Source organism: Misgurnus anguillicaudatus, chromosome 2 (genome assembly GCF_027580225.2).
Source record: "Misgurnus anguillicaudatus chromosome 2, ASM2758022v2, whole genome shotgun sequence".
Lineage (NCBI taxonomy): Eukaryota > Metazoa > Chordata > Actinopteri > Cypriniformes > Cobitidae > Misgurnus > Misgurnus anguillicaudatus.
Genome location: NC_073338.2, coordinates 4,124,190 through 4,268,368, shown reverse-complemented (window position 1 = coordinate 4,268,368; position 144,179 = coordinate 4,124,190). Strand labels below are relative to the sequence as shown.

The 144,179-nt window shown below is 38.0% G+C and overlaps 9 protein-coding genes across 19 annotated transcripts; 4 read left to right on the top strand and 5 right to left on the bottom strand.

Moving 5' to 3' along the window:
• Positions 1-28,137: 28,137 nt before the first annotated feature.
• LOC129441423 (uncharacterized) lies at positions 28,138-44,192 on the bottom strand. 4 transcript variants are annotated; one of them, XM_073871798.1, is made up of 3 exons: positions 43,987-44,192; positions 43,575-43,662; positions 28,138-30,244 (listed from the first exon to the last, which is right to left on the bottom strand). In XM_073871798.1, the coding sequence occupies exons 1-3, from the start codon at positions 44,152-44,154 to the stop codon at positions 28,581-28,583; spliced, it is 1,920 nt and encodes a 639-aa protein (XP_073727899.1). In that variant the 5' UTR covers positions 44,155-44,192; the 3' UTR covers positions 28,138-28,580. The 4 variants fall into 4 exon arrangements, with proteins under 4 accessions (XP_073727899.1, XP_073727905.1, XP_073727902.1 ...); XM_073871804.1 differs by lacking the exons at positions 43,575-43,662; positions 43,987-44,192 and adding exons at positions 33,808-33,895; positions 34,211-34,327; XM_073871801.1 differs by lacking the exons at positions 43,575-43,662; positions 43,987-44,192 and adding exons at positions 33,808-33,895; positions 34,167-34,274.
• Positions 44,193-45,539: 1,347 nt separating this feature from the next.
• LOC141367185 (uncharacterized) lies at positions 45,540-50,155 on the bottom strand. 2 transcript variants are annotated; one of them, XM_073871806.1, is made up of 3 exons: positions 50,055-50,155; positions 49,676-49,760; positions 45,549-48,872 (listed from the first exon to the last, which is right to left on the bottom strand). In XM_073871806.1, exons 2-3 carry the CDS (start codon positions 49,758-49,760, stop codon positions 47,341-47,343), a joined length of 1,617 nt encoding a protein of 538 aa, XP_073727907.1. In that variant the 5' UTR covers positions 50,055-50,155; the 3' UTR covers positions 45,549-47,340. The 2 variants fall into 2 exon arrangements, with proteins under 2 accessions (XP_073727912.1, XP_073727907.1); XM_073871811.1 differs by lacking the exon at positions 49,676-49,760 and having other exon boundaries at positions 45,540-48,872; positions 50,055-50,095.
• Positions 50,156-52,606: 2,451 nt separating this feature from the next.
• LOC129441512 (uncharacterized) lies at positions 52,607-60,598 on the bottom strand. 3 transcript variants are annotated; one of them, XM_055201178.2, is made up of 4 exons: positions 60,507-60,598; positions 60,151-60,317; positions 57,449-57,535; positions 56,882-57,321 (listed from the first exon to the last, which is right to left on the bottom strand). In XM_055201178.2, exons 2-4 carry the CDS (start codon positions 60,236-60,238, stop codon positions 57,077-57,079), a joined length of 420 nt encoding a protein of 139 aa, XP_055057153.2. In that variant the 5' UTR covers positions 60,239-60,317; positions 60,507-60,598; the 3' UTR covers positions 56,882-57,076. The 3 variants fall into 3 exon arrangements, with proteins under 3 accessions (XP_055057151.2, XP_055057152.2, XP_055057153.2); XM_055201176.2 differs by lacking the exons at positions 56,882-57,321; positions 57,449-57,535 and adding an exon at positions 52,607-53,778; XM_055201177.2 differs by lacking the exons at positions 56,882-57,321; positions 57,449-57,535 and adding an exon at positions 52,607-53,778 and having other exon boundaries at positions 60,151-60,342; positions 60,507-60,566.
• Positions 60,599-61,221: 623 nt separating this feature from the next.
• LOC129441510 (uncharacterized) lies at positions 61,222-68,090 on the bottom strand. 2 transcript variants are annotated; one of them, XM_055201174.2, is made up of 2 exons: positions 68,046-68,087; positions 61,222-65,813 (listed from the first exon to the last, which is right to left on the bottom strand). In XM_055201174.2, the coding sequence occupies exon 2, from the start codon at positions 65,764-65,766 to the stop codon at positions 64,597-64,599; it is 1,170 nt and encodes a 389-aa protein (XP_055057149.1). In that variant the 5' UTR covers positions 65,767-65,813; positions 68,046-68,087; the 3' UTR covers positions 61,222-64,596. The 2 variants fall into 2 exon arrangements, with proteins under 2 accessions (XP_055057149.1, XP_055057148.1); XM_055201173.2 differs by having other exon boundaries at positions 61,223-65,813; positions 67,771-68,090.
• Positions 68,091-68,557: 467 nt separating this feature from the next.
• On the top strand, positions 68,558-81,049 carry sharpin (SHANK-associated RH domain interacting protein). Its single transcript, XM_055201175.2, has 9 exons — positions 68,558-68,879; positions 69,341-69,515; positions 69,725-69,811; positions 73,515-73,656; positions 73,885-73,975; positions 75,074-75,389; positions 77,034-77,134; positions 77,395-77,505; positions 77,607-81,049. The coding sequence occupies exons 1-9, from the start codon at positions 68,712-68,714 to the stop codon at positions 77,631-77,633; spliced, it is 1,218 nt and encodes a 405-aa protein (XP_055057150.2). The 5' UTR covers positions 68,558-68,711; the 3' UTR covers positions 77,634-81,049.
• Positions 81,050-84,100: 3,051 nt separating this feature from the next.
• Positions 84,101-101,613, top strand: LOC129441509 (alanine aminotransferase 2). Of its 2 annotated transcripts, none has more exons than XR_008643459.2 (12): positions 84,101-84,259; positions 86,113-86,199; positions 86,328-86,417; positions 89,316-89,424; positions 89,736-89,869; positions 90,141-90,387; positions 94,928-95,007; positions 95,547-95,671; positions 96,713-96,887; positions 97,152-97,307; positions 98,238-98,345; positions 99,914-101,613. XR_008643459.2 is itself a non-coding variant. In XM_055201168.2 (12 exons), the coding sequence occupies exons 1-12, from the start codon at positions 84,197-84,199 to the stop codon at positions 100,002-100,004; spliced, it is 1,470 nt and encodes a 489-aa protein (XP_055057143.2). In that variant the 5' UTR covers positions 84,101-84,196; the 3' UTR covers positions 100,005-101,613. The 2 variants fall into 2 exon arrangements, 1 of the variants encoding a protein (XP_055057143.2); XM_055201168.2 differs by having other exon boundaries at positions 98,233-98,345.
• A 2,353-nt stretch (positions 101,614-103,966) lies between these two features.
• Positions 103,967-109,161, bottom strand: LOC129443443 (uncharacterized). Its single transcript, XM_055203913.2, has 4 exons — positions 108,947-109,161; positions 105,025-106,198; positions 104,923-104,942; positions 103,967-104,205 (listed from the first exon to the last, which is right to left on the bottom strand). Exons 1-2 carry the CDS (start codon positions 108,998-109,000, stop codon positions 105,071-105,073), a joined length of 1,182 nt encoding a protein of 393 aa, XP_055059888.2. The 5' UTR covers positions 109,001-109,161; the 3' UTR covers positions 103,967-104,205; positions 104,923-104,942; positions 105,025-105,070.
• A 1,039-nt stretch (positions 109,162-110,200) lies between these two features.
• Positions 110,201-112,950, top strand: LOC129443442 (SLAM family member 6). Of its 3 annotated transcripts, XM_055203910.2 has the most exons (7): positions 110,201-110,277; positions 110,353-110,419; positions 110,641-110,985; positions 111,218-111,287; positions 111,378-111,520; positions 111,768-111,878; positions 112,146-112,950. In XM_055203910.2, exons 1-7 carry the CDS (start codon positions 110,275-110,277, stop codon positions 112,160-112,162), a joined length of 756 nt encoding a protein of 251 aa, XP_055059885.2. In that variant the 5' UTR covers positions 110,201-110,274; the 3' UTR covers positions 112,163-112,950. The 3 variants fall into 3 exon arrangements, with proteins under 3 accessions (XP_055059885.2, XP_055059884.2, XP_055059883.2); XM_055203909.2 differs by having other exon boundaries at positions 111,218-111,520; positions 111,853-111,878; XM_055203908.2 differs by having other exon boundaries at positions 111,218-111,520.
• A 1,792-nt stretch (positions 112,951-114,742) lies between these two features.
• cfap52 (cilia and flagella associated protein 52) lies at positions 114,743-135,792 on the top strand. Its single transcript, XM_055201167.2, has 14 exons — positions 114,743-114,899; positions 115,102-115,301; positions 115,465-115,601; positions 117,935-118,063; positions 118,345-118,444; positions 118,530-118,646; positions 119,858-119,958; positions 120,036-120,206; positions 120,328-120,476; positions 121,760-121,905; positions 133,640-133,791; positions 134,092-134,194; positions 134,741-134,852; positions 135,271-135,792. Exons 1-14 carry the CDS (start codon positions 114,839-114,841, stop codon positions 135,444-135,446), a joined length of 1,854 nt encoding a protein of 617 aa, XP_055057142.2. The 5' UTR covers positions 114,743-114,838; the 3' UTR covers positions 135,447-135,792.
• The last annotated feature ends 8,387 nt before the right edge of the window (positions 135,793-144,179 follow it).

The window sequence follows — 144,179 nt, the reverse complement described above, 5'->3', positions numbered from 1 at the left end:
CAGGTAGCGCATCCTGTCAGCATAATATACTCATCAGAATGTGCTGACACACTTAATAAAAGGCTTGTAACACAGGTAGCGCATCCTGTCAGCATAATATACTCATCAGAATGTGCTGCCACACTTAAAAAAAGGCTTGTAACACAGGTAGCGCATCCTGTCAGCATAATATACTTATCAGAATGTGCTGCCACACTTAAAAAAAGGCTTGTAACACAGGTAGCACATCCTGTCAGCATAATATACTCATCAGAATGTGCTGCCACACTTAATAAAAGGCTTGTAACACAGGTAGCACATCCTGTCAGCATAATATACTCATCAGAATGTGCTGCCACACTTAATAAAAGGCTTGTAACACAGGTAGCGCATCCTGTCAGCATAATATTCTTATCAGAATGTGCTGCCACACTTAAAAAAAGGCTTGTAACACAGGTAGCACATCCTGTCAGCATAATATTCTCATCAGAATGTGCTGCCACACTTAATAAAAGGCTTGTAACACAGGTAGGGCATCCTGACAGCATAATATACTCATCAGAATGTGCTGCCACACTTAATAAAAGGCTCGTTGCACAGGTAGCGCATCCTGTCAGCATAATATAATCATCAAAATGTGCTGCCACACTTAATAAAAGGCTTGTAGCACAGGTAACGCATCCTGTCAGCATAATATAGTAATCAGATTGTGCTGCCACACTTAATAAAACGCTTAAAACACAGGTAGCACATCCTGTCAGCATAATATACTCATCAGAATGTGCTGCCACACTTTAAAAAGGCTTGTAACACAGGTAACGCATCCTGTCAGCATAATATATTCATCAAAATGTGCTGCCACACTTAATAAAAGGCTTGTTGCACAGGTAGCACATCCTGTCAGCATAAATACTCATCAGAATGTGCTGCCACACTTAATAAAAGGCTTGTTGCACAGGTAGCATATCCTGTCAGCATAATATACTCATCAGAATGTGCTGCCACACTTAATAAAAGGCTTGTTGCACAGGTAGCACATCCTGTCAGCATAATATAATCATCAAAATGTGCTGCCACACTTTAAAAAGGCTTGTAACATAGGTAGCGCATCCTGTCAGCATAATATACTCATCAGAATGTGCTGACACACTTAATAAAAGGCTTGTAACACAGGTAGCGCATCCTGTCAGCATAATATACTCATCAGAATGTGCTGACACACTTAATAAAAGGCTTGTAACACAGGTAGCGCATCCTGTCAGCATAATATACTCATCAGAATGTGCTGACACACTTAATAAAAGGCTTGTAACACAGGTAGCGCATCTTGTCAGCATAATATACTTATCAGAATGTGCTGCCACACTTTAAAAAGGCTTGTAACACAGGTAGCGCATCCTGTCAGCATAATATACTTATCAGAATGTGCTGACACACTTAATAAAAGGCTTGTAACATAGGTAGCGCATCCTGTCAGCATAATATACTCATCAGAATGTGCTGACACACTTAATAAAAGGCTTGTAACACAGGTAGCGCATCCTGTCAGCATAATATACTCATCAGAATGTGCTGACACACTTAATAAAAGGCTTGTAACACAGGTAGCGCATCCTGTCAGCATAATATACTCATCAGAATGTGCTGCCACACTTAATAAAACGCTTAAAACACAGGTAGGGCATCCTGTCAGCATAATATACTCATCAGAATGTGCTGCCACACTTAATAAAAGGCTTGTAACACAGGTAGCGCATCCTGTCAGCATAATATACTCATCAGAATGTGCTGCCACACTTAATAAAAGGCTTGTAACACAGGTAGCGCATCCTGTCAGCACAATATACTTATCAGAATGTGCTGCCACACTTAAAAAAAGGCTTGTAACACAGGTAGCGCATCCTGTCAGCATAATATACTCATCAGAATGTGCTGCCACACTTAATAAAACGCTTAAAACACAGGTAGGGCATCCTGTCAGCATAATATACTCATCAGAATGTGCTGCCACACTTAATAAAAGGCTTGTAACACAGGTAGCGCATCCTGTCAGCACAATATACTTATCAGAATGTGCTGCCACACTTAAAAAAAGGCTTGTAACACAGGTAGCGCATCCTGTCAGCATAATATACTCATCAGAATGTGCTGCCACACTTAATAAAAGGCTTGTAACACAGGTAGCGCATCCTGTCAGCACAATATACTTATTAGAATGTGCTGCCACACTTAATAAAAGGCTTGTAACACAGGTAGCACATCCTGTCAGCATAATATACTCATCAGAATGTGCTGCCACACTTAAAAAAAGGCTTGTAACACAGGTAGCGCATCCTGTCAGCATAATATACTTATCAGAATGTGCTGCCACACTTAAAAAAAGGCTTGTAACACAGGTAGCACATCCTGTCAGCATAATATACTCATCAGAATGTGCTGCCACACTTAAAAAAAGGCTTGTAACACAGGTAGCGCATCCTGTCAGCATAATATTCTTATCAGAATGTGCTGCCACACTTAATAAAAGGCTTGTAACACAGGTAGCACATCCTGTCAGCATAATATACTTATCAGAATGTGCTGCCACACTTAAAAAAAGGCTTGTAACACAGGTAGCACATCCTGTCAGCATAATATTCTCATCAGAATGTGCTGCCACACTTAATAAAAGGCTTGTAACACAGGTAGCACATCCTGTCAGCATAATATACTCATCAGAATGTGCTGCCACACTTAATAAAAGGCTTGTAACACAGGTAGCGCATCCTGTCAGCATAATATACTCATCAGAATGTGCTGCCACACTTAATAAAAGGCTTGTAACACAGGTAGCGCATCCTGTCAGCATAATATACTTATCAGAATGTGCTGCCACACTTAAAAAAAGGCTTGTAACACAGGTAGCACATCCTGTCAGCATAATATTCTCATCAGAATGTGCTGCCACACTTAATAAAAGGCTTGTAACACAGGTAGCACATCCTGTCAGCATAATATACTCATCAGAATGTGCTGCCACACTTAATAAAAGGCTTGTAACACAGGTAGCACATCCTGTCAGCATAATATACTCATCAGAATGTGCTGCCACACTTAATAAAAGGCTTGTAACACAGGTAGCGCATCCTGTCAGCATAATATTCTCATCAGAATGTGCTGCCACATTTTAAGAAGGCTTGTAACACAGGTAGCGCATCCTGTCAGCATAATATACTCATCAGAATGTGCTGCCACACTTAATAAAAGGCTTGTAACACAGGTAACGCATCCTGTCAGCATAATATACTCATCAGAATGTGCTGCCACACTTAAAAAAAGCTTGTAACACAGGTAGTGCATCCTGTCAGCATAATATAATCATCAAAATGTGCTGCCACACTTAATAAAAGGCTTGTAGCAGAGGTAACGCATCCTGTCAGCATAATATAGCAATCAGATTGTGCTGCCACACTTAATATACTCATCAGAATGTGCTGCCACACTTAATAAAAGGCTTGTAACACAAGTAGCGCTTCCTGTCAGCATAATATACTCATCAGAATGTGCTGCCACACTTTAAAAAGGCTTGTAACACAGGTAGCACATCCTGTCAGCATAATATACTCATCAGAATGTGCTGCAACACTTAATAAAAGGCTTGTAACACAGGTAGCGCATCCTGTCAGCATAATATAATCATCAAAATGTGCTGCCACACTTAATAAAAGGCTTAAAACACAGGTAGCGCATCCTGTCAGCATAATATACTCATCAGAATGTGCTGCCACACTTTAAAAAGGCTTGTAACACAGGTAGCGCATCCTGTCAGCATAATATACTCATCAGAATGTGCTGCCACATTTTAAAAAGGCTTGTAACACAGGTAGCACATCCTGTTAGCATAATATACTCATCAGAATGTGCTGCCAAACTTAAAAAAAAGCTTGTAACACAGGTAGGGCATCCTGTCAGCATAATATACTCATCAGAATGTGCTGCCATACTTAATAAAAGGCTTGTAACACAGGTAACGCATCCTGTCAGCAAAATATACCAATCAGAATGTGCTGCCACACCTAATAAAAGGCTTGTTACACAGGTAGCGCATCCTGTCAGCACAATATACTTATCAGAATGTGCTGCCACACTTAAAAAAAGGCTTGTAACACAGGTAGCGCATCCTGTCAGCACAATATACTTATCAGAATGTGCTGCCACACTTAAAAAAAGGCTTGTAACACAGGTAACGCATCCTGTCAGCATAATATACTCATCAGAATGTGCTGCCACACTTAATAAAAGGCTTGTAACACAGGTAGCGCATCCTGTCAGCACAATATACTTATCAGAATGTGCTGCCACACTTAAAAAAAGGCTTGTAACACAGGTAGCGCATCCTGTCAGCATAATATACTCATCAGAATGTGCTGCCACATTTTAAAAAGGCTTGTAACACAGGTAGTGCATGCTGTCAGCATAATATACTCATCAGAATGTGCTGCCATACTTAATAAAAGGCTTGTAACACAGGTAGCGCATCCTGTCAGCACAATATACTTATCAGAATGTGCTGCCACACTTAAAAAAAGGCTTGTAACACAGGTAACGCATCCTGTCAGCATAATATACTCATCAGAATGTGCTGCCACACTTAATAAAAGGCTTGTAACACAGGTAGCGCATCCTGTCAGCACAATATACTTATCAGAATGTGCTGCCACACTTAAAAAAAGGCTTGTAACACAGGTAGCGCATCCTGTCAGCATAATATACTCATCAGAATGTGCTGCCACATTTTAAAAAGGCTTGTAACACAGGTAGCGCATGCTGTCAGCATAATATACTCATCAGAATGTGCTGCCATACTTAATAAAAGGCTTGTAACACAGGTAGCGCATCCTGTCAGCACAATATACTTATCAGAATGTGCTGCCACACTTAAAAAAAGGCTTGTAACACAGGTAGCGCATCCTGTCAGCACAATATACTTATCAGAATGTGCTGCCACACTTAAAAAAAGGCTTGTAACACAGGTAGCGCATCCTGTCAGCACAATATACTCATCAGAATGTGCTGCCACATTTTAAAAAGGCTTGTAACACAGGTAGCGCATCCTGTCAGCACAATATACTTATCAGAATGTGCTGCCATACTTATTAAAAGGCTTGTAACACAGGTAGCGCATCCTGTCAGCATAATATACTCATCAGAATGTGCTGCCATACTTAAAAAAAGGCTTGTAACACAGGTAGCGCATCCTGTCAGCATAATATACTTATCAGAATGTGCTGCCACACTTAAAAAAAGGCTTGTAACACAGGTAGCACATCCTGTCAGCATAATATACTCATCAGAATGTGCTGCCACACTTAATAAAAGGCTTGTAACACAGGTAGCGCATCCTGTCAGCATAATATACTCATCAGAATGTGCTGCCACACTTAATAAAAGGCTTGTAACACAGGTAGCGCATCCTGTCAGCATAATATACTTATCAGAATGTGCTGCCACACTTAAAAAAAGGCTTGTAACACAGGTAGCGCATCCTGTCAGCATAATATTCTTATCAGAATGTGCTGCCACACTTAATAAAAGGCTTGTAACACAGGTAGCACATCCTGTCAGCATAAAATACCTATCAGAATGTGCTGCCACACTTAAAAAAAGGCTTGTAACACAGGTAGCGCATCCTGTCAGCATAATATACTCATCAGAATGTGCTGCCACACTTAAAAAAAGGCTTGTAACACAGGTAGCGCATCCTGTCAGCATAATATACTTATCAGAATGTGCTGCCACACTTAAAAAAAGGCTTTTAACACAGGTAGCGCATCCTGTCAGCATAATATTCTCATCAGAATGTGCTGCCACACTTTAAAAAGGCTTTTAACACAGGTATCGCATCCTGTCAGCATAATATAATCATCAAAATGTGCTGCCACACTTAATAAAAGGCTCGTAGCACAGGTAACGCATCCTGTCAGCATAATATACTCATCAGAATGTGCTGCCACACTTAATAAAAGGCTCGTAGCACAGGTAACGCATCCTGTCAGCATAATATAGCAATCAGATTGTGCTGCCACACTTAATAAAAGGTTTGTAACACAAGTAGCGCATCCTGTCAGCATAATATACTCATCAGAATGTGCTGCCACACTTTAAAAAGGCTTGTAACACAGGTAACGCATCCTGTCAGCATAATATAATCATCAAAATGTGCTGCCACACTTAATAAAAGGCTTGTAGCAGAGGTAACGCATCCTGTCAGCATAATATAATCATCAAAATGTGCTGCCACACTTAATAAAAGGCTTGTAACACAAGTAGCGCATCCTGTCAGCATAATATACTCATCAGAATGTGCTGCCACACTTAAAAAAAGGCTTGTAACACAGGTAGCGCATCCTGTCAGCATAATATACTCATCAGAATGTGCTGCCACACTTAATAAAAGGCTCGTAGCACAGGTAACGCATCCTGTCAGCATAATATACTCATCAGAATGTGCTGCCACACTTAATAAAAGGCTCGTAGCACAGGTAACGCATCCTGTCAGCATAATATAATCATCAAAATGTGCTGCCACACTTAATAAAAGGCTTGTAGCAGAGGTAACGCATCCTGTCAGCATAATATAGCAATCAGATTGTGCTGCCACACTTAATAAAAGGCTTGTAACACAAGTAGCGCATCCTGTCAGCATAATATACTCATCAGAATGTGCTGCCACACTTACAAAAAGGCTTGTAACACAGGTAGCGCATCCTGTCAGCATAATATACTCATCAGAATGTGCTGCCACACTTAATAAAAGGCTTGTAACACAGGTAGCGCATCCTGTCAGCATAATATACTCATCAGAATGTGCTGCCACACTTAATAAAAGGCTTGTAACACAGGTAGCGCATCCTGTCAGCACAATATACTCATCAGAATGTGCTGCCACACTTAATAAAAGGCTTGTAACACAGGTAGCGCATCCTGTCAGCATAATATACTCATCAGAATGTGCTGCCACACTTAATAAAATGCTTGTAACACAGGTAGCACATCCTGTCAGCATAATATACTCATCAGAATGTGCTGCCACACTTAATAAAAGGCTTGTAACACAGGTAGCGCATCCTGTCAGCACAATATACTCATCAGAATGTGCTGCCACACTTAATAAAATGCTTGTAACACAGGTAGCACATCCTGTCAGCATAATATACTCATCAGAATGTGCTGCCACACTTAATAAAATGCTTGTAACACAGGTAGCACATCCTGTCAGCATAATATACTCATCAGAATGTGCTGCCACACTTAATAAAATGCTTGTAACACAGGTAGCGCATCCTGTCAGCATAATATACTCATCAGAATGTGCTGCCATACTTAATAAAAGGCTTGTAACACAGGTAACGCATCCTGTCAGCATAATATTCTCATCAGAATGTGCTGCCACATTTTAAGAAGGCTTGTAACACAGGTAACGCATCCTGTCAGCACAATATACTTATCAGAATGTGCTGCCACACTTAATAAAATGCTTGTAACACAGGTAGCGCATCCTGTCAGCATAATATACTCATCAGAATGTGCTGCCACACTTAAAAAAAGGCTTGTAACACAGGTATCGCATCCTGTCAGCATAATATACTCATCAGAATGTGCTGCCACACTTAATAAAATGCTTGTAACACAGGTAGCACATCCTGTCAGCATAATATACTCATCAGAATGTGCTGCCACACTTAATAAAATGCTTGTAACACAGGTAGCGCATCCTGTCAGCATAATATACTCATCAGAATGTGCTGCCACACTTAAAAAAAGGCTTGTAACACAGGTATCGCATCCTGTCAGCATAATATACTCATCAGAATGTGCTGCCACACTTAATAAAAGGCTCGTAGCACAGGTAACGCATCCTGTCAGCATAATATACTCATCAGAATGTGCTGCCACACTTTAAAAAGGCTTGTAACACAGGTAGCACATCCTGTCAGCATAATATACTTGTCAGAATGTGCTGCCACACTTAAAAAAAGGCTTGTAACACAGGTTGCGCATCCTGTCAGCATAATATACTCATCAGAATGTGCTGCCACACTTAAAAAAAGGCTTAAAACACAGGTAGCGCATCCTGTCAGCAAAATATACTCATCAGAATGTGCTGCCACACTTAAAAAAAGGCTTAAAACACAGGTAGCGCATCCTGTCAGCATAATATACTCATCAGAATGTGCTGCCACACTTTAAAAAGGCTTGTAACACAGGTAGCGCATCCTGTCAGCATAATATACTCATCAGAATGTGCTGCCACACTTAAAAAAAGGCTCGTAGTACAGGTAACGCATCCTGTCAGCATAATATACTCATCAGAATGTGCTGCCACACTTAAAAAAAGCTTGTAACACAGGTAGCGCATCCTGTCAGCATAATATACTCATCAGAATGTGCTGCCACACTTTAAAAAGGCTTGTAACACAGGTAGCGCATCCTGTCAGCATAATATACTCATCAGAATGTGCTGCCACACTTAAAAAAAGGCTCGTAGTACAGGTAACGCATCCTGTCAGCATAATATACTCATCAGAATGTGCTGCCACACTTAAAAAAAGCTTGTAACACAGGTAGGGCATCCTGTCAGCATAATATACTCATCAGAATGTGCTGCCACACTTAAAAAAAGCTTGTAACACAGGTAGCGCATCCTGTCAGCATAATATAATCATGAAAATGTGCTGCCACACTTAATAAAAGGCTTGTAACACAGGTAACGCATCCTGTCAGGATAATATACTCATCAGAATGTGCTGCCACATTTTAAAAAGGCTTGTAACACAGGTAGCACATCCTGTCAGCATAATATACTCATCAGAATGTGCTGCCACATTTTAAAAAGGCTTGTAACACAGGTAGCGCATCCTGTCAGCATAATATACTCATCAGAATGTGCTGCCATACTTAATAAAAGGCTTGTAACACAGGTAACGCATCCTGTCAGCATAATATACTCATCAGAATGTGCTGCCACATTTTAAAAAGGCTTGTAACACAGGTAGCACATCCTGTCAGCATAATATACTCATCAGAATGTGCTGCCACATTTTAAAAAGGCTTGTAACACAGGTAGCGCATCCTGTCAGCATAATATACTCATCAGAATGTGCTGCCACACTTAAAAAAAGGCTTGTAACACAGGTAACGCATCCTGTCAGCATAATATTCTCATCAGAATGTGCTGCCACATTTTAAGAAGGCTTGTAACACAGGTAACGCATCCTGTCAGCACAATATACTTATCAGAATGTGCTGCCACACTTAAAAAAAGGCTTGTAACACAGGTAACGCATCCTGTCAGCATAATATACTCATCAGAATGTGCTGCCACACTTAATAAAAGGCTCGTTGCACAGGTAGCGCATCCTGTCAGCATAATATAATCATCAAAATGTGCTGCCACACTTAATAAAAGGCTTGTAGCACAGGTAACGCATCCTGTCAGCATAATATATTCATCAAAATGTGCTGCCACACTTAATAAAAGGCTTGTTGCACAGGTAGCACATCCTGTCAGCATAAATACTCATCAGAATGTGCTGCCACACTTTAAAAAGGCTTGTAACACAGGTAACGCATCCTGTCAGCATAATATATTCATCAAAATGTGCTGCCACACTTAATAAAAGGCTTGTTGCACAGGTAGCACATCCTGTCAGCATAAATACTCATCAGAATGTGCTGCCACACTTAATAAAAGGCTTGTTGCACAGGTAGCACATCCTGTCAGCATAAATACTCATCAAAATGTGCTGCCACACTTAATAAAAGGCTTGTTGCACAGGTAGCGCATCCTGTCAGCATAATATAATGATCAAAATGTGCTGCCACACTTAATAAAAGGCTCGTAGCACAGGTAACGCATCCTGTCAGCATAATATACTCATCAGAATGTGCTGCCACACTTAAAAAAAAGCTTGTAACACAGGTAGGGCATCCTGTCAGCATAATATACTCATCAGAATGTGCTGCCACACTTAATAAAAGGCTCGTTGCACAGGTAGCGCATCCTGTCAGCATAATATAATCATCAAAATGTGCTGCCACACTTTAAAAAGGCTTGTAACATAGGTAGCGCATCCTGTCAGCATAATATACTCATCAGAATGTGCTGACACACTTAATAAAAGGCTTGTAACACAGGTAGCGCATCCTGTCAGCATAATATACTTATCAGAATGTGCTGCCACACTTTAAAAAGGCTTGTAACATAGGTAGCGCATCCTGTCAGCATAATATACTCATCAGAATGTGCTGACACACTTAATAAAAGGCTTGTAACACAGGTAGCGCATCCTGTCAGCATAATATACTCATCAGAATGTGCTGACACACTTAATAAAAGGCTTGTAACACAGGTAGCACATCCTGTCAGCATAATATACTCATCAGAATGTGCTGCCACACTTAATAAAAGGCTTGTAACACAGGTAGCGCATCCTGTCAGCATAATATACTCATCAGAATGTGCTGCCACACTTAAAAAAAGGCTTAAAACACAGGTAGCACATCCTGTCAGCATAATATACTCATAAGAATGTTCTGACACACTTAATAAAAGGCTTGTAACACAGGTAGCACATCCTGTTAGCATAATATACTCATCAGAATGTGCTGCCACACTTAATAAAAGGCTTGTAACACAGGTAGCGCATCCTGTCAGCATAATATACTCATCAGAATGTGCTGCCACACTTAAAAAAAGGCTTGTAACACAGGAAGCGCATCCTGTCAGCATAATATACTTATCAGAATGTGCTGCCACACTTAAAAAAAGGCTTGTAACACAGGTAGCACATCCTGTCAGCATAATATACTCATCAGAATGTGCTGCCACATTTTAAAAAGGCTTGTAACACAGGTAGCGCATCCTGTCAGCATAATATACTCATCAGAATGTGCTGCCATACTTAATAAAAGGCTTGTAACACAGGTAGCGCATCCTGTCAGCACAATATACTTATCAGAATGTGCTGCCACACTTAAAAAAAGGCTTGTAACACAGGTAGCGCATCCTGTCAGCACAATATACTTATCAGAATGTGCTGCCACACTTAAAAAAAGGCTTGTAACACAGGTAGCGCATCCTGTCAACATAATATACTCATCAGAATGTGCTGCCACACTTAAAAAAAGGCTTTGTTACACAGGTTGCGCATTCTGTCAGCATAATATACTCATCAGAATGTGCCGCCACACTTAATAAAAGGCTTGTAACACAGGTAGCGCATCCTGTCAGCATAATATACTCATCAGAATGTGCTGCCACACTTAAAAAAGGCTTTGTTACACAGGTTGCGCATCCTGTCAGCATAATATACTCATCAGAATGTGCCGCCACACTTAAAAAAAGGCTTAAAACACACGTTGCGCATCCTGTCAGCACAATATACTCATCAGAATGTGCTGCCACACTTAAAAAAAGGCTTGTAACACAGGTTGCGCATCCTGTCAGCATAATATACTCATCAGAATGTGCTGCCACACTTAAAAAAAGGCTTGTAACACAGGTTGCGCATCCTGTCAGCATAATATACTCATCAGAATGTGCCGCCACACTTAAAAAAAGGCTTAAAACACACGTTGCGCATCCTGTCAGCACAATATACTCATCAGAATGTGCTGCCACACTTAATAAAAGGCTTGTAACACAGGTATCGCATCCTGTCAGCATAATATACTCATCAGAATGTGCTGCCACACTTAATAAAAGGCTTGTAACACAGGTTGCGCATCCTGTCAGCATAATATACTCATCAGAATGTGCTGCCACACCAGGGCTCTCAAGTTTTATCAAAAGTTTGGAGTGAGATTTCATCTGTTAGGGGAGGAGCCACTTAAATATTTGCAGCAGCGACCCCTCGGCCCCAACCAATTCTCTCAGGTTTTTGGTAGCAGTTAAATTGAATATATTGTTTATAATTGATTAGCACAAATAAAAATTATAACAGTTGGGAAATCTAATTAAAGACAAAGTCATAGAAATTAAATACATTGTTTTATTTCAAAAATACAAATATATAAAAAATTGCCCCAAATGAGCCAACTGAACAGCAACATTGCAGAACTTGCCCTGAGCATACTTACAATACAAGGTGTGTTTGTGTGACATCTTTTAAACAGATTAATGCAATGATTAATGTATACATTGGCAGGATATAAACATTACTAAAATAAAAGCCAGAGTATAGCTGAATAGCTAAAAAGAGTATGAATAAAGTATAATTTGAAAATAATGAAATAAATGAAAATGAAATATCTTGTCCTTTCCATTCCCAGGTGAAAAAAATACTATAGTAATTTATAGTGTTTTTGACCCATACTATAGTAATGTACTTGAATTAATTTGTTGTGGTAATTCTATAGTTGCTGTGATAACATAACAACTATAGTAATATAAACGTATTACTTTATCCAATACTGTACTACATTGTCTACAACTATAGGGTATAATATACTAGAATATACACTACAGATTACTGTAGTATAAACTAAAGAATACTAACGTTAGAGTATTTATTACAGTTTATCAGTTCACTACTATAGTTAATACAGAGTATGCTGTAGCAATCATTAACAAAGTGTTGTAAATACTATAATATACTAAAATTTACTATACTATTAGTATGGTTCAAAAACACTATAGTATTTCCTATAATATTTTTCACCTGGGATTGTTTCAGGTAGCCTCTAGTGTTTAGTACTTTCCTAAAGTTAAAGCTAATTCTGATTGCAAAGCAGTTCGATTTTTTTAATCAATAATAATTTACCTCGGCTATATTTCCCAACAACAGTTTTTATTATCTTTGATCACATTTTTGTGATGTCATCCAAGAATCGTAAAATCAAATTGCTATAAAAAAGAATGCGTTACCTACCGCTTTCATCGGATTCTTCTCTTCCAACTGCCACTTCGTCTGTGTGACGTGAGAATCTATGTTGCCTAGTATTAGTAACGAATGTGCTTGCAGCAGGATCACGAAATTTACACAGAAACAACAAATTCTGATTTCTGATTGGCTGGTAGGTGACAATTATATCAGGATGTCTAGTGTGACCGTGTCCGCGGCTCGACAGATATGAACTCGGCAGAGAACTTCTCTCCTGTGCCTCCTTCATTAATTGTATAGAGTGGGAAAAGTTTTCTTATTTTTTCAGCGTGAGAAATACAAGGTGTGGCGTGTGAGCGTGTGAACTTACTGAAATGCGTGAGTCTCACGGTGAATGCGTGAGACTTGAGAGCCCTGTGCCACACTTAATAAAACGCTTAAAACACAGGTAGCGCATCCTGTCAGCATAATATACTCATCAGAATGTGCTACCACACTTTAAAAAGGCTTGTAACACAGGTAGCACATCCTGTCAGCATAATATACTTATCAGAATGTGCTGCCACACTTAAAAAAAGGCTTGTAACACAGGTAGCGCATCCTGTCAGCATAATATACTCATCAGAATGTGCTGCCACACTTAAAAAAAGGCTCGTAGTACAGGTAACGCATCCTGTCAGCATAATATACTCTTTAGAATGTGCTGCCACACTTAAAAAAGCTTGTAACACAGGTAGGGCATCCTGTCAGCATAATATACTCATCAGAATGTGCTGCCACACTTAAAAAAAGCTTGTAACACAGGTAGCACATCCTGTCAGCATAATATAATCATCAAAATGTGCTGTCACACTTAATAAAAGGCTCGTAGTACAGGTAACGCATCCTGTCAGCATAATATACTCATCAGAATGTGCTGCCACACTTAAAAAAAGCTTGTAACACAGGTAGGGCATCCTGTCAGCATAATATACTCATCAGAATGTGCTGCCACACTTAAAAAAAGCTTGTAACACAGGTAGCGCATCCTGTCAGCATAATATAATCATGAAAATGTGCTGCCACACTTAATAAAAGGCTTGTAGCACAGGAAATGCATCCTGTCAGCATAATATAGCAATCAGATTGTGCTGCCACATTTTAAAAAGGCTTGTAACACAGGTAGCACATCCTGTCAGCATAATATACTCATCAGAATGTGCTGCCACATTTTAAAAAGGCTTGTAACACAGGTAGCGCATCCTGTCAGCATAATATACTCATCAGAATGTGCTGCCATACTTAATAAAAGGCTTGTAACACAGGTAACACATCCTGTCAGCAAAATATACCAATCAGAATGTGCTGCCACACTTAAAAAAAGGCTTGTAACACAGGTAACGCATCCTGTCAGCATAATATTCTCATCAGAATGTGCTGCCACATTTTAAGAAGGCTTGTAACACAGGAAACGCATCCTGTCAGCACAATATACTTATCAGAATGTGCTGCCACACTTAAAAAAAGGCTTGTAACACAGGTATCGCATCCTGTCAGCATAATATACTCATCAGAATGTGCTGCCACACTTAATAAAAGGCTCGTTGCACAGGTAGCGCATCCTGTCAGCATAATATAATCATCAAAATGTGCTGCCACACTTAATAAAAGGCTTGTAGCACAGGTAACGCATCCTGTCAGCATAATATAGTAATCAGATTGTGCTGCCACACTTAATAAAACGCTTAAAACACAGGTAGCACATCCTGTCAGCATAATATACTCATCAGAATGTGCTGCCACACTTTAAAAAGGCTTGTAACACAGGTAACGCATCCTGTCAGCATAATATATTCATCAAAATGTGCTGCCACACTTAATAAAAGGCTTGTTGCACAGGTAGCACATCCTGTCAGCATAAATACTCATCAGAATGTGCTGCCACACTTAATAAAAGGCTTGTTGCACAGGTAGCACATCCTGTCAGCATAATATACTCATCAGAATGTGCTGCCACACTTAATAAAAGGCTTGTTGCACAGGTAGCACATCCTGTCAGCATAATATAATCATCAAAATGTGCTGCCACACTTTAAAAAGGCTTGTAACATAGGTAGCGCATCCTGTCAGCATAATATACTCATCAGAATGTGCTGACACACTTAATAAAAGGCTTGTAACACAGGTAGCGCATCCTGTCAGCATAATATACTCATCAGAATGTGCTGACACACTTAATAAAAGGCTTGTAACACAGGTAGCGCATCCTGTCAGCATAATATATTTATCAGAATGTGCTGCCACACTTTAAAAAGGCTTGTAACACAGGTAGCGCATCCTGTCAGCATAATATACTTATCAGAATGTGCTGACACACTTAATAAAAGGCTTGTAACATAGGTAGCGCATCCTGTCAGCATAATATACTCATCAGAATGTGCTGACACACTTAATAAAAGGCTTGTAACACAGGTAGCGCATCCTGTCAGCATAATATACTCATCAGAATGTGCTGCCACACTTAATAAAACGCTTAAAACACAGGTAGGGCATCCTGTCAGCATAATATACTCATCAGAATGTGCTGCCACACTTAATAAAAGGCTTGTAACACAGGTAGCGCATCCTGTCAGCATAATATACTCATCAGAATGTGCTGCCACACTTAATAAAAGGCTTGTAACACAGGTAGCGCATCCTGTCAGCACAATATACTCATCAGAATGTGCTGCCACACTTAAAAAAAGGCTTGTAACACAGGTAGCGCATCCTGTCAGCATAATATACTCATCAGAATGTGCTGCCACACTTAATAAAACGCTTAAAACACAGGTAGGGCATCCTGTCAGCATAATATACTCATCAGAATGTGCTGCCACACTTAATAAAAGGCTTGTAACACAGGTAGCGCATCCTGTCAGCACAATATACTCATCAGAATGTGCTGCCACACTTAAAAAAAGGCTTGTAACACAGGTAGCGCATCCTGTCAGCATAATATACTCATCAGAATGTGCTGCCACACTTAATAAAAGGCTTGTAACACAGGTAGCGCATCCTGTCAGCACAATATACTTATTAGAATGTGCTGCCACACTTAATAAAAGGCTTGTAACACAGGTAGCACATCCTGTCAGCATAATATACTCATCAGAATGTGCTGCCACACTTAAAAAAAGGCTTGTAACACAGGTAGCGCATCCTGTCAGCATAATATACTTATCAGAATGTGCTGCCACACTTAAAAAAAGGCTTGTAACACAGGTAGCACATCCTGTCAGCATAATATACTCATCAGAATGTGCTGCCACACTTAAAAAAAGGCTTGTAACACAGGTAGCGCATCCTGTCAGCATAATATTCTTATCAGAATGTGCTGCCACACTTAATAAAAGGCTTGTAACACAGGTAGCACATCCTGTCAGCATAATATACTTATCAGAATGTGCTGCCACACTTAAAAAAAGGCTTGTAACACAGGTAGCACATCCTGTCAGCATAATATTCTCATCAGAATGTGCTGCCACACTTAATAAAAGGCTTGTAACACAGGTAGCACATCCTGTCAGCATAATATACTCATCAGAATGTGCTGCCACACTTAATAAAAGGCTTGTAACACAGGTAGCACATCCTGTCAGCATAATATACTCATCAGAATGTGCTGCCACACTTAATAAAAGGCTTGTAACACAGGTAGCGCATCCTGTCAGCATAATATTCTCATCAGAATGTGCTGCCACATTTTAAGAAGGCTTGTAACACAGGTAGCGCATCCTGTCAGCATAATATACTCATCAGAATGTGCTGCCACACTTAATAAAAGGCTTGTAACACAGGTAACGCATCCTGTCAGCATAATATACTCATCAGAATGTGCTGCCACACTTAATAAAAGGCTCGTAGCACAGGTAACGCATCCTGTCAGCATAATATACTCATCAGAATGTGCTGCCACACTTAAAAAAAGCTTGTAACACAGGTAGTGCATCCTGTCAGCATAATATAATCATCAAAATGTGCTGCCACACTTAATAAAAGGCTTGTAGCAGAGGTAACGCATCCTGTCAGCATAATATAGCAATCAGATTGTGCTGCCACACTTAATATACTCATCAGAATGTGCTGCCACACTTAATAAAAGGCTTGTAACACAAGTAGCGCTTCCTGTCAGCATAATATACTCATCAGAATGTGCTGCCACACTTTAAAAAGGCTTGTAACACAGGTAGCGCATCCTGTCAGCATAATATAATCATCAAAATGTGCTGCCACACTTAATAAAAGGCTTAAAACACAGGTAGCGCATCCTGTCAGCATAATATACTCATCAGAATGTGCTGCCACATTTTAAAAAGGCTTGTAACACAGGTAGCACATCCTGTTAGCATAATATACTCATCAGAATGTGCTGCCAAACTTAAAAAAACCTTGTAACACAGGTAGGGCATCCTGTCAGCATAATATACTCATCAGAATGTGCTGCCATACTTAATAAAAGGCTTGTAACACAGGTAACGCATCCTGTCAGCAAAATATACCAATCAGAATGTGCTGCCACACCTAATAAAAGGCTTGTTACACAGGTAGCGCATCCTGTCAGCACAATATACTTATCAGAATGTGCTGCCACACTTAAAAAAAGGCTTGTAACACAGGTAGCGCATCCTGTCAGCACAATATACTTATCAGAATGTGCTGCCACACTTAAAAAAAGGCTTGTAACACAGGTAACGCATCCTGTCAGCATAATATACTCATCAGAATGTGCTGCCACACTTAATAAAAGGCTTGTAACACAGGTAGCGCATCCTGTCAGCACAATATACTTATCAGAATGTGCTGCCACACTTAAAAAAAGGCTTGTAACACAGGTTGCGCATCCTGTCAGCATAATATACTCATCAGAATGTGCTGCCACATTTTAAAAAGGCTTGTAACACAGGTAGCGCATGCTGTCAGCATAATATACTCATCAGAATGTGCTGCCATACTTAATAAAAGGCTTGTAACACAGGTAGCGCATCCTGTCAGCACAATATACTTATCAGAATGTGCTGCCACACTTAAAAAAAGGCTTGTAACACAGGTAACGCATCCTGTCAGCATAATATACTCATCAGAATGTGCTGCCACACTTAATAAAAGGCTTGTAACACAGGTAGCGCATCCTGTCAGCATAATATACTCATCAGAATGTGCTGCCACATTTTAAAAAGGCTTGTAACACAGGTAGCACATGCTGTCAGCATAATATACTCATCAGAATGTGCTGCCATACTTAATAAAAGGCTTGTAACACAGGTAGCGCATCCTGTCAGCACAATATACTTATCAGAATGTGCTGCCACACTTAAAAAAAGGCTTGTAACACAGGTAGCGCATCCTGTCAGCACAATATACTTATCAGAATGTGCTGCCACACTTAAAAAAAGGCTTGTAACACAGGTAGCGCATCCTGTCAGCACAATATACTCATCAGAATGTGCTGCCACATTTTAAAAAGGCTTGTAACACAGGTAGCGCATCCTGTCAGCACAATATACTTATCAGAATGTGCTGCCATACTTATTAAAAGGCTTGTAACACAGGTAGCGCATCCTGTCAGCATAATATACTCATCAGAATGTGCTGCCATACTTAAAAAAAGGCTTGTAACACAGGTAGCGCATCCTGTCAGCATAATATACTTATCAGAATGTGCTGCCACACTTAAAAAAAGGCTTGTAACACAGGTAGCACATCCTGTCAGCATAATATACTCATCAGAATGTGCTGCCACACTTAATAAAAGGCTTGTAACACAGGTAGCGCATCCTGTCAGCATAATATACTCATCAGAATGTGCTGCCACACTTAATAAAAGGCTTGTAACACAGGTAGCGCATCCTGTCAGCACAATATACTCATCAGAATGTGCTGCCACACTTAATAAAAGGCTTGTAACACAGGTAGCGCATCCTGTCAGCATAATATACTCATCAGAATGTGCTGCCACACTTAATAAAAGGCTTGTAACACAGGTAGCGCATCCTGTCAGCATAATATACTCATCAGAATGTGCTGCCACACTTAATAAAAGGCTTGTAACACAGGTAGCGCATCCTGTCAGCATAATATACTCATCAGAATGTGCTGCCACACTTAATAAAAGGCTTGTAACACAGGTAGCGCATCCTGTCAGCATAATATACTCATCAGAATGTGCTGCCACACTTAATAAAAGGCTTGTAACACAGGTAGCACATCCTGTCAGCATAATATACTCATCAGAATGTGCTGCCACACTTAATAAAAGGCTTGTAACACAGGTAGCGCATCCTGTCAGCATAATATACTCATCAGAATGTGCTGCCACACTTAATAAAAGGCTTGTAACACAGGTAGCGCATCCTGTCAGCATAATATACTCATCAGAATGTGCTGCCACACTTAATAAAAGGCTTGTAACACAGGTAGCACATCCTGTCAGCATAATATACTCATCAGAATGTGCTGCCACACTTAATAAAAGGCTTGTAACACAGGTAGCGCATCCTGTCAGCATAATATTCTTATCAGAATGTGCTGCCACACTTAATAAAAGGCTTGTAACACAGGTAGCACATCCTGTCAGCATAAAATACCTATGAGAATGTGCTGCCACACTTAAAAAAAGGCTTGTAACACAGGTAGCGCATCCTGTCAGCACAATATACTTATCAGAATGTGCTGCCATACTTAATAAAAGGCTTGTAACACAGGTAGCGCATCCTGTCAGCATAATATACTCATCAGAATGTGCTGCCACACTTAAAAAAAGGCTTGTAACACAGGTAGCGCATCCTGTCAGCATAATATACTTATCAGAATGTGCTGCCACACTTAAAAAAAGGCTTTTAACACAGGTAGCGCATCCTGTCAGCATAATATTCTCATCAGAATGTGCTGCCACACTTTAAAAAGGCTTTTAACACAGGTATCGCATCCTGTCAGCATAATATAATCATCAAAATGTGCTGCCACACTTAATAAAAGGCTCGTAGCACAGGTAACGCATCCTGTCAGCATAATATACTCATCAGAATGTGCTGCCACACTTAATAAAAGGCTCGTAGCACAGGTAACGCATCCTGTCAGCATAATATAATCATCAAAATGTGCTGCCACACTTAATAAAAGGCTTGTAGCAGAGGTAACGTATCCTGTCAGCATAATATAGCAATCAGATTGTGCTGCCACACTTAATAAAAGGTTTGTAACACAAGTAGCGCATCCTGTCAGCATAATATACTCATCAGAATGTGCTGCCACACTTAAAAAAAGGCTTGTAACACAGGTAGCGCATCCTGTCAGCATAATATACTCATCAGAATGTGCTGCCACACTTTAAAAAGGCTTGTAACACAGGTAACGCATCCTGTCAGCATAATATAATCATCAAAATGTGCTGCCACACTTAATAAAAGGCTTGTAGCAGAGGTAACGCATCCTGTCAGCATAATATACTCATCAGAATGTGCTGCCACACTTAATAAAAGGCTCGTAGCACAGGTAACGCATCCTGTCAGCATAATATAATCATCAAAATGTGCTGCCACACTTAATAAAAGGCTTGTAGCAGAGGTAACGCATCCTGTCAGCATAATATAGCAATCAGATTGTGCTGCCACACTTAATAAAAGGCTTGTAACACAAGTAGCGCATCCTGTCAGCATAATATACTCATCAGAATGTGCTGCCACACTTAATAAAAGGCTTGTAACACAAGTAGCGCATCCTGTCAGCATAATATACTCATCAGAATGTGCTGCCACACTTAAAAAAAGGCTTGTAACACAGGTAGCGCATCCTGTCAGCATAATATACTCATCAGAATGTGCTGCCACACTTAATAAAAGGCTCGTAGCACAGGTAACGCATCCTGTCAGCATAATATAATCATCAAAATGTGCTGCCACACTTAATAAAAGGCTTGTAGCAGAGGTAACGCATCCTGTCAGCATAATATAGCAATCAGATTGTGCTGCCACACTTAATAAAAGGCTTGTAACACAAGTAGCGCATCCTGTCAGCATAATATACTCATCAGAATGTGCTGCCACACTTAAAAAAAGGCTTGTAACACAGGTAGCGCATCCTGTCAGCATAATATACTCATCAGAATGTGCTGCCACACTTAATAAAAGGCTTGTAACACAGGTAGCGCATCCTGTCAGCATAATATACTCATCAGAATGTGCTGCCACACTTAATAAAAGGCTTGTAACACAGGTAGCGCATCCTGTCAGCACAATATACTCATCAGAATGTGCTGCCACACTTAATAAAAGGCTTGTAACACAGGTAGCGCATCCTGTCAGCATAATATACTCATCAGAATGTGCTGCCACACTTAATAAAATGCTTGTAACACAGGTAGCGCATCCTGTCAGCACAATATACTCATCAGAATGTGCTGCCACACTTAATAAAAGGCTTGTAACACAGGTAGCGCATCCTGTCAGCATAATATACTCATCAGAATGTGCTGCCACACTTAATAAAAGGCTTGTAACACAGGTAGCGCATCCTGTCAGCACAATATACTCATCAGAATGTGCTGCCACACTTAATAAAAGGCTTGTAACACAGGTAACGCATCCTGTCAGCATAATATACTCATCAGAATGTGCCGCCACACTTAAAAAAAGGCTTGTAACACAGGTAGCGCATCCTGTCAGCACAATATACTTATCAGAATGTGCCGCCACACTTAATAAAAGGCTTGTAACACAGGTAGCGCATCCTGTCAGCACAATATACTCATCAGAATGTGCCGCCACACTTAATAAAAGGCTTGTAACACAGGTAGCGCATCCTGTCAGCCCAATATACTCATCAGAATGTGCCGCCACACTCAATAAAAGGCTTGTAACACAGGTAGCGCATCCTGTCAGCCCAATATACTCATCAGAATGTGCCGCCACACTTAATAAAAGGCTTGTAACACAGGTAGCGCATCCTGTCAGCACAATATACTCATCAGAATGTGCTGCCACACTTAATAAAAGGCTTGTAACACAGGTAGCGCATCCTGTCAGCACAATATACTCATCAGAATGTGCTGCCACACTTAATAAAAGGCTTGTAACACAGGTAGCACATCCTGTCAGCATAATATACTCATCAGAATGTGCTGCCACACTTAAAAAAAGGCTTGTAACACATGTTGCGCATCCTGTCAGCATAATATACTCATCAGAATGTGCCGCCACACTTAAAAAAAGGCTTAAAACACACGTTGCGCATCCTGTCAGCACAATATACTCATCAGAATGTGCCGCCACACTTAATAAAAGGCTTGTAACACAGGTAGCGCATCCTGTCAGCACAATATACTCATCAGAATGTGCCGCCACACTTAATAACAGGCTTGTAACACAGGTAGCGCATCCTGTCAACACAATATACTCATCAGAATGTGCTGCCACACTTAAAAAAAGGCTTGTAACACAGGTAGCGCATCCTGTCAACATTATATACTCATCAGAATGTGCCGCCACACTTAAAAAAAGGCTTAAAACACACGTTGCGCATCCTGTCAGCACAATATACTCATCAGAATGTGCTGCCACACTTAAAAAAAGGCTTAAAACACAGGTAGCGCATCCTGTCAGCAAAATATACTCATCAGAATGTGCTGCCACACTTAATAAAACGCTTAAAACACAGGTAGCGCATCCTGTCAGCATAATATACTTGTCAGAATGTGCTGCCACACTTAAAAAAAGGCTTGTAACACAGGTTGCGCATCCTGTCAGCATAATATACTCATCAGAATGTGCTGCCACACTTAAAAAAAGGCTTAAAACACAGGTAGCGCATCCTGTCAGCAAAATATACTCATCAGAATGTGCTGCCACACTTAAAAAAAGGCTTAAAACACAGGTAGGGCATCCTGTCAGCATAATATACTCATCAGAATGTGCTGCCACACTTAAAAAAAGCTTGTAACACAGGTAGGGCATCCTGTCAGCATAATATACTCATCAGAATGTGCTGCCACACTTAAAAAAAGCTTGTAACACAGGTAGCGCATCCTGTCAGCATAATATAATCATGAAAATGTGCTGCCACACTTAATAAAAGGCTTGTAGCACAGGAAATGCATCCTGTCAGCATAATATAGCAATCAGATTGTGCTGCCACATTTTAAAAAGGCTTGTAACACAGGTAGCACATCCTGTCAGGATAATATACTCATCAGAATGTGCTGCCACATTTTAAAAAGGCTTGTAACACAGGTAGCGCATCCTGTCAGCATAATATACTCATCAGAATGTGCTGCCATACTTAATAAAAGGCTTGTAACACAGGTATCGCATCCTGTCAGCATAATATACTCATCAGAATGTGCTGCCACACTTAATAAAAGGCTCGTAGCACAGGTAACGCATCCTGTCAGCATAATATTCTCATCAGAATGTGCTGCCACATTTTAAGAAGGCTTGTAACACAGGTAACGCATCCTGTCAGCATAATATACTCATCAGAATGTGCTGCCACACTTAATAAAAGGCTCGTAGCACAGGTAACGCCTCCTGTCAGCACAATATACTTATCAGAATGTGCTGCCACACTTAAAAAAAGGCTTGTAACACAGGTAGCGCATCCTGTCAGCATAATATACTCATCAGAATGTGCTGCCACACTTAATAAAAGGCTTGTAACACAGGTAGCGCATCCTGTCAACACAATATACTTATCAGAATGTGCTGCCACACTTAAAAAAAGGCTTGTAACACAGGTAGCGCATCCTGTCAGCATAATATACTCATCAGAATGTGCTGCCACACTTAATAAAAGGCTTGTAACACAGGTAGCGCATCCTGTCAGCAAAATATACCAATCAGAATGTGCTGCCACACTTAATAAAAGGCTCGTTGCACAGGTAGCGCATCCTGTCAGCATAATATACTCATCAGAATGTGATGCCACACTTAAAAAAAGGCTTGTAACACAGGTAGCGCATCCTGTCAGCATAATATACTCATCAGAATGTGCTGCCACACTTAATAAAAGGCTTGTAACACAGGTAGCGCATCCTGTCAGCAAAATATACCAATCAGAATGTGCTGCCACACTTAATAAAAGGCTCGTTGCACAGGTAGCGCATCCTGTCAGCATAATATTCTCATCAGAATGTGCTGCCACATTTTAAGAAGGCTTGTAACACAGGTAACGCATCCTGTCAGCACAATATACTTATCAGAATGTGCTGCCACACTTAAAAAAAGGCTTGTAACACAGGTAGCGCATCCTGTCAGCATAATATACTTATCAGAATGTGCTGCCACACTTAATAAAAGGCTCGTAGCACAGGTAACGCATCCTGTCAGCATAATATTCTCATCAGAATGTGCTGCCACATTTTAAGAAGGCTTGTAACACAGGTAACGCATCCTGTCAGCATAATATACTCATCAGAATGTGCTGCCACACTTAATAAAAGGCTCGTAGCACAGGTAACGCCTCCTGTCAGCACAATATACTTATCAGAATGTGCTGCCACACTTAAAAAAAGGCTTGTAACACAGGTAGCGCATCCTGTCAGCATAATATACTCATCAGAATGTGCTGCCACACTTAATAAAAGGCTTGTAACACAGGTAGCGCATCCTGTCAACACAATATACTTATCAGAATGTGCTGCCACACTTAAAAAAAGGCTTGTAACACAGGTAGCGCATCCTGTCAGCATAATATACTCATCAGAATGTGCTGCCACACTTAATAAAAGGCTTGTAACACAGGTAGCGCATCCTGTCAGCAAAATATACCAATCAGAATGTGCTGCCACACTTAATAAAAGGCTCGTTGCACAGGTAGCGCATCCTGTCAGCATAATATACTCATCAGAATGTGATGCCACACTTAATAAAAGGCTTGTAACACAGGTAGCACATCCTGTCAGCATAATATACTTATCAGAATGTGCTGCCACACTTAAAAAAAGGCTTGTAACACAGGTAGCGCATCCTGTCAGCACAATATACTTATCAGAATGTGCTGCCACACTTAATAAAAGGCTCGTAGCACAGGAAACGCATCCTGTCAGCATAATATACTTATCAGAATGTGCTGCCACACTTAAAAAAAGGCTTGTAACATAGGTAGCGCATCCTGTCAGCATAATATACTCATCAGAATGTGCTGCGGCTGCCACACTTAAAAAAAAGCTTGTAACACATCCTGTCAGCATAATATAATCATCAAAATGTGCTGCCACACTTAATAAAAGGCTTGTAACACAGGTAGCGCATCCTGTCAGCACAATATACTTATCAGAATGTGCTGCCACACTTAAAAAAAGGCTTGTAACACAGGTAGCGCATCCTGTCAGCATAATATACTCATCAGAATGTCCTGCCAGACTTAATAAAAGGCTTGTAACACAGGTAGCGCATCCTGTCAGCATAATATACTCATCAGAATGTCCTGCCAGACTTAATAAAAGGCTTGTAACACAGGTAGGGCATCCTGTCAGCATAATATACTCATCAGAATGTGCTGCCACACTTAAAAAAAAGCTTGTAACACAGGTAGCGCATCCTGTCAGCATAATATACTCATCAGAATGTCCTGCCAGACTTAATAAAAGGCTTGTAACACAGGTAGCGCATCCTGTCAGCATAATATACTCATCAGAATGTCCTGCCAGACTTAATAAAAGGCTTGTAACACAGGTAGCGCATCCTGTCAGCATAATATACTCATCAGAATGTGCTGCCACACTTAAAAAAAGGCTTGTAACACAGGTAGCACATCCTGTCAGCATAATATACTCATCAGAATGTGCTGCCAGACTTAATAAAAGGCTTGTAACACAGGTAGCACATCCTGTCAGCATAATATACTCATCAGAATGTCCTGCCACACTTAAAAAAAGGCTTGTAACACAGGTAGCACATCCTGTCAGCATAATATACTCATCAGAATGTGCTGCCAGACTTAATAAAAGGCTTGTAACACAGGTAGCACATCCTGTCAGCATAATATACTCATCAGAATGTCCTGCCACACTTAAAAAAAGGCTTGTAACACAGGTAGCGCATCCTGTCAGCATAATATACTTATCAGAATGTGCTGCCACACTTAAAAAAAGGCTTGTAACACAGGTAGCGCATCCTGTTAGCATAATATACTCATCAGAATGTGCTGCCACACTTAAAAAAAAGCTTGTAACACATCCTGTCAGCATAATATAATCATCAGAATGTGCTGCCACACTTAAAAAAAAGCTTGTAACACATCCTGTCAGCATAATATAGCAATCAGATTGTGCTGCCACACTTAATATACTCATCAGAATGTGCTGCCACACTTAATAAAAGGCTTGTAACACAGGTAGCGCATCCTGTCAGCATAATATACTCATCAGAATGTGCTGCCACACTTAAAAAAAAGCTTGTAACACAGGTAGCGCATCCTGTCAGCATAATATACTCATCAGAATGTGCTGCCACACTTAATAAAAGGCTTGTAACACAGGTAGCGCATCCTGTCAGCATAATATACTCATCAGAATGTGCTGCCACACTTAATAAAAGGCTTGTAACACAGGTAGCGCATCCTGTCAGCATAATATACTCATCAGAATGTGCTGCCATACTTAATAAAAGGCTTGTAACACAGGTAACACATCCTGTCAGCAAAATATACCAATCAGAATGTGCTGCCACACTTAAAAAAAGGCTTGTAACACAGGTAACGCATCCTGTCAGCATAATATTCTCATCAGAATGTGCTGCCACATTTTAAGAAGGCTTGTAACACAGGTATCGCATCCTGTCAGCATAATATACTCATCAGAATGTGCTGCCATACTTAATAAAAGGCTTGTAACACAGGTAACACATCCTGTCAGCAAAATATACCAATCAGAATGTGCTGCCACACTTAAAAAAAGGCTTGTAACACAGGTAACGCATCCTGTCAGCATAATATACTCATCAGAATGTGCTGCCACACTTAAAAAAAGGCTTGTAACACAGGTAGCGCATCCTGTCAGCACAATATACTTATCAGAATGTGCTGCCACACTTAAAAAAAGGCTTGTAACACAGGTAACGCATCCTGTCAGCATAATATACTCATCAGAATGTGCTGCCACACTTAATAAAAGGCTTGTAACACAGGTAGCACATCCTGTCAGCATAATATACTTATCAGAATGTGCTGCCACACTTAAAAAAAGGCTTGTAACACAGGTAACGCATCCTGTCAGCATAATATACTCATCAGAATGTGCTGCCACACTTAAAAAAGGCTTGTAACACAGGTAGCGCATCCTGTTAGCATAATATACTCATCAGAATGTGCTGCCACACTTAAAAAAAAGCTTGTAACACAGGTAGCGCATCCTGTCAGCATAATATAATCATCAAAATGTGCTGCCACACTTAATAAAAGGCTTGTAGCACAGGTAACACATCCTGTCAGCATAATATAGCAATCAGATTGTGCTGCCACACTTAATATACTCATCAGAATGTGCTGCCACACTTAATAAAAGGCTTGTAACACAGGTAGCGCATCCTGTCAGCATAATATACTCATCAGAATGTGCTGCCACACTTAAAAAAAAAGCTTGTAACACAGGTAGCGCATCCTGTCTGAACCCCTGTTCAGAGCCTGTCTCCACCCACTGGCAATATTTGAAAAATGCAAGAAAAGTGGGAAGATCCTAACAGAGATAGAGGGGAAGAACTTAAGTGTGTAGTGAGATTGTAACAAGGGCGTGGTGAGCTTGAACCTGCTTACGTCACAAGTTACTTTTTGGACCCAACATTCAATAGGAAAATTCAACTGCAGTAGCCACCGTTCAACCTGAAGAGGGCAGCACTTAGACGTTTTTACACCATATATTGTAGTATTGAAACATTTTATATCCAAATGTCAAAAAACTTACTAAAATCAATGAACAGCACTAATAAAGCATCATTCTTACAGATCATTAACTAAAAAAAGTTGGTTAAGGGTTTAGTTACTCTTTAAAAGAGTTCATGTTCGCGTCTTTTTGGCTATGCTCATACGTCAAAATCGCTGTCTCATTGAGTGCCACAGTAAAACACTTGGTTGCTTTTATGTGAAACCAACTACTAGTCTGTGAGACCAGATAAAACCAGCCATTATAACTATGAATATCTATCTTCAATCCCTCGTTAGCATGTCCCAAAAAAACAATTACCATATTTAGGTTAACATTACAAGAAAGACATGAAACAAAGACAAAAAATGTGTTGGTTACTGTTGGTTGCTGCTTATTATTTAAAAACATGAAAACACACCAATAATGAATTAGATTTTTTACTTTGCCTTGTTTAATCAGACATTATATAAAAAACAAGACACCTCTCTTGAAACTGAGAGACACAATAACATCACATAACCTGAAACAAATTCAAGTAAAACTGCAGATTAAAGTTTAGAGATAACAAGCACATCATAAAACCCACATTTATAAAGAAAGTTTTCTGGCCTGACCACAAAACATGTATGTATGACTTTTCAGAATAACCTATGAGGAAAGTATAAAAATTACTCCAGGCCTTATTCAACCATTTTTTTACTTTTTGTTTAACTTTAAAACATCAGTGCACTTTGTTTTGCCTTAAAATGTACAAAAAAATATAGTTTTTAGTAAGGCATGTTAAATAATTTCCTAATTAAACTAAGGCCTAGTTCTGGCTTAAGCTAATCTCTGTCCGGGAAACCACCCCAGATGTGTCATCTTGACTATTTTGTACAATGTCTTTTTTTATGAGCTAACAGAAAAATCCATGTGCTGAAATTCATCCCACATGAAGAGCAACTGTATGTCTTCTCTCCAGTTTGCACACTCGGCTGTGTTTTTAGGATTTCTGAAGCAGGACGACTCTGAATCTCTGAGCCCAATTCTGAACCCTTGTCAGGTTTGATTTCAGTACAAAATTGCTGGTGTTGCTTAACATTATTGATTTCTCGGTGCTGTTTTAAATTATTTAACTGTTTTTCATTTTCTTCAGTGTGATTCAGCTGATGATGTTTTATGACATTTTTCATCGTTAGAAACGTCTTGCCACATTCTGGAGCCTGTAATCTTTCTTCATGGTGATTTTTTAAATGAGTCCTCAGATCTTTTAGACAGGCAAAAGTCTCCGGACACTGATGACGACAAACATAAGGCTTCTCTCCAGTGTGAAGTCTTATGTGACTCTTTAAGATTTCTTCATGTGCACATTTTCTTCCACACACGGAGCAGGTGAAAGGCTCTCCGGTGTGATTGACTTTGTGTCTATTAAGCTCTTCCATGTTTCTGAAACTTGTCCCGCATGTATGACATAAAAAACTGTTTTCTGTAGTGTGAACTCTTAAGTGATTATTGAGGCTCATTTTCTTTGTGAAACCCTTTCCACAGTGATGGCAGATGAAACGTCTTTGTCCGGCGTGACTTTGCACGTGACTATCGAGCGTTTCTTTCTGTCTAAAACTCTTTCCACAGTGATGGCAGATAAAAGGTCTCTCTCCGGTGTGCATTCGCAGGTGATAATTGAGCGTTACTTTGTGACTAAAACTCCTTCCACAGAGATGGCAGGTGAAAGGTCTCTCTCCGGTGTGAGCTCGCATATGACCATTGAGCATTGATTTTCGTCTGAATCTCTTTCCACAGTGATTGCAGGTGAAAGGAGTCGCTCCACTGTGAATTTGCACGTGACTATTAAGCGTTACTTTCTGTCTAAAACTCTTTCCACATTGATGGCAGATAAAAGGCCTCTCTCCGGTGTGAATTCGCATGTGATCAGTGAGCGATATTTTCTGTCTAAAACTCTTTCCACATTGATGGCAAACAAAAGGTCTCTCTCCGGTGTGAGCTCGCATGTGACTATTGAGCGTTTGTTTTTGTGTAAAATTCTTTCCACAGTGATTACAGGTGAAAGGAGTCTCTCCTGTGTGAGTTCTCATGTGTCTTTTCAGGTTTACTTTTTGAGTAAATCTCTTACCACATTGCTCACAAGAAAAGGGAGTCTCTCCTGTGTGAATCCTCATATGGTTTTTCAGGTTTATTTTTTGAGTAAATCTCCTACCACATTGCTCACAAGAAAAGGGAGTCTCTCCTGTGTGAATCCTCATATGGTTTTTCAGGTTTATTTTTTGAGTAAATCTCCTACCACATTGCTGACAAGACAAAGGAGTCTCTTCAGTGTGACTTCTCTCATGGCGAGCAAGATACACTTTAAGTCTGAAACTTTTATTGCAATAATGGCAATTGAAGGTTTGTTTGTTTTCTGTCCCTTTTGGCAAAACAGTATTTTCACTCTGTGAGCACTTGACAGATTTTTCTTCGTCGGTTATCAAATTCTGAGGTTTCTGATCTTGATGTCCCTCCACAACAGCAATTTTGTCAACGTCCACTTTTAGGTCTAAAATGAACATAAAAAATATTGTAACAATTAAAGACCACGAAAGGTGAATAAAATATACAACCCCTATCAAATGACACAACGTCATTAAACTTTGATGTGCTAAATACTGCAATTCTTACATTAATGCCTTTAATTCTGGTACATTGAGCCACCAAAATTCTACTGTTGCTGATGATAAAAGATTAGGATTAAAAAAAACATTGCGAGATTAAAGCAATTAAAACTACAATGAAGTCATAGATTTTCAGAATAAAATCAACAATACAGGACGAAGTTGTGATATTTCAAGTGGAAAGTTGAAATTACAAAATTTTGTTGCAGAATTATTTGAAGAATAAAGTTGTAATTTTGGCATTAAAGGGATAGTTCGGCCAAAACCCATGATTTACTCACTCCCAAGCTGTCCGAGTTGCATATGTCTATCGTTTTTCAGACAAACACATTTTCGGATATTTTAGAAAATGATTTTGATCTTTCAGTTGATTAAATGCAATGCCACGGGGTCCACGACCCCCAAGTCCAAAAAAAGTGCGTCCATCCCTCACAAAACAAATCCAAACGGCTCCAGGATGATAAATAAAGGTCTTCTGAGGGTTATCCACGCGGTGTTGTTGTAGAAATATCCATATTTAAAACTTTATTAACGTAATTAACTACCTTACGGTAGCGCCGCCATCTTAGTCGCGTCTGCATTCAGGATGAGTGCTTACGCAGCCTACGGAAGCTACTGCTCTGTGCCCCCGCCCCCCGAATTTGTCATACGTCACTAAGAAAAGTGCATTCACTATGCTAATACTCTCTCCTGAATACAGAGGAGTCTAAGGGGCTGTCCACACGGAGACGCATATCACTGTATATGTATAAATTTGTTATCGTATTGGCGTTTCTTTCCACACGGATCCAGCGTTTTGGGAGACTGAATCCGCTATTTTTTGAAAACGGGTCCTAAAGTGGATAAATCTGAAACCGACACCCTTGCGGTTTCGTCTGTACAGCCAATCCGTATATTTGGTAAAGCGAAAACGTCATCACATCACGTTTCGGAAGCGTCACGCGTAACAGCAACAACAATAACGGCGGACTACGTGATTGTGTTCTTGCTACAGAAGCTACTAAAGCCTACTAGCTTTATTACAGCAAAATCTATTGCTTCTATGCAATTGTGGTGAGCAACAAGCGATAATGGACAACACCATACGTTGGTTATGCGCATGCTCAAAGTCTTCTTCTCCATGTATAGTGTATATCTGTGGCAGAATTACAGCGCCCCATACTGGTCCGTCATATATACTACATCGCTTTCAGTTTCGTGTTTACGGATTTTTTTTTTAGAGCAAGAGAAAAAAATGATCGGATAGGGAATGCACCGGCTTCGTGTGGACATAGCCTAAGATGGCGGCGCTACCGGAAGGTAGTTATTTACGTTAATAAAGTTTTAAATATGGATAGTTCCACAACAACACCGCGCGGACCACCCCCAGAAGACCTTTGTTTATCATCCTGGAGTCGTTTGGATTTATTTTGTGAAGGATGGACGCACTTTTTTTGGACTTGAAGGTTGTGGACCCCGTAACATTACATTTAATCAATTGAAAGATCTAAATCATTTTCTAAAATAACCGAAAATGTGTTTGTCTGAAAAACGATGGACATATGCAACTCGGACAGCTTGGGGGTGAGTAAATCATGGGTTTAATATCATTTTTGGCCGAACTATCCCTTTAATGTGTTTGGAGTAATGTGAACAAGCAGATCTGTGAAGAAGATACCAATTTCTGTACTCACCTTTTAATAAAATCATAGGCCTATACAGACAAGCAGATTAGCATGAACATTAATATTGTATTGCTAGGATTTAATTTCTATCAGGCATTTAAGTTTATATTATAGCAAACATACATCTCAGAGACGTCTGCGTTTACATCTGCAAGATGAATTGATTTTATTGTTTGCTCAACTGCAATGAGTCTCTGAGACGTTTCCTAAAAGATGTCATATAGACATATTGAAGACGTCTGCAAGGTGTTTTTTGATTTAGAATGAATGTAAAACAGCTCTTTATAAGACCATTATCAGATGTTTTTACAGATCTATTACAGACCTTTAGCAGACATCTCTCTTATGACTTACTATTCTCATAATTTTATTTATTTCGTTTTTTGTTATTTAGACTTATTTTGAGAACTGTGTGAAAACAAGTTTTTAGCGCATTAGACTAATATCACGTTGTTGTGATTATTTCGATCAAGGGATTAGAGCTGCGGCCCATATAAAACGTCCACGGGGACTGCAAGATTTTTTTATTAAATTGATTATATTGTTAAAAATATTTATTATAAAACGGCTCGTTCTGGTTCTTCATTCTGATTGGTTGAAACGCGTTCTAAGCCGTGATAAAATACCCGGTAACCCCACGGTTCAGACCGCATCACAAGTATCATTGCGCCACTGTTGCTGTGTACTGATTTATGAAAATAAACACCACAGTCTTTAATCATTTTTTAATTTTTCTACATTTGCACAATTATGGCGATATCCAGATAAATGTCAATAAATAAAACATTTCGTCAATAAAGAGAAAACATTCTCTGAAGTTTTTTTTGTCTTATTGATATTTCTGCTATTATCCACTAGAGGGCAATCTTACCCAACTTAAACACTGAGGCATTCACTCGACACAACAGCGTTGTGGTGGATTTAGCGTGACGTGTGTTTTGATCAGGCTCTGAATCTGATCTTTTACAAAGTTCTTCACAAAAATGGAATTATCTCCGCATTTAGCTGAAAATTTGAGAGGTGATAACTGATAAGACAACAAATGAAGGTAGGATGAAACGTTTTTTGATGTTGTTGGAAAGCGGATGGACTGTTCTTTCATTTGATATTTTATTTTTATTATGTTTATTTAAAGAAGATAATTTTTCTGTAAGACATTCAACTAAAACTGGGTGGCAACTTAAAAAAACGCTGACGGGGAAAAAGTTAAGCATGCTTCCAAGCATATTTGATCATCACTTCAACAGTTGCACGATATAAAGTTTAATGTATAAATTAGATGAATGTTGATTTATAAAAATAAACACCACAGTCTTAAATCATATTTTCATTGTATCTTTGCTGCATCTCTGTTGGTTGGGAACTGCGCTCTGTTTCAGCCACACTTGATTCTGAGGAACTACTTTGTTTGGCGGAAGAGTAATATTTATACTAATATAATTACAACTTATTTATGTTTTATTTTATAAAACCCCGCTAACGTTATGCATATGAAGTAACCGTTTTATAAACGCAATAAACCCCTCGAAGCGTTGGGCCACCAGTGCATTTTACAACAGCCAAGGGGGTCTAGGCACTCCGCGAACAACGCCCCTTAGCTGTTATAAAATGCACTGGTAACCCACTGCTTCTTGGGGTTTATTGCTTTATTATATTTACTTTTTTTTTTTTAAATGTAATGCTAAATTCTATAGTGCTGTTAAAATAAGCATCCAAGATATGTAATCATGCATGTTTCTATTCGCTGAATCACAACAAAATTTAAGTTTAAAAAAGACACCAACCTTTTTCTTCCTGATCATCTTCAGTTTTTATTTGGTATGGTTCTGTCACTTTAATGTCCTCAGTCTCCTCTTTAATAACCGCTGCCATCTGTAACACAGATCTCAGTTGTTTGTAGGTTTTCAATAACCTTTTGGTACGTTAAGTAATGGGAATAATCACTATAAACAAAAAAAACCTTTTCCCAATAACCCACAGAAAATACATGTCGAGGCATTTACACCAACTATGATCCGATTAATACAAGCACCGCAGTATTACATTTAAAAACGTTTGTGTTCATTTTAGAATAATATCGATGAGAGGTTTTAATGTCGCGAATTAGAGCAAGAGTATACAAACTATCTTGAGCAGTTTGTACCATTTAATCAACTTGCAAATGCTTAAGTTCTCAAAAACACAAACTTCAGCCCAAACACGAGCGCCCTGGGCCAACTTAAATGACGTCACACAGTCAGAGCAAAATAAAAGTCTTCAGCTCAAATGCACAACACTGCACTACTGCCATCTTTCGGAATTGTTTCCTTCCTGCAGTGCCTAATACGTCACATTTTCCTTATCAGTCCTGTTTTTAATAAAATTAAATAAACAACAAATATTCGCCACACCGCACACATAGATGCTTTGTATAGTAAAATTATTTTACTATGCAATAGTAAGATAGTCCTCCACATGTTAATCATCTTTTTGAAAGTGAAAACAGTCAAAGTTGTTAGCTGGCTAAACTTACTTTCAGGTACAAATATGTACAGCGAACAAAAAAAATGGGATTTAAAAAATATCATTTAAAAATGAAGGTTTGTTTTTATTTAAGTCTGGCCCTAAACAAGTTATTTTAAAATAAATATTTATAAAAAGTTTGGAAAACAGAATAAAAACAAGAGCTTCTAAAAAATATCCAGTTCATAAGTTACATACACCTTCTGCATCCTGTTCACCAGTGACTGTATGATGTTGAGATTCATCTGTTCTCAAAATCTTTTTTCTCAAAAGTCCTAAACATACCAACCTGATAGACCTTACAAATAATAACTTTACTTTAAACCATCGGTTAGCAGCATGTCCCAAAATAGGTTATCAGCAACTATTTATTACACTTATTAATGCCTAACAAATACTGACATATCTTAAAATAAGCCAGTGCCATTGTTTTGTCTCGAGATACACACAATAACATCGTTTCTAAGGCATGTTTATAAAATATGCTTAAGTATCTTAATTTAACCAGTCCTGGCTTTGCTCATCTTGTCTGTAAAACCAGGCCTCAGTTATGTACATTTAAGTAAAATGCCCTTAGTCCTTTTGCCACTGCCGCAGCACAGACCTTTGCACACCAATGTATTTTATTTGGTATTTTCTGGTATGATTCACCTTATTCAAATTTAAACTTTTATAAAGTTTGAATCAATACTCTGCAGAAAGATCAATAAACCAGAATTGAGGGCATTGCATATATGAACATTTGAAAAGGACCAGTAAAAAATGCAATGCACTTTCATCCATCTATACCTGAACTTAATGGTTGAATAATACACGTGTTACAAATAATCAGACCATCAAAGTTAAATATACTATTTAGGTCAACATTACAAAAAAAATTGAAACCAAGACATGTTTGACAATTTTTTTTTATCTAAAAACATGAAAACCAAAGATAGGTTGTTCATACTCATTTACCACAATGGATGTTATGATAACTGGGTATTTCAATCATTGTGCAATAAAGACCAGTGGCTCATATTATTATCAACATGTTAAATGCAACCCCAGGGGGGATACAATCCTCTACCAGAGCTACACCAAAGTCAAGGACGCGTATGTGTCTCGAAAACTGCCACACTGTAAAAAAAATTCCGTAGAAATTACAATGTTATTGCAGCTGGGTTGCCGGTAATTTACTGTAGATTTAAATGTATGTTATTTACTGGCAAGAGTTTGTTCAAAGTTAAATAAATATTAAATATTAACAAGTCTTTGTCTTTACAGAATAAAACTATACAATAACAGCCTCATGCAAAGCATTCTGGGAACCAGAAATCATCATCAACATTTTTCTGTTTTTAGCTTCAGATTTTGTTTCCCAGAATGTTTTGCTTGATGGTGTTTTTTTAGTTTTGCTCTGTAAAGACAAAGACTTGTGGATGTTTGATGTTCGTTTAGCTTTGAACAAAATGTTGCCAGCAAATAACATAAATTTAAATCTACGGTAAGTTACCGGCAACCCAGCTGCAATTTCTACGGATTTTTATTACAGTGCAGGTTTAGGGCAAAGCCGACCATAACTTGGTGTTGCTATGCCCCAAATATATCCCCCTGGTACAAAGACAGAAAGCCAGAACAGTCACTGTTAAAAAGATGACAAATGACGTGATTGATAGTCTGCAGGATGTATTTGAAAGAACGGACTGGGCGGTTTTGAGAACGCTGCAAAGGATATTAAAGAATTTACTGAGTCTGTTTGCGGATATATTAATTTTTGTACTGATGTTGCTGCTCCACAGAAAGGGGTTAAGTTGTATGCAAATTGTAAACCCTGGATGAATGATGAGATTAGAAGGTTAATAAGGGAAAAGAGAAAAATCTTTGCTAGGGGGGATAAAGAGTCATTGAAAAGGGTCCATAAAGAACTTAGAAAGGAAATTAATAAGGAGAAGTATAGGTATAAATGTGAAGTAGAGAAACATTTTAAAGAGAATGATATGAAGAAGGTGTGGGAAGGTATGAAGTTAATGAGTGGATACGTAGGTAAAGGGAAGCCTGATAGGAGTCAACTAAATGGCTCCATGCAATATGCAAATGAGTTGAATAGTTTTTATAATAGATTTGATAAAATGGACTTCTCTTAGAGAGCAGTTATTTAACAGTTTAGATAGCAGAAGATACACTTCAAACTAATGAGCATGACGTATATAACATGTTTAGGAAGTTAAAAGCTACAAAAGCGGCTGGTCCTGACCTAAGGTACTAAAAGGCTGTACTTTTCAGTTAGTTAGCATTTTCTCTACTTTGTTTAATTATTGTTTTTCTGTTAATGTTTTGCCTGATTTATGGAAGGAATCCTGTATCATACCGGTACCTAAAAAGAAAGTAGTGGAGGGTATGAATAATTTGAGATCGGTGGCCCTCACCTCAGTCACTATGAAAGTATGTGAAAAGATAGTTTTAAATAATTTAATGCCACATGTGGAGAAATATCTTGATCCCTGTCAGTTTGCATACCAGAAAGGTAAGGCGGCAGAAGACATTGTTTGTATATAAAGGCACCTCTCTAGAAACTGGATTCGGAAAGACATTACATAACCTGAAACAAATTCAAGTGAAATGGCAGATGAAAGATTAGGGATAATGAGCACATAAACACATTAGAGAAGAAACAGAAACCTACATTTAGAATGACTTTTTTGCCTCATCACAAAACATTCACATTGAAGAATTTGAACTGTGGCGGAAAAACGCGCAGCTTTAACCAATCAGGAGCTTGCTCTAGTGACGTGATTACAGGAAGCGAGCGGAGTCGCAGAAGCCCCTCCCATGACGGGAATTTCCACGTGAATGTCTCGATGACTAGAAATTCACGCACGAATGAAGCGAGTAGCAAGCAGCAAACTAGGCGCGGTAGACGCAATTTTACGCCTCAAACGCGGATGATGTGAACCCACGGTAAAGCCCGGGATACACTGCACGATTTTTGCCCTCCTATAAGATCACATTACCTTATTACACTGTGCGACATGTATCGTTTAAACTCAGGTACGAGAGGCATGTAGACTATGATGATGACACGGAAGCTTCGGCAGCAGCGTCACACGTTGCGCAACGTCACCAGCAAGCGCTCGTGGTAAACAAATACCGGTATGCAGGTCGTAGCAGCAAACACACTGTGCGGTGATCATGCCGAATTTCTGACACTGTCAGAAATTCGGCATGCAATCTTTGGACGGAAGATCAGGAAAACGGCTGTCTTTGAACCTCTCTCACTGTAAAGCCCGGAATACACTGCACGATAATTGGCTGTCCCAGACGAAAGATTGCCATCGTGAAACTATCGTCGCGATTTCTGTGATCGTGGCTCTCCATCGGTGGTCCTATGTCGTACAGTGAGAGAGGTTAAAAGACGGCCGTTTTCCTGGTCTTGCGTCCAAAGATAGCCTACGATAGTTTCCTGGCAGTGTCAGAAATTCGCCATGATCACCGCACAGTGTGTTTGCTGCTACGACCTGCGCGCCGGTATTTGTTTACCACGAGCGCATGCTGGTGACGTTGCGCAATGTGTGACGCTGCTGCGGAAGCTTCCGTGCCATCATCGTACAGTCTACACGCCTCTCGTACCCGAGTTTAAACGATACATGTCGCACAGTGTGATAAGGTAATGATCTTATAAGAGGACAAAAATCGTGCAGTGTATTCCGGGCTTAAGACATAGGACCACCGATGAAGAGCCACGATCACAGAAATCGCGCCAATTGTTTCACGTTGGCAATCTTTCGTCTGGGACAGCCAATAATCGTGCAGTGTATCCCGTTAAGCCCGGAATACACTGCACGATTTTTGTCCTCTTATAAGATCATTACCTTATCACACTGTGCGACATGTATCGTTTAAACTTGGGTACGAGAGGCATGTAGACTGTACGATGATGACACGGAAGCTTCGGCGGCTGCGTCACACGTTGCGCAACGTCACCAGCATGCGCTCGTGGTAAACAAATACCGGCGCGCAGGTCGTAGCAGCAAACACACTGTGCGGTGATCATGCCGAATTTCTGACACTGCCAGAAAACTATCGTAGGCTATCTTTGGACGCAAGACCGGGAAAACGGCCGTCTTTGAACCTCTCTCACTGTACGACATAGGACCACCGATGGAGAGCCACGATAACAGAAATCGCGACGATAGTTTCAAGATGGATATCTTTCATCTGGGACAGCCAATTATCGTGCAGTGTATTCCGGGCTTTAAGGGGGCACACACACGCGGCAAGCGTTCTCAAATAGAGGGCGTCAGCGCCAAAGCGAGTTGAAAATAATTTTTGATATTTTTAGAATGCCGCGTTGGACAGCGAGTGGAAAAGAGGAGGAAATCAACAAGGTTGAAATTTCGTGCAGTTTTAGACGTTGTGCAACCCGCCAGTTGTAATTCATTCCGCATGTTTCTATGGAAATGTATTTTTAAAATGGCATCGGTATGTAGTGGAGAGCGAGGACGAAAGTAACAATTTTCAGAAAAAAACGTAATTTTAAAAGATAATGTTTTAGGTCCCGTTCCACGAAACCTTCTTAGCTCTACGTCATTCTTAAGTTGTACCTTATCGTTAATACGCGTTTCCAAATAAATCAAGTAAAAATCGCATGCCACGGGAGCAAATTCAGCAGACTTTGCAAAGTAAATTTCAATGGAAAAGCCCCGAAATTTATCAGATGGCGGCTTCTCTTTTTTTCTGCATAGTAGCTGTTGTAGGCTAGATATGTTTCGCGTGTTGTGCCTTTATAGGTAAATCCACCCTAGTTGTGGAGTAAATAAAGACACTATGGTGCTCAAACTGTTTTGCATCTGTTCTAATATACCCAATTATTTCAAAATCATCATAGTTGATTTCCCTTATTATGATTAATAATGTTAATTCCACTTTCCATCAAAGTTTTTAGATGTTTTATAACTTTGAGGCAACTGCATGCCATATTCTTCATAAACATGATTCGAAAGAAACCGCTCCACTTGATTACTGCTTGTCAGTGGCGGCTCGTGACTGCTCTTCCGAGGGGCGCAAATTCAAAATAAGTGTTCGGAGTGTCCCGTGTGTAGCTCGTGTTTTCAAAATTTGTGTTTGTTGCGTCATGTGAACCACGTGCATCACGTGTTTTATTAAAATAAGTGCCTGCTGCACACACATCAAAACCGTTTATGATAAAAGAGACACTGCATTGGAGCAGGTTACGCATGATACGTTTGGACAGGAAGTTGCGGGTTTAGCACGGGTTTGATATGAAATCAAATATCCAAGGTTGGATTTAGTTGTTTGCAATTTGAAATATTTTTACCAAAGTCCTAATAATTTAAATAAATTTGAGCTTTTTCTGAAATGCTTCTTAAGAAACAGCGCTCTCTCATAATGCAACAAAGTACCTATTGCATAAAGTAAACAATTGATTGTCAAGTGGTCGATATCAACCGTTTCAGCACCATCGCTATGGACAGCACCTGGTAACGTTGTACGTAAGAAAGTATACCTTAAGAAACCCGCAAAAGAACAGTTCGGGAAACACGCCTACAAAAGGTATAAATGTAGTAAGGGTTTAACTTAAGAGTCTTCGTAGCGCGCTGAGAGACAATGTTATCGGGAAACGCAGCCTTGGACAGATCAATATTTTTGTTAGGATGTCAGGGCTCTATGTAAATCGCTTTGTTACTTTCGTCCCACGTTACTTTGCCCCAGTTCTCCCCTACTCCTTGATAATATTATTTACAAGTACAACTTGTAACAACTTGTTTTTTATAGACCTTTGAAAAAAAAGAGTGAAAACAAAGAACTATTAGAATAATACATTTATCAGTTTCTGACCAAATACAAAAAAATAAACACATCAAGATGTTGTGGTATCTACCAGCAGGATTTACATTACTGGACTGTTCTTCAGACCTACACTTAATTGTCATTGTTGAATGAGAACAGACATCAGATGTGTCATCTTGACTATTTTGTACAATGTCTTTTTTTATGAGCCAACAGAAAAATTGATGTGCTGAAATTCATCCCACACGAAGAGCAACTGTATGTCTTCTCTCCAGTTTGCACACTCTCGTGTGTTTTTAGGATTTCTGAAGCAGGATGACTCTGAACCGCTGACCCCAATTCTGAGCCCTTAGAAATCTGCTGATGTTGTGTTTTGTAGATTGCTATAGTGGATGCATCACTGCCATGTCTATTCTGGTGTTTTTCAAAATTTTTGAGAAACTTGAAAGACTTTCCACACAAACCACACACGTAAGATTTCACTTTATCTGCGTGACTTTCCATGTGTGTTGTTAGTTGCGAGCGTGAGCCAAATTTTTTCGAACATTTATCACAATTGAACAGTTTCTCATTTTCTTCAGAGTGAACCAGCAGATGTTTGGTCAAATTCCTCATCTTTACATACGTCTTGCCACATTCGAGACACTGTAATCCTTCTTCATCATCATGATTTTTTAAATGAGTCCTCAGATCTTTTATATAGTAAAAACTCTCCGGACATTGAAGACAAGCGAAAGGCTTTTGTCCAGTGTGACATCTTATGTGATTCTTAAAGTTCCCTTGCTGGCCAAATTGATTTCCACACGCGGGGCATGTAAAACTCTTCTCTCCAGTGTGAAATCTTACGTGAGTCACGAAGCTTCCTTTATTTGCGAAACCTTCTCCACATTGTGGGCACGTGAAATGTTTCTTCTCGGTCTGAAACATCATGTGACGCTCCAAGTTTCTATCTGAAGTGAAAGTATTATTGCACAGGGTGCAGTTGAATGGCTGCTCTCTGATGTGGATTATTTGGTGTCTATTAAGCTCTGTTATGCTTCTGAAATTTCTCCCGCATTTAAAGCATTTTTCTCTAGTGTGGATTTTTAAGTGATTCGTGAGTGTTAATTTCTGTCGAAAACTCTTTTTACATTGAAGGCAGGTGAAAGGTTTTTCTCCAGTGTGAATTTCCAGGTGACTTATGAGCCTTGGTTTTTGTGAGAAACCCTTTCCACAGTAATAGCAGGGGAATGGGTGTTCTCCAGTATGAGTACACATATGTCTTTTCAGGCTGTGTTTTTTAGTGAAACCCCTTCCACATAGTTCGCATTTGAAAGGGGTCTCTCCTGTGTGAATTCTCATATGACTACAAAGGTTTCCTTTTTGAGTAAATCTCTTACCACATTGCTGACAAGAGAAAGGAGTCTCTCCAGTGTGACTTCTCAAATGGAGAGTAAGACGCACATTATATTTGAAACTTTTATTGCAGTAATGGCAGGTTTTGGATCCTGCTTTTCTGATCCTTTTTGGCAAAATAGTATTTTCACTCTGTAAGCAATTGACAGTTTTCTCTCCTGTAATCAAATTCTGAGGATTCTGATGTTGATGTGCCTCCACGTCGGCGAGTTTGTCAACGTCCACTTTTATGTCTAAAATAAACATTAAAATAATTAATTTGACAAATAAAGAATGCAAAAGTAAGTAAAAATTACAGAAAAACTGTAAGGAGGATATTTCAAGAGTAAAGTCAAAATTATGAAAATAAAGTTGCATCAATATGAGAATAATTTTAAGAATAAAGTTTGACCCTTAACTGTCACAAAGCCCACTTATTGAGTGGGGGTGAAAAGTGATATGCACATCCAAATTAATATAACTATGACATTATTTGGTCTTAATGTCTAATCTTGGTCTCTTTTTAAAGAAAACACTGAAGGGAAATTACTGTCCCTGCATTATTATTATTACAGGTTTTTAGGGGCCCATATCTGTTTTTCAAAATAACCCTCACCATCTCACTTTTTGAAATATGAAAACTACATTCTTTACAATGATATACAAGTTATCAAGATTTTTAAAGATTTATAAAAGGAAATTTATGTTATAAACATGTAATACCAAGTGGGACCCAGGGGTCGATGCAAGCATTTAAAAAAAACTGTGTGAAAATAGAAAAATGTATTTAAGAGCATGTGTGTGAAGATTACTTTTGAAGTTTAGCAATGGCAGACAGTCCAGAAACACAGTCAATTAAAAAAAAGACGGGGGCGTTTCTCATTACCAAGAACACCAAGTTTGGACTTGTAAGTTCAGATTAAGAAGAATGACCTCCAGAGGACGCAAGTCCGGTCATATCGCAAATGGAACAACAAAGTATTGAGGTTGTCATAAAGTCTAACCAATACATGCCACCCTGGCATTCCTTATTTTAATGTATTTTTTACAATGAAACAAAATGTTATATAAAATGCAAAACCCCTGCTTGTTTTCCATTTGAAAATATAAATACTTGGGCAACATATGCATACACTGGTTAACCTTAAATTAATTTTTTACTAAATAAAATAAGCTCATTTATTTTACTTCTATAAAACGTTTGTACAACATGAAATAACTGTTAGAGTTAAGTAATAATTTATTAATTTTATTATTAAGTAATAATTTGGGGGAAATATATTTTTCTTGGTTTATTTTTTTTTACCACGGTAAGATGTGCTCACGCACACACACGTGTGTGATTAAAACAATTTGAGGTCACCTTCTCTACACATCGTGACAGTGTGTAACAATAAATCAAGATCAAGCTAGTATGGTGTCGATAAAATTAAGGTTTTAGTTCAGTACAACCAATTGAATGAAATTCAATGGTAAATGAATAAAGGGTACATTTAAAATGAACACATTTATATAAAAAAAAACAAGTTTTAAACAATTTTAATTTTAATTTTAATTTTCAGCAAAGTATGTTTTAATATTTTCAAGTTTTAGTGCATCACAGTAAATGTTGTGTTGATTATTTAGATCAAGGGGATTTTATCCAGGGAGATGCAGCCCACAAAAAAAAACTTTTATGGGGACTGCAATTTAAACAAATGAATATTTAATCAACTTACTGCATTCTTAAAATATTTATATGTAAACTAAGTATTTTGAACATTAATGAAATGCTAAATACTGAAACGATGTTGTTGTGGCAAGCGTGATAGACCAAAATCATGTAAACAAACATATTTCTCTTCCCTGAATGTCAACAAAATTTAAGTTTAAAAAAGACACCAACCTTTTTCTTCCTGATCATCTTCAGTCTTTATTTGGTATGGTTCTGTAAGTATAATGTCCTCAGTCTCCTCTTTAATAACCGCTGCCATCTGTAACACAGATCTCATGTTTTGAGGTTTTCAACAACCTTTTGGCATGTTAAGTATAATGGGAATAATCACTGTAAACAAAAAACGACAAATAACGGTTTCCCAATAATCCACAGAAAATAAATGATGAGCCATTTACACAAACTATGATCTCATACAAGCACCACAGTATTACATTTAAACATGTTTACATTCATTTTACAATAATATCGATCAAAGGTTTCAGTGACGATGTCGTGAATTGGAGCAAGGTTATAAAACTATCTGAGTCGGGTTGCACCGTTTAACCAACTTTTGAATGCTTAAATGCTCAAAAATACAAACCTTTTCTGAACCGAAGTACAATCGCACTGAGTCTAGTGATGGGCGATTTCTTCTTCTTCTTTCTTTAAATTTGTTTCTCCTCCTTCTTCTTCTTGTACTGTTTATTGGCGGTTGACAAGCCAACTTATAGTGTATTACCGCCACCAACTGGACTGGAGTGTGGAACATTATATAGAAAGGAGTACAGTTTTAGAAAGAAAAAGAGAAAAAAAACTTTGTTAATAGTTATATTCTACAATCTAATCTTGTGCTTTTGAGATATCTAATTAATTCAGTTTGCACTATGGATTTTCCTGTACAATTAAGTAAATCAAAAAGGATGACATTGTTATTACCAAAGCTTCTCATTTTATTTAATAATTCTTCTCTCTCTCTCTATTATATTCCTCACATTTCATTATTACATGCTCAACAGTCTCAGGCCACAAACTTTAAGGTGCATTATCGCCACCTACTGTATTGGAATATGGACCAGACTTTCCACATTTTTTTAACAAAAAAAGCAAGCAAACAAACAAATAAAAACCCAACAAAACAAAAACAAAACAAAACAGGAGGAAACACATATATGTATTCACTCACAAAATTCTCCTAATCAGCCCTGTTGTCTTGAGATAAAGAAATACACTTTCTAATCCATTCTCAATTATTTTTAAGCTTAAGTTCAACCACTCCGATCTTTCTAAGTTCATTCATCATTATTTCTTGTCGATTAGTATACTTTTGACACACACAAATAACATGTTCAACTGATTTCTCTATTCCACAGTGCTCACCTTTTCCTGTTGGATGTTTATTTATTAATTTTAAGGTTTTATTCAACATAGTATGTCCCAGCCTTAATCTAGTTTCCTCTTTTGTGCTTCTTTTGCTTATAATAGGCTTTATGCCGAACTGTACTACTCCCTGAACTTCAGCCAGCTACTTGTTTCCTGTCTGCCATTATTGTTGTTGTGACTACTGAGGTCAGGCACACCTGGATTAATCAGTTTGTCCAATAATGGCAGACAGGAAACAAGGAGCTGGCTGAAGTTCAGGAATTAGTGCAGCTGGGCATAAAGCCTATTGGCGATTTCTACTGCTGCTTTTCATCATGTAGTGGCGGGTGACAAAACAATGATGTATTACCGCCACCAACTGGCCTGGAGTGAGGAGCATTATAAAGAAACCAGTACAGTACTAACTCTCTCTCTCTCTCTATTTATATATATATTCTACCATACAATATTGTGTTTTTGAGATAACCAAGTAATTCCCTTTGTACTTTGGATTGTATGGATTAGTGGAATTGTAAAGCCAATATCTGCATGTTTCAATGCCTGTTTATTTGTCCACCTTTTCATTGCCTTCTACACCTACAAAGAAATCTCAAGACTATGACCATATTTTGAATTCTATCGAGATACATAAGTATCTTATAGATTATATCTTGTCTTGACTGTCCTTTTATTAAAATATTTAAAGGTGAAATTGAGTCAGATCAAATAACAATCCTTGTTGGTTGAGCTTCTTCCACGCATTGGATGGCTAGTAAAATAGCAATTAGTTGGGTAATGAAAACTGATGCTAATGTCTTTTTTAGAATATTTATTTGAAAACTTTGAACATTTACTGCTGCAGCTGTACGTCCTCATATTAGGTCCTTAGATCCATCCGTGTATACATGGTTTATTGAGGAGTAAACCTCATTTAAATACTGTTGTACAAAACTTCCCTTTAGTTGGTTTAGATATTTCAATCTTAGATTGATGAAGATAAAGATCAACCACAGGCATGGAAAATAACCATGGAGGTACATAGGTACACTAACAGTTGGGTTAACTTTAATTTGTGTAATACCCAAATTCATAGCATCCTTATTTACTGTCCAACTGAAACTTCTGATGTTATTTTCCCATATTCCCAGCACTCCTTTATTATTTCCTTAGCTGGGTGACTCTCTGAATGTCATTTAAAATTAACCCAACCCAAGCACAGATTACATTTTTACTTAATGGCTTAAAAGAAAACACCACCGTTTTCAATATTTTACTGTTTACGTCAACTTAGAGGAATTAATACATACCTAATTGTTTTTCATTGTGTGCACTTAATCTTTGTACAGCTCGTTGTGAATGTGTTAGCATTTAGTCTAGCCCCAATTATTCCTTAGGATCCAAACAGGGATGAATTTAGAAGGTCTTTATTTCACAATTCCCCATGTTCCTATGTAAACTCATTTTTAAACTTAAAGTCACTTGATAATATTATTTCCAAGTACGAGTTTTCGTGTTTTTATGGGCTTTTAACAAAAAACAAACAACAACAAAGAGAATTAATGAATATAGAAGTTTGTTTCTGTCCAAAAGCAAAAACTAAATAAACACATTCAGATGGTGTGGTATTTACCAGCAGGATTTCTTCAGACCTACACTTAAAGGTGCAGTGTGTAAATTTTAGCGGCATCTAGTGGTGAGGTTGCGAATTGCAACCAACGGCTCAGTCCACTCTCACCCCTCGCTTTTGAAACGCATAAGAGAAACTATGGTAGCCGCCACCAGAAAAACATGTCATCAACGGAGACAACTTAGTAAAAAATGTGTCCATTAAGGGCTTCTGTAGAAACATGGCGGCACAAAATGGCGACTTCCATGTAATGGGACCCTCAGTGTATGTAGATAAAACATCTCATTCTAAGGTAGTGCTGCACAATTAATCGCATCGCAATCGCGATGTCAGCCTGTGCGATTATATGACAGCAAAATGTTGCAATTATATTAAATAAATAAATGTGTGGACTTGTTAACACAAACTTTCTGATAACAGTTTGATGATTTTCCTTGCTGTTTAAAAAAAGAAAGAAAAACGAATAAAAAAGGCAGTGCACGTGTGGCATGCACGTGTGTGGTGTGCGTCATCACTTATACCAGAGCGAAGATGGATGCAGAGGAGGTTGACAGTGATCTGGTAGCTAAAAAAAAACTCTATGTCTGTTGTATGGCGGTATTTTGGATTTAGGATTACTGACACTGAGCAGTTGCTACATCACGTGGCAATACGAAAACATTTCTGGTTTTACAAATACACATTTTAGCTAAACTGTGTGTGGATTTTCCTTAAAACCCATCAAGTTGACTCATGATACCATTTAGTATAATCGCACAATATTAGCATCAATAACCGCAATGGGGAAAATTACCCAAATCGTGCAGCCCTATTCTAAGGTAATAAAAACACAGTGGTTCATTATAAAAAAGGTCTTTATACACCCCGATAATATAGTTTTGTATATTATTTTGCAATTCTGTCAAGAGATCCTTTTAAAAAATACACACTGCACCTTTAATTATCATTGTTGAATAAAGACAGACTTGACTATTTTGTACAATGTCTTTTTTTATGAGCTAACAGAAAAATTGATGTGCTGAAATTCATCCCACATGAAGAGCAACTGTATGTCTTCTCTCCAGTTTGCACACTCTCCTGTGTTTTTAGGATTTCAGAGGCAGGACGACTCTGAACCTCCGACCCCAATTCTGAACCCTTGTCAGTTTTGATTTCGGTATATAATCGCCGGTGTTGTTTAACATAATTGACCCTGGCGTGGACTTTTTGGTGCAAATTCAAATTGTTAACCAACTTAAAAGTCTTTCCACACAAAACACACAAGTGGGGTTTCACTTCATCTGAATGAAATTTTGTAAAGTGTCTTATTAGGTGTGAGCGCAAGATAAATCTTTTGGAACATTGATCACAATTAAACGGCTTTTCGTGTTCGTTGATGTGAAACAGCTGATGTTTGGTGAATATTCTCATGTCTATGAACTTTTTGTCACATTTGGGACACTGTAATCCTTCTCCATGACGAACCTTTAAATGAGTCTTCAGGTCTCTTAGATGGGCAAAAGTCTCCTGGCACTGATGATGACAAACATAAGGCTTCTCTCCAGTGTGAGCTCTTATGTGACTCTTTAAGTTTTTTTTATGTCTGAAAGTTTTTCCACACTCGGGGCATTTAAAACGCTTCTCTCCAGTGTGACTTCTTATGTGAACCTCGAGATTTCCTTTATTTGCGAAAGCTTTTCCACATCGAGGGCACTTGAAAGGTTTCTCTCCAGTGTGAAGCATCATGTGACACTTCAGGATTTGATTTGACTTAAAAGTCTTTCCGCACAGCGTGCAGGTGAAAGGCTCTCCGGTGTGATTTACTTTGTGTCTATTAAGCTGTTCCATGTTTCTGAAACTTGTCCCGCATGTATGACATATAAAACAGTTTTCTCTAGTGTGAATTCTTCTGTGATTATTGAGTGTTGCTTTTTGTGTGAAACTCTTTCCACAGTGATGGCAGGTGAAAGGTTTCTCTCCGCTGTGAATTCGCATGTGATTCGTTAGGTTTCCTTTGAGCGAGAAACTTCTTCCACACTGTTGGCAGGTGAATTGGTTTTCTCCTGTGTGGGTCATCATATGGCTTTTAAGGTTTGCGTTTTGAGTGAAGCTCTTTCCACAACGCTCACAAGAGAAAGGCCTCTCTCCTGTATGACTTCTCATGTGTCTATTAAGATGCCCTTTACATATGAAACTTTTGTCACATTGATGACAGGTGAAAGGCCTCTCACCGGTGTGAACTCGCATGTGTTTCCTAAGGTTTCCTTTGAGCGAGAAACTCTTACCACATAGCTTGCAAGTGAAAGGAATCTTTCCTGTGTGGATTATCATGTGTCGATTGAGTTGCTCTTTACATATGAACGTTTTTTCACATTGATGGCAGGTGAAGGATTTGGATCCTGTTTTTTCAGCACTTTTTTGCAAGATATTATCACTCTGTGAGCCAAAGACAGATTTTTCTTCGGTTATCGAATCCTCAGGTTTCTCCACATCAGCAAGTTTATGAACGTCCACTTTAAGGTCTAAAATCAACATATAACATTGACATATCAGTTAAAGATCAACAAAAGTAAATACATTGCAAAAAAAGGCAGCATGAAGTTAAAACAACTTGGTTTTGCAAGTCAATTCAACCTACTATTTTAAGTTTTGACTTAAAACGTTGACATAACTCATAATTTCAAGTTGAAATTGTCTAACTACATTTTAACAAGTAACATAAAAATATATGTTGATTTAATGTTGCATTTTTTACAGTATACAAAATACAAGCACTATCTAATGGCAGAAAGATTGAAATTTGAATGTGCAAAATATTAATACTGAGAGTATCACATAAACGCATTTAATTCTGCAACATTGAACAACCAAAAATTTCCAGAAAACAATAAATGAAAAGATTAGTGAACAGAAGAACTAGTAAAACTAAATAAAAGTGCAAGAATAAAGCATGAGAAAAAACTCCTATAATGTTAATAATAAAGTCGCAATTTTGACAATATGTATAAAGTTATGTGAACAGCAGATCAGTGAAGCGGATATCAAATTTGGTACACACATTAAAAAATTCACATGAAATCATATTTAGGCTATACAGTTTTCTTAATATTCACTTATTTTTACAAATATTATGACTTACTATTCTTGCGATTTTATTCATTTAGTTTACTTGTGGCACTAACCTTATATTTAATCATCTATTTCAAACACTGTGAGGTAAATCTTGCATTATCATAACTTTAATCTCAACATGCAATATGACCGTGCGAAGAAAAAACGATTGTTTACATCAGTGATTCTCAACTATAGGGACAATGAAAAACACCTTTTTCTTCCTGATCATCTTCAGTCTTTATTTGGTATGGTTCTGTAAGTTTAATGTCCTCAGTCTCTTCTTTAATAACCGCCATCTGTAACACAGATCTCAGTTGGTTGTTTGGAAGTTTTCTTGTTTGCCACTTTTTTGTTGCGTTTGGTATAACGGAAATAATAAAAAAAACAATCAATTATAAATGTTGGGCCATTTACACCAACTACCATCGCATGAAAACAGCATCACAGTATTACATTCAAACACGGTTACATTGATTTCACAACAATATCGATGTCCTACATGTAAATTGTCATGTATTAGAGAAAGGACATAAAAACTATTCTCAACTGTTTATATGTTTGATCAACGTCAAATAAATAAAAACACAAACCTCTCCTAAGCACAGGCGCCCTGGGCCAACTAATATGACGTCACACAATCAGCGCAAAATAAAAGTCTTTGCTGTTTAAAGGCCACTTGTATTCGAAACGTTACACTACTGCCATCTTTCGGATATATTTGTGTCCTGCAGTTTCTAATACCTCACATTCTCCTTGTCAGTCCTGTTCTTAAAGGGATAGTTCACCCTAAAATAAAATTTCTGTCATCATTTTCGCATCATGTTGTTTCAAACCTGTATAAATGCTGAATACAACGAAAGATATGTTAAGGACCATTTGTAACCAAATCGTTCATGAGCCCCATTCACTTTCATAGTAGTCTTTTTTTGCTACATGGAAGTGAATGAGGCTCAGTTTGAATACAAACACAATAGTACAATATATATAATACATTATATGTATGATAATATAAAATATAGCCTACTGTAATGGTAAGATCATCTACACTGAAAAAAAAAATGATTCATTCAATTTAATCATTTTTTTTTAAGTTAAGTGGTTGCAATCAATTTATTTAAGCTACATTTAAACAAAAAAGATTAGAACAACAAAACAAAACAAAAAACTTTTGTTTAAATGTAGCTTAAATAAATTAATTTCAACCATTTACCTTAAAAAACTGAGTAATTGAATAAATCATTTTTTCAGTGTATTACATGTATCCTTCACTTCTGTTAATAGTTAAGGATTCTGTTTTGTTTAAAAAAGATCTCAGCAAAAAGAATAAACAGACTAATTTCATCAGTTATTTTTATTTCAGACTACAATTTAATAAGTTAATATATTAAAGTGCACCTATTTCATTGCTAAAAAAATTGCTATTTTGTGTATTTGGTATAATACTGTGTGTTTGCATGGTTTATAGTTAAAAAACACAATATTTTCCACATACCGTGTTGTGTCCCTGATTGGCCAGCTAATCTGTACGTTGTGATTGGCCTGAATACCTCAGATGTCAGTCAGCCAGAAATGTGACACTCATTACCATGTTTGAAAGATTCGCTCACAATGCAATGAGTTAACTTATAGGCTTATGATAATGTCGAGCTCTACGTCAACAGGCCCAGGAAGTAAACTGTTGTGTAAAATCTGTGTGTTTGTTGTAGTCAAAAAAAAAAGAGATTTACAAAACGATAACATGTGTCATCGTTTACTTTGGTGTATGTACCTTTTGCATATCGTTAACATGTACTAATACATACCAAAGAAAATGTACTGGGGTCACACATTTATTCTCACCCTGAGAGTAATTTAATATCTACTTGGCTTATGGGGGAGACTGGAGTACCCACAGCAACACAGCAGGAAGATCATGCAAACTCCACGCAACGTCAGCCAGAACTCAAACCAGGGACTTTCTTCATGATAGCATACTATTGTCACAGATCCACTTATTTTACAGAATCAAGGTATTTATGTAAGTTGGATGCACGATTATGACCAAAATCATGATTGTCAAGTTATTCCCCTTGATGCTGTAATTGTATTGTATGATTAATTTCAATTAAAGAATTCATTTAAGATTCTTTAAGAAGCTTTACAATCATAAAACCATATTCATGAAGAGGATGCATCTAAACAAACATACAATCAAGGTTTATTTAGAAAACTTTGATTATAAAAACAGCAAATACACAACTAGAAAGAGTGCACAATATAAACAAAATCTGTTAACAATACGCAATGTTGTGCTTAAAGTATTAAAATCAAAAATAACAAATTACATTAAAATATATTTGCGTAAACTGAAAATTATTTAACCAAAATAAATGTTACATTCTTTCTGGGAAAAGCATCACTCTTTGCTTTGCCAGTCTCCCTGCTATCTGTAGCAACCTAATATTTTGACTACATAATATTTAATCAAAAATTATTCTGTCATTGCAAACTATTGTGATACTCATACTGTGATATTTCAGGTATCATAGTATTTTTTGATTTGACTATCCCAAATGCTTATCCATCTGGTTATTTGTGCAGTGTGACATTTTTTAAAAGAATCTCTTGACAGAAATGCAAAATAATATACAAAACTTATATTATCAGGGGTGTATAAAGACCTTTCATAATGAACCGTTATGTTTTTATTAACTTAGAACGAGACATTTTTATCTACATACACCAAGGGTCCCCTTACATGGAAGTCGCCATTTTGTGCCGCCATGTTTCTACAGAAGCCCTTAACGGACAAACTCTTTTACTAAGTTGTCTCCAATGATGATATGTTAGTCCTGTGTCGGCTACCGTAGTTTCTCTATGCGTTTCAAAAGCAAGGGGTGAGGTGTGAACTGAGCTGTTGGTTGCAATTTGCAACCTCCCCACTAGATGCCGCTAAAATTTACACACTGCACCTTTAAAAGCCTGTTATATTTATGCTAGATGACTGCTGCTATAACAGGGATCTCAAACCCTGATTCTGGATCCTGGACATTTTAGTTTTAAACCCTTCTTTTCAACACACCTGACTCTAACAACTTGGTTAAGCTGTGTTTGATTCGGGTTGGTGTAAGGAAAATGCTAAAGGAAATAAAGAAAGCACAGATTTGTTTTTGCCTCTGAGCTGTAATATCTTTTGAGACATTATTTTCAGTTTATAAGCCACTAGAATTTTTTTCGGTTATGAAATCAGTAGCACATATATTCAGCTGTCCCCAGGTTTGTCCAGAGAATCAAACCTGCTCTTCTTAAACATATAGTGACACCCTTCATGGAGGTGAATCTCGAGACGACCTTTATATTTGAAACCCCTTCCGCAGTCCTGGCACCTGTACGGCTTCTCTTCAGTGTGAATTCCCATATGGTTTATAAGACTTCCTTGGTTCTTGAGAGCTTTTCCGCATTGCTGGCACATGAAAAGCTTTCTTTTACTGTGCATTCTCACATGTTTTATTAGGTCTTTTAAGGATTTGAATTGCTTCTCACAAAACTCACATCCATAAGGCTTCTTTACATTTATGTGAACCTTCTTGTGGTTTTTAAGTTGTTTTGAGTATTTGAAACTCATTCCACAATGGCACATGAAAGGCTTCGGTCTAGTGTGAACTTCCATGTGGTTGACAAGGCTTGATTCGTCTTTGAAACTCTTTTCACACTGGGTGCAGACGAAAAACTTTTCTTCGGAGTGAACTTCCATGTGGTTAACAAGGCTTGATTCGTCTTTGAAACTCTCTTTACAATGGATGCATACGAAAAACCTTTCTTCGGAGTGAATGCTCATGTGGTTCTCAAGGAATCCTTTGTATTTAAAACCCCGTCCACAGTACTGGCACTTGTACGGCTTCTCATCAGTGTGAATTCCCATATGGTTTATAAGAGTTCCTCGGTTTTTGAATGTTTTTCCGCATTGCTGGCACACGAAAAGCTCTTCGCTACTGTGAATTTTCACGTGGCGTCTTAGGTCTCTTAAGGATTTGAATTGCTTTTTACAAAAAGGACATTTATAAAGCTTCTTTACATTAACGTGAATCTTCATGTGGTCTTTAAGTAGTTCGAAGGATTGGAAACTCGTTCCACAATGGCATTTGAAAGGGTTCGATCTAGTGTGAACCGCCACATGGTTTCCACTCATTTGCGGCACTGAATTTTCCTCTTCTGGCATTTGAGCTGTAATATCTTGTGAGATATTGTTTCCAGGTTGAAAGCAGTTAAGAGGTTTATCTTCAGGTGTCTGATACTGATGTTGCTCTTCACTTTCCCTTTTCAATTCCATCAGATCTAAAACAGAGCACATAAAAACAGAAGTGATAAAGGTGAAAATTAAAAAACAAACTAGCCGTTTCTAATTTCCACTCTCCTTGGTTAAGCTTTAAATGAATACATTGGATATTGTTGGCAATAAACAGCAGCGTTTTCAATAAAATGTGCTAATGAACTGCGTCAAGGGTAGCCTAACCGAATTATGTCAAAGAATATATTCAACTGTAAAACTATACTTTTGAAACTTCTATGTATTTGTTGCCCTGAAATACATTTTAAAATATGTTACTGAAATATATTTAATTAAGCTTTACTTTCTGCAAAATGTATTTAGCATATATTTTGGCCAGAGAAATTTATTTTTTGGCCATATTTGTAATCTTTTTTTACTTCTCAAATTAGTGTGAAATAGTTTCAGAAGCCGCCCCTAATTCAATCCTAAATCTAACAATCTTTCAAATCCTCCAGAAAACAGTGTGAGGCGCACTTGAGAGCTCATTTATTTCAGACAGAAATCTTTTGGATTTGTTTATTTGTGAAATTGGTACAAATAATTAAGGGCAGTTCTGCGTTCGTTGTGGCAGCACAGCACAATAATTTTAATTCTTGTAGTATTTGAATAAAAACCTGGGGATCCCACCAATTTATATTTTTGTGGTTTACAGGGGGTCCCTCAATGCTTTAAGGAAGTCCGGGACCACCCCAGCCCCCCCTCAATTTAAACACTTCTTAAAGGACAAGTTCGGTATTTTACACTTAAAGCCCTGTTTTCAAATTGTTTATGATGAAATAGAACGATTTTGACTGAAATTTGGACACATGATGCTGTCCCGAGAATTTTCAGGTGTTTGTTGTATCAGCCCCCACCTCTACAGTGGCTGCATAGGTGCACAGGAACAATCCTTCCTAAAATGCATTAAACTTTCATTTACAAAGACGTGAAACTTACCGAGCGGTCAGGGGTGTTCACTGATATTCTCACACAAAAATCACTGCAAACGATGCTTTCCAACAGGTTTTATCGTAGTTTTTGCCAACTCCATTGACTTGTATTAGATGTGCTGTGAGGTATTACTCCGCGCCGGGAATGTTGTTTGTATTCTTGCAATTGTCAAAGGTGGATTATCGCCACCAACTGGGCTGGAGTGTCTATTATTCAAGCTCTAAGCGGAAGAATGTACGGGTGTGAGGCGTTTGGAAAAATAGGTCCACAAGTTTACAACGAATCCTAAAACAGCTGTTGGAAAGCATCTTTTGCAGCGATTTTTGTGCGAGCATATCAGTGAACACCCCTGACCACTCGGTGAGTTTCACGTCTTTGTAAACAAAAGTTTAATGCGTTTTAGGAAGGATTGTTCCTGTGCACCTATACACCCATTGTAGAGGCGGGAGGCGAAACAACAAACAACCGAAAACTCTCGGGCCAGCATCTTATATCCAAATTTCAGTCAAAAACGTTCTATTTCATCATAAACAATCTGAAAACAGGGCTTTAAGTGTAAAATACCGAACTTGTCCTTAATGAATGCTACGAAAGGCTGAAAAAGCATAGTGATTCGGCGGGATGTTATGTATGGGCCCATAAGAGGCGCACCCAGCTTCATGAGTTTCATCAACTGCTCCAGGACCTGCACCTAGATGACAGCTGCTTTCAGCGGCACTTCTGACTGAGCCGGTACTAATTAAACTAATTGTGCAGGTATAACATTGAATTTGCCTTTTCTTTTGATTTACTTCTTTTATATATTGTAAATAATCACATCTTTTCATCCTCTCTTGTAAATATTGTTATCTTTTTTCATCCCTTACTCTAGTAAATCTTTAATAATTTTTAATCAAGTTTAGATTGTTATGGTTTTCTTGTTTTCAAATGATAACTGGACTCAAGTCTCCAAAAGGAATGGCTGGGTGATTCGCAATTCTTGTTTGTGCATCCTTGTTTCCTTTCGGAATGGAGTACAAAGTATTACGTGAAATGGCATATCCTCATTCCTCACGTATAAAGTTCATTCTCCATATAAATAATCAAGTGCATTAAAAGCATCAAATATTTAATAAGAAAAATAAAGTTAAATACATACTTGAGTTAGATTTCATGGCCTTACTACATTAAAATAAAGACATTCTTAAAAGTGCTGTAAAATTATGTGTGTATATCACTGATAATTTATATAGATTATATTGAATATTAAATATACAGTCTACATTTACAATAATTTAATGATTATACTAGGACTGGGTTTCGATTCAGATGTTCCAGATCGATTCAATTTCTATTCGCAAGCTATCAAATCGATTCGGTTGTAGGTTCGATTTTCGGTTCAAGGCGATTTTTGTACTCAATTCTCAATTCAACTCAATGAATATAGATTATATAGAATATTATATTAGAATATATTAGAATATAGACTGAATGAATGAATGACAGGCTCGCCTCTCTCTCCTTGGTAACATTGCTCAAGGCAAAAAAGACGGTGACATCTAGTGGAAAAGACTAGTAATTAGATTAACGTTAATCTTAGGTTCAATGTTTGCAGAAATAAAATTGGAAAGATCGATTCGTGGTCTGTGAGAATCGATTTTTAATCAACCACGGGGGGGGGGAACGATTAATCGAAAAATCGATTTTTTTGCCCAGCCCTAGATTATGCTAACATTTTTATGCGCGTTTAAAAACGTGGCGATGTGAATTATACGTGCGTCACGTTTAGTTGATAAAGCACTTCTACATAGGATACACTTGTGTATCCTCGCTCATGACTCAAAAAATTCTTCAAAAAATGACTAAAAAAGCCATCCTCGTTCCTGACGGTGCAATTAAAGAATTGCAATGTCCTACAAGATGGCGGAGCTCCATTGGTTTCGTAGGATGTAGGAGCGAGGAGATAAGGATGCATATTGAGAAGCACCCACTGTCATATTGCTGCATTCTCATACACTACACAACAACGCGGGTCCAATCACAAATAACTATTTTTTACTACTATTGTGAGTGTATTTGCTACAGGATATAATTCAAATGAATGTACAAATGTTTGCCATAACTATTCTAGTCTTAACATAACTTTTGTGTTTTAATTGTGGTTTACTATGTTGTGCACAAAGTAACAAAACAAAAACCTTTGGTCATTGTATAAACCATTTATTTATACAGAAAAATCTAATAAAAAATATAAAAACTATATACAGATAACAATTACAACTATTTACATGCAGGAATTAAAGGTTTGGAAGAGTGAGGGTCAAAGTTAAGCAGAAGAGAAAGGAGAGAAAGTCTGGTTCATTCCCTGCAGAGATTGCTGCCTCTTTTTTTAAATTACTCTTTAGGCTCCAAATCAAGCACAGCTGTGCTGTTTTCATAAATTAATTTGTGAATTTGAAATTTGACATATTCTTTTCTCTGAGGCGGCACCATCTGCAGGATAGGGGCCAGACTCAAGAGGAAGATCTCCTCATTTGAGCGTGGAGGCGGCGCTGGAGGGTTCCAGAGTGCTTCTAGAAGCAGCCGGACCAACTCCGATGGCTGCTCCCTTGGCCTTTTCTGCGCTCTTCTTCTTGGTGCTGTATCAAATAATAACACATTTTGTACAATGAGATGGCAGAAAATGATTAAACTCATTCACAAACTGTCAGTGTTGTGTGAGGCTATGACTGTTTAACTGTAAATATTATTATTGCCTGTGCACACCTGTGGGTAGAGCTGCAAATGTTGAAAGGACAGCAGGAAAAGCAGAAGCAGCAGCAGGCTCACTGCCATCAAAAGAACCAGTCGGCTCTGTCATGAAAATATGAGATATTAATACAACATTACGCAAATTGCACAATACACCAGTCAGAGAGAAATTAATTAATTTTCACTTCAATTAATTTTGACATTTCATTATAAAAAAACAACAAAATTCTTTCTGCAAACTTCCTCTGATTAAACACATCAACTCATCAGCAAGAAAGTAAATCCGGCGAGCACATACATATACATATACACATACACATATACAACACACATACATGTAAATTGAGCATGCTTGCCGTATTTACTTTCTATATATTATATATTATATGACTATTGCATGCGATTAATAGTGCAGCCCTAGCTTAAATTGAGTAAAGAGCGTTTTTTACAACTTACCACATTGTCCGACTTCCTCACTCACTTTTTCCAAGCAAAATCCTTTTAATTCCTGTTTCTAAAAGTACGAAGATGTATTGTACTGCTCCGGTGTCCACATACAGCAGCAATGGTAAATGGTAAATGGACTGCATTTATATAGCGGTTTTAACAGACCTATGGCCATCCAAAGCGCTTTACAATTAGCCTCACATTCACACATTCACTCACACATTCATACACCGACGGCGGTGTCAGCCATGCAAGGCGCCAGCCAGCTCGTCAGGAGCAGCTGGGGTTAGGTGTCTTGCTCAAGGACACCTCAACACTTAGTCCGGTGGAGCCGGGGATTGAACCACCAACCTTCCAATTTGTAGACAACCTACATGAACCACTAGGCCACTGCCGCCCCTGAATTAGTCCTCCATTGTTTCATTGAAGTGAATACTAAAGCAAGCTCCTGGTTAACACGGCACGAATATCCGCCAAAGTTCAGATTTTTCAACTCGTGCGATTCACGCAAATAATGCGTTACACCCCATTCAGACCATCAGCGACTAGCAGTAGCAGAGTGACGTGATCTCATTCATTTTTGGAAGCTTGCCGGCTTCTGGCGACAGAGCGAAAGTGTCCGCTGGTGACCGAATGGACGTGTCCAGCAACGTGAAAAAGTTAAGAAAAGTTTAACTTTATGCAAATTTATAAATGAGCAATTTTCAGGAGTGACTTCCAATGGAAGCGAAGCAGTGGAGTTCACGTCAACCTTCTCTCATCAGTTACTGGAGTGGACGGTACTCATTTGTTAAAGGACAACCAGATTTAGAAACGCTTGGTTGAAAGAGACGGGCGACACACAGCAAGAAAGCCGCTTGTGGTCTGAACGATGAGTTACGTGCGTCAACGCCAAAAATGCTAAAATTTGCGTCGCGTCATTCAGATGTTTATGCCGTCTTTGCATTGCTTTAACATATAAATCACTCGCGTTTAACGCTTCATGTGCGTCTAGTACGAGCGTACCATTAGAAAGAGCTGTTACATACATTCTAAAAAACTAATTCTACATCTTGAATATGCCTATATATATATATATATATATATATATATATATATATATATATATATATATAGGTATGTTGCTAACTCCACTGTCGCGGCTAATTTTTTGGTTCCGCTCAACGAAACTCAAGATTTCCTCAGGCGGCGCGCGGCGTTGTGGAAAATAATGCTTCTGTTGGTTATATCACTCACAACAGTGGTATGGCCAGGATATTGTCATTTAAAAAGTGGAGTTGCAGCCCTCAACTGATGTTTATGTTGTCATGTTGTGTATTGGCCACCAGTTGTGTGATTGCAGTACCAGTTTTAGCCACACGTTTTGAGATTGCAGTACCAGTTTTGGCCACAATCCTACATACTGTTCCTTTAACTACTGCGCGAGCTCGCCAAAGTCTGTTGTTTGTAAAATCATCGTTGTTTTTGCTGAAGTTGAGTAAAGACAGTCTTGAAATTGTAAAGACATTTAGTTTAATTGCTAAACTACAAGTGAACAAAATTTGTATAAATTTGAACGACGACCACGGGAGTTTTTCCTCCACCAAAAATCTGCTTAAATGGACAAAGAATGTGAAGCAGCCGCATTGCCATGTAGTCGATGTCTGTATATATAGACTGAATAAAGAGTGTTATTTGGTGTAATTAGTGGTTTGTTTTTTATATATCTGACTTTTCAGAAGTAGAATATGTATAGGAAATGTCAAACAGCTTATCCTGAAAGATTCAGGTCAATATCTCAAAAATTAAAAAAGTTATAGCAAAAAACTTTATAATTTTCATGATCGGTCACACATTTTCATGAATTTTAATGGAAACATGGGACAAAATAAAATGATGATTTTCGAGTTTCAAATGGCCAGTATTTTGTTATTCTTGAACCCACAGACATGATCTTGGTCTCATTTAAAAGCTTTTTTCAAGCTCTTTTTATCTGAACAACTAGTTTTCACATTTAACCATTTTGGAAATTTTAGCAACATACCGACTATATGACATCTTTTAGGAAACGCCTTAGAGACGTATTGCAGAGGAGCAAACTATCAAAATAATAAATCTTGCAGATGTAAATGCAGACATCAAATAGACGTCTCAGATGTATGTGTGCTATCAGGGTGTTGTCGTTTAATATTGACTCAGTATTTTATGTAGATAAAATGTTGTGAATTCTTAGGCTGTAACTCTTTAATATTCCTTCACAGCCATAAACGAAAAATAAAAACTGTACGAACCTAGTATTTGTATATCATTATCTTCCGATTTAATTCCGCATGGTTCTGTAATTTTCATTTCTTCATTTTCCACTTTAAAATCCTCCATCTTGTAAGGCAGCTGTCAGTCGTTCCACCTGGAAGTTTATCCTGTTTGTGAATTTTCTTGTTGTGTGTTGATATATGATCTGTTGAATTAAACCGAATCACGTGCTGTTAGAAAAAACAAACACTGGGTCGCTTATGAGAACCTAAACATTGGCTCTTTACATAAAGTTTTACATTAGCATTAATAACGTTAGTTTGCTTCAGTTTTTTCTGTTTGTGTAGGAAGACAACATTTTTAATCTCACTGATCGCTTTGTGTCGTGCTATACCTTGAATTCGATGTTATAAGCGCTCAAACACAAATATCTTCAGTCACTCAGCCACTTTACAAAGCGCGCTACTGCGTCTTCTTCTCTCACTTTAATATAGGACACAAACTAACGTGTGTGAGTGCATACTGCCACCTACTGCACTGGCTGTGAAACATCACGACAGTTTTCTAATTAAGCAGAGAAGTAAATAGTATGTAAACCCCCATCTTCTCGTCTGTGTGAGAACTTTACAGGTTGTATTTGTTAACATTAGCTAGTGCACAGTGAAGTAACATATACTATTGTATTGACATTAAGAAAGATTAACAAATTCAGATAAACTGTTGCTCATTGTTAGTTCACATCACCTAATGCATTTACTAATGTTAACAAATAATTTTTTTTTAAATGAAAATTATTTTATTGAAGTATCAAACACATTCGTACAACAAAATGGCATTCAAATACTTTTAAATGCAGCAAAGAGACTACAGGTGCTTTGACACAAAACAAAAATAAACATAAAATAACAAAAATTTAATAAATACACACATAATAAATAAGCAAACAAATCATAAAAGATAAATATTATTTAATTGGTCATCACAGCATCACAACAACAAGTTAGGTTTGTCGAATAAATTTAACAGAATTCCAGCTTTTATATTTCGTATTTTTAATAGTTTTAATAATGTTTTCCAAAATTATAAACATAGGAAAAGATAAAAAAAAAACTACAAACTAATCAGGGTATCTTCCGATCATTCCAAATCCATTTTAAAATTAAAAACTGGAAAATGATGTATCTTAAGTCTGATTTTAAAGAATGAATTGAGTTGATACACTTTCCATATTTAGTTCTCTAAATAGGTCTTACTTATTAAAACTACAATGTAAAAATGAAATAGAGAAAATCTTAAAGAGCACCTATTTCATTGCTAAAAAATGTTATTTTGTGTATTTGTATAATACAATGTGTTTGTGTGGTTATGGTTAAAAAAAACATTGTTTTCCACATACCATACATTTTTGTAGCTCTAGATTTCACTGTCTTCCTGAAACACACAGATTTGAAAAGCCGGAAATATAAAGCTCCTTACCATGTTTAAAAGATTCTATCACAATGCAATGCTAACATAGTTAATTTACAAACTGTGTGTCTAAGCGGGAGTAATTACGATAATGTCGGTCTTGTCTACATCACCAATCCCAGGAAATAAACTGTTGTCTACAATCCGTGTGTTTGTTGTAGTCCAAGAAAAGAGATTTTCGCAGGAGACGATAACTCGCATTGTCGTTTACTTTGGGGTATGTACCTTTTGCATATCGTTAACAGGTACTAATACACACGAAAGGAAATGTAAAACCGTGAATCGTATACGATTGGTGCTTTTTAAAAAGCTCTATTTTCCAATATTTTTAGCTACCATTGATCTCACCTGCATTTGCAAAGGTTACCAGCAGGGGAGCAAAGACGCAAAAGTGCAGGCAGATATAGGCCGTTTTATACAAGGCTGCAGCCTCCAGATTGACAAACGGCCATACAGTACCATTAAAAAGGGTACATTTTATACAGGTCAATCATGTCCATTAATTAATTCTTAATACATTTCATACTATAGTGTTAAATATGTAGTACTTTTTAAAATATAGTATTTTTTTGCAACTGGATCAGTCTGCTTTAACTTTTAACATAATGTTTAATTCCTATAAAATGTAATAATATAGTATTTAATATAGACTCTATGTCTGGCTCTCTCTTGTAAGGGTTTTACAAATAGCTACAAATTTTAAGCCTGTTAACAAGCAAATAAACAATGTTGTTCATGTACTCTTTCAGTCCTTGTCTGTCTGTGAAAATATTGAATTGGCACATAAGAAATATTGGAAATGGCGCATTTTATATAAAAAAAACTGGCAATCAGATTCGGTCATGAAATATCAAACATCATGCAAAATTTTGAACAAGGGCCATTTTTCTTTATTCTGTTATGCCATGTATTTTAATTTAAATCTCTCTTGTTTTATAAAGAATAGTACACATCCCACACTTTCTTTCAGTGTGTAAACGCATGAACAGAGCTGTAATCGATTGAATAAGCTCACTGAAGATGAAACACTTTCATTATTAATATTCAAAGGGTCATATACACATGCACAGGATTAAGTTATAATATGAAACACATCACACATAATTTATACATCGAATCTACTGTAAAGGTTGACACAGTACTCCTGTTCTAATTCTGTTCTGTACTGGAGTAAAAAAAGGCAAAGGTAGTCATTAGTCTGTCACATCAAATTAATTCTTGGTCCTGATGCAGGCGACGTGAGGAGACACCATGCACATTTGGCCCTCTGATGTGCATTGAGTGCTTTTCACAACGTTTTTCTGATCGCTGAAATGCTACTAGGTCCAAATCCTTGGATTGTTTGCATTCACACAAATTGCACTTTAGTAATTTAACTCTTTCCCCACCAGCGTTTTCACAAAAGTTATGCCTTCCAGAAAATGTTCTTCTTTAAATATAAATGAAAGAACAGACCCTCTGCTTTCAAACAAAAAACCTGTTTCATCCTACCTTCATTTGTTTTTTTCACCTGTCAAATATGTATATATATACATATACCCAACTTCAAACGATCCAATCAGATCTTGATGGACAAATTCCAATCCAGCCCTGCCTTATTTCATTCCAGAAGTCGTTTCATTTGGATATACGTCACCACGAGGAAAATAAGGCAATCGCTACCTTCGTTTCATGGCGACTTTAAAAATACAAAGTTTTGTAAAAAAAAAGAAAGAAAATAAAGTAAAAGTAAATATAAAGCCGAGATAATTGTGTTTTTGGGAAAGACATCTGATAGAAATCCAATTCAGAGCAATGATCAAAACAATTCAATTCAATTCAATTCAATTCAATTTTATTTATATAGCGCTTTTCACAATAGTTAATTGTTTCAAAGCAGCTTTACATTAATAGAAACAGTGAAAAGCACAGAAAACGACAAATAGCAAAACATAATACACGATAGCATAAGCAGTTAAATTTGCTGCGGCTATGACTCAACATTATAAGCGAGCGTATTACTAATGTAACGTCTAGAAGAGGAAGCTAAGTTAAGCCCAAGAAGGCTGCCTCCCCGGGTTAAAAAACCCCCTAGAAGAAAAAACATACACTGAGTTTGAACTGTTTGATGTGAGGGGGTTGCTTCCAGGTTGTATAAGTTGGGTAAGAGCACCATCTGGTGGATAGTAGCGGAAATACAAATTGTCGGAAAAACTCGTCAGTGTCATGCTGCGTTCCGGCCAGCCGCGGTAGATGCGTCAAGTGCTTTCAATGTTAAGTTAATGTGAAAATGCGTTGACGCGCGTTTGGAGGGCTAGCGTTGCGATTGAGGCGCTTAGTGCGGCGCGTTAGATGCGATTCCGCCTCATTTGCGCGTCTAGTTCACGCGAATGCCGCAAGTTGAGCGTTGCCACGGCAAACGTGCGAGTTGAAAATTTTTATCTTTGGCTTGCTCTAGCACCTTGCTCTAGCAGTGACGTGATTACAGAAAGTGAGCGGAGTCGCAGATGCCCCTCCAATGACGCAAATTTACGCCTAAATGTCTCGATAACTAATGCTAAATACACACCAAACGCGGGGCATCACGTTACTTGCTCTAGATTACTCGCGGGATATATGCGAATTTTTCGCTTGAGTATCATATTTTAAACTTTGGCGAAGACGCGTTTGAGGCGAATAGCGCGTGTTTTCGCGGCACCCCACATGAGGACGCGTCTGATCGAGCCTTCCATTTACTTTGAATGTAATCTATTGCACAAATCATTGAACTCGCGTCTGGTGTAAACCCACAGTAAAATTTCACACGCGAATGAAGCGAGTAAACTCAAAATGTTCAAGCGGCAAACTAGACGCGATTTTGACGCATTAAACGCAACTGGTGTGAACCCACGGTCAGAGAAGCGCTTTCTTTTAATTAACGAGTTGGTAGGGAAAGAGTTAATGGAATCAGCGCTAGACTGTGCGAAAGAGGTTTTGGTAAGTTACAGCTTTCAGGCATGATGGCCATTTCGCTCAAGAATGAAGATTCATGCAAGTTTTTAGACTTCTTTGACCTGTGAAACACTTCCCGCACCGCTGTCATTTGAAAGGCATGTCACACTCTTCTCCATACTGTGAGTTCTCACATGATTTTTAAGGTTTCCTTTATGTGCGAAACTCTTTCCACACTGAGGGCACGTAAACGGCTTCTCGCCAGTGTGAATTCGCATGTGGTCATTGAGGTATGCTTCACGTGCGAAACTTTTTCCACAATGGGGACATAAAGAAGGCTTCTCTCCAGTGTGAATTCTGATGTGCATAGTAAGGTTTCCTTTATGCGTGAAGTTTTTTCCACACTGAGGGCAAGTGAAAGGCTTCTCTCCGGTGTGAATTCTCATGTGACGCTTCAGGTATCCCTTATCTCTGAAGTTCTTTTGACAATGATGGCACGTGAAAGGCTTCTCTCCAGTGTGAGTTTTTGCGTGAGCCTGAAAACAGACTTTACGAGCAAAACCCTTTCCACACTGACGGCACGTGAAGGGCTTCTCGCCAGTGTGCATTCTCATGTGAACCAGAAGATTTTCTTTATGCGTGAAACTCTTTTCACACTGAGGACACGTATAAGGATTTTCTTCTGTGTGAATTCGTTCGTGGATCTTAAGGTTTCCTTTATAGGCAAAACCCTTCCCACAATGATAGCACGTGAAGGGCTTTTCTCCAGCGTGAATTCTCATATGACACTCAAGGCTTTGCTTATGTGTGAAACTCTTTTCACACTGAGGACATTTGAAGGGCTTCTCTCCGGCATGAAATCTTATGTGTTTCTTAAGGTATCCTTTGTGTGCAAAACTCTTTCCACACTGAATGCATGTGTAAGGTTTTTCTCCAGTGTGTATTCTTATGTGTTCATTTAGGCTTTCTTTACGTGTAAAACTTTTCTCACAGAGTTTGCATATAAAACGTTTCGGCCCAGTGTGGCTTCTTCTGTGATCTTTTAAGCGTCCTTTATGAACGAAAGTCTTTCCGCACTCGTGGCACGCGAAAAGCATCACTCCCATATGAATTTTTATGTGTTCCCTAAGACTCCCTTTATGTTTGAAGCTTTTTCCACATTGAGGACAGGTAAATACATGGCTGAATACAAAACTTTCAGTTCTAGTTTGTGAGGAATTGTCTACAGTCTGTGAAGAAGTCAATGATTTTTCTCCAGTTAGGAAATTATGATGCATCTCCTCTGCTTCATTCAGGTTTTCTGTTTTCAGGTCTTCTATCAAGCCTAAAATGATAATAAAAGATCAATTAAACAAGTGAATCCAAATTTTATTGAAGTACTACAGCAGACATAAGTAACATTTTATGTGATCTTTGAGTTTTTCAATATGATAGATCAATGATTGTGATGGAAAGATGGTCACACAAGAAAGAAATGTGGGACGTTTGGCATTACATATTTAAAAAAATGTCTTAGTCTTAAAGGTGGAGTGTGTAATTTTTAGAAGGGTCTCTTGACAAAAATGCAAAATAATATACAAAACTATATTATCAGGGGTGTATAAAGACCTTTCATAATGAACCGTTATGTTTTTATTACCTTAGAATGAGACCTTTTTATCTACATACACAGAGGGTCCCCTTACATGGCAGTCGCCATTTTGTGCCACCATGTTTCTACAGAAGCTCTTAATGGACAAACTTTTTTATGAAGTTGTCTCCAATGATGACATGTTTGTCCTGTGTCGGCTACCGTAGCTTCTCTATGCGTTTCAAAAGCAAGGGGTGAGCTATGAACTGAGCTGTTGGTTGCAATTTGCAACCTCACCACTAGATGCCGCTTAAATTTACACACTGCACCTTTAACCTACACTAATCTTGAAAAAATATATAGCGCTGGAAAGCTCTCAGATATTTCTTTAACATTTTGCAAAAATTATGTAGTAAGTGTAATTTCCTAAAATTTCACGGGCCAACCGGTGGGCCCAAGGTGTTGTTACACATTTATTATTACATATCCTATTAACCTGAAATAATCTTTAGAAACCATATATTGTTGGAAAGCGCTAATGCTGCGTTTACACCAGCCGCGGTGGAGGCGGCAAAAATGCGCTATTCGCACGTAGTTGGACGCTTGAACTACTTTTACTCGCTTTATTTGCGCGTGAAAGCCACGTGTGAAATTCTAGTCATTCGAGACATTCACATGGAAATTCGCGTCATGGGAGGGGCTTCTGCGACTCTGCTGAGACTCCGCTTGCTTCCTGTAATCACGTCACTACTACAGCAAGGTCCTGATTGGTTAATGCGGTGCAGAAATACGCCAAAGTTCAGATTTTTCAACTCGAGCGTTTCCCGCAGCAACTCTCAATTCGCGCGTACTGTGGCGCAGGATGCCTAATCCCGTCTTTGCATTGACTTAACATGTAAATCACCCACGCTTGCCGCCTCTACCACGGCTTGTGTAAATGCAGCATAAGAATGTAGTTTTTATATTTCAAAACCTTTTTGCATAAAGATTATGCAGCAAACAGTCGGCACCTACTAGCTGTTGTTGGTAAAACCACTAAAAGTGTGACAGAAACCTATTTTTTGTGATTTTAACTTGAAATTTGTATCAGACCTAGTTAAGACGTGGCTTTATTTTTAAAACATTTGTATTTTTTTAAATACATGTATATTGCAATAACTATACTAAACTAACTTTTAATTTATATTTACAACTCCAAACACTTAAAAAAGTATAAAATGTGTTCTGGAAAAGAGATCAAGAGATTTTGCTTTTAGACCAAATAAAGTTATATTAATTTGAAGGTGCACATCACCTTTTAACCTCCACACACAAAAAGAGCCGGGGGGGGGGGGGGGTTGACAGTTAAAAGGTTAAATCAATAACTTAATAAGTTTTTAATAATAATAATAAAAATAATAATAATAATGTAATAATTTACAACAAATAAACTAAGACTGAGAAAATTAACAAGCCACGCCCACTCGGCTACAATTAGTAAATACACCCCAAATAAAACTCATAAAAATTATTACATAATGGATTATACAATAAATAGCCCTATAAACAGAATTAAACTTGTGATAAGAGACGTCGCCACAAGCTCTGCTGTTTTTAACAGTATGATCGTTGATGCATTCTGTTCTCGAAGTCTAACTTTCATAGGTTTAAAAAATTATATTATGTTATTAGCCCACTTTATGATTGTTTTACTGCTTTAATTAAAAGTGACCTGTTTTTTCCTCGGTGTATTCACTCTGTATGCTGCTTGGTTTTGGATAACTCGAGTCTTCACTCTCCTCTTTAATAATGTCCATATTCACGTTGTTCCAGTTGTCCCGTATTTTTTTTCTTTTCCAGTGCTCCCAATGTGCGCTTTACTCACAAAAATTATTATAAATCATCACTCCACATTAGGCGAATACTACGACAATACTCTACAACATTATATTCAGAATATTTAGAAAACAAAAGGTGACTATTAGTTAAACGTTTGACAATCCTTACATACTGAAGCGCTCAAAATGCAGAAGCCTTTAGCGAAGCGGCCCTGGTGACGTCACTACAAAATAGGGTGAATAAAAGTCCTATTAATCCATTCTAAAATGAGAATATGCATAGGTCTTTATACTAACTATATTTATATATAAATATATACTAAATACGATACAAATATATGTTTTTATACACGTTGATTTTAAACCGTGTAAACTGAGGAAAAAAACTCGGAATTTCTCCACATTCTACAGTGAATATTAAATTAACTTAAATATTTTATTGCCATAAAATTTGTAAACATAAATGAACTTTACATTTTATGCTTTGAGGTTGGAAAAGGTAGAAGTTTATTCATGTGTACTGCAAATTGTTAATATTTTCCAGAAGGGTGCGAATCACTTAGCGCAGAATTTTGGTTAATAATATTTTTTTTAAACAATGTTTCTACAAGCTTTTTACGTTGTAGACAGATCAGTCTGTTATATTCTTCCGAAGCCACGGAACTGCATGTTACAGTAATTTACCGCGGGGGCAATAAATATCAGACGGACCTGCTTCCTGTTTTGAAACGTACTGCCCATTTCTCATAAAGGCAATGATAATAATAATAATAATATTGATGATAATGATGTAAACGCGCGTTTTTGAGCGCACTGATCTGATCCTGCTGTAAGCATGTCGGTGAGCTCGGGTTGCAGTACGGTGCTGATGTCGGTGCGGGTGTCGGTTCGGCCGCTGCGCGTGGGCTCGGACTCTTTGCGGCTGCAGCTCAGTATGAACCCGAGCCGCGCGGGACTCTTCACGCTCACACTCAGACACAACGACCGCGGAGGACGCAGCGTGGTACAATGGCATTACCTTTATCACATCATAACTGTCTTTCAGTCTATCATGTCTTTTTCCAGCTACTTGAAAAAATTCTGACTGAAATATTCCCATCCTTATGACAATTAACTATGATTTAATTAGAGTAACAGTGTAGTGCATGTTTTTACCATAGTGAGCTTGAAATACTTTAGTCAGAAACAGGTAAATGTGTGGTTACTACTTGTATTTCACTACAAATATCATGAATAAACTGTGGTTATTTTTGTCTGGGACATCTCAATGAACAGTACAGTACAGTTAGCTTTATAAAAGCATTTCTAATAAGCGAATATTTTAATAAGTGAATCTCAGTGTATCCATTGGACATGAGGTTATCCTTAAAATTATTCCTATAAAATTGACTGAGCTGTGTTTATAACTAACATTGAGAGTCGTTAAGCAGTATCGATTGAGATAAGCTGTTTTCTCTCTCTCAGTCTTTAGCAGAGTTTGATCTTCGCTCAGTGAAGTACGAGATCACATCAGCTCGATGTCATGAACTGCATCTCATTAAGCCACCCCACGACTCCCTCACATTTACCTTCCGAAGCGAGCAGGAGGCCCAGGAGTGGGCTACTGTCATGATGTCATCACTGAGAGAGGCACACCGAGGTCTGATACCTGTTCATCATTAATGGTTCATTACCTGTAATATAAAATAAGCGACACTACAATAACAAACTATTATATATTTCACTTTTCTTTTACTTTAATATGGTGTGAGCAGGTCATACAAAATGACGTATGAATTCACTTGAATTAACTTTAATCCTTATTAATTCAAGACATCACATTTTCATTTACTCTTGTCTGTCTCAAAGTTGCCAGCACTTTGCATTCTTCACATGATGGACAGCAGCATACGAAGTACAGTGAAAAAAACTCAACCTTGTCCATGTCAACAAAAGGTATGTGTGTTTCCTTTTTTTTTAACGAAAGGACAGGCTTGATTTGATCTCGGTTAAGCTTGATCATATATGTTTATGAATTATAACGGTCTACTGTACAGCTTTTGTTTAAATTTACAGTGTCATCGACTGGAAACAGTGGATTACAAATCTGATTATCTGATTCAGATCAAATAGGTCTCATCATCTGTAGTCTGTTTTTAAATTTATAGTTTCAATTGCATAATACTGCTCGATATGGCTCACTTTTGGTTTTTTTCCACTGTGTACAGTTCCTAGTACCTGTGCTCGGTCGCATGAAATCCCCTAGCTATAAGGTTAAGAGTACCCTTAATGAAACGTGTTCACTTAAGGAAACATAATGCTGTCATTAAGTATTTACCCTTAAATACTGAAGTACTCTCTTAAATTCTGCTATGCATTGCTAGACCATAACAGGTCTGCTTTAACAAGCTTTTGGTTTGCTCTGCTTAAACTGAAACATTTTTTTTTCAGCGTGCACTTTGCTCCCATATTTCTATATCCTTTATTTCAAGATAACTCTCAGGGCTACACAAATATGAATTTGTGCATCTCTCACCTGCGCCCCATGACCTAACCTCCTTTATTTTTGACGGCTGTCAGCGAGAGGAGAGAAATAATGATAGTGGGTGGAGTTTTGTGTGATGTTGACCTGTAAATGCAGATACGATGGCTGGACTGCATTTACATTACGCTGAGATCCAACATTACTCTACTACTTTTGCATCAGGACGAATATCGAATAACATTTTGATCACAAAAGCGTTTACACTTGTCTTTTATATGTGTATGTGGACAACATCCGTATACAGGTCACATGTTAATGCCAAGTGTAAACGCAGCCTATAGTCACGCTCACTTTAAAATGGTTTTAAACTGCAGTGGAAGAGCAAACTGAGACAAAGTAAAAGCGAGCCGAGCCTTGTTGTTTCAAGCCTAGTCGTACCATATATGCAATGGAAAAGACAAAAGAGTGTAAGACAAAATATTTAAATGAAAGGTGTTTCAATCCAAAAAATAAAGTATAGAATGTATAAATAGTGATCGAATGGGGTCGAGACATGCAATGGGTTTAATTAGAATGGGCATCTTTTACACAAGCACCAAGACTCACTCTGTCTGGAGCATGTGCACTGATCACCAGGTTATAGCTCCAATACCACGAATATAGTTTAAAGGTGCGGTGAATTAAGGTATCAATTTTAACTTGAGCTTTTGTTATATGAGGTCATTTTACTTAAACGAACATAAGTAAGATTCAAAACTAAAACGTCCTTGTTACTGAAATATCAACCCCAAGCACAGCAAACGCCAGGTTCTGGAATGTGCCTATCTATGATGTAGTCGATCATTTAAACACTGCCTGTAAAAAAGAATCTCATCGTCTACGTTGGTAGCCTCGCCCACTGGTTCGCTTAAACTGGATAGAGCAGGGGTGTCAAACTCATTTTAGGCTGAGGGCCGGATGGTAAATAACGCCACAAAGTGAGGGCCGGATAATTTTTTTAAACCTTAGTGTGCTGATAATTGTCTTAAATTAACTAAACAAACCAATTAATTAGTTTGTTTAGCAAGAAAACCAGAGAACCACACAGCTCTGTGAAAACTACATTTCATAAGTCACACTCATTTTGTACATATTATACACACAAATTTACATCTGTACAAAACCCACTGGCCTTAGGTTGAAAAGCCTTAATTTAACTTCTTTTGCCTTAATGCCAAAATTATTTATTAACCATTCACTTTTCTTTGTAATGAGAACAGTCATTTAGAAAATGAAAATGCTAGATGGGGCAGTGGCTCAAAAGCAAAAAGGGCACTATGGGGGGTGGTACTATTATTATGGTTTTAATGAAGTATTATAAATATGATGTGTTATATTACTAGCATCAACTTAGACAAGTGATTATAATGGGAAATATAATAACAAGAATTAAAGTCTGCTACACATTCAATATGATTTACCTGTTGGCTTGATGGAGCTTTGAATCCATGTTTGCAATGTTGAACTGCCTTTAGCAGCCTCTCTTTTCGCTCTCTGTCGTTATTTTGTGAAGGCATTGGTGTTTTTTGTATTTTTTTCTACAAGGTGTGCCAACAACAGCAAATTTAGTGTTTATATTAACTTAGATCTGATCGGGAACATTAAATCGATTAGACATGTATTGTAACGTTAATACTAAGAATGTGGATATTTTGTTGTTGTTTGCTTGCTAAGTTGTTGGCACTTTTAGAACACCGACAGCAAATCATTACCGGAAGAAATACATAAACAAAGTTACAAATTACTAATTCTGCGGTTTAACAACTGATATAATGTAATTAATCTACCTGTTAATGCAACGAACTTCGGAAACTGTTGTCTTCGCTCTCCAGGCAGAGAGTGAACACCGTCACAGAGATGCTGCGGAGCGGGGGGGAAAACACAAAGTGGATCGCCGGAATCAGTGGATCTTTAGCGGAGCGGTAACAATAAAACGGCAAGATTTTTGGGCACCGTGTTTAGTCTATGTTCCGCGTTTTGCTGCTTTCCGCAAGTCTCTCATATTAAAAACGAAATAGACACCCGCCTGAAAGGGTTTTTAAAATATGTATTTAATATTTAATAAAACTGTATAAATCATCATGCGGGCCGGATTGGACACCTTTGCAGTCGTTGAAGACTGCAAAATATTGTACAGTGCCTGGTTGTGGAAGAACACAGTCGCTACATAAACTTCCATCGGAATCTGATATTAGGAATACGTGGTTGGAGTTTATTCATACAAAAGTTCCAGCTCATGTGGGTAAAACATTGAGCATTTGTTGTGAACAAGCCACAGATTAACGCTGAATGCTGTTCCATCAATATTGGATCCTGACAAGAATGGCGCAGTAAACTTGTGTGAGTAAAACGCTTTAGTACAATGTGATCGCTTCATATGTCCTGGTTGTGTGTAACCACGGATGTTAGACTGTTTCAAACGTTTAACGAGTAATAAAGGTACAACACTTAGCTTTTCTATATATACCGTGGTGCGTAACGCTACGTGTTCATAAGACCAACCTTACAAGTAGTAAGCAGCACATTAGAAATATACACAGTTTGTGATCTGACTTACCACGCTGTAACACGCTTGGAGCATCTTTGGTATTATCCTGCACTAATTGCTTGTGCACTTCTGGTTAGACCTAAACCACATTTTGTTGACTTGTGCTTGTATAATGGCAATAAAGTTGAAACCCAAACATATAAAGGCCCAAACATATAAAGGTTAATCCCTCCGGCTGCCATTTTTCCACGTTGTAAGTTTTCAAAACAATTCCCCACATTTAATGACGTATCTAGTTTATGTAAAACTGTTATCCAGTCCTAGCAGGTGGGTGTTTACTTCAAGTCTTTAATGCGGCCCGCCAATCAAAACTGAGCATTTCTCAGCCTCAAAATCAGGGTACAAAATATTACTTATTGCTGTTAATAGGTTTTAATGTAAAAACCACGCAAACATCATTAGTAGACCCACAGACAACAGTATAAAACGATAAAAACAACGATTCACTGCACCTTTAACAAAATGAATGTATATGACAGACCTTATTTTACATTGTCTAACAGTCTTTTCGTCAAAAATCTAATTGAGTCAAGTTGCACATTTCATCTTTTGAACGTTATATCATTATTATGTTCTGCCTGCTTTAGAGGAGTTGTGTATAGAGCTTTCACAAGCTATAGAGGCTGGAGATACTGCTGCAGCAGTGCGCTACGCCTCCGATCTCGCCCAGCATCAGATAGCACTGAGTATTCAGCCAACTCCAAGAGACACTGAAGACGGGGAGATAAGGTATCGTTGTGCTTTCCTCATTGAAGATACATGAATTATGATAGAACGTTTTATTTTGGCTTTAAGGTGTGAAATTTATATCAGTGACATCCTGTGCGTTTATTCTACATGCTCTTTAAAATGTATTTTTTTTTTTGTACAAAACTATTTTGCTAAATAAGTTAATTGGTGGACTGTCTCTGTCGGGTTCCTTAATGCTGATTTACCCTCTCCTGTTTGTATTTTCAGTTTAGCTGTGGTAGTAGAGGATGCATCGTCATCTTGTTGTGTTACAGTAAAAATCCTCCCCCATATGACGGTTTCCTCTTTAAAGCAGCAGGTATGACAGGTTGTGTGATGTCTTTCTGTCTTATGCTGCATTCACACCAGCCACGGTAGAGTGTGATTTCAATGTTAAGTCAATGTGAAGACGCGTTGACGCGCGTCTGGAAGTCTCATGGTACATACACACGGGGCGTAAGCGTTAACGCTTCTCGTTCACTTTTAATGGGTGACGTCATGCGTTGCCGAACTGAATTATGGATCCGTCAGTGCCGTTGCTCGCAGCAGAAGTTGAACATTTCTCAACTTTTCAAGCGGCAGCGCATGCGTCAGCCAATCAGATCGCCTTCTGCAAATAACCTAGGCAGAGGCAGGCAAATTTGTTTATGGAAGACCGGAGCATGTGTTGCGGCCACTGTGATTGGCTGTTGGCCACGCTTCAGACAAGCCTTCCGTCAAGCGTTAAAGGAACTCACAAAAGTGCTATTACGCCATAAAATATAGTTCCTCTTTTAAATCCGCTTAGAAAAGCGCTACGTTTTATTTTGTACCACCAAACTTGCTCGTATAACTACTCGTCTTAAATAGGAAAAACGTTGATGTGTTTGGTCACTTCTAACTTTATCTCTAAATGGCAGCATTGAATGAATGGGGCTAAGCTTAATGCTATCGAAGCGTCGCAGCGCGCTCCAGCGCTTACGTGCACGCACACAGATGATAGAGGGATGTATCAACAATTCTTAGTTAAGGTAATAACATATTTTAATATTGAAAATGAGTAGACTATTCCTTTAACACTTCGGTCCCGTGTGAATGTACCGTTATGGCGCGAACGAGGCATTTAGCGATTCCGGCACGAATTGAGTGTTAACCGCGGGAAACACGCGAGTTGAAAAATTTGAACCTTGCCAGAAAAACGCACCGCTTTAACCACGTCACTGCTAGAGCAAACTCCTGATTGATTACAGGAAGTGAGCGGAGTCACAGAAGCCACTCCCATGACGCGAATTTCCGCGTGAATGTCTCGATGACTAGCATTTCACGCGCGAATAAAGCGAGTAAACTCAAAATGTTCAATTTGACGCCTCAAACGCGGCTGGTGTGAACCCACAGTTAGTGATTTACTGATCATTAAGTCTTCTGTCTTCTCTTGCAGATGTTTCTTGAATATGGTTTTCATCCCAAGGTGCAGCGTTGGGTCATCGGACAGTGTCTGTGCGCAGACTCCCGTTCCTTAGCGTCGTATGGCGTCTGTAGGGACGGTGACACAGCATTCCTCTACCTTCTGACTGCCCGTCACGCCTCCCTCAGTCGTCAGCTGTGCCGGCAGGACCAGGAGAACGCCGTCCTCATGCTGACACCAGCAACAAACCCTACAGCTACTCATACACCAGCTAGCAGCAGCAGTCCCATTAGTCACGACTGGAGAGGTTACAGTACGCTACCTCCTCGATTTAGTCACAGCAGCTCAGGTGAGCTCAGTAATCTCACCTAAGGATGAATTAAATCTGCTTCTTTTCACAATCATTTCTCATGTGTGTGTTTTAAGCATTTTTTTTTTACTTATGCCATTTGCATTTACACAATAAAAATGCTGTTTTTGGGTCCTGATAAAGCTAACTTTTGTAATCCGTATTTTAATGTGCAGTTTTCCAAAACGATGGCCTTTTGTAGCAGTTGCCTTGGTGTTGTCGTCACATAACAAATGAAAACAAAGCAGCGGGTCAAATTGTTTGCGAGGCTACCGGGTTTTCTTTCTGACTTGTGGGTGGGGGGCTGCAGACTGCAAATACGTTGGTGCTGTTTACATTCGGTCCAGTCAGGTTAAAAAAATTTGTCACTGGTTCGGGTCGGACTCGGGTCTTTCTTGGGTTTCTCTCGGTCGGGTCTTTCTTTAAAAAAAAAAAAAGTATGCACGTCGGGTTTGGGTAAAACATGAATTGGGTCATTTCGTGTTGGGAACATTTCTTTGGATGCTAGAAGACCTCCAGTTCACGCCACAGCTATAACGATAAAGATTTAAGGACCGTCTGTATGTTTAAGTATAAACATATTTGAAGATTAAAGCCAAGTCCATGATTTCTGAAAGCCAATGTTGACCAAATCACCTAAACAAACACACCCCTATCCCAATAGAATCTGGACCTTCTTTTGATCGACCCGCCTCACACATACGCAATCCAGGCAACAATGTCAGTTGCTAGACATGCCCCTTACTGCTGACTGGCTACAAGTGTGTTTTGGTAGTCGGCCCGCCCCTCTTTTCCAAAGCGTTTTTCAGATATCATGTACTCCACCTTTAAAGGCTCTTGCACTGGAATGAGCTTATCTCCTATGTTGACACAGATTTATGATTAAACTGAAATGTCATTACGACTGCCAATAGGGGGCGAACTCTGACAGTCGTGTCCAAATGTAGTGTACAATGGAAAGGCTGTATAGCCTATATACTGTACCTTTAAAATATTAAGTGTAATTTTATTCATAAGGAGAAGACTGGCTATATGTTTTAAATACTTGAAAGTAATAATTTATGAACGTTAGACAGTTATAAACAAAATAGGTTCTTCATTACAGTAAGTGCTATACAAAAATGCACGTGTTGATTGATTACACTTGCACTCCTTTGTGCAACTATTAACATTTGGCTCTTGCAATTTTAAACTGCAGTTGTTTTTGAAATCTTAAAATTTTCAGTAATTAATACTGGATACGAAATGTGTGCATTTTTTGAATATGGCCTAGAATAAGTAACAAAAACAACATAAGTTATAAAAAATATATATAATTGATAATGTATTCAATAGGTAAAAGTAAAAAATATATAAAATGGGGGTAAAAGTTTAGCCCGCATCATATTTACATTTTTAAAATCGGAGTTTTAACAAATATGACCAATAGTAATTTTCTTGACATTATTTACAGACTTTGAATATCGGGCAAAGGTGACATTTCCAGAAGATAATAAAACATTTGACCGAAGCTAAATGTAAACATGGGATTTAATCTATTAGAATTTGACCTAAACAGTGAACAGGGTTACTGCTAATAATCACAATTATAATTGTTGTTATCAGTATTTGATGCTTGATTGTTTCTTTTTTCGGGCTGAACAGGTGGGAGTGGGTGTGGCACAGAGAAACCTAGCGTCAGTGACATCATTAACCTTGATATTCGGCAGCCCGGAGGGTCCAAACTGAAATCAATAAACACGCAGGTAATGCATACATTTACAGATTTTCTTTTTAAATTAGCACATTAGCACAAGTGGTACTTCGGGCTTATTTATTTACAGTCCTTTGGTCAGTTGCATAAACTGCTTAATTTGTTTTGGTCTACGTATTTTAAAACCAAAATGTAAGACTAGTTGTTCAGACTAGTTTTTAGACATCTCCTTAGGTTATGTAGAAATATGATACAAAGACACACCCTGAAATGATTAATAAATACATTTCTCTCTCTCTTTGTGTCTGTTAGTTGGGGTGGTCCTGCCCTTCCTGTACATTTATAAATAAATCCACAAGACCAGGCTGTGAAATCTGCAGCGCAGATCGACCCAACCCTCCCAATCACAGTAGCACTCATCAGGTCTATTTACACTACAATATAGTTTAAGTTAATACTTGCTCATATCAATGACTGTGCTGGTGTTAGAAACCCTAATATGCCTTTTCTTTGTCTGTTTTCAGGAAAAAGTAAGAAGATCTGATCAGTGAATGTGGGTTGTAAATGCACAAGAATATTAACAGACACAAAAACTCTAAACTCCCATTCATACACGCCTCAACCAAATCCAGTAGCCTTGAAATGCCGGCCCTCAGTTTCTGTTATTCAGTTTGATGTTTTTCAGCGAAGCTTAAAACTTTCACAGTGATTGAATTGCTGATTTTACCATTTAATAACCTCACTCCAGGTGTTGCCACCACAGAGAAGTTATTGGCAGGCAATATTTCAGGTTTGTTAAGATTACACAGCCTGGCAAAAATATTTTTTTACATCAAGATTTGGAGAGGGTCTTGTATTGTTGATAGGAGAGTCAAACCAAACACATTTGAACTATTTCCAGCCAGCTCCAGCATTTTTTATGATTTTCACAAAAGTTTAATGCCTTCTAGAAAATGCTCTTTTTTTTAAAGGAACAATAAGTAGGATTTACCCCCATGTAGTGTTGAAATTGTTTTTTGCATTCAAACGAATAGTGCTCTCTAGCGCCTCGCTTGTCCAAATGCGTGTTGCAACTACGGTAGCCGTTATGTAATCACTGATCTTTTTGTCCGTTCAGCTGGTTCACGTGTTCTGAATGAAAACGCGTTGTGGAAACGCGTTGGTAGGCTAGTGCTTTTTAATGCTTCAGTGTTTTATAAGTTGGGTAAGAGTGCCACCTAGTGGATAATAGAGGAAATATGAATTGCTGTAAAAACTCATCATTGGCAGGGAAACGTTTTCTCTTAATTGAAGAGATAACTTGTCAATGGCGGGGAAAGAGTTAAAGACTTTCTCTTTAGATGTTTTCTGTGTTTGATGCAGGTCAATAATTGACCCTGTTATACATCGTTGGACATAGTTCATGAAATGAGAAGTAACTGCATCAGTTTGGGTTAAACGACTTGCTGTCAGTTAAAACGTATTATTCATTTAAATAGTAATCCATTAATGCACTCTTTTGCCAGGCAGTGTATTTAAGGCATCTCTCCTCATATAGATAATACATGTTTTTTAATGTCAAATTTTCAATTGGCCCGACCTGTTTGCAGGTGGTAGGTCATTTGTGGTGTTATGAGGTTATTAACAAATTGAATTGCTTTGTAATTTAAGTCATGTTTTTTTAAATGTTACTCGTTACACAGTATGCTAGCCAATGTTCTTGCCAATTTCACATCAGGACAAATATCATTTAGATGTATCAGGTTTTATTTATGTTCTCTTTGGACTGTAGGTGCCAAGTTTTACAGTCCTTGTCAGAATTGTTGGCACACTTTGTAAATAAGAGCTGAAATAAATCTGCATTGTTTATTCTATTGATCTTTTATCAAAAAAATCTTTAAAAAATCTAACATTTTAGTGAAGTACAACAATTTACACGGTTCCCACGGGTCCTTGAAATCTTTGAAAGTTTTTGAATCTGGGCAAAAAAATTCAAGGCCATGGGAAGTTTTTGAAATATACATACATAGATACAGGACATTGAAAGTGCTTGAATCTATTTTATGAAAGAAGTTTTCTGTGTAGTGTAGGATAATATCATACAAATTCTAGACTTTTTAAGCACACGTGTTAAACTGTTCACTTTAAATGCTTATATCTTCTGTATGTGAATGTTGATTCATACCAAAATGCTTTTTTGCATAGTTGTATTTGACACATGAAAACATCTCTGGTTACGTATGTAACTGTTGTTCCCTGAGAAGGGAACGAGACGCTGCGTCTCCCTTGCTATACTTCCTGCGTCCCTGTAACGCTGTCTTTGGCAATATTTCAGATAGCGATATACTTCCCGGCTCCCGCGTCACCCTGTCTTTGTCGTTAAGCCTCACCATTGGTTGAATTTGATATACACATTCAGACGCACTTACCCCTAGAAGCGTCCCCAAAGTGTCACCGCAGCAGTGATGCAGCGCGAGTTCCCTTTGAAAGGGACCTGTAACAATGTATCTTAAAAAGTAACATGATGTAACCTTGCTCTCACTTAAAATGTGTCCACACATTTAGTCCTTGAATTTGAGGGGATTGGACTTGGAAAGTCCTTGAAAGGTCCTTGAATTTTGAAGTCAACTAAGGTGTGGGAACCCTGAATTTAATTTGGGGCTACAATCTCATCATAAAATTGATGTTTTTCTGTTATATATGGTAGACACAGTTATATAGAATCCACAGACATTCTTATGAAATGAGATTTAATAAAATATCTGAAGTATATGCCAAAGATATAACACTCCTGTTACTAAACTCTAAAAATGGCTGGGTTATTTTTGAACCATGTCAGTTAAATATTGGACAGAACACACTGCTATGACTCTATGCTGTGTTGTTTTAATCCATGGTTTCGTAACAACCCAACATTGGGTTATTTTTAACCCAGCGTTTTGTTCAATATTTACCCAACATAGGTCAAAATAACCCAGCCACTATTACAGTGTATGATTAAAGACAATCCGACACTCGTTATGGCCGTTTTGGCGACAGAAGTCTCGCCTTTTGTTTAAAACAACCAATCGATTCAATCGATAAAAACTGATGATTCACTGGGGGAGGAGCTCTGTCACATCAAAAATGTTTAATTTTAACTAGATGTATTACTGCAAATATCAGAATAGCTGCCTAGTCCCGCCTCCCAGTAAAAAAGAGCCAATTGTCAATCAAAATCCTTCGGGAGAGGGACTTTGCACTTGCCAAAAATCGCATGTCTTGTTGGTATTGTTTTAACAAGACCTGGAGGCATTGCAAATATGGTGTCTGAGTGATGTGACTTCCATAAAAGGACTTTGGTCGCTTGAGGGGCTTGACAAACTGTGGACATGCGCTATAGCTAAAACAACCTCTAAAAGAAGGTTGAAAAAATTTGAGCTTGAGAAACAAAAGTTATGGTACAGTTAAAGTCAGGTTTAATTGTTGGTCAGATATATGTTTTAATTGTGATTTTAACACATGATTTCAGAAATGTGTGTCTTTCCCCATTCAAGTAGGAATTTAGTGTTGCATGACGGAAATAACTAGAGACGTTGCAAACACACCCGCCTAGTGGCGCCACTTCCCTAAAGGGGAAATGAAAATGAAACACATTTAAAGATTACACAAAGGCCAAATTTGTTTGATCGTGCAGTGCAACGCGTAAAACCAAAGAATATAGTGCTGATGTGAAGCAAAAGATTGTTAAGCTTCACAACCAAGTGGCTGTAAGAAAATAGCTATAAAGCATTAAAAATGTCCATCATCAGCACCATAATTAAGAATTTTAATAAACTGGAGATGTTATATATCTGCCTGGAAGATGACGTGTCTATACGCTCTTAATTTACAATCAGAAGAATATCTCAGAAATCTCCAAGGATTGACGAACTGCAGAAACTTATTGAGTATTAGGGTCATAACTCCAAAAAAAGTTTAACAACACCTGTATCACCACAAGTTGTTTGAAAGAGATTTAAGAAAAAATCCTCTGGTCTCATCCAAAAACAAACTAGCATTGGTGCACAATGGGTTAGTTTAGAAGATAATTTGTCATGTATTTTCCAACCTCATCAGACGTGGATGGAAAAGTATTAAATAAAAGGGGGCCAATAATTATATTGGAGATGATAAAATGTATAATGAAATTTCACCCCATTTTTGAATTGCGTCCATTTCCACTAAAGTTAATTTTTTTTTTAATAAAAGATGAAAATGATGAATAATGCAGATTTATTTCCACAGCATTCTTTACTCATAAGAGTGACGATCATTTTGGCCAGGACTGTAAACTGTACGTTCTTCACTAAAACATTGTACCAAGGCCAGTATGGTTGGTCATCTGAAGGTTGAAAAAGCTGAATGAAATGGTGATAAATGCATGTGATGTATATTTTCCTTAATCTAAATGTTTTGTAAATGTTGTTCATGTCGGGAACACAGCTACATTCAGACACAGGGTTAAGAAGTGCATTTATTTTTATATATAGCATATTATTTAATGAAACGTAATATTAATTAAATATTTGTTTATTGTAAATGGTTGTGACTCTGCACCTAAAACATGTAGGCTACATGCATTTCACCATGGCACTGATGTAAATAAACATGAAGCCAAAGCATAATCTTAATCCTCAATCCTTTTATTGTTAGGAATGGAAAATTCCTATAATGGAGTTTGTTTTTTCTTGTGATGTTAATTTTCACCTGGCAGAACTTGAAGCTATTATAATGGGATATACCTAAAAGATTATTCCAAGATTGATTTAAGCTGATAGAAGAGCAACTTTGACTGAAATAACCACTCGTTACAATCGAGGTATGCAGCAAAGCATTTGTGAAGCCACAAAAAGGCAGGATGGGCTACAACAGCAGACCACCCCTCATCTCCACTACAAATAGGAAAAAGAGGCTACAATTTGCACAAGCTTACCAAAATTGGACAGTTGAAAACTGGAAAAATGTTGCCTGGTCTGATGAGTCTCGATTTCTGTTGAGACATTCAGATGGTAGAGTCAGAATTTGGCATAAACAGAATGATAACATGGATCCATCATGCCTTGTTACCACTGTGCAAGCTGGTGGTGGTGGTGTAATGATGTGGGGGATGTTTTCTTGGTACACTTTAGGCCCCTTAGTGCCAATTGGGCATCTTTTAAATGCCACGGCCTCCCTGAGCATTGTCTCTAACCATGTCCATCCCTTTATGACCACCATGTGCCCATCCTCTGATGGCTACTTCCAGCAGGATAATGCACCATGTCTAAGCTCAAATAATTTCAAATTGATTTCTTGAACCAATAAAGTACGTAATAGCACTTTTGGGAGTACTTCGACTCAGCGCAGCGGGAGAAGGGGAGCGGATTTTTCAGGCGTGACTTCTTGCTGCGCCGAGTCTAAGTACTCCCAAAAGTGCTATTCCGACATACAATTACCCTTTTTAACCTGCTTAGAAAAGCGCTAGGTTTTATTTTGTGCCACCATACTTGGTCGTATAACTACTGGTTTTAAATAGGGAAAACGTTGATGTGTTTGGTCATTTCTAACTTCATCTCTGTTTGGTACCATTGAATTAAACTTTCATTTATGAAGACGTTAAACTCACCGAGTGGTATTTTAAAAGTTCGGTATTTTAAAAGCCCTGTTTTCAGATTGTTTATGATGAAATAGAACCATTTTGACTGAAATTTCGACATATGATGCTGGCCCGAGAATTTTTGGGTGTTTCTTGTATCACCTCCCACCTCTATAATGGGTTTATAGGTGCACAGGAACAATCCTTCCTAAAATACATTAAACTTTCATTTACAAAGACGTGAAACTCACCGAGTGGTCAGGGGTGTTTACTGATATGCTCACACAAAAATCGCTGCAAAAGATGCTTTCCAACAGGTGTTTTAGTATTCGTTGTAAACTTGTGGACCTATTTTTCCAAACGCCTCACACCCGTACATTCTTCCGCTGAGAGCTTGAAAAATAGAAACTCCAGCCCAGTTGGTGGCGCTAATCCGCCATTGCCAATTGCAAGAATACAAACAACGTTACCAGCGCAGAGTAATACCGTACCTCACAGCACATCTAATACAAGTCAATGGAGTTGGACAAAAACTACGATAAAACCTGTTGGAGGGCATCTTTTGCAGCGACTTTTGTTTGAGCATATCAGCGAACACCCCTGACCACTCGGTGAGTTTTACGTCTTTGTAAACGAAAGTTTAATGCATTTTAGGAAGGATTGTTCCTGTGCACCTATAAACCCATTATAGAGGTGGGAGGTGATACAAGAAACACCCAAAAATTCTCGGGCCAGCATCAAATGTCGAAATTTCAGTCAAAACGGTTCTATTTCATCATAAACAATCTGAAAACAGGGCTTTTAAAATACCGAACTTGTCCTTTAAGTGCACACACCAAGATGATAGAGGTATGTATCAACTCTTCTTAGTTAAGGTAACAGTTAAATATGACAAAACGATGGAGTATCCCTTTAATACTTTCAACATATACAATATAAACGGTAGGGGAGAGCAGGGGTGAAAAGTAAAATTTTTTAGAAAAACTTAATTTTAAAAGATAATGTTATAGACAGAGATATAGTTTTGCTGTGGTGGTCAATAATAAGTGTTGTCTATCAATACCAGGTGGAATTTTGTAAAAATGTAAATTGTTACTTTTGACCCCACCTGCAGGGACGAAAGTAACACAACAAAACAAGATGTGTTACACTTGTTTTTACATGACTGTGACCCTGTTAATATGTAACTGCAAACATATTTTGTTATTTATCTTTGTAAAAAAGAATAAAATTACATTTTCATTTTAAATTTCAGTTTGATCAAATGTTTCAAAAGCAACCAACAGTACAAACTTAAATTGTTGAGAATAAGGCATTTTTCAACAGTTTGAACACTATGATGAAAACGAAATTAAATCAAATTAAAATAAAATAATATTAATTTTCAACATATACAACAGCATTAGTAAAAACGATTTACTTTTATTTTGAAAAACTCAGAGAAGTGAAACTTTAAGATGTGTTAGGTCACTAAATAACCTGTAGATTGATTAGTAGCCTACTTTAACAGATTAAACGAAAAACACAACACAAAAAAAAATGACCGCTTTAAGAATGTACTCATGGTTGAAAACACCTTTCTGGATCTACACGCGGAAAACGGTGAGTAAATAACGTGATATTTGTCATGTCTGTCAAAGGTTTGTGTGCTAAAGATGCTGTCATAGTTTGGGATGCAAATGTTATCAGGGCTCGAAGAAAATCGCTTTGTTACTTTTGTCCCGTGATACTTTTGTCCCGGTTCTATGTGATTTTATGATTTTAAAAAAATAATTCTGACAGTTTAAAAAAATAACGTTATATCATACAAAGGCAGCATGACACCTGATATGTGTCTTTATTTTTAGCCTCACGTCTGCTGATTCTTAAACACGCAGTTAATAAGCACACTACACTTCAGTTGTTTTCAGTCTTGTCCCAGGGGACCCACTGCTTTACATGTATGTCTCACTCGTAACACACCCAGTTTGGTTAATTTATCTCTCCTTAATGAGCTGAGGATCTGAATCAGGTGTGTTAGATTAGGCAGACATCCAAAATGTGGGGCCCCTGGGAACAATTTATAAATAGGCTTGTTCGACTTCATGCGGCGCTGCAAGAACCGACAGCTGGATGACGTCAAAATTCCGCAAGAGCGATTCGCGAAATCATACGGAGGAGTTTGCTTTTAAATCGCTCTCGCGGTACTTTGACGTCATCCAACTGTCGGTTCTTGCGGCGCCGCATGAAGTCGAACAAGCCTATGACTGCAGTACACTTAGATGATTGCCTGTTTAAACTGGTTCAAACATATAAGGCTTTAAGTCCCCCTGTAGTTGTATCATTTAAACTCATCGTTGAGCATCATAATAGCATACAAAAGTTTTACCTGTCACAGGAATTTCTTCATGCTTTAAAACAGCTTGAATGTAACTTACACCCTTGCCTCATTTAGGATAAGCGGATCTATGAATATGCAAACTAGTCCTCTGCTTACCTGTGTGGGTATTTTGAGCTAAACTTCACACACACACACACACACACACACACACACACACACACACACACACACACACACACACACACACACACACACACACACACACACACACACACACACTGTAGGCCTACATTGTTTTTGAGCAACATTAAAAAAAAATCGTTCTACTGAAAACACTTTTTGAGTGAAATAAATAATAGGTTGCTAAAAAGATATTTTGCAACCAATGCATAATTCATCCTGTCATGTCCAAGAACAAGTTGAACTATGCCTGTGTGGCATGAATCATATTGTGTTACAGTTTGTAATGAATATGCAAAGTTGTACAAAAAATAGAGTAAGTGTAGTATAAGGTAATACTATATCATATAAGGCTGACTTTTATTGATTTTTATGCTGTGTTGCTAAGCTTTGATGTATGGATTGGACTACAGAATGTAAAGATAACACGATTTCCGATCTCCAGTTTAAGTTTCAGATGTGTACGAACCACGAAATTAACTACACGTGTGTCCTTTGCATCTGTGATAAGCACACCACACTGTACGAAAAGATTTATTGTGCAATTTTTTAACTTGGACAAATGAAAAAACAATTCACATATTCCTCTTATAGCATGTGCCATGTGAACTGAGATTCATAACGAGATTGCAGTCTGCATGGGATTAGTTTAACTTCAGTGATCAAAGAATAACTCTGCCTTTTGATCATCGAGTGGTGTAATATGTTACTTTCGTGAAATACAGAGACAATCTGGACAAATATTAAACTGTCTCACTATTCATGATGCCACATTTATGCTGTAGCCTGTATATGATTTTTATTTTCATGTATTAAGATGTTGAGCAATGAATAGTCACTTATTTTCTAAGAACTTCCCAAGCATAAAGCCTCAATATCAACCCTCTTGTAAGATATTTAAACATTTCAGTTTAATGCAAAGAACTTGGCATAACAGATGTCTTTCCTGAAACAGATCAAACCAGTGGCGAACAGTGCTTTTCGTTCAGAGAAGGATATTTTATCAACACATGCTGCCAAGATCACAGCTGAAATACAACAGGTATGATATTACATTTTGACATTGCTTCTGATCTTTAATCTCAAATTGTTTTTTAGAAGTTCTATACATGGATGCAATGCAGTCATGTTTGTTACCGAAAGTATTTTTTTTATCCCCACTGAATGTAGGGTGAGAGGAAAGGTTATAATGAGGTGCTTAACTTGTCTTCGGGTGATCTTCATAGTATGGGGATAAAACCCATCACCTTTATTCGTCAGGTAAGTAGCAGCTTTCTCTCTACCAGTCAAAAGCTGTGCAAAGACTAGAAAGTCACAATTAATGCCACGCTGATGAGGAGAATGTTTGAGAATTGACTAAAACATTAAATAAATAACACAAGCTGAGCTACAGTAGAAGTATTTTAAATAATGTCCTAATTTATGTAAATGTTAAATTAAAGGTGTAATGTGTACATTTCTGCGGCATCTAGTGGTGAGGTTGCGAATTGCAACCAACGGCTTAAGGGCGATTTATAGTCGTGCGTAGTTTCTACGCCGTAGCTCTGCGTAGCCTGACACGCACCTCACAAAAAATTTAACAGCGCGTCAGATCTACGCGGACCGCAAGCGCTGTGATTGGTCCACCAAAACCCCTCCCGTCAGGTTAAAAAAACTGCGTCATAGGTATTTCCGTTATGACGGTGAAAACAAAGATGAGCCAAGTTGAGGAGTGATTTAACTCAAACTGCATCAAAAGTCACTGTTTATTTACTTCCATCATTGCTGGTCTTCTCAAATTATACACAACAAGTTGCTGTTTCTTCTTCGTTTGTGGGTTAACTTGCTAAGCTTCTTCTTCTTTCACGTTTGTGCTGCTACTGTGGTTACACGCGTGGATACTGCCTACCAGCGGTCGCGCGTGTGTTTGCACGTCGACGCGGACGACGACGCAAAAGTATAAATGAAAACCGACGCGGAACCTACGCCGCCGCTGCTACGCCGTAGGACCTACGCACGACTATAACGAGCCCTTTAGTCCACTGCTTACCCCTCGCTTTTGAAACACATAGAGAAGCTACGATAGCGGCCACCAGACAAACATTTCATCATCGGAGACAACGTTGTAAAAAATTTGTCCGTTAAGGGATTCTGTAGAAAAATGGCGGCACAAAATGGTGAGTTCCATGTAAGGGGACCCTCGGTGTATGTAGATAAAAGCATCTCAGTCTAAGGTAATAAAAACATAACGGTTTATTATGAAAGGTCTTTATACACCGCTGATTACATAGTTTTGTATATTATTTTGCATTTCTGTCAAGAGATTCTTCTAAAAATTACACACTGTACCGTTAAATTACAGTTAGATCGCATATTTTTGCAGCCAACCCCCAAGATGAAGATTTAGCAACGTAAAAACTAATTTGACAAAATAACATATTTAGATAAGTTTCAGTTTATAAGATGTTTTCTATTTAAATCAAGTCAAGTTTATTTAGACGTTGCATTGTTTCAAAGCAGCTTTACCAGAAAGAAACACAGAAAATTATATACAGTATATTTTGCTAATGACTTTCCATGACTACATTTTCTAGATCAGATTTGGGCTCAAATTGATAAGGTAGTAAAGACGAATTAATCTCCTGTTGGAAGCTGAACTTTCAAATACAGGAAGGAGTGTCACATTTCCGTCACACGCTTGAGGTATTCGGCCAATCACAACACACTGGATCGCTGACCAATCAAAGCACACCGAGCTTTTCAAAACAATGAGCTTTGTAGAAATTGTTGAAAATTAACCATGGTTTCATTGTGGGAAAAGTGTAGTAACCATGGTTTTTGGTGTATTGATTACCATCAGCAAAATCATGGTTTTACTACACTAACTATGGTTTTTGAAAACCATGGTTGTCAAAACCTTGATTTTTTTGTTTTAACTGTAGTAAAACCATTGTTAATTTTCATAAGGGATGTACGGTATGTGGTAAATAATTAGTTTTTAAACATTAAAACCATGTCAACACATTGCATTACACTAAACACACAAAATAACATTCTTTTTAACAACATAGTAGGGGCTCATAAAAAAATGTCCCTTGCAGGAAAACATCAACATTTAACTTGGAATTAATTTTATCTTGTAGTCAGCTATACTTTTTTTAAAGGTTAGCTTGACGGTAAATAAACCGTTTCACGGTCTATGCATTAGCAAAAGAAACTGATTAAAAAGGTCAATTTCGCAAAAACTCCCATATATCACAAACAAGTTGTTACGCTCGCATGAGGTGGTTTTTCAGGCAATTCGTAAAAGGCGTATTTTGTAAAACTGCAATGGAAACGTTTATTGGTTTATTCGCATTTTCAGGTCACCTAATGAAAGTAAGTCACATTATTATTATTTGAAGATCACTAGTTCGCCTGCTCATTCAGTCGATTGAATGATGGTAAAATAAAATTTGGCTGGAGCCCCAAGTTCAGAACCCCCCATGGTAACACTGTGCAAAGAGAGGCATGGGCAAAATTAAGGGGGAGATTTGGGGAGGAGGAGGGATGCCGGATGAATCGTCACTGTAAGGTGTGGAGAGAGACTAACTCGCTTAAATAGGCTATCAGGATGATTGACAGGACTTAATGTTTAGGCTCCTCCCGAACCTACGTTTAAAACTTCATATAAACTAAAACCTCCCAGACACCTCAAGTGTCTGCTCACAAGTATAAAAGTCTTCCCTTGCCAATAATGTTTGGATAACACTCTTACACCTCTTCTGATTTAAAATAATGTATTATTACAGCCAATAAACACCTATACGTTGCCACTAAGGGGCTTTCTATGGTATAACCCTGCTGGAAAAACCATGCTGGTGACCACCAGCTCAACCAGCACCAAACCAGCATGGGCATAATACAATTTTTTTCAGCAGGGTAAGGTTTGGATAATACTATTACGTCTCCTTTGGTTAAAAATAATGCAGTGGATGTGATATTGGTAAACCTACCAACATTAGTAGACATGATGTTTGGAATGACTTATCATGAGAGGAAAAATAACGTTTCAGTCGCATATCATCGATTAATGGAAACGTCGCCATTTTGCAAGTCTTTTGTCGACTTGCAAAATTTTGTTCAAATCTGCAATGGAAACACAGCTTATATCCATGAGACTGGTTGTTGTTTTCTTAGGTCCTTGCTGCTTGTTTCTATCCGGCCCTTTTGCAGGATGACAGTCTGCCTTTGGATGTCAAAGAAAGAGCAAAAAGTCTCTTGAGAGAATGTGAGGGTGGAAGTGTTGGTAAGTTTTTTTTTTTTTTGAGCACATACTCTCATTTTGGTACATGTTAGTTGCCTTTTTTGTGGACCTGAGATACACTGATGCTATAGAAGAATGGTTTCATAAAGAACCTTTAACGTCTGAAGAACCTTTCTGTTTGCCAAAAGATTCTGTTGTGTTAAAAGGTTCTTTAGATGAAGGAAATGATTCCTTTGACTGAATGATTCTGTGTGGAACCAAAAATAGTTCTTCTATGGCACCGCTGTGAAGAACCTTTTAAGAGTGTACTACCAAAATGTTAACTGTAATGCTGATAGTAATGCTGTCTCTAGGCTCATACACAGATTCGAGTGGAATCGCCAAAATCAAACAGGATGTTTCCAAGTTCATTTCCAGCAGAGATGGAGGAGTTCCTTCCTCACCTGAAAACATTTTCCTCACTTCTGGCTCCCAGCGGGGTCTTATGGTTAGATCAACAAGAGTTTTTTTTTTTGGGGTCTATGGTGAATCATGCAAACTCTGTGTTCCTTGTAACAGAACGCTTTCTTCTACTAACATTGAATTGGACCATTATTTGTTTTTCTAATGAACAAGAACATATAAAAAACAACCAAGCATCAGAGAGGTTATCAAATCTAAATGTAAATCTCACCATTACGAGTTGTTTTCCATGTAAGTAGTATATTGTTGATGTACAATGATTTTCTGACATCGTCCTAAACATCTTGTTATTGTAGATAATACTGAAGCTGCTTTTTCAGAGCAAGGACTCATCGTGTCAGACTGGTGTGCTTATACCCGTGCCCTCCTATGCTTCATTTAATCTGGCAATGGCAGCACAGGGAATTGTCATGGTACCTTACCAGTTATGTGAGGAGCAGGGCTGGACACTGGAGGTGGAAGAGCTTCACAGAGCGCTCCGTTCAGGCCGAACAACATGTAATCCCATGGCAATTTATATCTGCAACCCAGGAAATCCAACTGGTAACAGACGATTATCAAACAAATTAATGCTTTTTTGACTTATGAAGAGTTTCGATTTGAACGACAATAGTGAAATACAGTAGTTTGTGTTTGGAGAACTTGTGATCACTATATAATTCCCATAGATTTGAAGATATTTTTCACAATTTTTCAGAATAAAAGTTATTTTAATAAAGAATGGGTAGCTTTGTCCAAACGTTTGACTTATAAACTACAGTGCCCTCCACAATTATTGGCACCCATGTTTAAAGGAACAGTATGTAAGAAATTTATATCAATTAATCATAAAATGACCCTGATATGTCACTAGACATTAAGAAATCATTTTCATTTCAAATACTTATATCACTCACAACAGTGGTCTGGCCAGGATATTGTCATTTAAAAAGTGGAGTTGCAGCCCTCAACTAATGTTTATGTTGTCATGTTGTGTATTAGCCACCAGTTGTGAGATTGCAGTATCAGTTTTAGCCACAAGTTTTGTTATTGCGATACCAGTTTTGGCCACAATCCTACATACTGTTCCTTTAAGATGTGTTAAAAGCGATCAAATTAATTCTTTCTTTTTTTTTGCAGAAGCATAATCTTTAACAGAAAAAATTTGAAAAATATTACCTTTTAGCACAAATTAAAGGTGCAGTGTGTCATTTTAAGAAGGATCTCTTGACAGAAATGCAAAATAATATACAAAACTATATTATCAGTGGTGTATAAAGACCTTTCATAATGAACCGTTATGTGTTTATTGCCTTATGCGGCTTTCACATAGGATGCGGTGTGCGCTGCGCTATGAAACCCATTCATTTCAATGGCTTGCGCCGCGCGAGGGCGGTTTGTTGTTGCGCCGAGCAAAGCGCGAGCGCAGCGGAGCGCAGCTTGCGCTCACTCCGCGGTCAAAGTTCAACATAGTTTAATTCTGATGCTTTTTAATGTTACTATATTACACATTTTAAAGCTAAAATAATTAGTGCCGTGGTAGTTGCTCTGTGACGATTACCCACGCGGCCAATAGAAACGGGGCATCCAAACAAGCAAAATGGACGAAAGCTTATACTCGGGATTCTCAGGGCTTTATAATACAAGTTTATGCTCCTACAGAGACATCGGAAGGAAAGCCGTCTCATGGAAACACGTAGCAATTCAAGTTGGCATGTCAGGTGTGTTTTAAGTCAAGCAGCTTGTTGTAGGTATGCTTAAAGTTACGTGAAATGGAGACGAGCAACATCAGTCTCTGTATTCCTCGTCGACTATTTAACGCAAATATAAACACTGTAGTAATTTATTGCAAACCCCGCCTACTTTGGTCTGGCCATCAGAGCACAAATCGCTTGGCTGCGCCGAACCCAGCGGCGAGCACAGCGCACACCGCATCCTATGTGAAAGCCGCATTAGAATGAGACGTTTTAACTACATACACCGAGGGTCCCCTTACATGTGCAGCCATGTTTCTACAGAAGCCCTTAACGGACAAACTTTTTTACTAAGTTGTCTCCAACTATGACATGTTTGTCCGGTGGCAGCTACCGTAGCTTCTCTATGTGTTTCAAAAGCAAGAGGTGAGCAGTGGACTGAGCTGTTGGTTGCAATTCACACCCTCACCACTAAATGCTGCAAAAATTTACACACTGCACCTTTAATAATAATTTTTTAAAAGTCCACGAATTAGGAAAAAAATATATACATTATAAAATCACCTGTTCCACAATTATTGGGACCCCTAACAATTCCTTTGAAAAATAATTAAAAAAAAATTTAAAATATATTTTTCTGTAGTTGCTAAAGTTGATCAGGGTATCTAGGAAGTTTTAATTAGTAATTCATGACTTCCTGTTTCCCTGGAGTATAAATATGACGTGACAAAGAGGTCTAATTCTCTTACCCATTTGTCATCATGGCAAAGACAATAGAACACACCATTCAAGTAAGGCAGATGTGTGTCGACCTTCATAAGTCAGGCAATGGCTACAAGAAAATAGCCACTCGCCTCAACTTGCCCGTATTTACAGTCAGAGGAATCATTAAGAAGTTTAAAACAACTGGAACAGTGACAAACAAGGCTGGAAGAGGTCCCAAGTTTGTCTTGCCACAACGCACAATGAGGAGTATGGTTAGAGACGTAAAACATTTTCCTAAGCTTACTGTCACAGAATTGCATCAAAGAGTGGCATCAGGGGTTACAAAGTCTCCATAACAATTATCAGAACCTCTATACGGGTGATTCTCACGAAAACTTGGTTTTAAAAATGTCAAGCATAAAAATGTAAAAATTGCTTAAATTTGCTTTTTTTCCCACCAGACATTGAAAAAACAAGTCTGGAGTAAATGGGAACATTAATTTAAAAACTTTTACTTATCATTTAACACTTTTTGTAACATAATTTAAAAAAATTAGTCCTAAAAAATCTCATTACCGCAACAGTCAGAAAACATCAACACTGACATATTTTCAAAATGACATGACAAACCTGAAAGAACATAATTTGGAGATTCTGCACATGCATTTAAAATCAAAGTATTATGCTTCTATTAATTAAATTAACATTTAATAAGCATCTGTTGCGGTAATGATAATCAAAATGTCGTGTAAGCATTCTGACAAGACAATATTTCAAATTAACTGTAAAAAAAAATGATCTTACCTGGTAGCCATCTTGAAGTAACTGGTCCATGTGCTTGGTCACTCAAAATTAAACTTTATTAAAATTCTGTATGTGTGCTTAAACTGTTCTCAAAAAGTGTTGCGGAGGATGAGAACATCAATCATGGACACATCATTTTCCTAATTTTTCTTCATTATTATTCAGTAAATATTTTTTCTGTCATCTAAAGTAGTCTAGCAAAACATCCATTTATTTTTTTTCTTAATATTTTTGTGTTAATTTGATTAAATTACAACATGACGCATGTTCAAACACAGCCGGACACATTGCGGTAATGAGAATTTCAGCAGAAAATGAGATAAAATTTCCAATTATAAATTCTTATGTTGAAATCACACATTGTGCAAGGTAGAACACAGTATTGTGTTAATTCTGATGTTACTATATTACACATTTTAAAGCTAAAATCATTAGTTGCGTGGTGTTTCAATGGTTTCGTGAGAATCACCCTTACATGCCAACAAGCTGTTTGGGAGGCATGCAAGGAAAAAGCCTTTTCTCACAAACGTAAACATCTGGAGTTTGCAAAGCGGTACTGGAACTTCAACTGGGATCATGTGCTTTGGTCAGATGAGACTAAGATGGAGCTTTTTGGCAACAAACACTCTAAGTAGGTCTGGCGTAAAACAAAAGATGAGTATGCCGAAAAGCAGGAAGTTGTCACGGTAGGCAAACACACTAGCCGTTTCTCAATACCAAGTACGCCAAACTCGGACTTGTGTCCTTCGTAGTTCGAACTTGCAAGTTCAGACTCGGAAGAACGAACTTCTGACGCGAAATGCATTCTGGGAAACTTCGCTGTCATAAGTCCACACAAGTCTCCTCTGATGCATCCTCGATAAAATGGGCGGATCAAGAACACATCCGGGGATTTTATGTGAACTTGGGCTTGATGCGAACTTTGAATTGGAACAGTACTTGGGCCGCGACTGTTGTTTCTTGTGTCGTCTTCGTGTTGGATGTTCCGGTCTTCACCTCTTGGATTATTACCACAGACCCACTCCACCAACGGCACCAGCAATCACCGGCACCCGCTCACCACCGTAGTCCTTCGATCACCATTGCTGTCATCTGGACATTTGTGTTTGTTCCTGTTCCCTGTGTGTCATTCCAGTGTTTTAATAAATCTTTGTTTACATCTCCTGCGACTGCTTCCTGTGAAGTTTATCGTTACAGAAGTATGGTGGAGGATCTGTAATGCTGTGGGCCTGTTTATCTTCCAAAGGCCCTCAGAACCTTGTTAGGGTGCATGGACATTTTAAATAAAAACCAGAGGGCTTCTGCCAGAAAGCTGAAGATGTGTCGTCATTGGGGGTTTCAGCAGAATAATGATCCAAAATATGTGGCAAAATCTACACAAAAATGGTTCAGCAGTCACAACAAACTCAAGGTCATCCCATGGCCATCTCAGTCCCCAGACCTCAACCCAATCGAAAACCTGTGGGGCGAGCTAAAGAAGAGAGGACCCAGGACACTGGATGATCTAGAAAGATTGTGTAAAGAAGAATGGTCAAAGATCCCTCTCTCTGTGTTCTCCAATCTTGTGAAATGTTATAGGAGGAGATTAAGTGCTGTCGTGTTGGCAAAAGGGGGTTGTACAAAGTATTCATATCAGGGTGCCAATGGATTTGGAACGCATGATTTCAAAATTTATTTTCTAAACGTGTAAATTCTTTACCACCAAAGTAATGTACTTAAACCAAAGGTTGGATTTTTGTCTTTTTTTGCATTTGGGTTGTATGTTGTTTGGATGGAAGGGAGAATTTTTGGAGGTCCGCGACCACATGTTGAACGGGGGTGCCAATAATTGTGGAGGGCACTGTATCAAGCTCTATATAGCCTGAAAGTAACTTACTGGTAATCGATGTTTTAATGATCAGGTCACATACAGAGCAAGGAGTCGATTAAAGAAGTGATTCAGTTTGCTGCAGAAGAAAAGCTGCTCTTAATGATCGATGAGGTGAATACGATCAAATGTCAATATTTCTAAGCCTCTTACTGTGGGTTCACACCAGCCGCATTTGAGGTGTCAAATTCGCGTCTACCGCGCCTAGTTTGCCGCATGAACATTTTGAGTTTATTCGCTTTATTCTCGCGTGAAAGCAGTGCATAAAATTTTAGTTATCGATACATTCACACGGAAATTTGCATCATGTAAAGGCGCTTCTGTGACTCCACTCGCTTTCTGTAATCACCTCACTACTAGAGCAAGCTCCTGATTAGTTAACACAGTGTATTTTTAGGCCAAGGTTAAAATTTTTCAACTCTCGCGTTGCCGCGCGAACTAGACGCGCAAATGAGGCAAAATCGCGTCTACCATGCTGCGCTAAATGCCTCATTCGTGCCATGAGACCTCCAGATGCGCATAAACGCGTCTTTACATTGACTTTACATTGAAATCACTCGTGCTTGACGCCTCTACCGCGGCTGGTGTGAACGCAGCATTACTCCTCACTTTAATGCCGCTTTCATCATTTATATTTTTAATCTCTGGTACAGGTGTACCAGAACTGTTTGTATGGAGAGGGACCTGAGTTTTATTCGTATAAGAAAGTGTTATCAGAAATGGGCTCAACTGTGGAAGTAGTCTCCTTTAATTCTGCCTCCAAAGGGTTCATGGGAGAGTAAGTATTTAGATTTTTTGATTGCAAAAGATCCCTCCAAAATGTAAACATTACTCTTGATCAAAGGTGACATTTCATGGTTGATTTAAAACATTTTATATATCAGACAACCTTTAATTTTCTCATCTGTACCTATAGTTGCTAAAAGAATCAACTCCTCTTCTCAACTATTTAAATTAAACCCCCCCCCCCCGTCCTTGGGTTTACTCATTGCAGGGCTCCAGACTAACTTTTTTACTAGGAGCACTGTAGCCCATCACTGAAAACAGAAATGTCTAATGACCCCAGTGCCTTGTCGCGGTTCTGAGTGAGATGTGTGTTAAGATGTGTTTGACTTCATGCATGGCTGGGTAGACCCATCTGTAGATTAAAGGCGGAGTCCACGATGTTTGAAAGCCAATGTTGATATTTGAAATCACCTAAACAAACACGCCCCTACCCCAATAGAATCTGGACCTTCTGTTTATAGACCCGCCCCCCACATACGCAACCCGGCATTTGATTTGATTTGATTGGCTGTAAGTGTGTTTTGGTAGTCGGCCCGTCTCCTTTTCCAACGCGTTTTTCAAACATCGTGGACTCCGCCTTTAACTGAGTGCATGAAAACTATTGACACGACTTTGTAAATGAGCGGTAAATCGCACATTCCGTTTTTGTCATGCCTTGTGCCACCGCCTCCCCGCAAAATGGCGCCTTTGGCAGCTGCCCATTTTGCCCATGCCTAAATCCACCACTGGACACTTGTGGGCTTGCGATGTACTCTTCTTTTAACATGAAAAACACCTAGAAGAAATTCCAAATTTGCAGGTAGCACATGCACGAGTAATTATAAAAATGCTTGCACTGTCTCAAACTTGGTCCCAGTCTGGAGCCCTTGGTGCCCCCCTATTGGCTGGTGAAACTTTGGTATTAAACGTAGTTTCTGTCTTGATTTAAATAAAGCTGATATCAGAACACCAGGCTGTCTGCTGCTTACATTTATTAAATCATAATTAGTAGATGGAATATCAAACCTCTTGTTTGACCATTATTTGTACCCAGATGTGGACTTCGTGGTGGCTACATGGAGCTGGTGAATTTTGACCCGACAGTTATGCAACATATCCGTAATTTTTTTTACACTGAGCCCATCACACCAGTTGCTGGGCAAATAGCAGTCGACCTCATGGCCAATCCTCCAAAGCCTGGAGATCCTTCATTTCCCATCTTCTCTGAGGTTTATACACATCATATTACCATGTGTTATAATAAAAAAATCTATGCACATAACATTTATTTACATACTTGTGAAGAAACTAGTACAATAATGTGATAAGAGAACATGCAAAAGTTTTAAAAGCTAGAATAATAATGTGGTGATATTTTTGTGTGCAAATAAAAGACATTCTTACCCAGGCACCTATAATTTAAAGGAATATACATTTACATTTTTCATCTTGTTTAGATCTTAACTAGAGAAATTTCCTGTCCTTTTCGTCAGGAGGTTGAGTCAACTAGAAATACAATACGTAACAACATTCATCGCACTCAAAAGTTTTTGGATGAGCTGCCAGGGATCAGCTGTCAGCCACTGAAGGGAGGATTTTTTGTCTTTGCACGTCTACACATCCCTCCAAAGGCAATAGAATGGGCCAAGGTCAGAATCTTTTGTTGAATCAAGGTTTTATAATGATGTTTTCAAAAATGAGATAAAGATATCACCCAAATGCTCTTGGCATGCACTAGCATAGCCAGGATTCACAGTGTGGGTGGGCCCAGAGAAAATCAGGTGGGCCTAGCCGAAAATGCATCTGTTATCAAAATATACAAACACACAACTACACTAGCTTCAATATATCACCGTTTAAGAAGAAGAAAAGCCTGTATGGGCTGCCTATTTTGGCAGAATTTGTAAAAACCACCAGTTTAATTGTTATTTTTTGGTATTAAAACCTTTAAAAGTCGTGTTCTTTCAGTCATGTAAGTAAAAATAGCAGGCTTTTAATTGCTGTAAATGTATGGATAGCCCAGATGATCAGTGTAATCGCAAAAAATAATTTACAAATATGCAAGAAAAGCTTTGTACTTTAAGGTTTTAATACCAACAAATTACTATTTAAAGTATTTTTTAAAGTCGTTTTCTTTACACCTTCTGACGTCTCATAATCAAATACTTTGCTAAAAATCAGCTTATTTCTGGCCTCTTGTCATTCAGAAATACCGGTTGGGATGATAAAAAATGCCTATTTACAAGAACATGTCAGACGTACTTACATGGTTTTGGATCAATTGTTGACTGAAAGGTTCTCGGAAGAACCAAAAATGGTTCTTCTATGGCATCACTTCAGTGAACCTTCTTTACTTTTAAGAGAGCGTAGTGGGAATACTCAGCATTGCAGTGATAACCAGCAAGACAAAAATTTTGATGCAGTGAATCCTAACATGTTTTTGATAGATAGACAGAAAATTGGGAACCAAGGAGTTAGTTTAGACTGTGGTGATTGACCCTTGATCGTGGTGGTTTCGTATACTAAACGTAATTGTTCTTTTTTTTTTACTTTTTTGCAATCTTCTCTTTTTAGAATAGACAGATGGAGCTTGACCTGCTTTACTGTTTGCATTTACTGGAGGAGACCGGTCTGCATGTGAGACCAGGCTGTGAATTTGGACAAAAAAAGGATACCCATCACATCAGGTTCTAGAAATAAATCTTTACTTCATACAAAATCAAAGCATGCACTGCCCAAACTAAAGAGAAACATGTCAATCACAATTGATAAATTATACAATTCTACATTTCAAATCAGCTTGATTGATCAATGATGAGTTTTATCTAAGGTTAAACATTGTACATTTTGGAAACCGTAGCCTAAACCAGGAGGATTCAAACCGGGGATCCCCAGAAGGTTCCAAGGGGCCCCATAAATTTTCAAAAGAAAATGACTCTGATTCATAAATGTCTGTTTAGCCAATTATTGGTTAATTAATTAAGTTTGTAAACAATTTGCTGACTTTATAATATCATAAGTACTGTTTATCTAACACAGTTTACATGTTTCTTTATAAAAAAAATTGATAAATATTTTAGGAAAGGGGTCCCCGCAAACTGCAACGTTGTCTCCCCGGCCAAACGGGGTCGCTGCTGGATGGGACAAATGTTGTACTATTGGTCCGAAATCAACGTCGTTTCCCCGTCCAAAATTAGTCGCGGCTGGACGGCACAAACATGTCCTAAAATGCATTTATATACGCTTACATTTGTATATGTCTATATTTGTCTGAGGTTGCGTGTATTCAAAATTTTATCTACAGGTTTTATGAATTAACGTCCTGAAGAGAAAATTTTTTGACGTGCACGGACCGTGCAGAAAAGACGTGTGATTTACGGTCAGATGACGTCAAAGACTTTCATTTTGGTACTATTTTTCAACCATGACGGGACGTGACGAAGGGAAGTATTTTCAACGGTAACGGACATCCAAATGTTTGCTGGGGTCCCTTGCTAAATGTTTATCATATGTGGTGGTTCCTGCTAGCCCTGGTCTAAACTGATGCTCAATGGCCACTTTATTAGGCACATCTTGCTGGGATCAGAACTGCCTTAATTCTTTGTGGCACTGATTCAACAAGTTGTTAAAATTGACATGATAGCATCACGCAGTTGTTGTAGATTTGTCGGCTGGTGCTCAATAGGCTTTATGCCCAGCTGCACACTGCTTCCTGGGCTTCGGCCGGCTCCTTGTTTCCTGTCTGCCATTGTTGGACAGGCTGATTAATCCAGGTGTGTCTGATTATTGTGAGGTCGGGCACGCCTGGATTGGTCAGTTTGTCCAATAGTGGCGGACGGGAGGCGGGGAGCTGGCTGAAGTTCAGGAGGTAGTGCAGCTGGGCATAACGCCTATTAGATTGTGGAGGCCATTGGGGTACAGTGAACTAACTGTCATGTTGTGACATGGTGCATAATCCTGCTGGAATTAGTCATCAAGGGATGAACATGGTCAGCAACAAAACTCATATAAAGTCACTTAAAAATCCTTTTCTGATGCTCAGTTTGAACTTCAGCAAATTGTATACCACATCTAGATGCCTATTCATTGAGTTGCTGCAATGTTATTGGATTATTAACAATTTGTGTTAACAAGCAATTAAACAGGTTTACCTAATGAAGTGGCAGATGAGTGTAAATCAAAGTATTTGTAAAGTATCAGTGTATATTCCTTGTAAAACCAAACAGATTTAAACCAAATTTAGCATTTCTTTCAGGCTTTGTTTGGCAACTCAAGAGGAGATGATGGAAGATGTTTTACAGAGACTGAAGACGTTCCACCTGCGCTTCATGAAAGAGTTTTCTTAGCCAGTGCAGTCATCTGACAAATACATTTCACGGACCATGTAACACGAAGTAAAAACATGTCCATTTACATAAATAGATAGTGGGGAGAAAACTGGTAAAGTTGCACTTTATCCAATTTATCTAGTATGTGCCAGTGTTTGTAAATGATTAGATTTGATCGCATCACTACTGTCACGTATCATTTCCTGTTGCATAAGAAAAATATTTCTTATGTAACAGATTTCTGAGCAAAAAAAGTTCCTGTCTAGTTTGTTTAATGCACTATTTAACCGATTTCCCGTGTTTCCCTTATGTAATTCGAGTAACAAGTGTGAAACTAGTTTGGCCTGAAATCATTGTCAGTGCTATACTTTATCTAAATTTAGCTTTTTTAAGAATTTTAAAGGCAATCATAAAAATAATCTTTAATGATAAAAAAATCATTTATTTTCAATAATACAATGGGAAAGTGCAAAGCTTAACAATTCATAAAGCTGAGTCTGTATTTTAGGAGTCTGTATTGTTGCTCATAGATGGTTAGATGTTTGATTCTTGGAACCACAATTGTTGTTGATATTTGTAACCAACTAAAACCCCTTTAAAAAAAGTCATGCAAATTTCTTTTTTGTTTGCAATTGCAGTTACAATACCAATTGAAAAAACAAATCAGATAAATAAACTTTAAAAAATCTTATGGCACAGTTTATTAAAATGACAATAAAAATCCATTACAGAATATACAAAGTTTGTGTTCATATAAAGTTAAAATAAGCTTGTAGCCTTGTATATATGTCAATATACTTTTATAATAGTGGTTGGATTGTATAAGAAAAATTGAGCACACATGAAAATGGTTTAGTAACTACAATTTATAAAATTCTCTGCTATATTTAGCATCATTACCCTCCTAAAACAAAGTGTTTTTGTTAAAAACATTTAATCCTTAGGTTTATCCTGTTGTATTCCCATAAAATCTCTGAAGATTAAATTTTCTCTTAAAACCTGGGAAAATGCAAATCTCTCTCTACACCGAAAGAATAATCAAGAGAATCTAGGGGCGCTTCTTGCTGAAAGGACCTCCTCATGCGTCCCAGATGGTGCTTTCGGTTGGGTTAGAACTAATGAATGAAGATCCAAGGCACCACTTCCAGTTCCAAAATATAAAAAGCCTTTATTCAAAACATGGTTTACTTAGAAAACATTAAAACAATGACTCAAACACCTGACATTTACAGGGGGATCAATAATATCACAAATGGTCACACACATCATACAGTGTAATAATACTAATTTTACAAATATGAAGTCAAATCTAGTTCTTCATTCAAACCAGGAAAAATGTTAGCTTTTAAAGCTCGTAGAAGTCTTTGTAATCTATCACCCTTTCTGATAGATCCAGTCACAATTTCCAAACCAATAATTCTTATGGTAGACGGATTGGAGTCATGTGCAGATGCATAGTGTACTACCATGGGGTAATCTTTGTTTTTTGTACGAACTGCATTTTTGTGATCCCACAGTCTATCTTGCAGTCTACGTTTAGTCTGTCCCACATAAAAACAATTACAAGGACATTGAAGCCTATAAATTACATGTGTACTTTTACAACTGATAAAGGATCAAATAAAGTACATTTGTACATTCTTTGTGCACATATCTGCAAATGATTTTGTTTGAATTACATTCTCACAATGATTACAGTGTCTACTCTTAAACATCCCTTGTATTCCTCTGTCCAATGTTGTCTGTTTAATAGAGGGTAGGTTACTTCTCACAACTTTGTGTAAGAGCTTTTTGTAGCTCACTATTGGAGGCTGCTGAAAGGTCTCACATAGACATGGATCACTTTGGATAATTCCCCAGTTCCTATTTATTATACGCTTAATCTCATGTGAGACAGTACTAAATTCCATGACAAAATACGGTCGAGTGGAGCTGTTCTTCTTACTTTTCTTTTTAAGGAGATCATCTTGTTGTAATGGTGCACTTTATTTAAAGCCTGATCGACCATTCTTCTTTGATAACCTCTCTGTTGTACTTGATGTCAACATATTTGTTTAAACTTATACCTTTATACAATTTTAATAGCCTATTTTCTACTTCATAATAACATTTCACATTTTCTGTAATTTTCTTACTAAATAAGACAAACTAAGAATGGAGCCATTTATCTGAAATCAGACCTTTTTTTGGAGTTCCAACATGCCATTTCCTTTTCTTCTAACTTTAGTTTTTTGCTGTTCTTACACAAAGCACATCAAAGCAGTGCACCGTTTTCCCAAAATGAAGTTAGGCTATATGGCATAAAATAAAATGCATTTGGACAGCATGTGTTTATTAAGCTTTTTGTGTTTTTAATAGTATGTCAGCCTACTTATAATGCTTTACACAAGGATTACAAATTACAAATCACAAACACCATCACGCGGATGACATCAGAGTACCACGAGAGTGATGTAGAGAGTGATCTGTTCTTGTCGTACACACCTATTGTAAAGTGACGATCCTGCAGCTTGCCTGCTGACACTACGACCCCCTTCTTATCGTATTGTTGTATTGTGGCAATAATGATCGATGAATTGCAGCTTAAATCCTTCAGTATTGGCTTCATCAGAGAAGGTTCACACACACATCAGACTCGGTTCACACACTGCCAACACACATTTATGGCCAAAATAGGGCCGTTTATGATAAAAGAGATGCTCACGTTCCCAAAATACACGCTAGACACTTCCTTAACAGTAAACTCTGATTACGCATGAGATTATGCGAGTATCTGGCAAACGCGAGCGTCTCCTTCATCATAAACCTTTTAGACGCGTCTGCAGCAGGCCCTTATTTTGGCATGACACGTGATGAACACACGATCTCTCAAAGCGCAGAATACATATTTTGAAATTACGAACCACACACATGACAAGCTACATACATGTGACGAACTTCGCATCGTGCGCTTCAAAAAAAGAAGACACCAGCCGCCACTGGTCCATTCATTTTCTTAAAAAAAATCCAGATAATTTACTCATCACCATATCATCTAAAATGTTGATGTCTTTCTTTGTTCAGTCGAGCAGAAATTATGTTTTATGAGGAAAACATTCCAGGATTTTTCTCATTTTAATGGACTTTAATCAACACCAACATGTAACAGTTTTAATGCAGTTTAAAATTGCAGTTTTTACAGAGTTTCAAAGGACTCTAAACGATCCCAAATGAGGCATAAGGGTCTTATCCAGCGAAACGACTGTCATTTTTGACAAGAAAAATAAAAATATGAACTTTTAAACCACAACTTTTCGTCTATCTCCGGGCCTGTGACGCGCCAGCGCGACCTCACGTAATTGCGTAGCGACATAGAAAGGTCACGTGTTACATTTATGAAACGCACATTTGGGGACCATTTTAAACAATAATCTGACACAAAGACATTCAGTAGTATCATTCGACATACAACAATGTCAGAACGTCCTCTTTCTCCACACTTGTAAACACTGGGGCGGAGTTTCGCATTTGTCCTCTGTGACCTCTTGACGTGATGACGTATTGCGTGAGGTCACGCTGGCTCGTCACAGGACCAGAGATAGACGGGAAGTTGTGGTTTAAAAGTGCTTTTTTTTCTTGTGAAAAATCACAATCGTTTCGCTAGATAAGACCTTTATGCCTCGTTTGGGATCGTTTAGAGTCCTTTGAAACTCCGTTAAAACTAATAAGTGTCCATTAAAGTGAAAAAAATCCTGGAATGTTTTCCTCAAAAAACATAATTTCTTCTCAACTGAACAAAGAAAGACATCAACATTTTGGATGACATGGTGGTGAGTAAATTGTCTGGATTAATGGACTAATCCTTTAAGACTGCATTTTGGTCTGGGACTGTGCTTAAGTTTGGGAAACCGCCAGTCAAATTCAATTGTGCACAATGGTGACATTTTAAACAAATGTAAACAGAATCAAGAAATAAACAAGAAATAACCAGATTAAACTGCTTATATGGAACGGATTTTGTATGTAGTTTTATTTATTTACACAACAGACACCAGAACTGGCCCTGAACATAAGGTTAAGCGACTGTCGTCAGTCATAAAAAAATCCAACACAACAAAAGTTCAAACATTTTTTTTTTAAAGCAATTTCAGTCTACGAACAGCTGAAACATGATAAATGAGAAGCACTGAAACAGATTCTTCATTAAGTTTTTGACTCTCCTCTTTTTTCTTGGTCAGGTCTGAAATAAACAAAGTAAATTCAATATAATCAAAGATAGAGGTGTAAAGTTGTTTTAGGTGGAGTTTAGCATATTACACGGTAAGGAAGGATACTACAACTGTTTGAAACAGAAAAGTTTGAAATGTGACTATTTTTCGTCCACAAGCCCATCGTTTCGCTTTAAAATACATTTATGAACAACTTTTACATTTATGAGTACTTTTTTGATGGCAGCTGGATGCCAGTAACTTACTGTAAATTTAAATGTATGTTATTTACTGACAACAGTTTGTTCGAGGTTGAATGAACATTGAACATTAGCAGGTCTTTGTCTTACAGAATAAAAATATGAAGTGACAGCCTCATGCAAAGCATTCTGGGAACCAAAAATCCTCATCAACTCTTTTCTGTTTTTTTCCTTCAGATTTTGTTTCCCAGAGTGCTTTGCATGAAGCTGTTATTTTAGTTTTGTTCTGTAAAGATAAAGACTTGCTAATGTTTAATTTTCATTTAACTTTGAACAAAATGGTGCAGGTAATTAGCATAAATTTAAATCTACAGTAAATTACTGGCAACCAGCTGCCAGTAATACTGTAATTTCTACGGAATCTTTTTACAGTGTAAATATGGCGGCACACTGACTGAGTGGTGCGTAACCAAATTATAAATAAACCTTGGAAATGCAAAACATTATTTCTGAAAAATAAAAACCATAAAAAGAAACAGCATGTCTCACCTGCTTAGCACCAGCTCTGTCTGAAAAGACAGAGAAAATACATAAACCAGTTTATATTACTGAAAAGGATCTACACAAGATGACAAACGTTAAGTACATTACCTGAAAGCAAATGCTGGGTTTGTTATGGCTCCTGGTAAGCTGAATCTCATGTTTTTTTATTTTTAACTGATCTGAAATAAGCGAAATTCTTTTCAGTCTTGATGTCTTTCTCTCCAGTATGAACTTTTCGGTGTCTTTTTAAATGGCTAGATGACGTGAAGATTTTCCCACAATCAAAACACATATGCACTCTTATGCCAGCATGCGTTTTCTGATGGTCTTTAAAATGGTCCAGCCGTAAAAAACTCTTTCCACAGAAAGGACATAAGTAAGGCCTTTCATTTGAATGAATCTTCTGGTGTCTGTTTAAATGAGATGTCGAACGAAAGCGTTTACTGCACTTGTCACACTTAAATGGCTTTTTCCCCTTGTGAATACGCAGATGATATCTGAGACTTTCAGCTCTGGTGAAGTTTTTGTCACAATGAGAACAGTTATATAATTTCTTTCCTGAATGAATGTTCATATGGCGATTCAGGGATCCCCGCAGTGCAAAATTCATCCCACACTGGGAGCATTCGTGAGGCTTCTCCTTATTGTGATCTTTGAGGTTTCCTTCATGGATTTTTTGGTGTCTTTTTAAATGGCTAGATGAAGTGAAGCTTTTCTCACATTCGAAACACATATACACTCTTATGCCGGCATGCATTTTCTGATGGTCTTTAAAATGGTCCAGCTGTGAAAAACTCTTTCCACAGATAGGACATAAGTGAGGCCTTTCATTTGAATGAATCTTCTGGTGTCTGTTTAAATGAGAGGTTGAACGAAATCGTTTAGCGCACTTGTCACACTTAAATGGCTTTTCTCCCATGTGAGTACGCAGATGATATTTGAGACCTTCAGCTCTGCTGAAGTTTTTGTCACACTGAGAACAGTTGTATAATTTTTCTCCTGAATGAACGTTCGTATGCCGTTTCAGAGATCCCTGACATGCAAAATTCCTCCCACACTGAGAGCATTCATAAGTTTTATCTCCAGAGTGAAATTTTAGGTGACGCTTCAGTTTATCTTTACACATGAAACTCTTTTCACATTGTGAGCATGAGAAAGGTTTTTCCTCACTATGAATTATTGAGTGTCTCTTCAGATGTGCTTTTCGCAGGAAACACTTTCCACAATCCGGACAAATCGAAGGCTTTGCAGCTTCTGATCTTTGTGAGATTTTCTTTTCAGTCTGTGTGCAAATAAAAAATGAAATCAGGTATGAACATTTCTGACTTTCCTCTTTAACTTCTATATCAGGCGGTCTAAAAAGATGATGATAATGTGTAATTTTTTTCCAGAAACTGAGAAATCGATCTTTTATTTCCTAAAGGCTAATTCATTGCTATAAAAGTGACTTGGATGTATTTTTCTTTACTGGTGTTATGGATCAACAAAGGTTTGTGTTAACTTGGTAAGTAGACATGCTTAGCAGCATATACTTTAACCTGGTTTCTCAGCAGATGCCAAATATAGTCCCAAATGGCACACTCCGGACTTGTGGTCCTCCTCAGAGTCCACACTTTGATAACATCACGTAGTCCAGACTTTAGGGACCCTTAATACGAGTCCACGTGGGTGCAACGGAGTCGTATTTTGGGACACTCGAGCGTCACACCGGAAATAGGTAGAGAAGTTGCCTTCGCTGAAGACCGCATCAAGGGGGCAAAGGAGGCGCTGATGAGCACACTTCAAAGCGTAAAAATGACAGATGGGACACCCTACGGACTCGTGGACTAAGCGAGCACGCGCAATTTAAGGCCACATGAAGTGCACGATTTGGGACAGGGCCTATATAGACCGTTTCATCTGGCTCACGTGCGGTGACGCGATAAGCGTCTGGTCCGAACTTTACTTCGGGTTTCAGTTTGTTTAATGGTCTGACTAGTTGCTGAAACTGAACTCTTAAACAAATACCTCGTCGAAAAGAACAAATGTTTTGGGTTGCCATTTAATCTACGTGTTGTTTATTTTGCTTGTTATATAAATAAACCACTTTAAAAGGACTTTGTTGTTACTTATTCTTCTCAAAGTTTACCGGAAGTTACGTGTTTATGTTGTTGCTGCTAAAACCGTCTATAAGAGATAGGGGCTGCGTCCAAAACCGCATACTGTTCAGTAGGTACTGAAAATGAAGTACTTACTTACTGACTGTTAAAACAGTAAGTACTCTATAGTAGGAATCCTAGTAGTACACTCTAAAAAAAACAAACGGTGCTATATAGCACCAAAACTGTTGATTTGAATCGTAATCATAGAAGAACCGTTTTTAGTGCCATATAGCACCGGTGAAGCACCTGTGTAGAACCAAATAGGGGCCATATAGCACCACATTTGGTTCTACATAGCACTATATGGTTCTTCACAGGTGCTTCACTGGTGCTATATGGCACTAAAAACGGTTCTTCTGTGATTGCGAGCAAAGAACCACTTTTGGTGCTATATAGCACCGTTTGTTTTTAGAGTGTATGAATGCAATTCGGACATACTACATCCGCCATGTTGATACATCCTGTGACATACATCGTCATCACATCATGTCATGTCAAACCAGAGCAAAAACGCCTGCTTTCGCCTTTCTTTTTGCATAATTCCGCTCGCGGGGCATCACGAGATAGTGAAGTGTCCATCGTATGCACGCTACGAAATCTAACCGGAAGTAGTAGGTCATCCGGGTACTTTTTCCATACTGGGGCACGTTCAATCTCACACCGGTGCACAACGTTTTGCTACGGTTTCCGTGTTGAACGACATGTTTCCTTGAAACGGTGTGCAACGGAATGCAACAGGTTTTAGAAGCGTTTTCTCTTGTTTGGTGGGTGTGTCAGAAATGTCGGCCCAATCAGCGGCAAGATGTATAAAACCACGCGGTAGTAAAGAGACAGCTCGCTCAATGGGTTCAAGTTGGAATGTTGTCTTTTATTCTGGACGGCAAGGTCAGTGACTGTACCATCGAGGGTATTTTGCAGTATTAAACACACATTTATAACGATTTCATCAGGCTCCAGAAGCGTTAAAAAAAGAACACAAGAATGGCCTCTCAGCTACCGTAGTTGCAACTCTTGCGTCATCACAACAGGGTGTTCAATGCATCACCGTCTCAGTTTAATAAACGTTGTGCAACGTTTTGTCGGGCTGAACGCAGCCCTGTTTTTGGAATACCATGTATTCGGACATACTATTCGCCTCGTATAGTATAGTTATAGTTTTTCTGCATAAAAGCACAATTTAACATTTTCTCTCAACCAACTCAAAGGTTTACGATCTACTGTGTGGAATTCAAAAACATTTTGTCTCCAGTTACTTATAATCTTAATTGTTAGACATGAATTTAAATTTTTTTTTTTTTTTATAAAGAATTATGAAAGCTCATGCTCGTACAGATTTTGTTTGCAAAATATATAATAAACATTTACCTTATGCTTATATTGTCTGTATTAATATGCATTTTCGGTAAATCTCAGAGACAGAATCTCAAACTGAGATTTGAGGTTTGATTACACAGAATTTACAACAAATTAATATACTCTATAAAATGACATAGAACTGTCCACCTTGTGCCCCCAGTTTGGGAACCACTGAACAGAAATAAGGTGGGATTTAAACAATTTCAACACATTAATTTGACGGAAAGTGTGTGATTTCCACATCTCTGCTGCCATTCTGCTACTACTAACCAGTTTAGGTGTTTAAAATAATTTGGGAGCTGAGACCTACTCCAAACACTTATTCCTAAAGTCTAAAAATAAGAGTGAAAACTTAATATTTTACTCTCAGCAGCTTAATTTTATACAGACCCAGCCAAGTAAAATGGCATGTGTGCACGCCCACCTCCCCTGTTAATCCATAACACCAGTAATTTAAACTGTTACATGAATACTTGTATGTGAATATCTAACAACACTACACTGCCGAATCATGGATACATTCGGATACAAACCTTTCTTTTGACTGCATCTCCATTTTGTAATCTGCATTGTTCCTCGTCACGCATGTCCTTGGTCAACTCTTTAATCTCTTATATTTACATCAGTAGGTTGCAGTTGTTGTTACACCTAACCTTATAACAACCGTGTCTCTACCAGTCTATACCTTTACTGCGTCGAGAGCGCGTGCGCGCGACAGGAAGACGGAGTAACTTGTGCACAAGACTGCCGTCAAGCCGTGAGATTTATGCCCAAACCTCACAAGAAGTCGCGTTAACTTTTAATAAATATAGTAACATTTGGTAGTAAAACATTGTTATGTATTTTGTAAAACATCTGCAACTGTTGTTATTGAAAACAACAGTAATTATGTCGTTTATTCAGGGACTACAGAATAAACAATACACTTTAATAAAGCTGCATTCACAAAATGAATGTTTTTATTACAGGTGCAAAAATTCTGTATCTGAAGGTTTCAGATAAGTATTTAAGTTCAGCAAATGTTTATTTCAGATTGTTCATTATTTAAAAAATACTTATATATATATATTTTAAGTAGCCTAAATAAAAATAAAATCCATTTTGGTGCAAACTGCTGCCATCTGGATTGACATTTGTTTTTACAATGTTCCATCTGATGAATAATTCTACAGGCACCCTTGTGATATTCAGTTCACGCCCACTACGACACTTGGCCAAAATTCAGGACATACGTCATGTAAGTAGTCAAGTGTTCAAGTGCAAAGACGACCCCAAGTGTGGGTATTTGGACGCAGCCACTGTTATTCTTGTGGTGTTATGCTGCACTGCCACCTACTGGACGAAACCGTAATCGACAATAGTGTTGAGTTGTAAATACTAAAACAAATGCATTCGTTTCAAAATCCAATTACTCGTAGTTGTTGCTTTAAAACAATGTATCAGTTTCTCGATGCACAACCACAATATATACGATAAACTTTCTTATTATTGTAAGCAAACGTTTTATAATCGAAAGAGGGAAGTCGACAGAAGAAAGTCTTAATTGTCATATTTATCCCACTAGCACCAGCACAAACAGATTGTTTCAACTCGATTTTCATTAACAAATGCCATTTGTTATGTGGTTTTTGGTTGTCAATAAGGTTAAGACCCCTGGAGAAAGAAATGAATGCTCTCTCCATTATCAAAGCGAGAGCGTGCAGAACGGGGCGTGTCTACGCTTGGGGCGGAGCCATGGTATCGCCCCACCCAAACCTCGCGTCATTGGTACCTGGCAGGAATCCACTTCAAACTTCGTCCACGCTTTTCATTGCGTTATTAGCCTGAATGTTTGACGCTCATTGTTGGTCCTCTCACTGCCATGGTAAACGTTCAATTTTACACATAATAATTTTCTTGGAGGAAGCCATTAAGCGTTAATCACTTTATTATTCAACAGAGAATGAAGATCAAAAGAAAAATGAACGTCAACAGAGTTTTTTATCTGTACTTCTCAGTTATGATCGGTACGCTTATTTTTGTTTCTTATGGAATTGAGTCTGCATTAGATTGCACTCCTATTATTTTGACATCAAACTGGACTTATACTTGAATTCACCACATTGAATCTTAGGCCTGCATAGTGCATAGTCTTACATTGTTAGAAGTTTTGAGCAATGGCTTGTTAAAAGGTTTCACATATGTAAGATTTAACTTATTTTTTAATGATGTTTTTGGGGTCCTCCAGGTGTGTTTGGTGCAGAGACAGATACCATCGAGACAGTGTCAGTGAATGTGGGCGAGTCGGTCACCCTACACACTGATATTAGAGCAATAAAAAAAAATGATCACATAATGTGGTTGTTTGGATCTGACAGTCCAGGCACTCGTATTGCTGAAATCATTAAGTGGTCGTATATGTTTTCGATATATGTGTGTCACAAAGAGCAATTCGGAGACCAGCTGCGACTCGACCATCAGACTGGATCTCTGACCATTGAGAACATCAGTGCAGAACACTCTGGACTTTATAAATCAGTCATCATCACCAACCAAAAGAAATTAAATAAAATGTTCAATGTTAAAGTCTATGGTGAGAAAGTTAAAGTCATTTCAATATTTATTAAACATTAAAAACAATATTTTAAGGATTAGTTAACACATTAATTGCATTTCTGTCATTAGGTGAGTATGGTGACAGAATTGTCTTTTTTGTTGAATATGAATTATTGTCATAAAATATCATAGATTGTAGTATTGTCTCAACTGAGGACCTCTTTGGTATTTTACCTGCCAGTTTTCTTTCTGTTTCTCATATCTTTCAGCCCCTCTTCCCATTCCAGTCATTACCAGGGACTCTTCACACAACTCTACAACATCAGAGAGATTTTCAAGGTCAAAATGTCTATTGATGTGTTCTGTGAGAAATGCATCATGGGTGACTCTTTCTTTTTATAAAGAAAATGATTTGCTCTCCAACATCAGTGGCTCTGGTCTCAGCAGCTTTCTCTCTCTCCCTCTGGAGGTGGACTATTACGATCAAAACACTTACAGCTGTGTTGCTAGCAATTTTATCAGCAACCGGACTGCACGAGTGAACATTACAGATCTCTGTCAGCCATATTCAGGTAGGTTATCCCAGCAAAATGACGAGAGCATTGGTTTTAGACTTGTTCTAGTGTAAATGATTCTTATGGTTGTGTATTAATATGAATAGGAAACTACTTTGTTCACTACAATAAACTTAATTTTAATGCTGTGGTAATGAATTACAAGGATATATTTTATTGCACTGTGTGTATACATTCAGATTTGTCTTCCTGTATTTGTGATTGTGACTGACATTGAGCTACTTGGACCTGTTTGTCATTTCAGAAATCTCTTTGCTGTACTGTTTGGTGCTTCTATTGTTGATTCCTTTAGCTGTCACAGTGATAGTTTGGATATTGTGTGTCCGCAGGAAACGTCGAAAAGCAGAAAAACAGGGTAAGGATTGCATACACTCCAGAAATGCTGGGTTATTTTTAACCCAATATTGGGTCAAAAAGGGATGAGCCAAGTTGTTCGTTTTAAATTAACCCATTTTTTATATTTTATATATAAACAACCCAGCAGAGGTTAAATTACAACCCAAGGGTTTTTAGAGTGTACAATTATTATTTGGAGAAAATTTTTATTTTTAAATCCTCCAAAACATTCTTAAAATGTTTCCTTTAACATTTAACCTGGTGTTTGTTTGTTTGTTTTACCCAGCTGATGAAAATTGCTAAAACTTAAGAACAATGTGACAAAAAACCTGTGTGTTTAAAGCCTGCACAAAGCGTACTGTTCAACACAGGAAGAATGTAAAGTATTTGCACACATGCACACAATCACTCTGGTTTGTGCAACATTTTAAGTATTTTATTAAGAGCGTTTTGAAAAATATTAACTACTCTGTATAGTTTCTGCTAGTCTGTGTTTGTGTCACCATCACTTAAAATGTCCATCCAGACATGATGGTGCAGATGTAATGCAGGATGCCTTTCAAAACCTTCATGTTTTGGTTAATGTATGTTCTCACAATAATGTTAACCAGTGTGATTTGTAAAAGTGTGTGATCATTGAACTTTTAATTGTGTTTTAATTCTTATTTAAACACAGACCTGTATAAGGTGACCTTTTATTTCTGTAGATTTATTTTATTAAGATTATTTCAGCTGCAGCACATTCTGCCATGTTGTTTATTTTAAGTAAATCTAATAATATTTATTTGCCGTTTTATTATTGTCAGCAGCTTAGTGTACATTGTTATGGTAGGCTTAAATATGTTTTAAATACATTTATGTTTTTAATGTTTTTATTTAATTAATGAAATGATGTTTGTTGTAACTGTTGTGATGAAAATGTTGACAGCATGATTTCAGGCTATAACACCATAACCTTATGCTCAGGTTTTTCATTTTTTTTACATTTCTGTTTTTTATTATTTTATAAATAATTATGAAGAATATTTACAGAATAGCTGGTGTAATCTTTTGGTAAATAAAAGATTAAAAAGTGTACGTTTTGATTTATATTCACAATGGGAATGTTGCACTATGCACTCTAAAAAAAATAAGGTAAAAAAGCTGAAAATGGCATCTTTTCAGAAAGTATGCATTTTTACATCATATTAGTACCTCACAGGTTTTAAAGGGTTTTTTAAGGGTACTGCCCAGTGACAGCTTTTGTACCTGTGGGAAGACAGCCTAAAAAATCTGCTCATGGATATTTTTGTGCTATGTGTCCTGTTGCACTAGCAGGAGGGCAACGAATGTAGTGGCCTGGATGTTTAAAGCAATTTTATTTCCCAGGAAACACGGGATGTTCTTTAACATTATTATTACTTGGGTCACATTTGCTTACATTCTTTTTAGGTTGATTTTTTTTTTAAACCACAAAACCTTGTTCCCACAATTCTTTCTTTATGTAAAAATAACTTATACAAAATGTTCCCTGGTGGTTATTAATAGGTTTTATTTTTTACAAGGATTTTCCAGACAGTTTGTGTAAAAATATTAAAAATAACAATAAAATAATAATAATAAAAATAATTTTGATGATGCTGTTGCGTTGCCATAGCATTAATGTCCCCTAGATGGCGCTGTAGTACATGTTCAGTTGATTAATGAGTAGTGAGATGTGAATTGAGTTAACATCTGGTGCTCATCTATTATAGTTTTTTTATATGACAATGCGAAGCATTGTCCCGTTGTGTTAAATCATCTTTCTTAGTGACAAAATGGCTGATGATTGTAATACATTTTTATTAAATTTCATTTGAAAGAATAAATCCCACAAAATAAGGAAATTTGTTTTATTTAACATGGCATAAAGGTGGACATTAGCCTAAAACACTTAAACTCTGAGGTCTCCATACAGCAAAAATATACTATATATATATATATATATATATATATATATATATATATATATATATATATATATATATATATATAGCCTATTTCAGCAAATATATATATTTGGCAATGTTTACAAAAAATATTTTTCACAAATATACTTTTTAGCATTTTTAAACATTTTAAAGTATTAAAAATATATATATTTAGCCCTCCATATAATTTCAAATACATTTTTAAATGTATGTTTATATATGAAGGTTAAAAACGGGCTTTTTAAAGCTATGGTTGTGTATTTGTCTCATGAGATTTGGCAACTCACAGTGTGTCCGGAACACCCATACAGCAAAAATCAGTTTCTTTGGCCAAAAATATGTTTTAAATATATGTAAGAGTAAAGCTTAATTAATTAATAATTTTTTAATTGGAAAATATACTTAGTTTTAACATTCATATATTAACATATATTTCAAAATGTATTTCAGGGGCAACAAATACATTTCTAATTTTACAACTGATATGGCAATATTACAGTTAAATATATATATATATATATATATATATATATATATATATTTTTTAAACCTGTTGTATACAGGTTTGTAACATACAGCGTTTTTCTTTCAATGTGACAAAAATAAATGCTTTAAAATATATTTAAAAAAAATACCAAAAATATTGCGGTAAAAATACATTTTTGTTAACATATTTCAAAATATATTTCAGTACATACATTTTTTGTACCTTTTGGTATATTTTAAAATATTAAAAATTATGTTTGAAAATATATTTTTTGCCATATTGGCAGGTAAGAATATAGCATATTAATAAATTATGAATTTTTTCAAAAAGATCTGGTGCTTTTGTAAATGGCCAAAACACATAAAAGCCCCCGAATCACACGTCGCAAACTATTGAATAGTTAAAAAATGGATTCACCGAAATGTACTCCCCAACGTTGCTAAGCGACGAAACCAAACACTGAATGCTACTGTTGCCTGGTTACGTTTTGCTTGGCTTCCGACAACCAGCAGCATTTTCGACAGAACCAAGTTGTGTATCACAATGGCAGAAGACACGCAAGAGATCCCAAAACTGGAGCTAGAGGCAGTTATTGGTTTCAACGGTAAGGTTAAATGTGACATTTATCGCATTCGATTGTTGTCTAGACGTTTATTTACTTCGCTTTACTTAACTCCGAAAACGTTCAACTTAAACCGACTGAACGGAAACCAAACGTGTGCTGTACTTAACAGTTTTTGTTAATATGTAAAAAAATTCAAGTGTACACGTGCTCTTTACCAAACATGTTTATATTGTTTTTGCAGGGGATGTGTTTTCTGGACTCAAAGTGCACCCAGACAGAGAACACCTCATATACCCGCTGGGCTCCACTGTTATTATTAAAAGTCTAAAGAGTGGAAAGCAAGCTTTCCTCCATGGCCACACAAACAATGTCTCTTGCATTGCTGTGTCAAAAAGTGGACGCTATATTGCATCGGGGCAGATCACTTTTAGAGGCTTTAAGGTGAGCTGGTGTAAAGTTAAAACACAGGTCATTCAGTACTGCTATTAAATTGACACGTGACTTGTAAAAACATTATAGAGATGTTACTGGAAGATCTTAACATACAATACATTAAACATTTGTGAAGTGACATTTCAAAATAGATGAATCTTTCTTTTCTCAGGCTGATGTTATTATCTGGGACTATGAGAAGCAAGAGATTTATGCCCGTCTCGTGCTCCACAAAGCTAAAGTTGAAGATCTTAGCTTCTCCCCTAAAGAAAAGTACCTGGTCTCTCTTGGGGGACAGGATGACGCCAGGTAAATTTCTTCTGGAATCACAGATCTGCCGTTAATGTTTTCTGATTTTGATATCCAGGGAACACACATGCTCATAAAAATGCATGGCTTCAATGCACGAAAGTGTCCTCCAAATGCTTGTTGAAAGGTACCCAGTTTATAAACACATGTGTGGTTTAAAAGCAATTGGCAATATGAATGTGAAAATAAAAACAGTACAAAAGTCTTAGTTTTAATAAACTTGATAAATATTTTTTAATCAGAGGCTGCCCTTTTATTTTTTATCACAATCCAACCGTCTCCATTGACTTTGTTTTGCGAGAGGCCACCTCCTTTTCATTTCTGGCTTATAACAAAAAACTGAATAATGCCTAAAAGCTGCTGTGTGTCAATATGTACAGCTAACAAGCCAAAAAACTTCTTATAAAAATACGTTTTTATAAGCTGTCGAGCCGTAAAACCCAGCCTTTAAGGAGATAAAAGTGGATCACAGACTACGTTTCCCTCTAGTGGGTGCAGGTCTACTAATAGAAGTACTATCAAAAGTTGCTTGTTTCCACTTTTATGTCTTTAAACGCTCGTTTTTTGGGGGGTCGACAGCTTATAAAAACTTATTTCTGGGTTCTTTGGCTTGTTAGCTGTACATATTGTCACACAGCAGCTTTTAGACATTATTCTGTTTTTTGTTATAAGCCAGAAATGACAAGGAGGCGGCCTCTCGCAATACAAAGTCAATGGAGAAGGTTGGATTGTTTTCCCCCCGGTGGGCGTGGTTTTCAAATTATGACGCATCTCTATTGACTATGCCAAAAGGTAAGATATTAGATTACACAAAGTACTCGATTCATTGTTTAGAGTTATGCAAAAAGGGGCATTTGCTCGTTATACCCATATTTAATGACATGTGAAAAATTATTGTATAAGCATTTTTATTAAAGGAAATATGCAATATTAGTTAATGCCATTGTTGCGCAAGTACTGCGGCCCGAGAGTGAATTGGCATAAAGTTATCGGTGGTGTGGATGCTAATATAATTATCGTTACAGTTATCGTTTTAATGTGAACGGCCCTTTATAAACGCACACAGAGACAGCTGATGGTGGAATTTGGTCTGCATTTCATAAAAAAATTCACAGAGAAGTAACATAAATGAAGAATACAGAAAACAATAATGAAAAAAGATCAAAATAAAGGCGATTTGAGAGGTAAGAAAATCTATAGAAAATTATAGAAGATACCATAGTATTTACTATAGTAAACTGTAGTACTATTTCACAACAACCATTACACCTCATCAATTTCAGAACGCGGCCTCCATAGGTTAAAATGAGTATTACATATTGGGGTTTTTGAAGAAATGAAAATATTTCATTTGTTTCTGTCAATGAATTTTAGTAGTTAAAGGCAAAAATAAAGTATTAAAGGTGACATAGAATGGTTGAACAGAGTATTTATTCTTGTTATGTGATGTGACATGTAGACAATTTTTTTTTGTTTGGGTCTGTAATGCCTTAGAAGCTTCCTAAAAACCTCTCTAAGAAAGCTCTATTAGGGTGGGGGATTTTAAACAAGTGGTTTTGCACCTATTTGGCTCCCCCTACTGGCTTAACTTGTAATCTCATTACTGATTGGCTGACTTTGCTGCCACTCAAAAAATGTAGCCAATTATTTTAAAGTGGATGGGCAGTTAGATGCCTGTGATGTCATAAGCATCAGTTTTTCAGATTGGGCTGTTTTCTGGCTGACATTTCTAAAAGAGGAATTTCTATGAGACTGAGATGTTTAGCATGTTTAGCGCTTTTTGTATGTTTGTGAATGCGGGTAGACTACCATTATTCAACAAAGACAAGGTAAAAATGGTTTTTCATTCTCTGTCCCCTTTAAAGCATAGTAGGGGTACCTTTTCAGTCATGACATATGAAAAAGCATTTTTGAATCCAGGCCTCCACAGCCATTTATGAGCGGTATATATATAGTTACGTGTAGTTAAGTTTCGTAAGGGGATCGATATTCGGCTACACTTGTTCTAAAAAGAGACAACTAAACGTGGGATAGAGTCTGTAGCAATCGCCTGACGTTTTGAACTGATCAATTAGTCTGAGCAAATGCAACTACCCGTAATAATAAGGGATGTAACATTTTTGGTCAACACACACAAGCGGCTAACCAATCACAACACACTTGGCTAGAGAGCTGATTCCCCCTGAAAACCAATGTGTAATTCGCACACTGAATATAAATGTACCATGCCAGTAAAATTACCTTGACCAATCTGCTCTGGTTATTAATACTGTGTTTGTCTAGAAGAATATAATGTCCTTCCTTAATAGTGCTTGTTTACTTTATTGTTTTAGTATTGTGGTGTGGAACATCAAGACTAAGGAGGCGATCTGTGGAAGTCCTGCTTCAGCACAAAGTGCCGGTCACTGCCTCACCGTAGAGTACACCAATCTAAGTGATGAAATCTTTGTGTCTGCTGGGAAGTAAGTTTAACTTTATGGTCCTTTTTCAATATATGAGCACTGATTCGTTTACATGTTTAGATTAAAACCATACATTTATTAAAAATCATACAGCCTTTATAAAGTATAATAAAGTTGACTTAATCTCAAATGAATTAAATCATAACCCAACCCTTCACCCTAACATCTTACATCATCAGTTAATTTTTATTAAATACTGTATACTACAAATACCGTATGTACGCAGAGAAATATATATGTATATTACTTTAATAAATTGAATTGGTGTGCTGTTTTTAAAGTGGAACTGTACGTGTGTGGGAGCTCGATTTGCCCAACCGAAAGATCAGAGCCACAGAATGTCAAACAGGACAACTTAAGAGAATTGTCAAATGTATTGAGGTGAGTTTGGTTCAGTTATGAGAGTTATTTATATGGCTTATGTGTGGATATATATCACCAAACATGTTTTTATCTTGCTTTGCAGATCCATAAAGATGATAGTTTCTTCTATTGTGGAACAACTAGTGGGGATATTCTGAAAGTGAACTTGAAGACCAGGTTGCTCAACAGTTGTGGTCCCGTTAAACAAAAATTCAGCAAGGTGAATCTTAAGCTGTACTTTACCCAGCGACAGTGACAGCTGGTGACTTCTGGAGTGTATTTTCAAAATATGTGTTCTTTGCATCATGTGAACCATGCGCATCACGTGTTCTGTCAAAACAAGTGCCCGCTGCACACACGCCAAAACCGTTTATGATAAAAGAGACGCTCACGTTCACAAAATACTCGCAAGAAACTCCCTAACAGTAAACTCTGATTACGCATGAGATTATCTGCCAAACACGAGCGTCTCTTTTACCATAAACCCCTTATGCTGCGTTTACACCAACCACGTCTACCACGCCTAGTTTGCCGCTTGAACAGTTTGAATGCATTCGCGCGTCAGAGGCAAAATCTGCTTCTTGTGGGAGGGGCAAGTGCTATGCGGTTGTCTGTTTGCAAGATGGCTGATGTTGATTGTGCGGGGGAAAATAAACGGCGCGGGTCGATAAATGTCACGTGACTCAAAAGTGAAATGTGTATTACAACTTAACAGGTTGCCCAATGTCCTCACTGACACTCTTCCAAGCAAGGTCCTTTTTATTCGTGTCGTATAGCTCGGGGTGACTGTTTATGGACAATATCAAGTGTTCCTTCATGTTGAATTAGTGACTCCGGGCGGGGCTGCTGCCACAGCAGCAAGCTGGCTACTGATTGGTTAACGCGGTGCGAAAATCCGCCAAAGTTCCAATTTTTCAACTAGGGCGTCAGCCGCAAATTCGTGTCAAATGCAAAATGCCCAAAAAACATCATTTGCGTGTACCGCGGCAGACGCAATTTCGCCTCGTTCGCGCGAATTGAGCGTCAACGCGTCTTCACATTGACTTAACATTAAAATTACTCGCGCTTGACGCCTCTACCGCGGCTGGTGTAAACGCAGCATTAGATTTGTGTACAGCAGGCACTTATTTTGACAAGACACGTGATGCACATAGGTTCCCTTGACGCCCAGAACACATATTTTGAAATGACGAACCACACATATGACGGGTTACATACATGTTGTGACGAGCTTCGCATCATGCACCCTTAAAAAAAGTCACTGGCTGCCACTGCCTAAAGGTAAATTAGTTTAAAATATTGCTACATTTTCCTTTACAATATTGTATTGATGTACTGAGTCAGGCCATGTATGTTCCTTTTGCATGGACAAGAAGATCAAACTAGTCTCTTGAGAAAAGTATTTTCACAAATTTATTTTTGTTATTACAGGGAGTGAACACTCTTAAAGTCTTAAAGACCGGGGATATTTTAGTCGGATCAGGAGATGGCATGGTAACCATGTGCTTGGGAGAGAACTTCAAAACTATTAAGTGTGTAAAAACCTCTCATTCTCTTTTATTTTGTTCTTCTTCTTATTTAACTTGCTTTAACAAATAATTTGTGACAGGAGTGTTCAGTTGGAAGGAGGGGTGACATCAGTGGGTCTGCGTGGAGAGGGGCAGCAGATTTTCATTGGGACAGAAGCAGCACAGATCTACACTTTGGGTTACACTGATTTTAAACCAGAGCTTATTGCCACAAATCATAATAGTGCTGTTAAGGATGTGGCCTTTCCCTTGTGAGTAATACACTTAATTCAGTGGAATGCTTTGTGTTTTATTCAACTGGGCATAAACGTTGCATCGCTGGACTTTAATAAAGGAGGTCCTCTCTTATTATTTATATCTTCTTCTCAACAGCGGGACTTCGGAGCTCTTTGCCACCTGTTCACAGAAAGATATACGGGTCTGGCATGCTGAGTCTTCCAAGGAGCTCTTGCGTATTTTGGTGCCCAACATAACTTGCAATGCTCTTGGCTTTATGAAGGATGGAAGGAGCATCTTCAGTGGTTAGTACTCATACAGGATGATTTGAAAAGCTCTTAAGTGTGTCTGACATGTTTTCTTGTAAATTATTAGCAGACTCTTAAGGGGGTCGCACACCGGACACGCAGCTCAGCCCACGCAGCACCGCGCCGTTCTAAAAAATTTATACGAGTATACGCACACCGGCGCCGACAGGTGGTGCCTGTCCGCCGTGCCCAGCTACGACTCAGGAAGTTGCTCAAATCCCTGTCACGTCACAGAACTCCACTCACATAGTTTAACATTAAATAACATCATATTTGTCCCAAATCATTAACGATTAACATTTGCTGCTAACATATATTTTGCATTTTGAAGTAGACGCTATCTGACTAAGCTTACGCTATTTAATTGCACTTCCGGTTTACGATACCTCACAGTTGTCCTATGAAATCAACCCAGTGCTGCGCAACGCTGAGCTGCATGTCCGGTGTGCGACCCCCTTGATTCTGCCAACAAACCGGTATTTCTGAATGACCTGTTGCCGGGATTAAGGGGATTTTAAACAAAAACATGTTATAAACGTATAATATGTGCAGAGAGCATTTGGTTAATATCATTATGTCATTTTTGACAGAGGTGGTGTTTAGCAAATTTTGCATCTGAGTTCCTTATTTGTTTATCTGCTTGTGAATGTCACAGTCAGTAAAATTTAGGGACCCCCTGAAATGTTTTAATTTGTTGACACATAAGGGGCTAATCACACCAAACGCGCTTTAAACGCTTGGAAACTCAAGGCACGACGCACTGCCTTTTTTTAAACCACAACACAACGTAAGGCCCGCCTTTCCCCTCATTCGATTGGACCATGGAAAGACGCGAATGATGTCGGGCGCTTCTCCGCTCTCAAAAGCCCATGCTGCGACCGGCGGCAAAAACCGCAAGGCGCTCGGCGCGCATAAACAGCACGCAAACGTTCCCTGCCCATAAAATATCATTCAAAAAAGGCGCCTGCAACTGCCATACACGCTTTTGGTGTGATCAGCCCCTAAAACAAGAAGTTTAGGTGGGGCTTACTGAAAGCTTTGTTTCAGTGTTTCAAAAATACAATGACTATCCTTTTGGGCCCGAGTAGAGATGTGAGTACCCTATTGTTCTTTAAGGAGATATTATTTATTTATTTATGTACGTACTAACTCAGACTTGCTTCTTAGTTCACTTTTATTCCTTGATTTTGTGACTGATTCACATTTTTCCCATTTGCTTGCTTCACTGAATACAATTTGATTGCAGCTAAAAGAGTATTCTTTATAAATTCTTTTTCTAGCTTGGGATGATGGGAAGATTCGAGTTTTCTTTCCAGAGAGTGGAAAGCTGAGGTTGATCATTCATAATGCTCACAGTATGGGGGTGACTGCTATAGCAGCAACCAGTGACTGCAAGAGGATTGTCAGTGGAGGTGGAGAAGGACAGGTACAGCACATAATTTGCACTGCGAGACCTCCAGACACGCGTCAACGCGTCTTCACATTGACTTAACTTTGAAATCACTCGCACTTGGCGCCTCTATCGCGGCTGGTGTGAACGCAGCATTAAGTGCACGTGTGCTTTAGACCATGCGCTTAGATCAATTACATAGGACCCTTGATGTCATATGTCATAGCCCTGAAACCATTACTTCATTGCGTATGTATGGAATTAAAATGTCTTATTACAGATTAAGTAAAAGCTAACAGTGCACCCTGAGCTGCTCGTATATATAGGCAAACTAGGCGGAACAATCATGGCAGAAAGAACAAGAGATTAAACAAATATTTAACCTATCTATTTTAGACTGACCACTTACCTGCCAATCCGCTGCACTTCAGACCGACACTCAAAATATTTCACAATAAATGATATGATATTTGTCCAAAACCATTAGTAATACTGACTTTACACTAGACTGCAAGATACACTTCCAAACTCTGTTTGGGAAGAACAGGAAACAGATTATTAATAGAAAGACTTCATACGATACCCAGTCAACACGTGAGATTACGCAATAATCATAGTGACGTCACACCCTTCTCATACCGTGATAATCACAGTGTGAGCTATATGTGAGCTCATTGTGATTTCAAAATGTTGAATTAATGGTATGAGTGTACACTGAGTGTGGCGTGACCTCACATTGTGACCATGATATGAGCGCACATTGGCCCTCATTTATCAAAAGTGCGTACACCAAATTTCCAGCGTACACCTTGCGTACACCCAAAACCACGGTGACTTTGAGATTTATCAATATGGACGTTGGCGTACGGTAGGCTCAAATCCTACGCCTGCTCAGGAGGTGGTGTACGCACATTTTGAGTTAGTGCAGAAATGCGCAAACACTTCCAAACACCACAAAACGCACTGACAAACTAAAATATATGATATATTATGACCCACTGTAAAAATAAAACATAGTAATTATAAACTTCAGTGTTTATTTTTATGCAACAATGTTCAATGTTTAATTTGTGAGACTTTACCAAAGCATTTGATTTGTATGCATATGTATTCCTTCAGTTGAGAGCCTGTGCGCTTTACCTGATGTTTCAGAGCGAGCATGTGAACGGAGCTTAGTGGGAGCGGTGCGGTAATATTACCATCAAAGCGCCTTTCCGAAAATTCCGCTCCCTCAGCACCGCTCGTTGAACCCAGAACGCCCTTTGATAATTTGCTAGTTCGAGAATCTGTAAAAACGTCTAGCAATAAGTTATGGAATTCAAGCCTTATACATAAATGTAAAGTAAAAATCAAAGTTAAGATTGAGCAGGAAGAAAAAATTGAAAGGGACTGCGGAGAGACTGTAAAGAGTTAGCAAATATTCTTCCTGGAATCTGAAGCGGCACATTGCAAGAAAGCACAAGGATGTGCTACGAAAACATGGTAATGCATTAAAAGGTAAGCTAGTTACGTACCATTCGATGATAAATAAATACAGATGAGGTAAGGTTAAATGCTTGTGTTGAATGGAGCCGTAAATCCGATCATGATATGACATGCGGACAAAATTATGGCCACGAATAATTTTTTATGCTACATTATGGACACTTCTTTTTCTTATTTAGTCTAAAGTATGGCCATAAATTTAGAATTTGTTCCCAATATTCAACAGTTTGTTCCTTGGAATTAATTATTATAATATTTCGTAATTACTATTACAATTATTATTACTTCAAATTATGAATTAGCTTAGCTAAAACATGTGGATGTCGTGACAACAAATTGTTAATTTGAATTATATCCGGAGCTCCGTATCAAACTGGATCTAAGATACAGCTAACAAACAACTTTATGTAAATACAGAACAACACACTACAAAAATTACTACATCATTTTAAAATATTATTTAAAAAAAATTAACTGAACCATTAAGCAGACATAGAATTTAGATGTAGGCAACAGTAAATAATAATAATAATAAATAATTATTCTTCTAAATATCAATTAATAATAAAAATAATAAGAATATTACAAATTGTCATCCAATTATTAATGTGTCTTTAATACCACTCTTTAAACTCCCAAATAAAACAATTTTGTTTCTTTTCACTTCCCCGGATTCTCTTCTTTGCCGTCTTTCGTGTGTCAATGGCGTAAAATGAGGGCGCGGGGGAGGCGGAGACTTGAATTTATATGGGCTTGTTATTCTAATGACGATCGTTTTCGGCCGCGGCATTTATGAAGGGCAGATATTGCGTACACCTGAATATCAACGGTACGCACAGTTTCATAAATCAGGCGGTGAGAGGAGTGTAAGCATAATCTTACGCCAACATATACGCCCGTTTCTACGCAAGAATGATAAATGAGGGCCAGTGAGTGTATCATGACCTCACACCGTGAACATATATGAGCGCACAATGAATGTGCTGTGACCTCACATCGTGACAACAGCTCACGATGCGAGGTCACCCACACCCATTGTGCGCCCATATCATGGTCACAACGTGAAGTCATGGTACACTCACAGTGAGCTTATACTATAGTCATAATTTTAGGGGAACGGCACACTCATTCTGTTATAGCAGGACAGCACACATGTCTGGAAAACGTTGGCCCATGAGTAGAACGTCACCCTTCTTACCTATAATTTCTAAGAAATATTATAGGAATGATCATAGGATAAATTTAGGACACTTTCCACACAGCATTTTATGCAGCCACATACATGGTGTGTAATGTATATTCAATTACATTTTTTTTCAATTCAATTTTATTTATATAGCGCTTTTCACAATTGTTAATTGTTGCAAAGCAGCTTTACATGAGTAGATGTAGAGGAGAACACAATCAATAGATAATATAAGGTGTAGAATATAGCGGCTAAGGTTAAACCGTACAACCCAGCGTATTAATAATGTAACGTATACAGTAAAGTGCTAAGCTGACTCTCCCTGGGACGAAAAAAAACCCTAGGAGAAAACCCGGTGGGAAAAACTCCTAGAAGGACAAAAACCCTCGGGAGAAATTAATATATTTATATATATAGATACGGTAGGGATAGGAAGCGGGTAAGCGGGTTAAACTGGTTTAGCCGGTGGTTGCCGGTCGCGCATCGGCTAGGCATCACGTTGAAGGACAGCCAGTAGATCAGTGGTGCGATGACCTTCACAGCAACAGGAACTGGGTCTGTTTGTGTCATTGTCCTCAGGGTCGAGGACGAGACAGAGAGACAAAAACAGAGTTCTATTAGCGTAGGGGCCGTTCACACGTAATGCAAGTGTCATACATCATAGTGGTTTAAGTCAGCTCGGTTCCAGACAGGCTAACTATTGCGGCAATAGTATATTACCCATATGAGGTGTGTGAGTGCTTTGTTCTAGACAAAATAACTACTGCGGGAAAAGTACATTTACTGGACATTTTATGTGAATGCTTTGTTAAAGAAGAATGTCTTAAGTTTAGATTTAAATTGATCGACTGTGTCTGATACTCGAACATTATTTGGTAAATCATTCCAGAGCTTAGGGGCTAAGTAGGAAAAGGATCTACCACCTTTAGACACTTTTGATATTCTAGGGATAATTAAGTGACCAGAATTTTGTGAGCGCAGTTTACGTGATGGATTGTATTCTGATAGTAGTTCTTTAATATACGAGGGCGCTAGGCCATTTAAGGCTTTGTAGGTGATTAGTAAAATTTTAAATTGTATGCGATATTTAACTGGTAGCCAATGTAAAGATGCCAGAATTGGAGTAATGTGGTCATACTTTTTAGATCGAGTAACCACTCTTGCGGCGGCGGTTTGAACCATCTGTAGCTTGTTTACCTGATTTGAATGGCATCCCCCGAGTAACGAGTTACAATAGTCTATTCTAGAGGTCATAAAAGCATGGATAAGCTTTTCTGCATCTGATGCAGACAGCATATGGCGTATTTTTGAGATATTTCTAAGATGGAAGAATGCTGTGCGGCAGACGTTGGAGATATGACTATCGAAAGATAGATTGCTGTCGAACATTACGCCTAAATTCTTAACTGTGGAAGATGGCACCACCTGATAATGTCTCCTAGAGGTAACATATATAACGAGAATAGGATAGGGCCTAGAACTGATCCCTGAGGTACGCCGTATTTAACGGGGGAGTGATATGACTGTTCCTCATTTACATAAAGTGATATTGATTGGTTAGATACGATCTAAACCAGGCTAACGCCTGACCACTGATGCCAACATAGTTTTCTAGTCTATTGAGTAAGATTCTGTGATCTATTGTGTCAAAGGCTGCACTAAGGTCTAGTAATATAAGGATTGAGATTTCACCACGATCGGATGTTAAAGGTCACGTTCTTCCTGATACCATTTTTTAAACCCTAGTTAGTGTGTAATGTTGCTATAATAGAATAAATAATACCTGTAAAATGATAAAGCTCAAAGTTCACTGCCAGGCGATATATTTTCTTCAATAGAATTCCTCTTTAAAAGCCTACAGCGAACGGCCGGTTTGGACTACAGCCCTCTATTTCCTGCTTTAATGACATCAGTAAAACTGTTCGTTGACTAAACTCCGCCCACAGGAATACGTCAGCTCGGGCTAAACGGCTCTGCTAAGCTAAGCTGCTTTCGAATCACAGCACACTAAACAAACTACTCAATCAGAACTTGTTACGTATTTCTGAAGGAGGTTCTTCACATAACAAGGAAGACATCAGCCTGTTTTGAGGACAGTGAAAACAGCACTATACAGATAAGTAAATTGTGTGAAAAATACCGCGTTTTTTTAAACGTGAAACACGAACACATGTTATATTGCCCACTATAAACACAATCAAAGCTTCAAAATCACAGACAGAACGGGAGCTTTAATAGGAGGTCATTTGTAACTCTAAGCAGCGCTGTCTCTGTGCTATGGTGGGGCCTGAATCCTGATTGGAACTTTTCATATGTATTATTATTCGCTATGAATATGCGTAGCTGGCTTGCCACTACTTTTTCTAATATTTTAGAAAGAAAAGGTAGATTTGAGATCTCCCTGGTCGAGGTTTGGTTTTTTAATGAGCGGTCTAATAAATGCTAGTTTGAAAGCTGTTGGAACGTATCCTAATTCTAGAGATGAGTTAAAGATATTTAGGACCGTGTTTGACCCTACATGAAATACCTCTTTTAGTAATTTTGTGGGAACGGGGTCTAGTATACAGGACGATGATTTGGATGACGTTACTAATTTAGAGAGCTCTTCTATTGTAGTAGGTTTAAATGACTCGAGATGTTCATATGGTAATCTAGTGGTAAATGTACTTTTGGGTATAGTTGTGGCTGCTTGCGTAGTTTCTATGTTTGCCCTAATAAACATAATTTTGATAGTAAAGAAGTTCATGAAGTCATTACTATTGTGTTGGAGTTTACTATTGGTTTCTGTTTGTTCTTTGTTTCTAGTCAGTTTCGCAACAGTGCTAAAGAGGAAACGAGGGTTGTTATGATTTTCTTTAATAAGCGTACTGAGATAAGTATATCTGGCGGTTTTAATAGCCTGTCTGTAGTGTTGAACACTCTCTTTCCATGCTGAACGCCATACCTCTAACTTTGTGCTTCGGTAGTTTCTTTCCATTTTTCTAGTTACTTTTTTAAGGGTTGCAGTATGATGGTCATACCATGGAGCTGGCGTTTCTTCACGGTTATCTACTACATGTTTCATTTGAGACAGGTCTGGGAGAGTGCTAATAAAGCTATCTTTAGTGGTGGACATTATTGTTCTGGCTAATATTTAGCATGTTGTGGATTGAGTGATCCTATCTAGAAGTATTGTGTATGACACAAGGCAATGGTCTGAAACGGCATCGCTCTGGGGTGATATCTCAATGTCATTAATATTGAGTCCGAGTGACAGAATTAAGTCTAATGTGTGCTTACGAGTATGCGTGGGCCCTGTCACGTTTTGTGTAATACCGAGAGAATTTAGAACATCCATAAACGCATGTCCTAATGCATCTTTTGGGTTATCCACATGAATATTAAAATCACCAACGATAAGAGCTTTATCTACAGTGACTGTAAGCTCAGATAGGAAGTCTGCTATTTCTTTAAGAAAATCTGTGTGGTGGCCCGGAGGCCTATACTGTATATGGTAGCTAAAATGAACGAAAGCTGTTTGTTGTTACGATCAGTTATTTCCATATTTAACAGGATTATTTCATCCGAATTAAATTTTAGTTCGGATTTATGGTTTACGTTAAAGGTGCAGTGTGTAAATTTTAGAAGGATCTATTGACAGAAATGCAAAATAATCTATAAAACTATATTATCAGGGGTGTATAAAGACCTTTCATAATGAACCGTTATGTGTTTATTACCTTAGAATGAGACGTTTTTATCTACATACACGGGGGGTCCCCTTACATGGAAGCCGCCATTTTGTGCCGCCATGTTCATACAGAAGCCCTTAATGGACAAACTTTTTTACTAAGTTGTCTCCAAAGATGACATGTTTGTCCGGTGGCGGCTACCGTAGCTTTTCTGTGTGTTTCAAAAGCGATAGATGAGCAGTGGACTTAGCTGTTGGTTGCAATTCGCAACCTCACCACTAGATGCCACTAAAATTTACACACTGCACCTTTAAATATTTTGTTGTATATTGTAGCTACACCACCCCCTCTCCCTTTTAGACGAGGAATGTGTTTATAGTAATAGTCTTGTGGGGTGGATTTGTTTAAACTGATATAATCGTCTGCTTTAAGCCAGGTCTCTGTTAGACAGAGTGCATCTAAGTTTTGGTCAGTAATTATTTCATTGATAATAGGTTCTTTATTGGTAAGCGATCTAATGTTAAGAAGGCCGAATTTTAACATTTGAGTTTCATCTGTTAATGTATTGTGTTCTAATTTTATGTTAATAAGATTTGTACGAGACGAGGTAAACGGTGCTCTGTATTTATTTGTTGATGTTGGTACTCTGGTAAAAAAAGGCTGTATGTGATGGGATATATGTGATCTTGACATGTCAAGGCAGCTAACAGACTGATGGGTAAGCCGATCTGTCTGTTTCCTGACCTGGGCCCTGGATAGTCAGACAATATCAAAAGTAAGACTATTGGTCAGATTTATAGAGAGTATAGCACTTCCTTCCTGAGACGGATGGAGGCCATCTCTCTTTAGCAGGTCAGGTCTTCCCCGAAAAGGCTTCCAATTGTCTATAAACCCTACGTTATGCTGAGGGCACCACTTTGAGATCCAGCCATGAAGAGACACTAATCTACTGTAAGTTTCATCCCCCCGGTAGGTGGGGAGGGGACCAGAGCAAATTACATTGTCTGACATTGTTTTTGCAATTTCACACACCTCTTTAATAGTATCTTTGGTGATCTCCGACTGGCGGAGTCTGGTGTCATTCGTGCCGGCGTGAATAACAATCTTAGAAAACTTAGCCAGCACTTTAAGTTTGGATCTAATGTCAGACGGTCTGGCTCCCGGTATACAATCGACTATGGTGGCTGGTGCCTCAATGTCAACGTTCCTGAGTATAGAATCTCCAATAACCAGGGCACCTTTAACAGACGTCTCAGCCGGTGTATTGCTGAGTGGAGAAAATCTGTTTGATATTAAAACAGGAACTTGATTTGGGTGCCGAATGTGACTATGCCGCCTGACAGTCACCCAGTTAGTCAGCCGCCTTGACTCTGAAGTCGGAACCGAGCCATGTGTATTACGCTTAAAGGTCTTTACACACCGGGACGTTATTCGTGCGCGTTTATCGTCGACGTTTAACGTGACGTTTTTCTGCTTTCACACCCAAACGATTTTTACTGGCGCTGAGCCGAGTGAGGTGCAAATTCACTCCCTGGACAGTAGATGGCGCCTAATACAAAACAGATATATGCCGGTTCACAGGGCGGCGCTGCGAGACGTTATGCGTCTGTTCTGACACTCACTTGTCACACAGAAGAAGAGAGACGGTATTTACACTCGCGTGTAGTCACCATTCATAAATATACGATTTTTGGTTAACTAGCAAACAAACAAACATGGCTCTTGAATAAATATATAATCTTTGTACAAACAATATCTCCGTGAACTTGAATACATTTTTAAATGAAATCTATTTGATTCGATTCTTTTATCATCAGTTAATATATCAGCATCTCCACATAAAATTAACTATTTTTAATAGAACACGTTATATCAAAATTAAAACTCTTTCACAAAATATAAGGTAATGGGTGATCCGATGTGTGTACTTTTAACCAAGCTTTTACAAGCACTTTCTCTGTTAACAATTTTCTCAAATTTCCTGCCAAATGTATTGTATTTTGTGATTTGGCTAAAGATTTAAGATCATTTTTACCAATATACTCGTTGTATAGAGGGTGGGTGGGTAGAACAAGGAACCACCATTTTTGTTGTGCCCAAAAATGTTATTACTCCTGCAAATTGGTAAGTGTTGCCTATAAATATAATGATGCAATAATTAGGTATGTAGTTATTACAAAAAGAGGTCAACAATACTAATGTACAAATATATGCATAGTGCAAAAATGTCACGTTATTTACAATTAGTTTTTTTTTAATCAAACATTTATTTTTGTGAATGAACTGCAGTTTGCAATAACAATCAGAGACATGACAGTAAAATCAAATAAAACAGGATTCAGAAATGTTGGTCCACTCCAGAAAAGTCACAATGACTGTAGTGCAACTAAACGGTAGTGCAAATCAACATTTAGAAATTAGACATTTTCAAATGTATTTCTTCAATGTATAAACACTTAAAATACATAAGTATAATGGTATATAATAAACATTATTTTGTGTGAACAAGAACTGGCAGAGCTGTAGAGCAAATAAGTCACAATGATAGAAGTCTAAGTGAACTGTAGTGCAAATAAACATATATATGAAATGTACATGTTCAACTGTATTTCTTGAATGTATAAACATAAAAAAAAACTAAATAAAATGGTATATAATAAACATCTATAGATGTGACCCAAAACTGGCAGAGCGGTCCTTCTGTGCTCCTCTTTCTCTCTTCTGTGCTTCGCTTTCAATTTTTTCCCTGTAGCATCTTTTGATAAGAAGTACATCTCCAGAGGTTCGTCTCGGACTGTTTTCTTTTGTTTAGATTGGACCTTGTCACGGCTGGTGCTGGATGATCCTGAAGACGTGCTTGCTGGGGCCTCCTCACTTTTGCTCACATCATTTTAGCAGAAATATTGCTGTGAACACTGTAAAGATAAATTTAGTTTTCATCAGAAACAATCTTTCACACTGAGGGCCATGCCACGATATCCATGAGGTCAATATTTGATTACAAATGTAATTTAGATTCATGGTATTTTATCTGGCTGAACAAATGCAGCAGATGTTACCTAAACACAGAACACAAATTAACCTCATAAAACCCCACCTTTGGTTTGGCTTGCATTTAAGATTTCTCCAAGCTATTTGGGGTTAGGAAAAAGCAATGAATATAATAACCAAATATTTTTCTTTGAACATGAAACAGTGTAATTGTCCACTTTTGTGTACAACAGGTTCCAGTTACAAACAATGAAATACTATGGTGCAAACAACAAAACATGTGATGGTATGAAGGGAACATGACATGGTATGAAGTGTTCAATGTCAGTGCATTACATATCGTAATGCACCAATAATAATTTTTTATTACTTGCACAGTTATAATGTAGATTTGCACTACTGGTCTGTTCAATACACTACTGGACTGTCTATTTCATACTCCCTGTTCTTTGCACTGCTGGACTACTTGAATTGCATCATTTGCACCCCTGTGTACTGAATATTAAAATAACTATTCACAATAACTTAAGCCATTGCACTATTAACTGACTACAATCCAAATTCATTCATGCACTACTTAAATATTAATTTCACTACTGTTCTGTTTAGTTTATTATGTACATATCCACGTGTACATTTCTGTATATTATGTTCATAGTACCACCCATAAGTGTTTACATCGTATTACATAATCCTGCACCTAAGCAATTATTATTGATACCCTGCACTTTTTATACTGCTTTTGCACCTAAACTGCATTTCGTTGCCTTGTACTTGTGTAATGACAATAAAGTTTAATCTAATCATATAACCCACACAGCTATGTTTTGTAATGTTCTAATGTATATCACGTTACCTTCGAAATTCAGCCGATGATGTGAGGAACTCCGACACCTTCATAAACCTCCACAGCCTCGATGCATCTTCTTTGTGTGTTTACCTGTTCCACGTGCTCCGCAAGACCATTTTGTGCTTGAGCGCCGCCAAGTCGTGTTTTACTGGAACTTCAGCAGCGCCAGGCACGTGAACAAAAGCGCCAATCTCATTGGTCGGCCAACTTTTAACGCGCCGCGTCAAACCAAAAAAACGCGTCCGAGGCGTTTTTCTGAAAATGACGCTTTTGCGCGTCGCGCTTTTCGCGTGGGTGTGCGCACTCACATTGGCGCTCGTTCTTGAGTCACGAGACGTTAAACGTCGACGACAAACGCGCCCGAAAAACGTCCCGGTGTGTAAAGACCTTAACACTAGGCGCACCCGAAACAGTGTTTTCGGGTATATACCATATAAAATGTCAACAACAACGTTATGGCATCAAGAAGCCTAAATAATGGTTTTAGAAAGCTAACACAGATTGGAGGTAAAAGTGACCGGGATTTACAGATTTGTTTTGTCCAAGCATCGTGGCCTAGTGGTTAGAGAGTCAGACTTGTTTGTAACCCAGAGGTTGGTGGTTCGATTCCCACAGCTAAAAGTTGGCTGAAGTGTTTTACAAATCTAAAAAAGGAAAATACTCAAACATTAATACTCAAACAAATACTAAAAAAAATACATTCCTATAAAAAGTCCAAATAAATTCTTAAAAATTGTACTACTTCACATTAGTATTACTTATTTCATTATTCTATTAGGAAACTAATAACAACCAGACTTAATAGGTTAGTTTAGCCCAAAATGTCTCCTGTATTTGGCTACTTGGCAAATTATTACATAAATAAGAGACATTGATTTGAATTTAAAGTCCCACTGTAGTCAAGAATTTTATGAAAACTTTCAGCATCGTAATAGCAATGTAAAAGTTTTACCTGTCACAGTAATTACTTCATATCTATAACTCAAACTACTGATCCATGGTTCAACTGTGTTAATGTGATTGGCTACATGTTTGTGACGTAGGATTCAAAGGCGATTTTAAACTGCATGAATAAGACCGTCTCCAGTTTTATGGAGAAAATACTCAGCAGTGATGTTGAATGATGAATTTGCACTTACACTTGCGCTTGTCTTAAAACACATTAAAAGCACCACATAGTTCACAGTGAGATGTTTATTACACCTTATTTTATTATGTGCCTTTTATGTGCTTTTATTAAAGCAACACTATGTAGTTTTTCGACCTTTAAATAATGTCTCTAAAATTATTTTAGTGATAGAACAACTCTTAACTGGATGAATTCTACTGCTGCTGCAACCTGAGCAGCCTCCTAGCTGCTACAAACACACTCTGAAAGTCGTGTGGTTGGGTAGAGCACACAGCCCCTCCCCTCCCCCTGCCTGCAGAAGAGTGTCTGATACCAGGCACTGTTGCATTTTTCAACCACATGGGGGAGCCAGAAGTCAATCTTACATGGAAAATACATACTGTTGCTTTAAATGTGGATTGATATAGGAGACATGAAACTTCTGTATATATAACCTTTGATTTTTTTCTTTACTTTAGGTAAGAGTTTGGGAAATATTTCAAAACTCATACAAACTCATTGAGATCATGAAGGAGCACAAATCTACCGTCAACTGCATTAAGATAAGAAGTAATGATAAGGAGTGTGTGACGGCCAGCTCTGATGGAGCCTGCATCATCTGGGACTTGGTGTAAGTTTACAGCTGGATTTAGACTACGCAATATTTTTGTCAGTTACAATAGTCACTATGTCAGATTATGCAATTTTTTTATAGACTATATGTAATGTCAACAAACTGGGCATATGCCCTAAAGACTGCAACATTTCTTCTTATTTCTCTATACACAAGCTTGACATGTGTTAAAAGTTAAAATCAACCACCTTCATATACCTCGGACATACTTTCGGAGTGCTGATTTGCTATGTGAAGATATTCCGATAGATGTGATATTTTACCTCTCTCTTTGGGCTTTTCTTACTTCACATTCAGGAGGTTTGTAAGGAATCAAATGGTTTTGGCCAACACCCTCTTCAGTGTTGTGTGCTACCACCCTGAGGAATACCAAATCATCACCAGTGGCACTGACCGAAAGGTACAGGACTATTAAAAGATTAACTGTTGTGTGTTTGAAAGAAATGAGGGTAATGTGACAAGGTAGAAGGAAAATACAGCAGAATGATATATAAGAGAGTGAACGGTCAGGCAGAGACAATGAAGTACAATAAAAATAGGCTTTATACTGTAAGTCATATATTATTATGTAACTTGTGTAAATACATTATTTATTTTACATTGTGTTTGTTTTTTGCACAATGTTTGTTTTGTGTCCATGAAGCACATTTGACAGATATCTGTTTTTGGATCATTATAATCCATTACATCATTATTAATTGGTTAAAGTGCAGCGTAATTTGGACAACAGCATAAATGTTTTCTTATTTGTCTGTCACTCTTTTTCTCTGTTTTCTGAATTTATCATCTGTTTTAGCAGGCCTTTGGCACCATCTATTTCATTTAGAAATTAATAGAAAGAAAGAAAAAAAAGAAAGAAAGAATATGTTTCACACATTTTTAACATACAATAAAATCTAGAGCAAGAAAAGACATAAACAAAACACCTGTATGCAAACTTTAACAGATTGGCTACTGGGAGGTTTATGACGGCTCTGCAATCAGAGAACTTGACGGCTCCTTGTCAGGGGCTATAAACGGCATACACATTTCTGAAGATGGAAGATACTTCGTGACTGGTACGTACCTCTCAGTGTTTTTAACATACATTGTATTTCACTGAGTCATGCATCTTTACACATTCTGTCATATGATGGATGTGGTAGTAACAACAGGTGGCAGAGTAAACTGTTTCACATATGATGGATTTATACCAGTGCAATAATATAGAGAAAATAATTATTGATCGTAATATTGAATCAATGTCACCATGATATACAGATTTACATTTTTGTGGTTTACGTAAAGACGATAAGGGGTCATTTACAAAAACTTGCACTTTAATACCCGTCTTCAAAAGTTTGTGTTTTCAGGCCCCCAAAACTTGGTCATGTAAACTTACAGCCAGACTACATAAAAAAACGTTCCCAGTTTTGGTTAAAATCTTTACGTTTATGTGTTAGAGGGAACTGACAACTAAACATCTTACTCATTTAGGTGGAGATGATAAACTACTAAAGCTCTGGCTTTACGAAGATGGTGAAGTGACCCACATTGGCATTGGACACAGTGGAAGCATCACAAATGTGAGCATCTGTCCCAACAGCAAATATATTGTCAGCACCAGCGCTGATGGAGCCATCCTAAGGTGGAGATACCCACAAACTTCATAGAAACTGAAGATCTTCTGATGCCATTTCTGTCTAGATTATATTTCATACCGACAATAAATTAAATGTCTCAGGCAAAGAATGTTTTGTTTAGGCCAACTGAAATTTACATTAATGTTACTTATCGTATTTAATAAACAAATGCATGTAGACTGTTACATTTTAAGTGATTTGGCACTACTGTAATCCTCAGGTAAACATGATTGTATAATGAATTATTTTACTGTCACAGAACCAAAATATAGATGGGACCCTTATAGTTTACAGAAATCCTAATGAGATTTTATAGTACCATTTACCATCTCTGACTCTTGTCAATTGACCGCAATAAAGCAGTCTAGAGCTCCAACTTCACTGTCCGCTAATGTATCACATAAGAGAATCTCTAAAGAGTGGGTTGGGTCCTATCCCAAATTGTCCCTCATCATAGAGGCACAGTTGTAAAAAAAACAACCTATAAACAGTAGAGACATTTAAGTCAGTAATATCAGTCAGTAATGTGTTTCGTCAGATTTTTAGAAATTAAATCTGGTCAGATTCAAAGTCATATGGATATCTTTTTAAGTCACTTTGTCATACTTGACCCTGAAGATGTGTGAAAAAATATATTGTATATACTTAATTATCATTAACAGATAATAACCAGTTAATCTTATTGTTAAAGGTGTAGCAGAGGATTTTCTTGAATTTTAGAAAAGAACCGCCCTCTCCACTTTTTTAAAAAATGCAATTGCGCAACACTCCTGATTGACAACTAGGAGGACCAATAGTCTTGATGATCCACCCAGAAAATCCTCCGCAATACCTTTAATTTTATAAGATAAAAGTTATGATAAATATTCTTGAACTGTATTACTAGACATACTTACAGTATTGTCTGTTCCTATTATTAGGCTTGCTGGACTGGGGGGGGGGGGTGTTTGGCAGTCAGGATTTTTGGGTGAGCAGCCATTTCGACTAAAATGATGGATACACTAAAATTATGGAAGTTTCAATATTATTTTGCATATGTCTTATAATAAAGGGAAATGTATATGTCCTTTTGCACGTTCAAATTTTAAAAGTAGATGTGATTAGATTAATGATTTATAATGTTATAGTGATTATACTTAATGAAGTTTTACACATTTAGTCACAGTTAATGAAATCAGGCAAGCAGGTGATTTGAATGCAAAGCTGTACATATAGCTAAATTTTATTAATGTGTACACTGCATTTAATCTATTGTTTCACTTATAGATAAATTAAAGCCATTCTTATACCTACCCTACCCAACATATGCCTTTATTATAAATAAACACTTGTTACGAGGAACTTTATTTCAACTTCTCAAACATTTTCTTCATTTAAAATAATGCATTTTCAATGTGACATGTGATATAAGCTATATTTTCATTTATTTCCTGAGTCTGACCCTATCATACATGCTGCTGCAGCAACCTCAAATATCACAACAAAGCACAACACTTTAAATAATCTATATTGAATTATCATGAAAGCAATTTGACATGCATGACAAATTCGTCAAAGGTTATCCTGTTTGCCTATAACAGCACCAGACAAAAGCACAAGCCCTAAAATACTGTAAGTGTGATTTGCCAAAGATAAATCACACTGCTTTGTTCATAACGCTGCAAATTAAAAATTATAATACAACGCAACATTATAAAATACAAAGTTTTACCTTACGATGACCTTGCGGATTGAAAGCTCCTCTTGAACTTAAAAGTCTGTAGATTTTTGCATGTGAAGTTTTTGTCTCAAACGCTAGCTGAATGAGCTGACGAATGACGATGACAAAACCGCTAAAATTTGATATAAACTGCACGCCATGCTCAGCTGTTACAATACTGTATATTCACTGTATAACCATCTTATATCATTTATATTTACTATATAGTATGCCACAACCAAACTGCATATTCTAATTTTAATAAACAGAACTACGTCTAAAACAAACACATTAAATGTTGCTGGAGGCTTGCCATTGGCTGTTGTATTTCAATGAATAAATAAAGAGGTGAGTCTAAGAAAGGATAAGGGGATATTTTGGGCATGTTTAAAAAAAGTTTCATTTTAATATGTGTTGTGTAATTACGTTTATGTAATACTAAATTGCATTGTTTCTGATATATATTTTAAAGATGCGTGTTTTTTTTTAGTTACCGTCATAGAGAACAGTAGTACTTTTCCTGTGACTTAAATACTGCTGAAAAGACCACCAGGCTTGAATAAGCTAATCAGACAATGGTGGACGGGAGCTGTAAACGCTAGCGCTTGTCATCAGAAGATGATTCTTGTTTAAACAGACTCCGTTATTTTAAGGTTGGCTGGACATTTTTGGGGTGGCAGATCCCCCCTAGCCCCCCGTAGACTCGGCCCTGCTATAAGGCCAGGTTCACTAGTAAAATAAGTGTATAAATGTTTAAGTTCTGATATAGTCTGTGAAATTCTGTGGTGAATTCACTCTGGCTTGTGGTTATTGTCTTTACATACTAAAGTATGCCAAATTTTGTAACAGTGAGCTTAGTTAAAGGCGGGGTGCATGATCCCTGAAAGCCAATGTTGATATTTGAAATCATCTAATCATACACGGCCCTTCCCCAATAGAAACTGGATGTTGGTTAGTAGACACGCCCCTTACTGCTGATTGGCTACAAGTGTGTTTTGGTAGTTGTCCCTACTCCCTTTTCCAAACTGTTTTTCAAAAATCACACACAACAACTTTATTTATATAGCACAATTAATCCCCCCCCCCCCTTCCGACAATCCTAGCTATGTCCCGAGTATCGCGATGCTTCTACAGATTATTTTTTCAGATTGTCCCTTCGTGTGAGGTGTGTTAAGAATGTCCGAACCTGCTCGGAAGAATGTCGGAGCCGCGCCGATCGCGAATCATAAATATTCAACATGTTGAATATTTACGATCAGAAATCCTGATGTGTGTGGGGAATCCCAAGGAAAAACGCGAGCATGCTATTGAGATTATCACGTGAAACGAAACCATATCCAATCAGAAAGCAAGATGAGGGAAGATGGAAGCAGTCAAGGCGCAGCACAAAGACCGCTACTCAATCCGTAGGTCGCACTTCCAGGCTGCATATACGTCATCAAGAGTGTCTTATTTCAGAATATTAACAGTTATAAAATGTATTATTATTCCTAGTTTATTGTATATTGTTGTAATATGACTTGCGAATGTAATGCCCAGTTAACTTGAATAAACCAGCTTTCATGACGTATGCAGCCTGAATATGCTACCTTCGCAGGCTACAGCCTTCGGATTGAGAAACGGCCAGAGTGAAGTTGATGTGGACAGCAGAGATGAAGGATCAGCTTGTTGATTTGTGGCAACAGCACAAATGTTTATACAACGTGTCTTGTAAAGAGGATTCCAAGCACTATCATTGAAATGTCTTCCTGCATATCGTCCGCCATGCTTATTCTGAAGTCTCACAAGATTTTGTGGGATTTCCTGTGTTCACAATCGAGACTCTGGTTAAAAATCTGTTTGTGTGTGGTGTGCGGTCTTTGGCACACCACACACTATAGGAGCAAAACAGTTACATCTAGGATTTTTTATCCTCATCTTTGTGGTTTATCAGATTTTGACAATCTTATAAGATGTAAAAAATCTTCTGGTGTGTACCCAGCCTAAGAGTTCTTTAGTTAAAAGCTTGCATGGCTCCGGGTCTCAGAAAACACTGGCAGAACATTACACCGTTTCACCACGAGTGGAAAGGATGGCTGTATTTTATTCCTAAATTAAAAGTTTATATAAAATCTTGACTATTTGTTGATGTCAAATTGATGTCAAGGTGCCCGCTGGGATCTACATGGCAACATTCACTTACAGTCATAGCGACACCACCTGGAAACAGGATGTGACATGTTTTACACTGATTATGCATGTCCAATCTATCTCACTTCACATGATCGATAAGAGTCCTGGACTGAACACATCAACATGCCAATATTCAGTTACAGTCATAATGTACAGTCATTACAATCACCTGCTGGCATCATGAACAGGCATGTTTACATTAGCTTAAATATACAGTGTACAATCTTTGTTCTAATTATTGTTCAATAAGACTCTAGGACTGAAGGCATTTATGTGCACTATTCAGTTTTAGTTATTTTGTATGACACATCAAAATACCATTGCTCTATTCCTCCTATATTTACTCACTTAAATGCATATCGCCCACTGTTCACTGCTTTCCTAAGGCCATCGGCTGGCGGTGGCCCTTTCATCGCTGCTTGTGGCTTTCATTTTCGATATTGGATCTGTCTAGCACTTTAAACGCTGACAGGCGCTCTTTTATATGTCAATGGCATTAGGCATCTTTTAAAGGCGGAAATCTAAACAATTTCAAGCTCATTTTTTAATTAATAGATTTCACGTCTGAAAGTGTTGTCTACACAGCATTTTTTAAATGAGGCCACTGGCTCCTCGGCATGATGCCAACATTCATGATGCCACGCTAAATGGCAGAATGTCATGCTAAACCAGTGACTGAGAGATGGTGTTTTTACCAAAGTACCCATACAGAGACCGGTGGTGGCTGGTGCCTTCTTTTTTTGAAGCGCACGATGCGAAGTTCGTCACAACATGTATGTAGCTTGTCATGTGTGTGGTTCGTCATTTCAAAATATGTGTTCTGCGCTTTGGGAGATCATGTGTGCATCGCGTGTCATGCCAAAATAAGTGCCTACTGCCTTGAACTTGAACTTGAAAGGAGACACTTGCGTGTGCACAATCTCATGCGTAATCAGAGTTTACTGTTAAAGGAACGTGAGCGTCTCATCATAAACGGTTTTGACGTGTCTCCAGCAGGCACTTATTTTGACAAAACACGTGATGCACACAGGATCTCTCCACACGCATGACACATATTCTGGAAACCACACACGTGACAATCCGAACACTTATTTTGAATTAGCGCATCCTCGGGAGAGCAGTCACGAGCCGCCACTGGAGGAGACCCTCATTTATAGGTTTAATGCCTTTGAGACCAATCTCTCCAAAAGCTAACCGTCATAATTCAATTCAATTTTATTTATATAGCGCTTTTCACAATTGTTTAATTGTTCCAAAGCGGCTTTCCATTAATAAAAGCAGGAGAAAACACAGAAAAATAGGACAGCAACATAAGAAGCAGAGTACAGCGGCTAAGAATAAACCATACTAGCGAGCATAGTAATAATGTGTAAAAAAGAGTTCTAAGTTAAGCCAATGTCAGCTTAAAACATTTCAAATAAAAAAAATTATTCTGATAGTAGATCTCGAAGATACAAAGGTGCTAGGCCATTTAAGGCTTTATAGGTGATTAACAGTATTTTGAAGTGTATGCAATATTTAAGTGTAAAGATGCCAAAACTGGGCTTATGGGATCATACTTCTTAGATCTTGATCTTGCAGCAGCATTTTGAACCAGCTAAAGCTTGTTTACCTGATTTGCATAACACCCTCCGAGTAACAATTAACAATAGTCATAAAAGTCATAAAAGTGTGGATAAGCCTCTCTGCATCTGATCCAGACAGCTTATGAAGTATTTTTAAGATTTTTCTAAGATGGAAGAATGCTGTGCTGCAGACGTTGGAGATATGACTATTGAAAGATAGATTGCTGTCGAACATCTAGGTTCTTGACTGTGGAAGATGGCACCACAGTGCAGCCATCTATGGGCAACTTGTAATCTGACATATTTTGTTTGGAGCAATTCAGTTCAATAATAAGTATCTCTGTTTTATTAGAGTTTAGCATAAGGAAGTAATTTGCCATCCAGTCACTGATATTGCTAATACAGTCTGTTAGCTTAGAAAACTGGTGAGTTTCGCTGCTAGGGTGTGAAAAGATGTAAAGCTGGGTATCATCTGCAAAGCAGTGAAATCTTATGTTATGCTTCCTCATAATGTCTCATAGAGGTAACATATATAACGACAAAAGGATAGGACCTAGAACAGATCCCTGCGGTATGCCGTATTTAACCGGAGAGTAACATGACTTCTCATTTACATAAACAAAGTGATAGTTAAATACGATCTAAACCAGGCTAATGCCTGACCACTAATGCCAACATAGTTTTAGTCTATTGAGTAAGATTGTGTGATCTAATGTGTCAAAGGCTGCACTAAGGTCTAGTAATATATAAATTGACATTTCACCACGATCGGATGTAAAAAGGAGGTCATTTGTAAGTCTCCATCCTGAATCCTGACTGGAACTTTTCATATGTACTATTATTCACTAAGAATGTGCATAGTTGGCTTGCCACTACTTTTTCTAGTATTTTAGAAAGAAAAGGGAGATTGGTCTAAAATGATTCAGCTCTTTCTGGTCGAGGTGTGGCTTTTTAATGAGGGGCCTAATAACTGCCAGTTTGAAAGCTGTTGGAACGTATCCTAATTCTAGTGATGAGTTAATGATATTTGGGTCTGACACTACAGGGAATACCTCTTTTAGTAATTTGGTGAAGTGGGATTTAAACCCACACCTCCATTAGGAGACCAGAGACCTCACAAACCAAGAAGGTTAAACACCCTTGAGTCTCGTACCTTTTCCAATTCATTCCAAGACACAGGGCCTTTGTCTCAATTCTTTCCCTAGCTCCCGAGGTCATGAATCAGTATATTGTGTATGCAGGTACAGGCACTGGTTAGGACCCTAGCTCACTTCACATTGGGACACTGTTTACTTTTTCTCCTGTGACATGACTGCTTAAGAGCGTTCTGATCATTCACAGCTGTTACTTAATAACACCTGGCAAAACCAACATCTCTCTGACTTAATGTTCAAACAGTACATTGTGTAGACGCTGTCATTATTCTCTTACATATCCATGCATAAAATTGGAGGTATAATTAAGTATAATTAAATATATAATTTTTTTTACAATTTTCAATATATATATTATTATTTTAAAAATTGATTAGATTGTGGTCCTTTATTATCTAACGATGTGTGTTTATATTAAAACTAAAACAAATGTTTGTCTTTATAAAGTTCTGTCTCATTTTATGAAGTTTATTGAGTTGGCTCGTGCAATTTTTTGTTTGAGAGCCTCAGAAAAGGTCACGTGATTTCCGGCAAGGGAACATAGCAACCATGGATGCTCAGTTGTTTTTGCGTTGCATTGTGGGAATTTTTAGGGAACGAACATTCCAGTGCACTAGAAAGATTTTGGCTGTCTTGCCAGGCGACTTGGAAGAACGAACTCAGAAGGTTGCGAGAACACAGAACGCATTTGTGAGAATTGGGATGTGTACAATCTTGATGCATCCTTGATATCAAGAACACATCCGGGTATTTCATGCATCCTCTGTAATTGGCCCTGTCCCAAATGGCGCACTTCATGTGGACTTTCGGTCTCGTGGCCTTAAATTGCGCGTGCTCGCTTAGTCCACGAGTCCGTAGGGTGTCCCATCTGTCATTTTTACGCTTTGAAGTGTGCTCATCAGCGCCTCCTTTGCCCCCTTGATGCGGTCTTCAGCGAAGCCCGCACTGCAGCAGGCTTCGCGCGCTTTACCAACCCAGAAGTCCTTGCGAAAGAGCAATCAGACCAATCAGACGACGGAAGGGAGGAGCTCACACTGACGGGCAACTTCTCTACCTACTTCCGGTGTGACGCTCGAGTCTGTCCCAAAATACAACTCCGTTGCACCCACGTGGACTCGCATTAAGGGTCCGTAAAGTCTGGACTACGTGATGTCATCAAAGTGTGCCATTTGGGACAGGACCATTGTGTTCTTGAAAATTGGAATTGAACTTCGACAGTTAATGATGACGTAAAGCGAGAACACAAGGACGCCAGATCGCTGAAGAACGCATATTGAGAAACAGGCTTTGTGTTTTGGACAGCTGTTAAAATGACCGACTCCCTGATCAGTGTCCTAGCTACTGAACAAAGGAGATGATTGAGACACAGACATATTTTGAATTCGGACCCTCGGAAGAGAAGTCACCGGCCGCCACTGCTTTAAAGTTTATATTGATAAAGTTTTTAAAAAACAAAAAAGACAATAAAACTGTGTTTTTTAAGGCCTTTTGTGATAACTTTTATTGTTAGTCCCTTCTCATTCGCTTTTGTCACGACAGGGTTGGAGAGACAGGAAGTAGGACGCATACGCAGGGTTCACCATGAAATAAATAACATTTAATATAAAATGAACAGAAACAAAACACGAGGAGTAAAACCATAACACAGGAACACGCAGTACATGGAACACAGGAACAGACATGAACGTAATGACAATGACAATGATCCGGCGACAGGTGAGAAACAGACAGCAGTATAAATACACAGTACTTAACACGGAACAGGTGTGATGAATCAGTTCATGAATTGTCCAGGTGACGTAATCGGAGAGACAAACAAAACATGACACGGATCACCGTGACATGACCCTTCCCTCTACGAGTGGCTACCAGACACTCACATGAACAAAACAAACACAAAAGTCTGGTAGCAAGAGTCCAAGGGAGGGGTGGAGGGCTTGAGGACCCTGGCGCTGCCGGCAGCCGCCGGGACGAAACCAACAGGACGGTGGGCCGGACTGCGCCAGGAGAACCGGAGCGATCGCTCCGAGAACCGAGGCAGACGAATTACCCCCCTCCTGGGAATCGCCGACGATCCGATGCCCCCCGGAAGTCATCTCCCGTCCCCTCGCGGAAATGGGGACCCTCACTTCGGTAGCCACCCCGGGGAAAAGATCGGGCGTGGTCCGTTCCG

Excerpts from the sequence above, each read along its gene's own strand:
- sharpin (XM_055201175.2), top strand. The coding sequence starts at position 68,712 with ATGTCGGTGAGCTCGGGTTGCAGTACGGTGCTGATGTCGGTGCGGGTG. Across the intron at positions 73,976-75,073 it reads TTTCCTCTTTAAAGCAGCAG|ATGTTTCTTGAATATGGTTT; the intron begins GTATGACAGGTT and ends CTTCTCTTGCAG. Across the intron at positions 77,135-77,394 it reads TGAAATCAATAAACACGCAG|TTGGGGTGGTCCTGCCCTTC; the intron begins GTAATGCATACA and ends TGTGTCTGTTAG.
- LOC129441509 (XM_055201168.2), top strand. The coding sequence starts at position 84,197 with ATGACCGCTTTAAGAATGTACTCATGGTTGAAAACACCTTTCTGGATC. Across the intron at positions 89,425-89,735 it reads ATGTGAGGGTGGAAGTGTTG|GCTCATACACAGATTCGAGT; the intron begins GTAAGTTTTTTT and ends TGCTGTCTCTAG. Across the intron at positions 95,008-95,546 it reads TGCTCTTAATGATCGATGAG|GTGTACCAGAACTGTTTGTA; the intron begins GTGAATACGATC and ends TCTCTGGTACAG.
- LOC141367185 (XM_073871806.1), bottom strand. The coding sequence starts at position 49,760 with ATGGCGGTTATTAAAGAAGAGACTGAGGACATTAAACTTACAGAACCA. Across the intron at positions 48,873-49,675 it reads AGATGATCAGGAAGAAAAAG|ACCTTAAAGTGGACGTTCAT; the intron begins GTGTTTTTCATT and ends TGTTGATTTTAG.
- LOC129441423 (XM_073871798.1), bottom strand. The coding sequence starts at position 44,154 with ATGTTCCACACTCCAGTCCAGTTGGTGGCGGTAATACACTATAAGTTG. Across the intron at positions 43,663-43,986 it reads TGTACTTCGGTTCAGAAAAG|ATGGCAGCGGTTATTAAAGA; the intron begins GTTTGTATTTTT and ends TCTGTGTTACAG. Across the intron at positions 30,245-43,574 it reads AGATGATCAGGAAGAAAAAG|ACCTAAAAGTGGACGTTGAC; the intron begins GTTGGTGTCTTT and ends TGTTCATTTTAG.
- cfap52 (XM_055201167.2), top strand. The coding sequence starts at position 114,839 with ATGGCAGAAGACACGCAAGAGATCCCAAAACTGGAGCTAGAGGCAGTT. Across the intron at positions 134,195-134,740 it reads CCAGTGGCACTGACCGAAAG|ATTGGCTACTGGGAGGTTTA; the intron begins GTACAGGACTAT and ends AAACTTTAACAG. Across the intron at positions 134,853-135,270 it reads TGGAAGATACTTCGTGACTG|GTGGAGATGATAAACTACTA; the intron begins GTACGTACCTCT and ends TTACTCATTTAG.
- LOC129443443 (XM_055203913.2), bottom strand. The coding sequence starts at position 109,000 with ATGCGTGACGAGGAACAATGCAGATTACAAAATGGAGATGCAGTCAAA. Across the intron at positions 106,199-108,946 it reads GAGATGCAGTCAAAAGAAAG|ACTGAAAAGAAAATCTCACA; the intron begins GTTTGTATCCGA and ends ATTTGCACACAG.
- LOC129441510 (XM_055201173.2), bottom strand. The coding sequence starts at position 67,855 with ATGGACATTATTAAAGAGGAGAGTGAAGACTCGAGTTATCCAAAACCA. Across the intron at positions 65,814-67,770 it reads ATACACCGAGGAAAAAACAG|GCTTGATAGAAGACCTGAAA; the intron begins GTCACTTTTAAT and ends TTATCATTTTAG.
- LOC129441512 (XM_055201176.2), bottom strand. The coding sequence starts at position 60,238 with ATGGAGGATTTTAAAGTGGAAAATGAAGAAATGAAAATTACAGAACCA. Across the intron at positions 53,779-60,150 it reads TAATGATATACAAATACTAG|ATCTGATGGAATTGAAAAGG; the intron begins GTTCGTACAGTT and ends GCTCTGTTTTAG.
- LOC129443442 (XM_055203908.2), top strand. Across the intron at positions 110,420-110,640 it reads GTACTTCTCAGTTATGATCG|GTGTGTTTGGTGCAGAGACA; the intron begins GTACGCTTATTT and ends GGGGTCCTCCAG. Across the intron at positions 111,521-111,767 it reads TCTCTGTCAGCCATATTCAG|AAATCTCTTTGCTGTACTGT; the intron begins GTAGGTTATCCC and ends TTGTCATTTCAG.